The 136,095-nt window shown below is 36.1% G+C and overlaps 18 protein-coding genes, 2 non-coding genes and 2 pseudogenes across 28 annotated transcripts; 10 read left to right on the plus strand and 12 right to left on the minus strand.

Moving 5' to 3' along the window:
- The first annotated feature begins 1,602 nt into the window (after positions 1-1,602).
- On the plus strand, positions 1,603-5,469 carry LOC147533530 (uncharacterized). Of its 2 annotated transcripts, none has more exons than XM_086646880.1 (6): positions 1,603-1,958; positions 2,289-2,770; positions 2,971-3,062; positions 3,896-4,096; positions 4,178-4,285; positions 4,410-5,469. In XM_086646880.1, the coding sequence occupies exons 1-6, from the start codon at positions 1,843-1,845 to the stop codon at positions 5,265-5,267; spliced, it is 1,857 nt and encodes a 618-aa protein (XP_086503006.1). In that variant the 5' UTR covers positions 1,603-1,842; the 3' UTR covers positions 5,268-5,469. The 2 variants fall into 2 exon arrangements, with proteins under 2 accessions (XP_086503006.1, XP_086503007.1); XM_086646881.1 differs by having other exon boundaries at positions 1,631-1,958; positions 2,977-3,062.
- A 1,733-nt stretch (positions 5,470-7,202) lies between these two features.
- On the minus strand, positions 7,203-7,733 carry LOC147533531 (agamous-like MADS-box protein AGL62 pseudogene; annotated as a pseudogene).
- A 3,115-nt stretch (positions 7,734-10,848) lies between these two features.
- On the plus strand, positions 10,849-10,921 carry TRNAE-CUC (transfer RNA glutamic acid (anticodon CUC)). The gene has a single exon. It is a non-coding gene; the product is annotated as a tRNA-Glu (tRNA).
- Positions 10,890-15,522, plus strand: LOC147533533 (putative GTP-binding protein OBGC2). Of its 2 annotated transcripts, none has more exons than XM_086645721.1 (10): positions 10,890-11,164; positions 11,594-12,075; positions 12,343-12,428; positions 12,644-12,727; positions 13,165-13,242; positions 13,942-14,142; positions 14,224-14,331; positions 14,450-14,524; positions 14,677-14,885; positions 15,073-15,522. In XM_086645721.1, the coding sequence occupies exons 1-10, from the start codon at positions 11,049-11,051 to the stop codon at positions 15,164-15,166; spliced, it is 1,533 nt and encodes a 510-aa protein (XP_086501847.1). In that variant the 5' UTR covers positions 10,890-11,048; the 3' UTR covers positions 15,167-15,522. The 2 variants fall into 2 exon arrangements, with proteins under 2 accessions (XP_086501847.1, XP_086501846.1); XM_086645720.1 differs by having other exon boundaries at positions 10,899-11,164; positions 12,337-12,428.
- A 42-nt stretch (positions 15,523-15,564) lies between these two features.
- On the minus strand, positions 15,565-20,936 carry LOC147533534 (Transducin/WD40 repeat-like superfamily protein). 2 transcript variants are annotated; one of them, XM_086645724.1, is made up of 12 exons: positions 20,280-20,936; positions 19,522-19,631; positions 18,992-19,061; positions 18,181-18,325; positions 17,923-18,060; positions 17,564-17,703; positions 17,415-17,462; positions 17,088-17,198; positions 16,826-17,007; positions 16,613-16,734; positions 16,234-16,310; positions 15,565-16,131 (listed from the first exon to the last, which is right to left on the minus strand). In XM_086645724.1, the coding sequence occupies exons 1-12, from the start codon at positions 20,478-20,480 to the stop codon at positions 16,021-16,023; spliced, it is 1,455 nt and encodes a 484-aa protein (XP_086501850.1). In that variant the 5' UTR covers positions 20,481-20,936; the 3' UTR covers positions 15,565-16,020. The 2 variants fall into 2 exon arrangements, with proteins under 2 accessions (XP_086501850.1, XP_086501849.1); XM_086645723.1 differs by lacking the exons at positions 15,565-16,131; positions 16,234-16,310 and having other exon boundaries at positions 16,322-16,734; positions 20,280-20,844.
- A 2,578-nt stretch (positions 20,937-23,514) lies between these two features.
- Positions 23,515-26,116, plus strand: LOC147533535 (purple acid phosphatase 6-like). The gene is made up of 8 exons (XM_086645716.1): positions 23,515-23,860; positions 23,969-24,172; positions 24,271-24,382; positions 24,621-24,847; positions 24,941-25,079; positions 25,180-25,400; positions 25,489-25,610; positions 25,704-26,116. The coding sequence occupies exons 1-8, from the start codon at positions 23,693-23,695 to the stop codon at positions 25,891-25,893; spliced, it is 1,383 nt and encodes a 460-aa protein (XP_086501842.1). The 5' UTR covers positions 23,515-23,692; the 3' UTR covers positions 25,894-26,116.
- Positions 26,117-26,158: 42 nt separating this feature from the next.
- Positions 26,159-28,623, minus strand: LOC147533536 (purple acid phosphatase 10-like). The gene is made up of 8 exons (XM_086645718.1): positions 28,377-28,623; positions 28,002-28,199; positions 27,787-27,898; positions 27,439-27,668; positions 27,211-27,349; positions 26,877-27,097; positions 26,675-26,796; positions 26,159-26,592 (listed from the first exon to the last, which is right to left on the minus strand). Exons 1-8 carry the CDS (start codon positions 28,542-28,544, stop codon positions 26,424-26,426), a joined length of 1,359 nt encoding a protein of 452 aa, XP_086501844.1. The 5' UTR covers positions 28,545-28,623; the 3' UTR covers positions 26,159-26,423.
- A 2,142-nt stretch (positions 28,624-30,765) lies between these two features.
- LOC147533537 (purple acid phosphatase 10-like) lies at positions 30,766-33,078 on the minus strand. The gene is made up of 8 exons (XM_086645717.1): positions 32,880-33,078; positions 32,561-32,761; positions 32,363-32,474; positions 32,022-32,251; positions 31,782-31,920; positions 31,478-31,698; positions 31,245-31,366; positions 30,766-31,124 (listed from the first exon to the last, which is right to left on the minus strand). Exons 1-8 carry the CDS (start codon positions 33,045-33,047, stop codon positions 30,932-30,934), a joined length of 1,386 nt encoding a protein of 461 aa, XP_086501843.1. The 5' UTR covers positions 33,048-33,078; the 3' UTR covers positions 30,766-30,931.
- A 2,694-nt stretch (positions 33,079-35,772) lies between these two features.
- LOC147533538 (uncharacterized) lies at positions 35,773-36,412 on the plus strand (annotated as a pseudogene).
- An 860-nt stretch (positions 36,413-37,272) lies between these two features.
- LOC147533539 (purple acid phosphatase 10-like) lies at positions 37,273-39,618 on the minus strand. The gene is made up of 8 exons (XM_086645719.1): positions 39,426-39,618; positions 39,027-39,227; positions 38,814-38,925; positions 38,495-38,724; positions 38,260-38,398; positions 37,956-38,176; positions 37,721-37,842; positions 37,273-37,595 (listed from the first exon to the last, which is right to left on the minus strand). Exons 1-8 carry the CDS (start codon positions 39,591-39,593, stop codon positions 37,403-37,405), a joined length of 1,386 nt encoding a protein of 461 aa, XP_086501845.1. The 5' UTR covers positions 39,594-39,618; the 3' UTR covers positions 37,273-37,402.
- Positions 39,619-41,254: 1,636 nt separating this feature from the next.
- Positions 41,255-41,326, minus strand: TRNAH-GUG (transfer RNA histidin (anticodon GUG)). The gene has a single exon. It is a non-coding gene; the product is annotated as a tRNA-His (tRNA).
- A 2,329-nt stretch (positions 41,327-43,655) lies between these two features.
- On the minus strand, positions 43,656-44,635 carry LOC147533541 (uncharacterized). 2 transcript variants are annotated; one of them, XR_015227853.1, is made up of 3 exons: positions 44,489-44,635; positions 44,278-44,410; positions 43,656-44,201 (listed from the first exon to the last, which is right to left on the minus strand). XR_015227853.1 is itself a non-coding variant. In XM_086648904.1 (3 exons), the coding sequence occupies exons 1-3, from the start codon at positions 44,609-44,611 to the stop codon at positions 43,852-43,854; spliced, it is 564 nt and encodes a 187-aa protein (XP_086505030.1). In that variant the 5' UTR covers positions 44,612-44,629; the 3' UTR covers positions 43,656-43,851. The 2 variants fall into 2 exon arrangements, 1 of the variants encoding a protein (XP_086505030.1); XM_086648904.1 differs by having other exon boundaries at positions 44,320-44,410; positions 44,489-44,629.
- Positions 44,636-47,133: 2,498 nt separating this feature from the next.
- On the plus strand, positions 47,134-51,858 carry LOC147533542 (protein NRT1/ PTR FAMILY 8.2-like). Its single transcript, XM_086647997.1, has 5 exons — positions 47,134-47,375; positions 47,490-47,613; positions 47,729-47,946; positions 50,271-50,833; positions 50,939-51,858. The coding sequence occupies exons 1-5, from the start codon at positions 47,295-47,297 to the stop codon at positions 51,801-51,803; spliced, it is 1,851 nt and encodes a 616-aa protein (XP_086504123.1). The 5' UTR covers positions 47,134-47,294; the 3' UTR covers positions 51,804-51,858.
- Positions 51,859-59,506: 7,648 nt separating this feature from the next.
- On the minus strand, positions 59,507-62,246 carry LOC147533543 (protein WALLS ARE THIN 1-like). Its single transcript, XM_086647126.1, has 6 exons — positions 61,941-62,246; positions 61,771-61,833; positions 61,567-61,683; positions 61,064-61,475; positions 60,489-60,640; positions 59,507-59,908 (listed from the first exon to the last, which is right to left on the minus strand). The coding sequence occupies exons 1-6, from the start codon at positions 62,162-62,164 to the stop codon at positions 59,719-59,721; spliced, it is 1,158 nt and encodes a 385-aa protein (XP_086503252.1). The 5' UTR covers positions 62,165-62,246; the 3' UTR covers positions 59,507-59,718.
- A 5,429-nt stretch (positions 62,247-67,675) lies between these two features.
- LOC147533544 (Transcription initiation factor IIF, beta subunit) lies at positions 67,676-70,171 on the minus strand. The gene is made up of 6 exons (XM_086647127.1): positions 69,805-70,171; positions 69,246-69,354; positions 68,752-68,882; positions 68,567-68,641; positions 68,225-68,374; positions 67,676-68,003 (listed from the first exon to the last, which is right to left on the minus strand). The coding sequence occupies exons 1-6, from the start codon at positions 70,009-70,011 to the stop codon at positions 67,890-67,892; spliced, it is 786 nt and encodes a 261-aa protein (XP_086503253.1). The 5' UTR covers positions 70,012-70,171; the 3' UTR covers positions 67,676-67,889.
- An 836-nt stretch (positions 70,172-71,007) lies between these two features.
- Positions 71,008-72,676, plus strand: LOC147533545 (cysteine protease RD19A-like). The gene is made up of 4 exons (XM_086647129.1): positions 71,008-71,550; positions 71,742-71,861; positions 71,936-72,182; positions 72,297-72,676. The coding sequence occupies exons 1-4, from the start codon at positions 71,077-71,079 to the stop codon at positions 72,572-72,574; spliced, it is 1,119 nt and encodes a 372-aa protein (XP_086503255.1). The 5' UTR covers positions 71,008-71,076; the 3' UTR covers positions 72,575-72,676.
- Positions 72,677-72,759: 83 nt separating this feature from the next.
- On the minus strand, positions 72,760-79,406 carry LOC147533546 (V-type proton ATPase subunit a2-like). Its single transcript, XM_086647128.1, has 18 exons — positions 79,139-79,406; positions 78,460-78,504; positions 77,888-78,010; positions 77,670-77,777; positions 77,096-77,206; positions 76,842-77,015; positions 76,609-76,746; positions 76,273-76,380; positions 76,010-76,117; positions 75,753-75,901; positions 75,401-75,554; positions 74,865-75,025; positions 74,493-74,699; positions 74,207-74,390; positions 74,032-74,115; positions 73,742-73,935; positions 73,385-73,444; positions 72,760-73,277 (listed from the first exon to the last, which is right to left on the minus strand). Exons 1-18 carry the CDS (start codon positions 79,277-79,279, stop codon positions 73,073-73,075), a joined length of 2,454 nt encoding a protein of 817 aa, XP_086503254.1. The 5' UTR covers positions 79,280-79,406; the 3' UTR covers positions 72,760-73,072.
- Positions 79,407-82,648: 3,242 nt separating this feature from the next.
- Positions 82,649-87,148, minus strand: MCM4 (Minichromosome maintenance (MCM2/3/5) family protein). The gene is made up of 17 exons (XM_086647131.1): positions 86,446-87,148; positions 86,233-86,361; positions 86,074-86,155; positions 85,814-85,946; positions 85,652-85,723; positions 85,453-85,578; positions 85,259-85,372; positions 84,923-85,135; positions 84,442-84,540; positions 84,194-84,354; positions 84,012-84,108; positions 83,739-83,900; positions 83,542-83,622; positions 83,364-83,442; positions 83,138-83,274; positions 82,964-83,014; positions 82,649-82,876 (listed from the first exon to the last, which is right to left on the minus strand). The coding sequence occupies exons 1-17, from the start codon at positions 87,134-87,136 to the stop codon at positions 82,802-82,804; spliced, it is 2,502 nt and encodes an 833-aa protein (XP_086503257.1). The 5' UTR covers positions 87,137-87,148; the 3' UTR covers positions 82,649-82,801.
- A 117-nt stretch (positions 87,149-87,265) lies between these two features.
- LOC147533548 (FG-GAP repeat-containing protein) lies at positions 87,266-93,184 on the plus strand. Of its 2 annotated transcripts, none has more exons than XM_086647132.1 (13): positions 87,266-87,583; positions 87,962-88,120; positions 88,640-88,891; positions 88,996-89,115; positions 89,221-89,301; positions 89,481-89,576; positions 89,980-90,075; positions 90,696-90,749; positions 90,845-91,048; positions 91,375-91,500; positions 91,800-91,865; positions 92,029-92,322; positions 92,415-93,184. In XM_086647132.1, exons 1-13 carry the CDS (start codon positions 87,521-87,523, stop codon positions 92,892-92,894), a joined length of 2,091 nt encoding a protein of 696 aa, XP_086503258.1. In that variant the 5' UTR covers positions 87,266-87,520; the 3' UTR covers positions 92,895-93,184. The 2 variants fall into 2 exon arrangements, with proteins under 2 accessions (XP_086503258.1, XP_086503259.1); XM_086647133.1 differs by having other exon boundaries at positions 87,333-87,583; positions 87,962-88,181; positions 88,287-88,891.
- A 1,614-nt stretch (positions 93,185-94,798) lies between these two features.
- LOC147533549 (uncharacterized) lies at positions 94,799-98,996 on the plus strand. Of its 3 annotated transcripts, none has more exons than XM_086651135.1 (5): positions 94,799-94,848; positions 95,985-96,155; positions 96,237-96,326; positions 96,407-96,441; positions 96,576-96,870. In XM_086651135.1, exons 1-4 carry the CDS (start codon positions 94,824-94,826, stop codon positions 96,436-96,438), a joined length of 318 nt encoding a protein of 105 aa, XP_086507261.1. In that variant the 5' UTR covers positions 94,799-94,823; the 3' UTR covers positions 96,439-96,441; positions 96,576-96,870. The 3 variants fall into 3 exon arrangements, 1 of the variants encoding a protein (XP_086507261.1); XR_015228423.1 differs by lacking the exon at positions 94,799-94,848 and adding an exon at positions 98,318-98,996 and having other exon boundaries at positions 95,815-96,155; positions 96,576-97,924; XR_015228424.1 differs by lacking the exon at positions 94,799-94,848 and adding an exon at positions 97,830-97,934 and having other exon boundaries at positions 95,815-96,155; positions 96,576-96,672.
- A 907-nt stretch (positions 98,997-99,903) lies between these two features.
- On the plus strand, positions 99,904-108,045 carry LOC147533550 (uncharacterized). The gene has a single exon (XM_086647130.1). The coding sequence runs from the start codon at positions 101,346-101,348 to the stop codon at positions 106,785-106,787; it is 5,442 nt and encodes a 1,813-aa protein (XP_086503256.1). The 5' UTR covers positions 99,904-101,345; the 3' UTR covers positions 106,788-108,045.
- A 10,536-nt stretch (positions 108,046-118,581) lies between these two features.
- On the minus strand, positions 118,582-121,241 carry STY1 (Lateral root primordium (LRP) protein-like protein). Of its 2 annotated transcripts, XM_086647136.1 has the most exons (3): positions 120,450-120,943; positions 119,632-120,339; positions 118,582-119,192 (listed from the first exon to the last, which is right to left on the minus strand). In XM_086647136.1, the coding sequence occupies exons 2-3, from the start codon at positions 120,314-120,316 to the stop codon at positions 118,834-118,836; spliced, it is 1,044 nt and encodes a 347-aa protein (XP_086503262.1). In that variant the 5' UTR covers positions 120,317-120,339; positions 120,450-120,943; the 3' UTR covers positions 118,582-118,833. The 2 variants fall into 2 exon arrangements, with proteins under 2 accessions (XP_086503262.1, XP_086503260.1); XM_086647134.1 differs by having other exon boundaries at positions 119,632-121,241.
- Positions 121,242-136,095: the final 14,854 nt, after the last annotated feature.

Below are 136,095 nucleotides of genomic sequence, written 5' to 3' on the forward strand. Positions count from 1 at the left end.
AAACCTAATCTTCAAACCCAAAATAAACATTGTTGAAGAAGAGCTGAATGAAAAGATGAACTATGATTTTGGTTGGAGAAAGAAAATGTAATTTTCTTTTGGAGATAGCAGATGAGTTAGAACTAGTGAGAAGAAACCCAAAGGTTTCTAAAAGGTTGTGGGATATTTATAGAAGGATAGAAAAGGATTTACCAAACAAAAATGAGGTTGTAGTGGGAAAATCACATAAAGGACTAAAAATCTATTTGTTGGCAAGATAGGACCTTAAACCCTTTTAGGGCATTATTTTGGACTAAAAGCCCATGGAAAAACAAATTTATTGACATCTTACCAATGCCGGGAAGGGTCGCTTATAAACTACCTTTTTTAGCGACCTTAATTTTTTTTTTTCTAAATCTTTCTCTCTCATATCTCCTTTTCTGATCACCAAATCCTGCCACCACCATCATCATTTGCCTATCTCTATCACTGTGTCTCCATCTCTCTCTATCGTTTTTTTCTTTCCCATTGTATCTCTCTCGCTCTCACTGCATCTCTCTAGCTTTCTCACTTTTACTCACTGTGTCTCGATCTCTCACTCTCATTATTGTTTATTGTATCTCACACTCTCACTACCTCGCTGAGACTCACACTCCCTAAACCATAATCCCCGAAGAGGGTTGGCGAAACCGCACCGCGGTATCAGACTTCGTGGGTGGCCGACCACGAAATGTTTTGTGGTCGACCAGACATGAAACCCTCTTAGAGGTCTGGTTCTGGCAAAGGGAACACTTCCCTTCGCCAAAACTGTGTATGAGAAAGAGAGAAAAGCTGATAGAGATAAAATATGAGAGTGGGGAAGACGGAGAAAGAGAGATTGTAAGAAAGAGAGATTGTAAGAAAGAGAGAATGTAAGAGAGAGAGATATACAATAAGAGAGAAAGAGACTATAAGAGAAAGATACTATAAGAGGGGGTGACTATAAGAGAGAATGTGTGAGAGAAAGAGATAGGTTATGTGAGAGAAAAAGATAGGAGAGGATGAAGAAAAAAGAAGAGAAAAATGACGGTGGTGGTGGTGCGCGGAGTTGAAGAAGAAGGAAAAGAAAAAAATGTTTTGTTTTCCTTCAAAATTTGTTTCCTCGGAAAATCTTCTAAACCCTTTGAAATTTTCCTCCATGGAAAACATTCTTGTTTCCCTCTAAATTGAGAAAGTACTCAGGGAGATGAAGACTAAAAAAAACCGACTGATTCTTTTTAACCAAAGTCCAAAATTGTTTAGAAAGTTTTGACCAAATTTCCCTATAATAATTAATATTGTTACATTTTTATATATCATTAATCTAATGATAATGATAATGATAATAATAATAATTATTATTAATTTTATTATCTTCCTTATCGAAATGTACCTAGGATATCTTTCATATTTTCAGAAACATTCTCTCTTCAAAAGCTCTCCAAATTTACACTAAGACGTCCCGAAATGTCAATGAAACCAACTTATCTTGAAAAATTCGTAATGTCGTGTCTGAAACGAGTAACGCAGACATTATGAGACATTTGAAAGGACATTAAGTGACGTGAAGATGTCCTCCAATGTCTTGAACCACTACCACCCCCTAAGGGCAAGTCCAACGTGGGGTTCGGCTCTCAGGTTGGAGTCTCCCTAAGATCGGTTAGTTTGGTTTGAACTAGAGAGAGAAATTCTATCACTAAAAGATTGGTATCAATTGTTTTCAATAAATTTGTGGCATTGCATTCCGGTGGGACATCCAAATCCCCATAAACTTGATAAAGCCTCAAACACAGTCTTCTCTCTCTCTCTCTCTCTCTCTCTATAGGAGACGGACGCTCTAATCTAATGGCTGCTTGTCTTCTCAATAATCCTTCCTCTACTTCTCTGAAGCTACAACTTCGTCCCGACTCTTCCTCCACCACTGGTTTAAAGACTACTTCTCTTCTCCTTCTCCCCACCAGGTATCTCTCTCTCTTGCGGTTTCTAAGTTCGATTCATTTATCTCATCCCCTTTTGAAAATAAAAGGAAAACTGATCGATTTTGGGACTAAAAGTCCTTACTTTACCTGGGCAAGTGTTAGCTTACCTTGTTAAATTTCAACTACTAGATAGAATGAAGGGTTGCTTAAATTTTATGTTTCCATGTTGTTTTCATACTTAAATTGTCCAATACTTGTGTTTTCTTTACATGGGTGTTCATGAATTTCATATATATCTGATTTTAGGAGTTAATTCATACTTATACTTCTATATGAGGGGTTGATTAATTCGTTATGTAATCTAATTTGCAGAGTTAATTTGGAGAGAAATCATAATGAGGGGATTCGACATCATTCGTTTAAATGTAGACTCACCAAGGTTAAGGAATCACCTTCCTCTAACCCTTCCACATTGCTGAAGGAACCTCACAAGTATTTTGATCAAGTGATTATCACAGTTAGGTCTGGTGATGGAGGTCACGGTGCTATTATTAGTATGCCGGAACAGAAAGCACCTCCGAAAACACAACGGAAGCATGCGCATGGTCATCAAGAGAAGAAGAAAAAGAGTTTGTGTAAAAGAGATTCAGATGGATCACTTATCCTTCCGATGCGTGGGCATGGAGGTGATGTTATCATTTATGCAGACGATGGATCAGATTCTATATTGGAGTTTCATAGAAAGAGTAGGCATAATGCAAACCGTGGAGGCAATGTTGATGCCATGGGTGTTTTGACTTCTCAATTACGTGATGGATTTGCTGCACCAACGTCGCGTATTCCTGTTCCAGTAGGTCTGTACATCTAATTTCAACATCTAAAACTGATTCTCCGCTTGCCAATCTAACAGTCCAAGACTTTTTAAATGACTAAATTCTGTATTTGAAGTATCCGACTTTCCGATGTTTTGAGATGTAGTGAATAACTATTGATAGACACTAGTTGATACACTTCCATTTTTTGTTGTGGCTCATTATTTTCGATACTTTGTCAGGTACAGTTGTGAAAAGTAAGCGAGGGACGTTTCTGGCAGATCTAGCACACCCAGGTGATGAAATTCTTGTTGCTAGGGGTGGGCAAGGAGGGGTGAGCAATCCTTTCTAAGTTCTGGTTGCTTATGTGATCATTTTCACAATTACTAGTCTTCTGTTAACAACTAAAATCAAGTATCCCTGTGTGGTTGTGTGGTAACTTTATTATTGATTCCAGTTTTTTTTCATTTGCTAAGTTGATATACAAGTAGCGTTTAGTGTATCTTAGAGCAGGTCTAATCGTAGATGGCTTCGGCTGAAAATGCAAATTTCAGCTCAAGCCCCATACTCCAACCCACTTTTCTTTGGGCTGAGCTTAGGCTCGTATTGTAACCTCAACAACTCTAGGAGGATATGCACCTCAAAAAAATTTCATTACTGTCTCTAGGCATATATTTTAACCAATTTTTAGGTGAAGACTGAAAATCTACCCCGTTCCGATAGGAGTAATCGTGTATTGAGATGATAACCTCTTAATCCAATCATATGTTGGTCTGGGGTGGTCACTAAATGCATCTTAATATCTCAGCCTGTGCTGGTAGGAGCATAATTAGGCGGGTGATTTTGTATGTTTCGGTCTCTAGTCTTCATCAATATATATAGTACACGATTTCAGCTAAGTACTCCGTGTGAAAGTGAAATTTGTGGTACTTTAGGAAAGACAGGTAGTATGTTTTGAATTTTAATATGTTTTGACCGGTACGTACTGAATAACTAGAATCTTCATATTCGATTCGCTCCTTTAACCTTCGGCTAATCTACTTTAAATGATCATAAAAGGAGCTCATTTTTTCGAGAACTGGATCAACCTAAAGTAGAATAAGTTCGGATCAAGATAGTGCTATAGCTTACTTTTCGAGTTATATGACTTTTCTCTTGTTTTTCCAGGGACTTCCAAATGCTGGAAAATCAACTCTTTTGGGTGCCACTACACTTGCAAAACCTGAGATCGCCAATTACCCTTTTACTACATTAATTCCAAACCTGGGCAGCCTTGGTGGTGATCCGAGTTTGGGTGCAGGAAAGTATTCACCTGAAGCTACCTTATCTGATGTGCCTGGACTCGTAGAAGGTGCTCATCTTGGGAAGGTAATTAACCACGATTATTCTAGAAGCTTGGTTTCTATCCACGTTTATCTTGTCATTAAATTAGAGAGCTACTGATTGCAGGATCTAGGTCGCAATTTCTTGAGGCATCTGAGGAGGACCCAACTGTTGGTTCATATTGTTGATGCAGCTGTTGAGGATCCTGTGAAGGACTACAGAACTGTCAAAGAGGTATAACTTTCATGAATAAGAATGTTTTTGCTAGTCTGTTTAAGCTTTATGCTTGAATACTTAACTTTCTGTCTCTACAAAATCTGAATACTCAACTCATCTATCTATGGCTCTTCTTCCGCAGATCTTACACTCTCCTACTCCATCATCATCGTCTTATCGTTACAATCAACCTTCTTTAAACCCTAAACCTAAATCAATCTCATCATTTCTACCTTCATCTTTCCCATCCAAAACCCTAATTCCTTCTTCTCTTACTCTCCACCGCCGGAAATCAAATCTTCTTCGTTGTGCATCTTCATCTTTTCCTCATGAACACCACACATCAGGCCCGCCTCAATCCGATGACGCAATCGAACTTCCACTTTTCCCTCTTCCGCTTGTTCTTTTTCCTGGTGCTATCCTTCCTTTACAAATATTTGAATTCCGGTACCGTATGATGATGCATACTCTTCTTCAAACTGATCTCCGATTTGGCGTTATTTACTCTGATCCGGCAACTGGTACTGCCGATGTTGGATGCGTAGGAGAAGTCATTAAGCATGAACGTTTAGTTGATGATCGATTCTTCTTGATTTGTAAAGGTCAAGAACGATTTCGTGTCTCTAAATTGGTTCGAACGAAACCCTATTTAGTTGCTCAAGTAACTTGGTTAGAAGATAAACCTTCAGCTGATGGTGATGATGATTTAGATGCATTGGCAACTGAAGTTGAAACTTATATGAAAGATGTAATTAGGTTATCGAATCGACTGAATGGAAAACCAGAGAAAGAAGCTCAAGATTTGAGAAGAAATTTGTTTCCAACTCCATTTTCCTTCTTTGTTGGAAGTACATTTGAAGGTGCACCTAGAGAACAACAAGCATTATTGGAATTAGAAGAAACTGCAACTAGGTTGAAGAGAGAGAAAGAAACTTTAAGGAATACACTTAATTACTTGACTGCTGCTTCTGCTGTTAAAGATGTGTTTCCTTCTTCTTGATTGAATTTAGAGAAAGAGAAAAAATGGGAATGAGAAGTAAGAAAGAACTAGAGCAAACAGAGATTGTTGAATGGGAGAAGGAAGATGAAGATGAAGATGTAAATGATAAAAATGTATCAACCCGGATTATCAAGTACGAAAATTTATCATGTTATAATTCTGAATTATGTAATATACTTTTGCATATACTTCATTTCATCTTTGTTTTGCTTGTTCTTTTCTTAATATAGTGATGATATGCATTGTTGGTCAAAAAAAATTTATCGAATTGATGAATGATTCTCTGCAAATTGGGGAATTCTTGGTTAACAAAAACAACTGGGTAGTTTCGAAATCAAAATACTTGTTGTGGAGTTTGGGATATGTTATTGATTTTACATTGTTATTGTGTTTGAACTTTATCGTGAACTACTGAACTCATATTTTGTTGAACATCAGAGTCAAGGTACAAAATTGATCAAAGAAGATAGCATTCTAGACTTCAATCATGACCAATTTGTTATATGAATCTTATATATGAGGAACAATGACACTTGTTTTGAACTATTCAACTAACTAATAGTAGGAACTTGATATGTTATCTAAATAAGAACAATCACAGGCTCCCGATCCTGGTCGTAAATATCTAGATTTTGTATTACATATTACTAGAATACAATTGAACATCTTGAGATAGCAACTTAGCCTACTACCGATAGTACAACTTTAAATTTTAAACATTCCAAGCCTCTAATAGGCCATTCCAACTTCCAAACTTTGCAGAAGAACCTGAAACCTCCTATTGGAAACCCTTTTGACATTGTTGAATTTTGTGCACCTTGAGCTGCTTGCAAAGAAACACAACCAAATTCTATAATGAGTCTATGATAGTTTTCTAGTTGCCGTTTTTTCGATTTCGTTGTTGTTAGAATCAGAGCCGATTTTAGCTCGACCTGACTCGTCAAACTCAGATACAGAGCATGCCACTGTGATCATCTCGTTGATCTCTTCAATTTAAAGCCAAAAATCTCTCGAATCCGGTTCCGGATGAATGAGAAATTAAGTTTAAAATTTGGACGAAGTTAAGTAGGGGCTAAACTGCAAAATGAAAAAATCCATTTGAGGGGCATTGGATATGTGAGGATCCAACGACTCGTGTCCCACCTGTATTGGCAGGAGGTGGGATCTCCGTAGATCCTCAGCTAACAGCCATTTGGCTTCTCTGTGGTGTACATCTCGGTATGGATTTAACTGTGAGTGTTTCTTCCGCGTTTTTGAGCAAGATCAAACGGCCTAAAGTCCAGGCGACACCAAACTAGACCAAACGTTCAGTTTAAGTCCTCCATTTTGAAGGGTATGTCCTTGGAGCCGAAAAGGCACTTGTGTCTAGGAGCTCATATTACTTCTGAAGGTTCACCCACTTTCAGAACATTGAAGTACCATCATAACTTTGAAAAGATAGTTGTTGGAAGCCAAAGACGTACACCCTAACTGTTGGTACTGTTACAGTGATGTGAAGTGTCTTAAGAAAGATAATTTGTTGTCGCAACGACCACAATATTCTTGTTCTTATCCTCCGATTTTTTCTTTTTTTTTTTCATTTAATTCAGTTGAACTGAAAGAATGACTACTGATAAGCCACTACTCACTTAGCGTTTACTTTTTTGGGGATCAGAGAAACGAAGTATTCTACTTTCAAAATAAACCGAGACTCTTTTTAATCAAGACAAAACAAAGAGAGAGCATAATCACGTCTCCAACTAGAGAAACAACATAAGCAAAAACTAACTCATGTACTACACAAAGTGATTGTGTTATTATTATGGATTATAAGTGATTTGATAGAAGCAGTACAACTGAGAATAAGCTAACCAATACAAATGAAACTCTAATATTATTTGAAATCAAAGAACATTGTTACTTCAATACACATTGATATTTTAGGACCACCTTCATCTAAGGAATAGAACGTCCAATATTGGCAGTTCCGTTAATTAGGAGTTCACTATATCGCTTTGCGATCTGATTCTTGAGATTTTCCATGTAGTTCTTCAATGTTTCCAACTCAGTTAGACCTAATTGATCGTAATCCCACCAAAACTGATTCACACTGGTTCTCCTAGCTTGCTCAAGCTCTTCACCTCTTCTCTTCTCTGCTGCTATCTGGGTCATAATGTCAGTATACTGATTGCTCAAGTCTCTGACATTAGCCCTTCTATTGGCTTCAGTGAGTGATGCCACAGGGTTGTCGTCACGATTGGCGTTTCCAGTGAGGAAACGGTCAATGACAGAATCGACCGAAGGATGGCCAAATGAAAATGCTTTCCCAGCCAATGAGAAGAGGACTATTGCAACCTCCGCACCACATAAAATCGAAAGCTCACTGGCTTTCTTAAAAACACCAACTCGGCATTTAGAGAAAGTCACTTGACGAGATTCTTCCTTTTCTATTCTCTTTATTTCAATTCTTTGACGACCCATACTTGGCCGCCTCGGCATTGTAGACGAAAATGCTCTAGATCTATGGAGGAAAGAGAAATGAATGGAATTTTGGTGAAGTTTAAGTGTGAGGGCGAAGGTATATATAGGAGATAGTCCTCATTGATGTAGTCATTTTTGTGTCTCAATTAAGCTTTCATACAATCATTACTTGGCTCACAAATTGTGATTCTTCTAGATAAGACTGTTAATATTTACTAAAAAGATAAATCATAATTATTTAATTTTATTTAATTTCATTTCATTTCCATGTTTAAACCACTCAAGACAACGATAATGGGTGGCAACACTGGCAAACGTTTAATAAGAATTCCTAATACGTGCTCTAAGAATATATGTCAAGGTATAGAAACTTTTTTTCCTTTTTCAATTAAAAATCATGGAAGGTTGTATATTGAGGGAAGTTGACTATAATATTTACCAAAAAGATAAATTATATTTCATTTAATTTCCATGTTTAAACCACTGGAAGACAGAGATAATGGGTGGTAACACTGGCAAACGTTTAATAAGAATTCCTAGTGCGTGCTCTAACGATATATGGCAAGGAATAGAAACTTTTTTTCCTTTTCCAAATTAAAAGTCTTGGAAGGTTGTATATTAAGGGAAGTTTGACTTTTGACTTACTAAAAATAAAAATAAAAATAAATTATAATTTATTTTTGTCTTTAAGACACATGGCCCAGTATTTAATTTGAAAATTCACTTTGTATACAGATGATTCATGAATGGCGAGAGGTGTGAAGAAATGAGAGTACTTTTCGGGGTTCAAAGACTGTCAAAAATTGGTCGATTTCAGTTGATCAATTTACCTTCTAAGGAAAAATAACTTTGAGTCAAATTTGTTGCTTTTCTTTTTGTTTCCCCCAACTCGACAACTTTTTTTTTTCATTTTCATGTTTAAACTACTGCAAGATAGAGATAGTGGGTGACAACATTGGCAAATGTTTAATAAAAATTCCTAGTATGTGCTATAAGAATATATGTCAAGGAATAAAAAAAATTTCCTATCTTCAATTAAAATTCTTAGGAAGGTTATATAGCGAGGGAAGTTGACCTTTTTTCTTGTCGAAGGGAGCGAAGTTGACTTTTGAGTTACTAAAAATAGAATAATGTATGACTTATTTTTGTCTTTCAGATACATGGCTCATTATTTAATTTGAAAATTCACTTTGTATACAGATGGTTCATGAGTGGCCAGATGTGTGGAGAAATGAGAATGTTTTTTGGGGTCTAAAGATTTTGTCAAAAATTAGTCGATTTCAGTTGACCAATTTATTTTCTAATTGTTATGAGAAATAACTTTGAGTGAAATTTGTTGGTTTTTCTTTTTGTTCTCTCAACTCCACCTTCTTTTTATCTTTACTCCGGTGATGGTCGCCGACAAACAACTATTGCCGACGACCTTTTAATTTTTTTTCCTGAATCCTTCTTCTCCGCCTACCACTTTCGACCATAATCACCACAATTATTTCTCTCTTCCTCCCTCTTCCTCTTCTCCTTCCTATCTCTTTTCTCCTCCCCTTCTCCTCCCACTTATTCTTTCTCTAGCTTTTCCGACGAAGGGGAAGATTCCCAAACCAGACCGATTTTGGAATCCTTCCAAAACTGGGTTGGTTTGGGGGATTCCCCCAACCAACTTTCTGGTGTAGGGCGATTTCCTCCAAACTAAATCGGTTTTCGGACGAAGTGAGGATTATATAAAGAGAAGACGAGAGAGGGAGAAGAAGGATAAATGGAGAGATTGTAGTTTTATTGGAAGGAGAGAAGAAGAAAAAAAAAAGGAGAAAAATGGCGGTGGTGGTGGCAATGAGTGATGCCATGTTTGGCACGCCGGCATGGAATGTGGTTCCTGGCAATCGTATTCCCATAACACGATTCTGGAGAATCAGATTATTTTAGTTTGACGTTTGGTATGACCACGAATAGGAATTCGATTCCTAACTTGGTGTTTGGTTCGTATAGGAATAGGAATGTAAACTTTTATTAAAAAAACTTGTTATATCTTTTTTACTTTTACTACATAAATTATAGGTAAACTTTGTTATATATTTTAATAAATATTATCTATTAAAAGTTGTAGATATGAGACAGTAACGCGATACACCAGTTTAAGTAGTTATTAAAGATTTATTTTTATAATAAATAAAGGTTTCAACTTAAAAAAATTCTTTCAAAACGTTCTGAGATTTGAATGAACAAAGAACGAGAGAAGGGAAAAACTAGAGATGGGGGAGAGGGAGAATTTTTTTTTGCATTCGAGCAAGAAAGAGAGAGAAATAGTTGCCATGGTGATGGCTGAAACCTTAAATCTTTGATTTTTTTTTCAGTTGTGATATTATTTGAATGACGATTTTATATCAGTCATTATAATATTTTCTTAAACATAATTTTATCCATAAATATTAAAACAAATCATTCCCGGAAATGGTAATCACAAACCCACCCTCCTCCCTGTGTTTGCTATTATCCCATTTAGGAGAATCTCATTCTTCCCATTCCTGGAAGAATAGGATTCTCCTTGCATTCCCACGAGCCAAACAGTAATTAAGATTATGATCTCTAGGAATCATATTGCATTCCCGCGAGCCAAACAGTAATTAGGATTGTGATTCCCAGGAATCATATCCCATTCCCACGTGATCCTGGCGCGCCAACCGTAGCTTGAGTTTCTTCTTAATCTATGGGGTGCATGGGCCTAGATTTATCGGAATCTTTTCTATGACAATAGTTCATTTTATTATACGTTTTTCCCGAGGACTGCGACTTGAAAATTTATCCACCATCGTCGATCACCGACGAGGATGTGAGAAGCATTGATGAATTTCCAGAATATGACACAATATGGATTGACATCTTCTTGCAACCACGTGGTATGTCTTTGATCGTCAATTCCTACTTATATTTTATAGTATGGTCCACCTCTACAATCGAAGGTCATAAACTCGAGGATCGTTGTTTACATTTAGGTAAAAAGAAAAAAATCCATATAATTTATTGTGTACATAGGTTATAGGTCTTGAAGGGGTCTTGTTATAGGCTTGAAAAATCTTGCCATGACTTTTAGTCATCAGAATATGTAAGCGCCCTCACGGAATACAAATCCGTTGTAGTCTAGTTGGTCAGGATACTCGGCTCTCACCCGAGAGACCCGGGTTCAAGTCCCGGCAACGGAATTTTCATTTTTTTTCATCTCCCTAAAAATGTGTTTTTTTTTTTTTTTTTTTTCTGTTCACTGTTGTTGATAAAGCTGAAAAGCAGTTTTTTTTATCTCTCCAGCAAGAGGAGACACACTATAATCTAATGGCTGCTTCTTGTCTTCTCAATAACCCTTCCTCTACTTTTCAACTTCGTCCCGACTCTTCCACCACCACCACCACTGGCTTAAAGACTACTTCTCTTCTCCTTCTCCCTACCAGGTCCTCTCTCTCTCTCTCTCTCTCTCTAAGTTCTCTTTCATTTCTTTCTCATTTTTAAGATGCTCCAAGTTTAATATCTGGAAAACCCAAATCCCATAAGTTCTATTCATTTATCTCATCCCCTTTTCTAAATAAAAGGAAAATTAATTGACTTTGCTGGTCATTTTTGGGCTAAAAGTTCTTACTTTACCTGGGAAAGTGTCATCTTACCTTGTTAAATTTTCAAATAATAGAATGAATTGCTTAAATTTTATGTTTCCATGTTGTTTTCATACTTGAATTCTGCAATACTTTATGTTTTCTTTACATGGGTATTCATGAATTTGATTATATATACAATTTTCAGAGTTAATTCTTACTTAAAATGTCCAATACTTATATTCTCTCTGTATGGGGGGTTGATTATTTCGATATGTATCTAATTTGCAGAGTTAAGTTGGATAGAAATCATAATGAGCGAGTTCGGTATCCGTCAATTAAATGCAGACTCACCAAGGTTAAGGAATCACCTTCCTCTAACCTTTCCACATTGCTAAAGGAACCTCACAAGTATTTTGATCAAGTGATTATCACAGTTAGATCCGGTGATGGAGGTCACGGTGCTATTCTTAGTATGCCGGAACAGAAAGCACCTCCGAAAACACAACGGAAGTATGCTCATGGTAATCAAGAGAAGAAGAAAAAGAGTTTGTATAAAAGGGATTCAGATGGATCACTTATCCTTCCGATGGGTGGGCATGGAGGTGATGTTATCATTTATGCAGACGAGGGATTAGATTCTCTGTTGGAGTTTCATAGAAAGAGTAGGCATAATGCAAAGCGTGGAGGCAATGTTGATGCCATGGGTGTTTTGACTTCTCAGTTACGTGATGGATTTGCTTCACCGACGTTGCGTATTCCTGTTCCAGTAGGTCTGTACATCTAATTTCACTATCTTAAACTGATTCTCCGCTTGCATAATATCTAGTCTTTTTTGTGTCTTTGCAAAAAAGGTTATAGTATTAGACTCATTTATTCTATGCCATACTAACAGGTAATGTTATCAATCCAAGACTTTTGAAATGACTAAATTCTGTATTTTAATTTTGAGCATCCGACTTTCCGATGTTTAGAGATGTAGTAAATACACTGCTGTTTCCCGTTGTGGCTCATAATTTTCGATACTTTGGCAGGTACAGTTGTGAAACGTAAGCGAGGGACCTTTCTGGCAGATCTAGCACAACCAGGTGATGAAATTCTTGTAGCTAGGGGTGGGCAAGGAGGGGTGAGCAATCCTTTCCAAGTTCTGGTTGCTTATGTGATAATTTTCACTCTAACTTGTTATTTTTCTGTTCTCAACTAAAATCCAGTGTCCTTGTGTGCCAACTTTATTACTGACTTTCAGTTTTTTTTTTCATTTGCTTAGTTGATATTTGGGTAGTGTTTATTATGTCCTTATTTCTAAGCGTGTTCCTTAGTTGGTTTGTCCGGATGTGGCAGATTAGCTTGTTAGAGATGCCTGAGCATAGAAGAAGAAAGACGATGTCTTTAACCACTAATGTCATGAGGGATGACAGTGACAAGGTAAGATCACCAAGTTTACTAATATGAGAAATTTACTTATTCAAGCCATGAAATGCAGTTGAAACTCATCAGATAAATTTAAACCATTTGGTGATAACTAGTTAAAGAAAACGATATTTAGCATTTTGTTTATTATAAACTTGAAGTGCTCAAACTTAGGTCATGATGTGATGAGGATGAAATTCTACTTAAGCATTTCATGGTGAAATACATTTTCCTACTCAAGAACATTTGCTCTTGTATAACTAGTTTGGAATTGTTAAAAGTATTAGCTGTTTATGTTCTGCTTATAGTCTTCCATAAGAAACAATACTAGTCACCTACAATTAATATTGAACATGGTACGATGAATTGCATCAGAAGGTTTCATTTCGTGGTTTGTCAACTATATTTTTGGAAGGTAAAGTTAATGTCCGTGAATGCTCATTATGTTGCAGGTTTTAGTGCTTGGTCAGCCTGGGGAGGAGGTTAGTTTGGAGTTAATATTACGAGTAGTGGCTGATGTTGGTTTAGTGGTAAGTGTTCATCTGTCCACTGGTTGTAATGTCTGAGTCTTCCTCATATTAATTTTCTTCAATTTCTTTCGGCTGAAAAACTACTGCTGTAGCTGATGATAATGATAAAATTTTACAGATACCAACTTGTTGGAAAATAAAAGAGACCGGACCTAAAATCCAGGAGGATATGCACCTCAAGATTTTCCATTATTGTCTAGGCACACATAAGAACCATTTTTAAGGTCAAAACTGAAAATTTACCCCGTTCCAACAGGAGTAATCATGTATTGAGATGATAACCTCTTAATCAAATCATGTGCTGGTCTTGGGTGGTCAATAGATGCACCTTAGCGTCTGGGCATGTGCTGGTAGGAGCACAATTAGGCGGGTGGTTTTGTATACTTCGGGCTCTAGTCCATACACATATAGTATACGATTTCGTCTTAGTACTCCAAGTGAAACTGCAATTTGTGGCGCTTTAGGAAAGATATGGTAGTATGGTTTTTGAATTTTAATATGTTTTGACCGGTATGAACTGAATAACTAGAATTTTCATTTTTTAATTACTCTTTTACCCTTCGCCTCTTCAACTTTAAATGATAATAAAATGTGCACATTTTTTCGAGAACTAGATCAACCTCAAGTGGTATAAGCTTGGATCGACATAATTATATAGCTTCCTTTTCAAGTTATACGAATTTCACTTGTTTTTCCAAGGGACTTCCAAATGCTGGAAAGTCAACTCTTTTGGGTGCTATTACACTTGCAAAACCGGAGATCGCCAATTACCCTTTTACTACATTAATTCCAAACCTTGGCCGCCTTGGTGGTGATCCGAGTTTGGGTGCAGGGAAGTATTCATCCGAAGCTACCTTAGCTGATCTGCCTGGACTAATTGAAGGTGCTCATCTGGGGAAGGTAATTAACGACGATTATCCTAGTAGCTTGGTTTCTATCAACATTTATCTTGTCATTAAATTAGAGAGCTACTGGTTGCAGGGACTAGGTCGCAATTTCTTGAGGCATCTGAGGAGGACCCAACTGTTGGTTCATATTGTTGATGCAGCTGCTGAGGATCCTGTGAAGGACTACAGAACTGTCAAAGAGGTACAACTTTCATCAATCAGAATGTTCTTTTGTAGTCAATTTATGCTTTATGCTTGAATTGTGTGATTCTCCTGCGGGTATGATGTTCTTAATTAGATATGCTCTTATTATGTTGCAGGAATTGCGAATGTACAATCCTGAATATCTTGAAAGACCATTTGTCGTGGTGTTAAATAAGATTGATCTTCCTGAGGTATTTTAACTAGTTTCTTTTGGTACTCGTGTTCGTGGTTTAACAAAAGCATTTTCTCTTTCTGAAGATGCCTGTTTTATTTATCTGTTTCACCTTTTAATTTGTATTATTTTGTGAAAGTTGAAGCCTCATTTGGTTGATATGAACGTCAGGCAAAAGAACGGTTGCCATCTTTGCTTCAAGAAATTTCCACAATTGGATGTGACGAGGTAGTTGCTAGTCTAGAATCAGAGAATATATCACAACCAATTCAAAGTGATAATGCAAATATCCCTTCTACGAGGCCTGTGAGCAGAGAAAGGAAGGAGAAACAAATCGAAGACTATCCACCCCCACTTTCTGTTGTCGGTGTTAGCGTTCTGTAAGGCCCTTGTCGTTCTATTTAATATTCTTCTCCTTACTTTAAAGACTTCCAAATTCGAGTCTTTCTTGCTTTACCACTTGGAACCTCCATTTTATGTTCATTGCGCTGGAAAACATACATACCACATGTTCTTAGTGATAACAACTGCTCATTGCGAAGAATTGTCTCTCTTGGTTTTCTACAGGAAAGGTATAAATGTCGATGAGATGCTGAAGGAGATAAGGGCAGGCTTAAGGATATGCCAAGGTTCAGAAAAAGCATTGGAGTTAAGAACCTAACTCAGTTTGAAATACCATACTGCAAATACCCACCTTATATAGGTGCCTAAGGCTAAAAGCATGGAGAGGAGCGTCGTCTCGGTTTGGTGCGCAAATAGCTAATGAAGGAACTTGCGGATGCAAGAACTGGCGCAAATGCTTCTATGTTTTAACTCGGTTTTGGGTGAACCCATATATGATGTTAGCATATTGAGGGAACTTGTAAAGTGAACTTGTCAAGTAAACTTGTTAAGTGAACTTGTTCTTCTCAGATGGTTAGAGTTTACTTGGTTCTGTAACAAACGAGATTCATAAGACATGCTTTATAGATTTTGTTGTATTCATGCATTTATTAACCCAGAAACATTCATAAACTCTATTCAACTGGCTTTAAAAATTAAAACAAACTAAAGGAACTCGGGAAAGTAACCCAATTCTTAGAACAAGCGGCATACCGTATAAGGTGTAGTACAACTGTTTGAACCGAACAAGCTTAAGTGGGTCTTTAGCCCTGTAGCTAAATCATTCAAATAGACACAGAGTTAACACAATATGTCACCACTGACTCCATCAGTAAATACAGCAAAAAAGTACAAGTCATTTGGAAAAAATATCAAAACAAAAATTGGGTAGGAAAGATAATAACTAATTTAGAACTAAATCCGGCTAGAGGCTAGTTGTCCTTTTCAGTTTGTTGGTGTCTATACGCATCAGAGACAATTGGATGCTTCCAAGTTGTGAGAAACTCTCGTCTGTCTGCTGAAAATCGATGAAGAAAATGCATGTTTGGAGTGAACTTGCAACTTTTGTGTTTCTTCAATGTAATATATATGAATATTGTACGTCTTCTTTTTAGCTTCTCTTTGTGATTTGGCCTAACTAGTCTTTGCTCGTTTCCACACGATGACAGTTCCATCGGAATCTGATGAAGCTAACAAGTTTTCTCCATGGTTCCAAGCAACCCCAATGACTGGAGAACTATGACCCTGCAAATATTGAAGTGTGCATCACCGTTGTCATTCACAGTTTCACATGTTATTAGACAAATGATTTTTGAGAGAGAGGGAGTGTTTGTGTGAGAAGCAAACCTGTAACTTGTTTACGCACGTATGCTTTGGTCGAGTCAAGTCATAGAAGTAAACATTGGAGTCCTCACTTCCAGCAACTTCAAATTCCACAAATCAGGCGAAAGTAAATAGAAGAGGAAAATTTAATAGCTCTTGTAAGACAAGGATTCTTGTCAAATCAGAGTTCGATAATATGTAAGTACAATTCTTGAGTTGACGCGGGATAGTAAGTTCAAAAAGAAGATAAGAGTTTGTTGAACGGTTAGGTTACAGTAAAATGAAGTGAAATTAGGTTTCTTGAAAAATCCAACTAGAACAAAAATACGAAATCTACTACAGAAAAATTCAGGTAGGGATAAAAACAAAGGTAAACTGGAAATGTAGATGATAGTGTACTTACCTATAAATTCTCCTTTTTCAAGAGAAAGTAGAGGACAGAACGAAGCCCGTATACTGTGTACCCGAGGAGCCAACTTTAGAGAACAACGGAGAGTCAGGTAGCCTTGAACCTCCAAAGCGACACTACAAGTGAAAGAAAACTCAGTTTTCAGGGAAAATAGTTATTCCATCAGAAGTAATTTAGGAACAGTGTCAACTAATTGCAGGTGTAAACCTGAAGAAAGATAGACTTCCATCTTGAGTACATGTTAATAGCACGGGGCCTCTTGCCAACAGAGAAAAGGTACGATATTGTACAGTTGTAACAGGAGATTTGAGTTTAACGTTACTTCGGTTGCGATGAGATTTGGATAATGCCCCTGTACGGGATTCCATACTTACAGCGTATATGCACCCCTGTGGTTTCAACTAAAATTAATCTGTGTATATTAAGTTTTCACCAAATAAATAAAAGTTAAGATGAATAATCGGCTAACCTGAGAATCACCACAAAAAATAATCTGACCAGTACGATCATGGTCCATAGCTGTGACCTCACTCTGAAACATTGTCTTATCTATGATCCTCCCAGTGCTGAAATTTATCACCTGGAATGTACTTATTTAGTAACAGAAGTTTCGAATTTGTAGTGTCCAAAATACTGTTTGAGTTCCTCACTGAATGATCCACTCAAGATTATGAAGGGAAAAAAAACTTGAAAAGGTCACACAAGCAAATGTGGAAAAAAGATCCAGTGAGAACTGTTGAAATCTAGAAAAATATTTAATTATCATGACAAATGACAAGCACAAGGTAATAATTACCGTGATTTCTCTATTGCCGTTGCCAACTGAAAGGAAGTTGTTATTGACCTGCAGCACTAGAGCATCAGTATAACTGTAGAACACGGCAACAAATAATACTAGTCATTACTCCTAAAAGATATCAATGTTGCTCTGTAGTTTGTACTCACTGGGTGAAAACGGATGCATAATTGTGAGGTGACTCCGTATATTACTCGAATGCAGTTTCCTTTTGATATCTCCCAGATTCTTACAGTTTTATCCATTGACGATGAAGCAATATACTGATTGTTGGATGAAAAGTCAAAATCTGTAAACAAGATTAAATATTTGGGCGTAAATAGATTGAACTACACTATTTTATTTGGTAATACACTTAGGTGTAAATAGATAGAACTACACTATTTTATTTGGTAATACAATAAACTCATACCATTTATCAGTATAAGTCTAAGGAAATACAATCTCAAGATATAGTTGTGCTAAAAAAGAGGTTTAGAGTATAAATGGAGTATTCACTTGGTCAAACCTGTGACATCTTTCGAATGACCACTCAAATGCTTGATAATAGATGGCGACTGAGAGACACTACATACTGTCAAGGATCCATCTGAAGCACCATATGCAAGAATATCCGAACTCATGTGTCCAAACTTCAAAACCGTAACTGAAAACAAGAACCTATTATGTTGCTTTGACTTTAAAGAAAGAAAGCACAATAGAAGAAAATGGATCATGGCAGTGCCGGAGAACCACTTTTGCGACCAATAAGAAATTAAAGAATTACCTGATGCTTTGCAATTGTCAAAGATACAATGCATCCCAACAAAAGAATATGCATGTTCAACCTTACGAAGCAGCTGATCATTATCACTTATACTTGAGCTGAAACTTGTACGATGGCTATGAGCTAAATTGAGGCCTCTAAGATCCTACAAGAATAGAAATTTAGATGTACTTCCTCAATCTTGTACCTTATCTACAAAAAGGACCGTAAAGAATGAGCAATGTAGATAAAAAATTCAAAATTAGGCGGTATATTCATAGAAGTTCATTGAGTGTGGGGCAAACCATCTTTCAGGGGTCACATCTATGGGAGTTTAGACTCCAATACCAGAGGTCCACAAGGTTGTAACAATCCAACCGTCTCAAAAACCCGAGCTAAACATTGCAACGCACATAAATTCAGGAAACTACGTTATCTCTATGGATATGTTTTAAGTCTCCAGGTTGCCTTGAAGTGTTCCTACTTGGAACTGCGAGGATCGAAAGCTACAGCTCCAAACGGCTCGATGTGGTATCTAGAAAAGTGGAAATCATCTTTTAACTAGTTTCAAGTGGAAAGACTACCAATTCTCTGAAGTATAGAGGAGATTGATGAGGGAAGAGAAATAGGAAACTAGATAACTACACGTATAGATTTGAGGATTGTCATAGCTACAAATATGATACATATTTTGTTCTTGTGATCCTATATCCAGTACCATGACACTTCCTTTTGATGGGCTTCACAAAAGCAATTAAACAAGGCAATAAGAAACAACGTTTCCAGTAGCAAAAATGTGAAAAAATGTACATAACATGGATATCATACGTACCCTGCTAGAACCGAAGCTGTCCCCGTCAAACCAAATAGAGAGTGGACTTGGTGAGGAAACCCATCGACCACTGATGCATCAACCAGTAAATTACCCTGATGTCAGAATTGTGTGAACATAAATTTACAGAGCACAGAAGACAACAAAGTGAAGACCACATTAATAGTAGTAATATTTAGAAATCTTAGAGAAGCTCGGAATGTGCATTGCAGTATTGGATTTAAGAGAAGTAATCATCTACAGATATTTTAAAATCTCCAAAGATTAGCAGGACGGTCTGCGTAGATCTAAAGCCTCTCTGAGAAGATTGATGTCTTTAAATAGCAGAATTATTTAAAAACATTTGAATTGTGGTCCTTTCCTTTTTCATTTTGAGAAGTTAGATTTTTTATGTTAATTTAAGTATTATAACTTTTTAAGCCATAATGCACACTAACTAGAGCTGTAAAGAAACATCATATACAAAAAATAGTAACCTAGGTTAAGAAAGATAGCCGCAGTCCCGTATACCAATATACAGTTTTACCAACCTCTGGCCAGGTGTACTTGGCCCACTTGGTATATGCAAACTTTCCCAATTCCTTGGTCTGCTAATGTAATTGCGATAAGCGACGTAACCTCTTCCATTGCATTTCCAATCCTTCAATATAAAAGTAGAGAGGTAAGCTATTATAGGAAAACTAATTATACCCATATTCCATATATGAGCTCTACAGAATTCTCTACCTATTCAATAAGTGCAAGTAAATGATGCATAAAATACGAATATACGACTTTTAGAATCCCAATAAGGTACAGCTCATTGAAGCTTAGAGGGGATATAATACAGTGCGACCTGGTTGATACTCAGAGTTGATTTGTAATCAACCTTAGGGAAGATGCTATTGTATCGGACTTCTAAGTAGATGGCAGGTGGGTTCTACGTCTTCGATTCAGGTTTGCTATGGGCTCTATTTAGGAGGGGCCTCAAGATAATCATTTAGGAGCTTGGTTAGGATGTTTAAGTTTCACAGCCTTCATCTAATCACATTTGGACTGAGGGAGATGGCCAGGTCTTTAGAAATGATAAGAATTTAGAGCCTGTTATCGGCGACGTTTGCATTAAGGCAATGGATAGGAAACAGAAGTTCAAGAACACGCCCAAAGCAAGACTGATTCTAGAAAGATGGACTCTATAATTACCATTACTGATGGTGGTGGCAACTGGCAAATCAAACTCCATACCTAAACCAAAGTAAAAGCTCCAAAAATCACAGACAACTAAAAACATACAGAGAAAAGAGTATACCTTTCGGCGATCAACACCAGATGTAATCTTCTTGTATAAAAGTAATCGTCGAATTCCAATGTAATTAGGATCTGAATCGGCACTCGGAGGCTGAAGCAAACAACTTATGAACTCTGGATCTACAGCTGCTGGCTTCTCCTCCTCCACCGCTTCCTTCGAAGACGAAACCCTGTTCTCTACTACTGTATCGTCGTCATCCATGGTTGATGATCTCTCCAATACTCTTAATCAGTGTCTCATTTCATGAATTATATGTAAAATTCCGTATCGGTTCAGAGATGAGATGATCGAACTGTTTGCTTTTTATGATAATGGGAGTAGATTTGAAAGTAAAATTAGGTCTTTCGATCATTCAACAAATGTATATTAGTTTCGATCACAAGAATATGCACTGACTCTGAGATCTCTCCTTCAACCTACTTCTCTGTTCTTCTCTTGATAACTGCAGGCTTGCAGCCAAATAAGTCCCATCTGAGATAGTGATTGGTTTTCTCTTTTCACATTCAGATGCTAAATCTGACTCGGGGTCTGTATTGACTCGAGTCAGATTATAAGTTGACTTCTCGACACGAAACCTCTGGCGGGTAAGAGAACATATCTGTGAGCCACGCACCAATATGTTGTGAAAATTTATTGTTGAATTTCTCGCTGATTGGTTGGTAAACCATGTTGGCTTGTTGATCTTGACCTTAGCTACTGCTTATTTTTTTAATTTTCTGATACCATCTACGTCATCATCTTTTTTTTCTAATTTTCCGATACCATCTACGTTATCGCTTCTCAAGTATCCTAACCATCTACGCCGTCGCTCTCAAGTACCTAAACCACTAAACTACATCTTAACTTATGCTACTGTCTCAAATGATATCATTATTGCGAAAATAATATACAGTATTCAAGTACAGGGTCGAACCTGGGGTGCAAACGGGCAAAGCGTCGCTTCCGGCCCCAGCCAAAAGGCCTCATATGAAGTCTAGATTGAAAGACTTAAGGGGACCCCATTTATTTTATCTCTATAAATAAATTACCAAAGATAACAAGAAGGTTACTTTAGCTCAATTGGACATAATCACATTAGAGAGGCTAAACAACCTAAGTTTGATCACAAGCATAAGCATTAAAAAAAAAAAACAGATTTTTTATTACTTTAGTTGATACTTCTAACACCACCACAATTACTAAACCTCTTCTACCGTACCTACATTACCACCACCCTTACTAAACTTCAACACCACAACTACCACTGTTAAATTGTATTTTTCTGAAATTACTTTAGTTGACACTTCTACTACTGTCGCGATTACTAAACCTCCACGTTGTACCTCCACTACCAACACCACGATTACTAAACCTCTACCATTGTACCTCTAGCATTACTAAACTTCAACACCGCAACCACTATAAATACTAAACTTCCACCACCACAACCACTATAAATACTAAACTTCCACCACCACAACCACCATCAAACCACAACCAGCATTATCGCCCTAAGCACAAAAAAAAGAAGGTGAAAATTTCTTTCGGCTATTTTGTCAAAGAACCACCTTCTAATACTTTCTTTTTTTCGGTTTAAAAAAAAAGGAAACTGAACATGATACTGACTCGTCGAGTTCCTCGTTGAACCACTTCATCGGGAGATCGACCAAGGACTGACAAGGGCTTTCCCCAAACCCCAATCAATTTCCTCTTAACTCTATCTGATCGTTCGATTCGGATTACAAGTTATGAACACAAGTTTTATGTTTAAACCTCACATTATGTGCAAGAAAATGTAGAAAGTTTCGGTATACAATTTTTTTTTTTTCTTGTGAAACGCGTCTAGGCCCAAATTTTTAAAACTCGCTTCGTGCCTTTGAAATCTCAAGGATGCCCATGTTTTTCGAGTTATTTTGTGAAAGAGGCAAACATAAGTACCGAGTGATGAGTTTGGGATATGAAAATGTCTTCTTTTTTTTAACTTTGGGGCAAGAACTAACTTTGAGTAACTTTATCATCAAAAAAATAACGATGCCTAATAGCCCTTCACGTTACTAGACTATTGCGTTAGTTCAAAACGTGAGATGCCCCAAACACTAATTTTAAAGTTCAAATGTTCCTAACACAAATTTTGTAATTTTAGAGAAATATTCAAAATAAAAATAAAATAACCTATTTACATCCATTAACTATATTCACATAAACCTCCACACTCGCATAAATTTATAAACCTCGAATACGAAGCTACAAATTTCACAAAATTTGGCTGCATGCATGCATTCATCCGCTCATTCACAAAAATTGATAAAAAAAATTAATACATCCATAAATATTTATTTGTTCGTAAATATCAAAGTATCTTAATGTTAAAAAATATTTTCTATTATATTCAAGTAGCTTAGTGTTGTTTTAGAACATCAATAGATGTTAAATTCACGAAGATGAATTGGAGAGAATAACGTATTGTATCAGTATAGTCCAAGTTTTGGGTGGGAAAATCTTAGATGAACAACACCACTATCTCTCTCTATCTTCTTATTGTCTCGACAAAATAAGGAAGTCTTCCCTTCTTAGTAACCCGCATGGAGAGTTTGATTTCAAGTCAAAGCCTTTTCCTCCGCCTCAACAGAGAAAGTGAGAGAGTCATGTAGTAACCTTTAGAATTTTAGGTTTAGACCATTTTCCTTCGTCTTAGACAAAGGAGGGTTCCGACAAAGGAAATTCTCTTTTCGCAAAAATAGTGAGTGAGAGAGGGGGGAGAGAAATAGAAAGGAGAAATAGGGGGGGGGGGGGGGGGGGGCAGAGAAATGGTGGTGGTCAGCAGAGTATGCATGTTTATGTAAATATATTGTATGTAATTATATTTTATTTTGAATATTTCTCAAAAAAGATTGTAACAATAGTATTAGTCAAAAAAAAAAAAAAATAATAATAATAATAAAAAAATTGTTGTTTGACCTCGTTACTTTTTAGATGATAAAGTTAGTCAAAGTTGGTCCACGTTCCGAACTCAAAAAAAAGATTACTCGGTATTTATGTCTGTGTCTTGCACAAAATAACTCTTATTTTAATTGCGGTCTACCCCTTAATCGGCAGACAAGCACGGACACAAGCGCCCGTGCGGCCGTGCCCATAGTTCCTGGTTAAAGCGCCTCGTTTTCAGTGGCAACTTCATCTCCACTTCCAAGATGACCCAGAGGCAGGCCCCAATATCCGAATTATAACTACAAATTGTGAGATGAGGGTTGAACTTTGAAGGAGAGAATATAGGAAGGAATATTCTAGTTTTTTTGGCGTTTCAAATTAAATAGAACTCTGGAATATACCTAATATATTAGTTAGATATAGTTAAATCACATCGAATCAATCTTAAACCAAACAAACTTCCAAACCTTATAAATACCTCAGATCAAACAAATCCAAAAACAAAAGTAATGGCTTCTCATTACGTGAGTTTACTAATTGTTTCAATCTTGATATTAAGTATTTTTCACTTCTCTAATGGAGGTCTAACTAGTTCTTATATACGATCGAGCACGTACTCGACCGATATTCCATTAAGTGTTCTTTCTCCTCCTCAAGGATTTAATGCACCCGAACAAGTAATTATTTTCGATTCCATATTCATTCTTAATTTAACCCATTAGAAAATCTTTGTTATTTGAGATTTTTAAGATTTTAATGTTTTTGTTCTGTTTTTTTTTAACAAGGTTCATATAACACAAGGAGATTATGTTGGTAAAGCTATGATTATATCATGGGTGACTCCATTAAAGCCAGGAGATAGATTTGTTAGATATTGGAAGGCTGATGATCCTAAAGATATTCGTCGTGTACATGGTTCTGTAAAAAAGTATCGATTCGTTGACTATACCTCTGGTTATATTCATCATGCCACCATTGATAATTTAGAGGTTGGTAAAATTTTAATGTTTTATGTTATTCGATTTTGAATTAAAAAAAAATGTAATATTTATCGAACTTGTTATAATTCGACGTTTATTGTGTGTAGTATGATACCAAATACTTTTACGAGGTTGGTGGTGCTCCGGTTGCCCGGCAATTCTACTTTACAACTCCTCCCGCAGTCGGACCCGATGTTCCTTGTACCTTTGGTATCATAGGTTTGTACTTTGAATCACATTGTTCCTTTTTTTTCAGTTTGAGATTAGTGGTGGTCTTTTTTGTTTTTCAAACAGATATTTAATTGGACGTAAAGACGGTCCAGTTTGAATGAATGTGTCAGATTTAGACGAGTCAGATTCAGACAGACAATTAGGAAAACAAAAACCAGATTAAGAAGTGATAAATTTTGATTATCTAATAATGGGTATACTTGGATTTTTGTGAATAATATTGCAGGGGATTTAGGACAGACTTATGACTCAAATCAGACATTAGAGCATTACAATTCCAACACCAAAGGGCAGGCAGTGTTGTATGTAGGTGATCTTTCTTATGCAGATCATTACAAAAACCATGACAATAACAGATGGGATTCTTGGGCTAGATTGGTTGAGAAAAACGTCGCGTATCAGCCATGGATCTGGACTGCTGGAAATCACGAACTCGACTACCTACCTGATAATGTAAGTTCATTGATTCATAATGCATATAAAAGTGTTTGTTTGAAATATTTAACTTTGTATATAATCTAATGTTGTTTATATGGTATTGTATAGGGTGAACCTATTCCATTTAAGCCATTTATGCATCGATATCATACCCCGTATAAGGCATCGAAGAGTACTTCACCACTTTGGTATTCTGTTAAGCGAGCATCGGCTCACATCATTGTACTTTCTTCGTACTCAGCATACGGTATTGATACATACACTTATTCTTGACCCATGACTTGTATTTATAAGTATATTTTTTGTTTCAAGATTCACTAAACAATGTTGTTTTATTTGGAACTTAGGAAAATATACTCCTCAATATGAATGGCTTCAAAAGGAATTGACAAAGGTAAACAGAGAAGAAACACCGTGGTTGATTGTTCTTGTTCATAGTCCTTGGTATAACAGTGTGAATTATCATTACATGGAAGGAGAAACTATGAGAGTTCAGTTTGAATCATGGTTTGTTCAAAATAAAGTGGATCTTGTCTTGGCTGGTCATGTTCATGCTTATGAACGATCTGTAAGTATAAGAATGAACATCTATATCTAGTTTATAGTTCTACATGTATAGGAGTATCTAATCGATGTTTTCTCTCAAAAATTTGTAGCATCGAATATCGAACATAGCATACAACATCACAGACGGTCGTTGTAAACCTGTAATGGACCCATCTGCACCAATGTACATAAATCTTGGTGATGGAGGAAACATCGAAGGCCTTGCTAATAGGTAATATTCGATACATTACCTGTATATAGAATACCCGACTATTTGGGTAACTTGGGTGTTCTTATATATCTTTGAATTGTTACGATTTTGCAGTTTCGTAAACCCACAACCGGACTACTCAGCTTTTAGAGAATCAAGTTTCGGGCACGGGATGCTTGAGATCAAGAACAGGACTCATGCACACTACTCGTGGCATCGTAATCAGGACAGTGAACCTGTCGTGGGCGATTCATTGTGGGTACACAATAGATACTTCTACCCATATGAGGAAACCAGTGTCTAAACCCATTTCTAGGTCGATCTTTAGAGTATAATATTAGTTTTTATTTCATTCGTTTTATGCTATGATCAATCCTCTTTCGGTCTTTAGGGTATAATATTAGTTTTTATTTCATTTGTTTTATGTTATGATCAAAGTACTTTTCTTCTATTTGGTGTGTTAAAGACAAGAAAAAAAGAATTAGATTATATATTGTGAATGGAATCAAGTGGGTTTTGTTTGTTAATTTGATTAATTTTGTTTTTCGTTAGTTATCGTCTACATGATGAAGAATAATTTTCCACACAAATATAATATCATAACATATAATGTGAACAAAAGAACGTTCAATTACAGAGAATCATAGAACAATCAACACGACTAGAATAATATCTCAAAAAAAAAACAAGACTGGATATCGTCAAACAGTTCTTGTTGAGAGTTTGGGGTTTTAACCATCGGAATGAAACAACATTCGATAGTTTTATTAAAGAAATCATCACACACACAAAGAGATAGAGGCTTCACAAAAATATTCTTCATCCCTCACAAGACTAAGTCCAGAATTGGTTGAGAAACAAGAGAGAATCAGCTTCTACTGCATACCCATCGTCGTTACGATTCCAAGTGAAAAAAGCATGAGTCCGATTCTTAATAGAAAACATTCCATGACCGAAACTAGCTTCGCGAAATGCTGAGTAAAATGGTTGTGGTTGTGTCATTCTGCAGAATCATATTCATTTATTAGTACAAAATAGAACAAAGATTGACGAGTTTTTGTAATTTTTGTACTTGAGAATCTTACGTTTCGGATAGTCCTTCTTGATTTCCTCCATCACCAACTGTTAAGTAAACTGGGGCAGATGGGTTGCTAGTTGGAGTACAATCTCCATTAGTAATGTTGTAAGCAATGTTCGAGACACGAATCTGTACATAAGATGCAAAAACTTCAATATCAAAGTAGATTGTGTGGTTCACATATCAAACTATTGAAATGAAGTACTTACAGATCTTTCATAGGCGTGAACATGGCCAGAGAATACAACATCGACTTTGTATTGAACAAACCAAGCTTCGAATACAGATCTCATAGCTTCACCTTCCATATAATGACTGATATAGCTATTATACAACGGTGCGTGCATTATAACGATTAGCCATGGTGTTTCACTCCTATTCACTTTCGCTAAGTCGTTTTGGAGCCATTTATATTGAGGACTCGATTTGACTACATACACATATACGGTCAAACAGAAAGTTTGTTAATCTTAATTATTGAAAAAAATATTCTGGCAGTAATACATATTTGTTTAATATACATGATTGGTGTAGTAGTCTCACCAAATGATGAATATGAAGCAAGGACAATGATGTGTGCTGAAGCTCGGTTTATCGAATACCAAAATGGTGCAGTACTACCCGATGCATTATAAGGAGTAACATAACGGTGACTATAAGGGATAAAAGGTTCCGTTACACCCTGAAATTAAGCAAAAAAAACACCATATTTTATCAAGTTTGTAGTTAAATTGGTCAATATATATGTAGAGGTTCAGAGCTAGTGGTTACATATTCAGGAAGGGTATCAATCTCATGGTTTCCGGCAGCCCATATCCAAGGTTGATAAGCAACACTTCTCTCTGTAAATCTTCCCCATGTATCCCACCTGTTTTGGTCATGTAAAGGATAATCATCTGCATAAGAAAGATCACCAACGAACAACAATGCCGATCCATTTGCGGGGTCGTTTTGGTAATGAGTGAGGGTTGCGTTCGAATCGAGTGTTTGACCTAGGTCTCCTGCAGAGAATGTCAAAATAACCTGAAAACTATGAAAATCGAAAGCAAAATGAAACCGTAGTCAAAATTACCCGAACTTAAGTATCCGGCAAATAGTATTGTGAATCATGCATTTTACCTATAATACCGAAAGTATAAGGCACATCTGGACCAACTGGTGGAGGAGTTGTAAACCAGAATAGTCGCTCGGTCTGCCCTATCCCGACCACGTAATAGTATTTTGTGTTATACTGTAAACCATGAATTCAAAAGAAGTACTTAAGTAGAGTGTGTTTGGAGGTACTGGGAGGATAGAACATAACTTTGATAAAATCGAAAAGAATGAGGAGTAACCTGTAGACCGCTAACGTTACAGTGATGAATAAAACCAGATGTGTAATTGTAGTACTGGTAAAGAAGAAAATATCCAAAGGCAGAGGAATTGGATGTGCTATTCTCAGCCCAATAAATCACTTCGTTTGAACCGAGCTGTGGTGTAATCCAAGATACTATCACTCCTTGGCCTACATAATCTCCTTGAGTTATATGAACCTTCAAAAGTTAAAAACCATAGTCACAAGTTAGATAAGAATATAACTGAAACCATAACTAATCGGAAAACTCCCATATACCTCCATTAAGTGAAAAATTGATAGAAGATATCCATAAGATTGTCAAGTAAACACATTATATCTCTACTCTAAATTTGCATTAAGACGAAGAAGGAACCTGTTGTGGGGCATTATAGCCAGGGGGCACGTCGAAAACATCAGCATCTAGCGGCATATCAGGTATGGCCGAAAGCTTTCTAGCATAACGGCTAGTGATTCCAGCATTGGTTAATGATGCTACACTCAAGAGCATGTAAATAGTAACAAAAACCCAATTCAAACCCATTTTTCTTTCTTCTTAATTAGTCCTTACTCCTTAAAGAAAAAGAATTGAGTGATGAATAACCCATTAGAGATCTTTGTATTTATAGTACATTTATTCAATGAAACACGGGAACGCCCGTCCTTATTTAATTCAAATTTAAAAAATTTAGCAAGCAATGCTAACTTGTATCACTAGATCATTCTACATATTGAACTAGATTGAATATGGGGTAGTCATTTCTTCAAACTAAGGGAATAATCAACTATACTTGGATATTCTTACATAGTTTTTTTTTTTGTTGAAAGGATATCCTTACATAGTTGAAATTCTAAACTTTGTTAAATACTAAAAAATTGAAATTCTAAACTTTGTTAAATAGGGAGTACTGAAAAACGCAAATAGAATAGAAGAGGAAGACATACAAGGTGGACTTTTGAGTAGTCCTAGAAAAAAATAAAGTTTATGTTGTACTAATCAGGGTCGGCCTTGACATTTTTGTGACTAGAACCTAGTTAAAAGAAAGTGGTCCTGTATCTTATACACATTAAATTAAAAATCAAATTTTCTTCGTTTTTCCTTCTCCTTTTGATCCAAGTTAGGGGTGGGAATCGGTTCAGACCGGTCGATACCGGTCTCTAACTTCATCGGACGGTCGACTTAGACATAAAATGTTCGTGACTACCTATTTAATCGGACGGTCTCGGGCGGTCACTTTCAAGAATTGTTTGTCCATTGACCGTCCAAGACCGTTTATTTTTTCGGGTTAGTCGGACATCGGACGGTCTCGGTCCGGACTTTCTAATAAAATTTACATAAACTTATAACTCATTTTATTACCACAAACAAAATTACAATTTACAAATGAAAATGTTTAACCAAGAAAACACAAGTAATTATAAAAAAATTGATCATTATTTGGCAAGATATAATTAAGACATGCGCTAATCATTGAATCTACCCTCGTATTTTCGATAACATACATTTTTTTGAAATATGTTTATTGATTAAATAAATCCTTCTATTGAGTTTTAATGTCTAGTAATTGTCATGTCATATAGATTTTATAATCTTTTCATTGTTCATGCTTGATAATTAGATATTTCATGCTTTAGTTAAGTTGTTAGATGGAATATGCTTGTTAGATGATGAAGGATAGTTAAGGAGTATAGTCTTTATATGATAGTCAACTAAAAATACATGATCTTGAAATATGTTAATGAAGAACATCTTCCGAAATCTTAATAGTTCATTATGTTAAATTTTGAGTTATATTGAAAAAATTATTAGTTAATTAAAGAGTTAATTCCATTTTGGCCCTCAATTTGTGACCAACTGGCTGTTTTGGCCCCCTATTGTGTCTGTCAGTTCATTTTGACTCCCAATTTTTGTCAATTATTCCTATTTTATCCTTGTGGCATTTACGTAAATATCTTTGTCTTTTCTATTTCTTTTTTCTTCTTATTTGTTTTTATTTTTTCTCTTGATTCACTAGTCATTAATGTCTTTATCTTTCTTTTCTTTCCTCTTTCTTATCACCAACTTCATCCACCACCGCATTATCTTTGTCTTTTCTATTTCTTTTTTCTTCTTATTTGTTTTTCGGTGTCCTGAATATGTAAATTTCGTCTGTAAGACACTTACGGATCACGCCCACACGTTTGTGGTCAACAATAACCCATTCTTCATCATTGAGTTTATCCTTCTTTTCAGCTCCATGTATTGGAGCATCAAGGTCTCCCTCATATAAATTATCTTCAATTTGTGATTTCCGATATGAGAAATCTTTACCGTTGAATAATCGAACCCTTGCAGTATTATCTGATTTATCATCCATAGCTTCAACACCGATATAAACACTGTTCACGCAGGAAACCATTGTTCACGTCGAAAACACTATTCAAATACCATTCACGTGAAAAGTAACTCCGTCCACGGATAATAGAAAATTCAGCAACTCCTAACCCCAAAACTATGATACCAGTTGTTAAGAGAAATAACCACTCCAAATAGGTGATCGGTCTAGTTAGAGTTTTTCTCTAATGCGGAAAATCAGGATCTTAGGATGCAACGGTGATAAATAGAACACAACCACGAAGAAAATAAAGAAGAATGACACGTAAGATTTATAGAGGTTCGGAACAAGTCCTACGTCCTCTTTCAGCCGCACCAAGTTAATCCACTATCAACTTGAAGTTACAACATACTCGAGTTACCGTGCACAAAGTTTAGTGCACTCCCAATCTTGAGAAACTACTAAATTTTATTTCCATTCATTAATAGAAAATGGGCTCCAAACCAACACAATCATGAAGAAATAAAAAAACAACATAGGACATAAGCAACCAACTTTATTTGATGACTCTCACTTAAACAAATCAGATAAAGGCTGATATAGAGGTTTGGAAATCTTATGCAGTAATCTTTGACTCAGCAGGAGCCCAGTATTGGTTCAGGAACCAGTGAGAATCAGCTATTACAGCAACGTCATCGTCATTTCGGTGCCAACTGAAATATGCATGAGTTCGATTCTTAATATCAAAGATTCCATGACCGAAACTAGCTTCACGATATGCAGAGTAATTTGGTTGTGGCTCTGTCATGCTGCGGTATAACAAAAATATTCATTAACATATCATGTCTTACAGAAAACCACAAAAAAGAACTGAGTAATTAAGAGCGCCGTTCTACTTTACAGGAGGAAATGTGTTCTAATTATCTTACTCAGATGCTAATCCTTCTTGGTTTCCTCCATCACCGATGATTATATATACTGGTCCGAATGGATTTCTCGTTGGAACACAATTACCATTAATAATATTGTAAGCAATGTTTGATACAGGAAACTGCACCAAACACAACATGAACGATGGTTTTCGTCAGTAGACACTCGTGACAAGCAACATTAAGACATTCAAATTGAAATACTAGTTAGTTTAGGTTTAATCTCAACTTACAGATCTTTCATAGGCATGAACATGACCAGCGAATACAACATCGACTTTGTGTTTTACGAACCATGATTCAAGAACAACTCTCATAGCTTCACCTTCCATATAATGTGCTTTGTAACTGTTGTAGAACGATATGTGCATAATAACTATCAACCATGGCGTTTTAGTCCTATCGACTTTTTCTAATTCCTTCTGAAGCCATTGGTACTGAGGGCTGTATTTCACTGCATATAAGAGAAAGCATGATAAGCTAAAAATTGTTAAAGTAGTACGAGAAACCAACATAAATACATAAACTTATTCTCACCGAATGATGAATATGAGCTAAGGACAATGACGTGAGCGGAAGCTCTCTTGAAAGAGTACCAAAATGGTGATATACTACCCGATGCTTCATATGGAGTACGATAACGATTTTTGTAGGGAATAGAAGGTTCTGTAACACCCTGAAAGATAAAAACCACCATATCTTGTTAAAATTTCATCCGTTAGAAAGTAAGTATATGATACGCTAGCTTAATGTTTGTATAAGTTGAGAAGTTAATACATAATCAATAAGCAAATCAATGTCATGGTTTCCTGTAGTTGTCATCCACGGTTGATAAGCAAAACTTCTCTCGGTAAATCTTCCCCATGTATCCCATCTGTTATTATCATTTAAAGGATACCGATCCGCGTAAGAAAGGTCACCGACATACAAGACTGCTGATCCCTTTGCAGGGTTGTTTTGATAGTGAGTAAGTGTACTGTTTGAACTAAAAGTCTGACCAATATCTCCTGCACAGTAAATAAATTCAAGCATAGACAAGTTTAAGTGAGAAATCAACTGAGGGATCTATCGAGTAGTAGCACTATGAATGAGAAAACGATCGAAGAAAGGGAAATTACCAATGAGTCCAAAAGTGTAAGGAACATCAGGACCAATTGGAGGAGGTGTTGTAAACCAGAATTTTCGCTCGGTCCACCCAACTCCAATAACATAGTAGTATTTTGTGTTGTACTGCAAAGATCCATGAATGCCCACATTTCATATATATGTTTAAGTTACCAAAATAGTCTTACTGGGATTGAAGAGGAGTAGCTAACCTCCAAATTTTTGATGGTACAATGGTGGATATAACCAGAAGTGTAGTTGTAGTACTTGTAGGTAACATAATATCCCTTGGCAGAGCAGTTTTTGGTGTTGTTCTCAGCCCAGTAAATCACTTTGCTCAAACCAGGTTTCTTCGGGGTAATCCAAGATATGATCACTGCCTTCCCTTCATAGTCTCCTTGAGTTATATGAACCTTCAAGAATCAAAATCAAGAGGCCAAAAATCAGAAATAATCTTAATTTTGAACTTATTTTATGTTCATACATCAAGAGTCAGACAAAAACAAATATTTTCAACGAAGAAAAGGAGACCTGTTGCGGTGCATTGTAGCCAGGGGGCACGCGAAAAACATCAGCATCTAGCGGCATATCGGGTATGGCGTGAAGCTTTCTAGCGTACCTACTGGTAATTCCTCCATTACACAACACTGCTGCATTTAGTATCATGCACAATGTAATAAAAGCCCAATGCAGACCCATCTTCTCTCTCTCTCTTTCAACTTCCCTCCTCAAACAAATCAGCTAAATGTATTGTATTTATATGCCAACTTCTCCACTAGGAATCTCAAGTGCAGTTTAAAGACGCTCTCTCTCTTTCTCACACCACATATTTTAAGTATTTGTGTTTTAAACGTGTATTTATTAACAATTATAATGTTGTGGCCATGGACTCGCCACGAATATTTTGACATTGACCTTACAGTATTAGGAGTGCACCCTTCTTTCTTTTGTGAAGGTAATTGTAGCATTTCTTATCATCTTCTTCTTTCATTTTTTCTTCCCTATCTTCTTCACCAACAAGTCAACAACTAAAACTTCAAAGGTTCAATCAACAAAATTTGCATGTGATATTGGCATTGTTTCTAGTTTGTTCTCTGTTTTCACTATTTTTTATTCCAAAAAACATCTATATCAACTATTTCAAAAAAACGGAAGTGAATCCTCAGGGCCGTGGCTGAAGATTCAGGGGCCCAGTGCCAAATTTTAGTTCGGGCCCCTTATATAATCAAATGTAAAAAATTGGCTTTTGGTATAGGAAGAGCACTATTTAGTAAAGGCAGTGCTTTAGAAAGGTCAATTTATGTATGTGCTCTTCCTTTACCAAATTAGTTTAAGGAGGGCGTTATAAGGATCATTTAATAAAAAGTGCCAAAATAGAAGGACTTAAATAAAAATTAATAATAAATCTAATATTTTATTCACTTGTAGTTTCTCTCACATAAACAACCAAAACTCTAATATCGTCACTACTATCAACATCAACTTAAACGAAGTTATCGACATAACAAAGACATTTATAATGAAGATAGTATGTATTAGGTAAAGAAATATCATTTTCTTATCTTCCTCTATGGTTGAACAAACGTTTTAGTGTTTTAGGTCGTTTTTTTCGTAAAGAATTTCGGTTGGATCGACTGAAAAAAAATAACAAATTTCGGTAGGGTCGGGTGAAAAAAACAACAAATTTCGGTTGGGTCGATTGAAAAAGATAACAAATTTCGACCGGTCCCGTTAAAAATAGTAACAAATTTCGGCTGAGATGGCTGAAATTAGTCTGTTTTTTCAACCGCTCTGGCCGATTTTTTTTTAAATTTTCAGTTGGTATTCATGAATTTTTATTTTTGCTAAGCGAAATTTCTTTTTATGTAAATGTCGCTTAAATATTTTTCGAGTTACGTCCTTGTTTGTATTCCTCCTTATTACAATATTTATACTTGAAATCTTCAAAAATTACTTTAATTAGTGTTAACACCCTACAAATCTATGGAGAAATCAAACAATAACAAGAATTGCAAACTCTCTATGGGGATGAGCGTTTTGTTAGTCATCTAGGATTTTGGTTTTTATCTCCATAAAAAAAAAAGATATAGAGATAAAAACCAAAATCCTAGATGACTAACAAAACGCTCATCCCCATAGAGAGTTTGCAATTCTTGTTATTGTTTGATTTCTCCATAGATTTGTAGGGTGTTAACACTAATTAAAGTAATAAATCAAATTTGGGTTATTTTAAAAAGAAAATGTTTATCCCTCTCTATTCTAAAAAGAGTGCTCTCCCTATCTAATACACTGCCTTTGCTAAAAAATGCTCTTCCTATACCAAAACCCAAAAAATTGTATTGTAAAATCAAAATAATAAATCAAATTTAAAATAATTTGATTCTCTTATATAATCAAACGTACAAATTGTATTTTAAAATCAAAATAACAAATCAAATTCAAAATAATTTGACTATAAAAAGAAAATAAGTTATATATTTATCAAGTAACATTGTATCTTTAACCGCATTTGAAATGACAATATTCGTTTGAGAGACTATTGAATCAGAAAACTAAAAAAATATATATATAGTACAAACTTCAATCTTTTTTTTTTTAATTTAAAAGAGTAATTTAGGGAGTTAAGTTTATTAGGTAAGAATATTTATAATTTAGAAACAAGTTAAGTTTAGAGAAAATGGAGAAGAAATAAAAGGAAGGAGTTTAATTGGTTCCTTTTTTTGGAATCTAAAGAGCTTAATTAGTTGTGATTTGTGAAAACTAAAGATTTTTAGTAAGTTTGAGCATATAAGGGAATCAAATTCGTTTAAGTAAGTGAATAATAGTAAATTTTAAGTAAGTTTAAGTTGTTTGTGGGAAATAGACTCACTAGGTAAAGGATAAATCTCTCTAGGAGTTACAGCAAGAGATATTACCAGGATAAACAAAGTAAGTTTAATTTTTTGTGGACCCCATTGGTTGGGGGGCCCAGTGCGGGCGCCCAGCCCGCACTGGGCCAAACACGGCCCTGTGAATCCTAAATATTACTATTACCGATTCAGTCATTGTCAAAATCTTCCAATATTTCGTACACACTCATATCACATGGGAACTTTGATATTATTGAAGAGTTTTAACGTGCACCACGTTAGTCCACAAAATAGTAGGATGAATCGTGACCAATACTTTAATAAGTGTAAAAATCAAACGCTCTCTTAAATCTTAATGTATCTCAAGTTTCACGTAGACATTGAAATCGGCAATAGATTAAATGCTCTTGAATCTCAAGAAAAGATACGATCCACAAAGGGCCACTTGCAGATAAAAATGGATTTCACTTGAGTTTCATTAGGTCTGCATTTATATATGTAGCATTTATGGAACAATAGTGGAACCAGACGAAAACTCGGGTGACTATGAAGATTGTTGGACGATTAATTAATTGTTGGTTTCATGGATTCGTAATACTATTGAACCGACGCTGCGATCTACAATCTCACACTTAGAAGTAGCACAAGTTCTTTGGAATGATATTCGAGATTGGTTTTCTATCACTAACGAACCACGAATTCAACAATTGAAATCTGAACTTGCTGATCGCAAGCAAAGAGGTATGCTATTGCAGACTACTATGGTCGACTCAAGGAAATTTGGGATGAACTCGGAAATTATGAACAACTACCGACGTGCAAGTGTGGAAGGTGTACCTGTGATATCAGATCAATTTTGGAGAAGAAACAGGAAGAAGAGAAAATGCATTCGTTTCTTATGGGGTTAGACGATAATGTATATGGCAGAGTCAGATCTAACATCTTAGCTCAAGAACCACTTCCTAATCTGAACAAAGTATACTCAACTTTGATTCAAGAAGAGCGAGTCAAAACGATCTCTCGAGGAAAGGATGAACAAGCAGATATCATGGCCCTTACTATCAAAACACGGTCAGATGGACGCGAGAAATCCATCTTTGTATGTTCATATTGCATGATGGTTGGACATGAATCGAAGAGTTGTTTCACCTTAAATGGATATCCAGAATGGTGGGGTGATCGACCTACATCAATGGCAAAGGAAACGAACGATGAAGGAGTGAATCGAGTACCCGAGGGGACCGAAGTTATTGAGGTGGTCATTGTGCTAACGTTGTTCAGACTGACTCTGCCGAACAAAAAACAATAACTAAGGTAAATGACTCAGTAATACCAACAGGGTTTTCCGCCGAACAGTGGCAGCAACTTCTTGGGATGTTAGACGGAGCAAAACTTGCTACAACCAAGAAGATGACGGGTAAGTCAGTTTGTTAGATTATAGACACAGGTGCTTCTAATCACGTGACAGGAACCTTTGGTGATCTTCGTGATGTGAGAGAGATCAACTCATGTGCCGTGGAATTGCCGGACGGAAGTGTAACTATGGCCGAGAAAGAAGGAACTATCATTCTTGACGGAAACTTCGTCATGGAAAATGTCTTATATGTGCCATTTTTTAATTGCAATTTAATGTATGTCTCACAGTTAACCGACGACTATGATTATTTTGTCGGATTCACTAAAAAGTTGTGTGTTATACAGGACCTCACTTCGAGGATGCTGATTGGTGCGGGTGAAAGACGCAATGGACTCTATTATTTTCGGGGCATACCACGGAAGCACATGCTTTGGAGATAAATAAAACAACACCTATTGATGTTTGACACAAACGTTTGGGTCATCCGCCACTTCAAGTGACAAAGTTAGTTCCCGAACTTGTCTTTCAACAAAGTAGTAGTAGTAGTAATAATAATAACTTGCAGCAGAATTGTGATGTTTGTCAAGGTTTATTTACACGAACTCGGGAAGTTTCAGAACATCGCCTAAAAGTCCACTTTGGCTTCTAATGTTTCTCAAGGTTTATTTACACGAACTCTGGGAAGTTTCAGAACGTCGCCTAAAAGTTGGAAAACTGATGAACTCCCAAATCTCGAGAAACTACTAAATTTTATTTGCATACATAGTTAGAGTTGAAAATAGCAAATGGGCTCCAAACCAACACAATCAAGAACAAAAAAAACATAGCAATATAGAGGTTTGGAAATCTTATGCAATAATCTTTGAATCAGCAGGAGCCCAGTGTTGGTTCAGGAACCAGTGAGAATCAGCTACTACAGCAACGTCATCGTCGTTTCGGTGCCAACTGAAATATGCATGAGTTCGGTTCTTAATATCAAAGATTCCATGTCCGAAACTTGCTTCACGATATGCAGAGTAACTAGGTTGTGGCTCTGTCATGCTGCGAAATGAACAAAAAAATTCATTAACATATCATCTCTTACAAAAAGCACAAAAAAAAAGAACTGTGAGTAATTAAGAGCGTAGTTCTACTTTAGAGGAGGAAATGTGTTGTAACAAGCTTACTTAGATACTAATCCTTCTTGGTTCCCTCCATCACCCACGGTTAAGTATACTGGTCCGAGTGGATTTCTCTTTGGAACACAATTACCATTAGTTATATTGTAAGCAATGTTCGATACAGGAAACTGCAATAAACACAACACAAACGATGATTTTCACCATATTAGACATTCATGACAATCGACATTAAGATATTCAAATTGAAATGCTAGTTAGTTTCGTTTTAATCTCAACTTACCGATCTTTCATACGCATGAACATGACCAGCGAATACAACATCGACTTTGTATTTTACGAACCAAGCTTCGAATACAGATCTCATAGCTTCACCTTCCATATAATGTGCAAAATAACTGTTGTAGAACGATATGTGCATCATAACTATCAACCATGGCGTTTTAGTCCTATCGACTTTTTCTAATTCCTTCTGAAGCCATTCGTACTGGGGGCTGTATGTCACTGCATATAAGAGAAAGCATGATAAGCTAAAAATTGTTAAAATAGTATGAGAAATCAACATAAATACAAACAAATGTTCTCACCGAATGACGAATATGAGCTAAGGACAATGACGTGAGCAGAAGCTCTCTTGAAAGAGTACCAAAATGGTGATATACTACCCGATGCTTTATGTGGAGTGCGATAACGATTTTTGTAGGGAATAGAAGGTTCTGTAACACCCTGAAAGAATAAAACCACCATATCTTGTTAAAATTTAATCCTTTAGAAAGTAAGTATATGATACGCTTAATGTTTGTATAGTTGAGAAGTTAATACATAATCAAGAAGCAATTCAATGTCATGGTTTCCTATAGTTGTCATCCATGGTTGATAAGCAAAACTTCTCTCGGTAAATCTTCCCCATGTATCCCATCTGTTGTTATCATTTAAAGGATACCGATCTGCGTAAGAATGGTCGCCGACATACAAGACTGTGGATCCTTTTGCAGGGTTATTTTGATAGTGAGTGAGTGTACTGTTTGAACTAAAAGTCTGACCAAGATCTCCTGCACAGTTTTTTTCAAAATTTTGGCTTAAAACATGGAACTAAACATCAAATTTAGGTCTAGAAACCAATCGAAGAAAGGGAAATTACCGATGAGTCCAAAAGTGTAAGGAACATCAGGACCAACTGGGGGAGGAGTTGTAAACCAGAATTTTCGCTTGGACCACCCAACTCCAATGACATAGTAGTATTTCGTGTTATACTACAAAAATGAATACCCACATTTCATATATGCCCAAGTTACCAATTAGTTTAATTACCGAGAAAATTTAATAAGATTAGAAAGGATTGAAGGGGGCTAACCTCTAAATTTTGTATGGTACAATGGTGGATATAACCAGAAGTGTAGTTGTAGTACTTGTAGGTAACATAATATCCCTTGGCAGAGCATTTTTTGGTGTTGTTTTCAGCCCAGTAAATCACTTTGCTCGAACCAGGATTCTTTGGGGTAATCCAAGATATGATCACTGCCTTCCCTTCATAGTCTCCTTGAGTTATATGAACCTTCAAGAATCAAAATCAAGAGGCCAAAAATCAGAAATAAAAAAGTGAAAAAAAACCAGCCCATGGACATCATTCAAACGTAGAAGAAGAACATGGTGTTCATTTTTTTTTTCTCTCATAATCTTAATTCAAACTTATTTTATGTTCATACATCAAGAGTCAGACAAAAACAAATATTTTGAACGAAGAAAAGGAGACCTGTTGGGGTGCATTGTGGCCTGGGGGCACGCGAAAAACATCAGCATCTAGCGGCATATCGGGTATGGCCTGAAGCTTTCTAGCGTACCTACTTGTAATTCCTCCATTACACAACACTGCTGCATTCACTATCATGCACAATGTAACGAAAACCCGATTCAGACCCATCTTCTTTCTCTCTCTTTCAACTTCTCTTCTCAAATAAATCAGCTACATGTATTGTATTTATATGCCAACTTCTCCAATGGGAATCTCAAATGCAATTCAAAGTCTCTCTCTCACACATATTTTAAGTATTTGTGTTTTTAACGTGTATTTATTAACAATTATTAACTTAGGCGCGCGCCACAACTTGATACTCGTATCTTTAGGAAGATTTTGACATTGGCCCAACAATAATAGCAATATAGTGCATAAAATACTCTCATATCACATGTGAACTTCGATATTGTTGAAGAGTTCAAATAGTATATATTGAATTAGTGCATATAAAGTACAAAAATCAAACACCCTCTTAACGTATATCATGTTTCATGCACATGGACATCTTACTCCACAATATATTATATGTTTTTAAATCTCACGGAAAGATACGATCTACAAAGGGCCAACTGCAGGTAGAAATGGATTTCACTTGGGATTCATTAGGTTTCCATTTATGTACCTAGTTCATGATTTTGTAAACAAAGATATATAGTTAGCCTATACACATTTTTAATTACTATCAGAGGAGGATAAGGTAGGTTGACTTCCGAATACTCAAATTGCAATTCACTCTAACATTTTTAACGTGCCTTTTAAATTTAATTAAATCGATTATATCTCATACATATATTTTTATGGTTGGCTAGAGTTATAAACATGGAAACCATGCATGAAACCTTCTTTGAAGAAGGAAAAACCATTGGTGAGGAGTCTTTAACTCAGAAACAAATAACCAATTATATAGAGATGTTGAATGTAGTAGTTCAGAAAGAGTGGTATTGTCGTCAATGGGGTCTGATTTATAATTGGGGCATGCACACAAAAAAATTTCAAAGTATTTCCTTATCTATGTCGTTGAACAATTAGGATAACACTGAGTCTATTATGTAATCCTGCCTTTGTTTTTTTTTACTTTCTTAGTGTAACACCCTGATTTTCGGCTCAAGAAGAGAGAGCGAGTCAAAAGAAGGGCGATGATTTTCACCTGCATTAGACCCTCTTGACATTAGGATATTCAAAAATCATCAATTTTTGCTTATTGGAAAATCAATTTTTTAACGGGACATACTGGACCTTTACTCCTTCGTTACTCGTCAGAATCCAGCAAACTTATTTATATTCGTTGGAAAGGTCTTTATTAAATCTCAACTTACAGATCGTTCATAAGCATGAACATGGCCTGCAAATACAACATCGATATTGTATTTTACGATCAAGTCTTCAGGAACATATCTCATATTCACCTTCCATATATTGTGTATCGTATATAATTGTAGAACGAAATGTGCATCATAACTATGCAACCATGCGTTTTATTCCTATCGAATTCCGCTAATTCTTTCTCAAACCACATATATTGGGGGTGTGTTGACTGCATAAATGCGTATAAATATTTTCACCAAATTTTAATACAGAGTATTTGATTATGAATGATTTTCAGTATATTAACCTAGTTTACCTTACATCGTATTTATATGGTTAAGAAAAGACCAAAAACATTTTAAGATGGTGGAGATTGTACTTACTAAATTAAAACAATAGCGTCTTCTTTACTAGTTGGTTAATCATATGACCCTTTCTTCAAAGAGAGGAAATAAAGAACAAAAATAAAACACAAAAATAAATGTGGCTGCTGGGATTCGAGCCCAGGTCTCCACGGCCACAACGTGGAATTCTCACCACTAAACTACAGCCACTTTGGTGACTACAAACTTAATCACGATCTACAAATTTAACGATTTAGTCAATCAACTATATTGATATCTATTTGTTGATAAAAACGCGAATGGAGTCAATGGACAATATAGAGATATGCTCATAGCCTCACCTTCCACATATTCTGCATATATGCATCATAACTATCAACCATGGCCATTGGCCACTATCTGACTTTGGCTAATTCTTTCTCAAACCACCTATATATATTTTTGGCCGTATTTGATTGCTTATATAAATGTATACATGAATGTAAATATTCTCACCAAATGATGAATATGAGTTAAGGACAATGACGTAGGCGGAAGCTCTTCTGAAAGAGTACCAAAATGGTGAAATACGACTAGGTGCTTTATATGGAGTACGATAACGATGCCGATAAGGAATATATGTTTCGGTGACACCCTGCGAGAATAAAATCACAGTGTTCCATTACCTTAAGCAATTATGTATCTTATAAACTTAATGTTGAATATGTTTAGAAATCACGGTCATGATTCCCTATATTTGTCACCCCAATGGCCCAATATAATGTTGCTTATCGGGTCAGTCCGGTCCTGCGGGGAGAACGGGTCGGATTGGGCTTCTAACTGGGCCCAGACAACCCCGATTCAAATAGTTCCCGACTGGGCTGACCCATAATAAAATATATTCTGGGCTAGCCCGGGGCTGGAACCGCGAACCATGGGTAGGGGGTCTTGCTCGTGCATAATCGGAGATCCGGCATGTGCCACTTTATTTTATTATTATTTTGCAGAAATGAAGTGAACTTTTTCTTTTTTTTTGGAGAACAAGTATTTTATACCCACTCACTCTAGAACTTCCATATTGCTCAAGTGTTCAAAAAAATATCTTACATGCTAATAAACATCTGCAATCTGAAGATGTTATTGTGATTTAATGTCTTCCCAAGTTTCACTTGAGAGATTGTATTTGAGTTATAGTTATTTTAGGAAAGAAAATAAAATGGTAGATGGAGTTTTGAATGTTTATTGATCTCAATGCCACAAACTACTTACATACAACTAAACAAGATTAGATAAATCACAAAAAATAGAAAAGATGCTATTGGAACAAAAACAATTACTCCTATCTTTGCAATTTTTCGCGAAATAATCTTAAATTCCGTCTAATTATGTAGGACCATGTATTCCGATTTTGTAAGTTGCCTCTCACGTAAACTTCTATTAATGAAGTCAAATACATATATTTATTTCAACTAGGAGGAGAGAAACTAGGTTTGTGGTCTCCCAAAAACTCAAATTGCAAGTTTACAAGGACACTTCTAGCTGCCCATTTGGTTACCTTAAAGGTTAATTATATCTTGGCACTCTTAAGACGACGGACTCACTAAAATGGTCTCTACGGATGAATGATGACCAAATTTTTAGGATTTTTTGTCGAATTTCTTTTTAGCTTTGTTACTCTTCTTTTCACTGTATCCTTTCTATCTCTTATCTTCAATAGAGAAGTAAATAGTCAAAAATAAGTTGGTCATCTCACTCTCTTTTTCTTATTAGTCTTTTCATTCTCTATTTCTCTTAAAACCGATGACTAACAAAAAACAAAAGAGACTAATTTGGAAGTTGATCACTTTTAGGAGATCATTTTGGAGAGCTGGTCCTTTTTAAGATGTCAAAATGAAATTGACCCTTACATTAATTGAAACTCTTACCCATTACCTGGTTCAGTATAATACGGATTATTTGCAATTGACGGCAGTTTTAAAATTCCGCCTTCTCTATGTTATCGAAGATTAGACTAAGTTGTTATATTATTTCTTTGTTTATTTTCTTGGACGGTTTGAGATAAATTAAAGGCATAAAACCCGATATTTAATAATAGCAAGTCTTCTTTTAAGATAAAGGGATCAGTGTCAATCATCTTTGTCTCAAGTATCCTACCAGTTTCAATGCTCTTTGTCTCTACTACCCAAATACAATTTTGCTCACTCAATCATTTACAGTTCATACTGCCACTTTTCTCGGAATTTCACCATCTAGGCGTTTTTTTTGTTTTTTTTATTTTTTTGAATTAGTTAGCGTGTCTCCAACCCTTGACCTCTAAGGTTGTGTTTGATAGCAATTTGGGGTAAAGAAAAAAAATAGAGAAAAAATTACTCGGAGAAACTTTTTCTCGAAGAAATTTTTTCTCCATAACTATTTTCCATATTTTCTATTGTTTGGTTCATTAAGAGAAAAATTTTCGTTTTCCCTTTTCCTAATTTTCCACTGTTTGGTTTGCTGAGAGAAATAATAAATTTTTTATTTTTTTTTCTTTTTTCATACGTTTGGTTAACCAACTAAAATATTTTATTAAACTTCAAAATAAATCATATTATCCATAAAAATTATAGAAACTACCTCACCGAATCAAGCTAATATGCTAATAATTACTTAAAAAATATAAAAATTAATGCAGTCTCCTAAATTAGTAGTACTAATGCTAAGTTGAGTCATACTAGAGTTTATCAATTCGCAAAAAAGTGTAACTACTTGACCCTCGATTAAACGCTAGTTAACTTTCTCCTTAACCATGATGCTCTTCTTGATTCAGGAAAATCAAGGAATATACGTGTAAGTTCGGGTTTCTCTCCGAACATATACATAGCGTCTTCAACCTCTTGTTCACTCAAGTTTGGAATCGCCATCAATGCACCTTCCACACCACGAACTGGAGGAGCTTGAACTGCTTCGGCAAGTTTGTTTGCCGCTTGCGCAAGTAAAATAGATGTTTCATCAGATTCTGACCGTCGTCTACGTTTTGGCGCTATAAATTGATCTCGATTAACGGAAGTTGGAGAGCATAGACCTTCATCTTCATCTGTATTAATGGACGCCATATTTCCATTTTCACCTATAATATAAATAATTTAATCATACAAACAAACTTATTAAAAAATTTAAATGATAATTTCTAAAGATTCACTAACCAGGTAGTTCATGAGAAATATCATCAGCCTACATTTGTCTACTGCCAGTGGCTTGTTCTGTCCCAACGATGACTCCCAATTTTTCTTGATAAGGAAAACTCTTCGTAAGCAAATTTTTTGCTGTAGGGTGTTGCTGACAATAAGCAATTTGAAAGATAAAGTCAAACTTTGTTTATAAAAATTTTAAGACAGTATAAATAGAAATACGTACCTCTACATAGTCTCTCCATGCATCGTCATCCGCCTCAATGCGAAAAGTTACACTGTTAAAGGTAAATCCACTGGAGTTGATTGCATTGTTCGCGGTAATATATTGATTTCTGAATGTTTTCATACGAGCTTTGATATTTTCAACAGTAATAAGGATTCTTGTCTTCTTATATATTTCATCGATTACTTTTTTATTTTCATTTTTTTTTTCCAGTCAAAATGTAATCATAAAGCGTATTTACTAGAATATCATCCATTATAGTGCTCCATGTCACAGTAGGCTTCTTACACTTTTTGTTTGAATTGGCAGGACCAGACTCAATAGCCATCTTTATCAGCATAGAAAAAATCAAAATGTCATTTACTTGGAGAATCTAAAACTATATAAATTGTCTGATAAACCATAATGTAGAAAATAATATGATAATTATTTGTGAAAATGAGAAAAAAAATGTTCAAAAATGTACTTAAACATGAACGGGGAAATTACTATAACTATAAATTCGAAAAAACAGTCCACATGTCCTCTGCTATTATATCCCTATTTGTTGTCCAAATTTGTGATGGGACAATATTAATTTCTTCATCTTGCACGGATCGGTCTACATCATCTAGTTCGCCTATTTCATCGTCGTCGCTCTCATTATCTTCGTCAGTACTTATATCATTAGGATCTCCATCTCGTAAGAAGTTGTGCAAAGCACAACATGCGATCACAATCTTTGCTTGTGTATCAATATCGTGGAATGGTGCATTTCTCAAATATGCAAATCTTTTCTTTAACAGACCTATAGTCCTTTCGACGACATTCCGCAAAGATGAATGACGATAATTAAACAGTTCTTTAGGATTTTGAGGTCGACGACCAACATGATCTTCCAGATGATATCGTGTGCCACGATACGGTGTGAGAAACCCAAGTACTAGCGGGAATCCAGCATCAACAAGATAATATTTACCTACACTAACATAACGTAGTTAAGTTTTTTAAAACCATAATAGATTTTTACCTAAATAAGTTATTTCATTTGATATAATTATTTAAAACTCCATACCAATGGGAACTGTTAACTTGCGTCCACAACGAGAGACTGCACATCTCAAAAGACGTCTGTCATGAGCAGACCCTTCCCACCCAGCAAGTACGTAATGAAATTTCATGTCAAACCCACATGCTACAAGAACATTCTGAGAAATGTAAGTTTTCCTATTACGATATCTAGGTTGGTCTTTGATAGGAACAGTTGCTCTGATATGGGTACCATCGATTGCACCGACAACGTACTGTAGAATATACATGATGTGATTAACTAAAGTACTTATTTACTTTAGTTAGAAAAGAGCGAAGCACTATTAAACCTAGACTAACCTTGAAGTACTCATGCCAAGTTTGCCGACGACTTCCATCCATCGGAGAGTTCGCGTTTGTCGCTGGTCTAACAACATCTTTGTAAAGCCTAAGTACTGTTGATAAAACTATATGGAAATATCGACTAATAGTTTCTCCTGATCGAATAAATTGAAGATTATACCTCTTACCATCTTGGGGTTATCTGTATGCATTTCCATTAATCCGTAGATCTAAAAGTAGAAATGGCTTCTGACAATTCAGTCTTAAGGGTTTATGAGTTTTCAATACTTCAGTAAGCCCAATTATGGCAAGCAAAAAAAAAGTTAATGTTTTATTCTATCACCCTACCTAAAGATAATGTACAGACAACCACAACATCTCACCGGTTTCATCTTTGTTGACCATTGTTTGTTGTAGTGGTTGGACACTTCATCTTAAGCTCCTGAAGTTTTGAGACCGACTCTCGTTAAATGCAGCTTATTATCAAGATTTATTTTGTGCTGCAATAAATGAAGTAAAAGAAGGAATAGATAGTTTCTAAGCCCCTTGGATGGCCTCAAGGATGTTTATATAGTCTTTAAAACCCAAAATATTTTAATCGGAAATTATAGTGAGTGCTCTTTGAATTCATGTATTCTGGATTATATTCATGATGTATCAATGTCATATAAATATAATGAATCTTGGAGTCTATCTAGAAAAAAAAAAAAGAATTGATCATAAACACCTAAATTAATTTTGAAGTTAGTTAAGCAATCATAATTAGCAATCACAATATAAGTATCTCAAGTGGATGTAGAGAAATATGGGTAAGTACCCCATAAAACTTAAAATTTATGATAATACTCAATCAAATAATTTTTTTTATGTGATATTTATTATTTATTATAATATAAGAGGTGATTGGCTATATATATCTTCAAGATTTCAAGTAATGACTTCATCATAACCATCAACAACTTGAGATTTTAAAAAGAAATACTAATTGATAAAAAAAATTATGGATGACGCAAAATGTTAATCAAACTCACTAGAATGGTGACCCTTTTTTCTAAAAGGGAATTAACTTGGTAAACCATGCATTAATATTTTCCCATATCTAATGAGCTTGCCAATGACAGCCAAGAAATTTCAATCATATAAATTTTTTAAGTCAATGTGGGCCCAACTATTTTCTTAATAAGATAGGAAAAAATATAAAAAGGAAAATGAATAAACAATCCAAAATTTGAAAAAAGTCAAAATTCATGGCAGAAACGAACAAAATAAAATAAAAATCAAGAAACGCCAAAGCTGAAATTTATTTCTAAAAAGTCCAACCAAAGAACTTAATTAGTAAATTTCCAAAAAACAAACAACCCCCCAAAACCTTCAAGGTTGGTTTCTTTGTACTTAACTTCTCAACTGATATTTACCAAAGAAAACAAATTGAGTTTGATCAGCTACCCTATACTCCATGGATGGAATTGAACCAGCCAGGCCAACCGCCGAACGATATTCAGAACCGATCCAAACCCACCAAGATCATGATATATCAGTATGTATATCTTGTTTTCTTGATCAACTATTGGTATTATTCTTGTTTTCATATATATATATATATATATATATATATTAGCTCATTCTGATCTTATGAGTATAAATACAACAGAGAGATGATTCCATCAATAGTACTGTTACTACAACATTAGTAAGCAATGGTAGTGTTGATTTTCGAGGGAAAATTGCAGATAAGCGACTTACGGGGGGTTGGAGAGTTACCCCTTTTATCATAGGTATGGTTCTTCACCAAGATCCATCTCTCTCTGTCTCTATATGTATATGCATGCATTTTGGTATTGCCTATATGAAAAATATATTTATGATGAAATTGGAAGTGTTTATTTGCAGCAAATGAGACGGCGGAGAGGTTGACATATTACGGAATAGCAGTGAATATAGGGTTGTATTTGATTCAACAGATGCACCAAAGTTTGCCGGATGCAGTTACTCATGTTACGAATTGGATTGGATTAGCTTTCGGTTCTACACTTTTCGGTGCCTTCATTGCCGATGCTTATTTCGGTCGGTTTTTGAACATTGTCATCTTCTCTTGCATATATGCATTGGTAAGTACCTCCCCCTTTCAACATGAAAATGAACTTTTAAGGATTTTGAAGAGATAAAGATCAACTATGAATTTAGATCTCAGATGTGAGAGTTTGAATAAGAAAATGTCAAAGTCAACTATAGAGTTATAGGTTTAAGAATGAATCACACTTTATCTGAAAATATTTAAAATTCAGACGTGAGATCTGAAAAATGGATGGGTGATATTTCTTTCTATCTTTATCTAGAAGTCAAACCCATCCTTAAAAGCTTCAAAAATAAAAGACCCACTTTATTTTATTTTGAGTTTCACTTTTCTATCCTCTTGCAAACCAAGTGGAGAGGTAAGTCATTTAATTAAGGACATGGGTAACTCATTTATGGGTGTTAGTTCACTTCTATCCATCTCATGATCTCAATAAAATGATGATTTTCTAATGTGACAACTCAAGTCCTTGGTAATTCAACAATATATTAAGATATTTATTTTGAGAACATTAATATTAAAATTTTGAATTTACAGTTTGTGAATGATGAAAACATTGCTTCATTAGAAGACATGAATGTCACACTTTTTAATTTGGAGAAAAAATGGTTAGCTTGTCACCATTTTATCAAAGGAAAAAAAAGGAAGGGTTCATTGAGGGATCGCGTATAAATAATAATAATAATAATAATAATATGAAGTCAAGGGTTTTTATTTTATTTGATTTGAGATTATTAGAGTGTAAATAATGTAGTTGGGCTTTAGGCCATTGTCATGTTGGGCTATAGGCCCGGTTCTTGTTCCAGTTTGAGTGGGCAGTTATTGAGCGTATCACATCTTTGATGTATCAATGCCAAATGTAACGACATACGTTGATCGTAGTCGACTTCCAAAAAAAAAAAAGGGTTTTTATCTTATTAGACTTAGCAAAAAAAAATAAAAATCTGTCCAGAATTTGTTTTTTTTTTTTCTTCAGCATGTGTTAAGTTTGTGGTCATTTGACTCATAACCAGAGGGCCTAGACATTATACTCTTGGTCGCTAGATCGCCCTTCTCCTACGAGGGACTATTCTCACATTCCCTCTCACGTGGGATTTTTTAACTTAACACGTATTTTTTTCTTTGCAAGTGACATGGAGCACGTGTGGTCCATCACGCGTGGGTCTTGCTCTGGTATCATGTTAAGTTTGTGGTCATCCAACTAAAAACCAGTTGACAATGAGTGAGAGGACCCTAGACATTATATTCTTGGTCGTTAGATCGTTCTTATCTTATAAGGGACTACTCTCAGATGACCACAAACTTAACATGGTATTAGAGCTAGGTCTACATGTAATAAGATTAAAAGCCACCCGAAAAGTAAAAAACAACACATCTTAGACCCAAAAGAACGTCAGACGTGAGGGACGTGTGAGAATAATCTCACACGGTAAAAAGGACGATCTAGCAGCTAAGATTATAATGTCTACGTCATCTCCGCTTATTGCCAATTGATTTTGAATTGGATAACCACAAACTTAAAGACCAAGTGTGTATTTTTTTTTTAAATCTAATTTGAGGTTAGGATGGACTCTAGTCAGATATCTGAACGTCTGCTTTTGTCTTACTTGTCGAAATAGTTACTTTTTGGTTTATTCTACTCAGACGATCAAATTGGAAATTTGAGAAAGAAACAAACAAACAATAGTAACACTTTTTAAGAGGAAAGGAGTAACACAAATAGGCCAAAACAAGGTCCTCAACTCAAAGCAAAACAACTCTAAGTCAGAAAAATACACACCAGTGGGTCCAATACTTGAACCAAAATATTGGCCAGGCTGATGTACCAAGACAAAGTCCACAGTTTCCCCCTCAGCTGTCACAGTTGCCAGGTTAGGTAAATGTCATACACATCTCTCTGTCAGTGCCCCCCCCCCCCCCCCTCCCCTCCCCCCATTTCTTTTACAGATAACTACAATTGAAATCATTTTAGAACCCAACAGTCATGTTTTTCCCACAAGCTCAAAAGCTTAGAACGTATTGAGGTTATTTTACAGAGGTTTGAGGAGTCTTTACGGGTAACAAAATCATGTACATGTCGGGCTCGATTGACATTGAAAAAGAAGGATAATATTGGTAATTGTTAAATTCCGGTCGTCAAAAAAGATATTAAAACTGCAGAAGACTCGCCTATAAATTAAAGATTGTGATAGTCCCGATATAAAGATTAGTGTTTAGGTCTTTTGGGTGCGCAGGTTAGATCCTTCGACATAAGCAAAACCATGTACACGTTGGGTTGCTCTTAAAAAAATTGTTACCTTAAACTTCTTGTCATGCGGATAGATTTTCCCTGATCGATGTTTCTAATCCAATTATCAGGGACTGGTGCTTTTGACACTCTCTGGCACCCTGGACAGCTTAAGACCACCACCTTGTGCAAGTGGTGAAGTTTGCCAACCCTCCACGACTGGCCAAACAGCCTTCCTTTACTGTGCACTAGCCCTAATTGGACTCGGTACTGGAGGAATCAAGCCGTGTGTATCGTCATTTGGAGCAGACCAATTCGACGAGGCCGACAAAAATGAACTCCCTCTTAAGTACTCATTTTTCAATTGGTTCTTCTTTGCAATTAATACCGGAGCACTAATTGGCATTGCATTTGTACCATATATACAAACTCACAAGGGCTGGGGATGGGCATTCGGGTTACCCACATTAGCGATGATGAGTTCCATTGTTATCTTACTGGCCGGACTACGCCTTTATCGGTACCAAAAGCCCATGGGTAGTCCCTTGACAAGGTTCCTTCAAGTTGGTGTATCTTCTCTGAGGAACCATTTTAGAGGGGTGAGGGCGAGACATGATACAGTTCTTTTTGAAGTCAAGACTAAAGAATCCGACATTTTTGGTGCCAGGAAACTACCTAGAACGTCTCAATACAGGTATAACATTAGCTATTACGTCATGTCAATTACGTACTCGAAAAAATTAGTATGTAAATATATAATGTACAGATTCGTTATCATCTCATGTCTTGTTGTTGGCAGGTTTTTAGACAAAGCAGCAGTTATAACCAACCAAGAAGGGGACACAACTAACCGTTGGAACCTATGTACAATCACTCAAGTTGAAGAATTCAAATCCTTCATTAGGGTTTTACCAATATGGGCATCTACAATAGTATTATCCATCCCTTATGCTCAACTTTCTACCTTTTTCATTAGCCAAGCCACTTTAATGGATCGAAGTCTCGGCCCCAATTTTGTCATACCCATTGGCTCTATTGCTATCTTCAGTGTCATCAACGCTCTCATCCTCGTCCCTGTTTACGAAAAATTGGTAGTCCCTATCCTTCGTCGTAGAACAGGTCATCGACGAGGCATAACCTCACTGCAAAGAATGGGTGTTGGCTTATTCATATCGATATTTGCTATGGTTTTTGCTGCATTAGTTGAGAAAAAGAGAAGAGAAAACTACTCAACTCCATTGTCGATGAGTGTATTTTGGTTACTACCACAATTTGCCCTAATGAGTAGTGCAGAAGTGTTTACATATGTTGGTCAATTGGAGTTCTTTTACGATGAAGCGACCGATGGAACTCGAAGTCTAAGTAGTGCAATGTTTCTAAGTGAGATTGGTATTGGTGGTTGGCTAAGTACTGCACTTGTTAAGATCATAGAAAGAACCACAGGTGGGGAAGACAAAGGGTGGTTAAGGAAAAAACTAAGTGAAGATAGTCGACTCGACTACTTTTATTGGTTGTTAATGGCAATTAGTATCGTTAATTTCGTGATTTATTTGTTTGTAGCTTCACATCATAAAGGTAGAGATGATTCTGCTGGTAGTAGTGTTAGGGATGAAGCTATGGTTGTGGAGTTGGAAGGAGAAGATGGTGAGGGAAAAGTTAGATAATGTTCTTTCAAGTATTGTTGGAGTTATAGTATATGCTTAACTAACCACAATTCCTGACCTTGGTGATTTGGCATGACATACTCAAGTTTTTTGGTCTTATTTATTTTACTTCAATCCTCTGACAATCAAATTATGTGCATAATGAATGAGCAAATTGGGTTGGCAAATGTGGTTTGATTACCCTTGTTAGATTGATAATGAAAGGGTAAACATTGCCAGTGGGAAGTTTTATATGCACACACCACTTTTGTCCGGTCGAGGGTGTATATTGAAAGCAAAACAAAGAAATATACAACATATGCAGACACTTAAACTAGAATATAAGAAAACAACATAAAGTAACATCCGTGGTAGGAGAAGGTCCAAGCCAATGATCTAACAGACTTTGATAAAAGAAACACGTCGTAGTTATAGAATGGAGCTTGAACTGAGTAGCAAGTGAATAAACTTATCTTCATAACATAATTCGGACATTTCTCACCATCAAAACCAACCCGAGCAAAAGTTGGGAAGACTAAAACAAAGTACGGAAACAAGAGTCCTCACCAATCACTTCTCTTCAGAGATTTCGCAACCACTGATAACCTTATAAATGAAAGACGGTAGTTTACCTGGTAAATAGGTCAGACACTTGTAGAGGGGATAATCCCTAAGAAGGCCTCAACTTTCAAACTGCACATAAGTAGAAGCAATAGTAAAAGATGCTTGTTATCATATCTAATATCTTATCAAGAAATAGCAAAACAGAATTGATTTTAGTAAGAGGGATACTCCAAGAAGAACTGAAAGAGATTCCCGAAGAGGACAAACTAGGTGTAATTAGAATCAGACATTCTTAATTAATTATTAATTTCAAGCATTGCATATAGCTCAATAAGTTCTCTTAGTTGGACACCCTCTTAAGCCCATGAGGTCGTGGGATCGAGTCTCGGTAGAAGCAGTTGGACATCATCATTTATCTCATGTAATTTAAGCAATATATAAAGTTAATAATATAATAAATTTGTCGTGTTTTAGGCCTCTTCATGCTGGCGGACTTTAGGCCTCTTTCATTATGATTTAAATTAGGCGGTTTATCGTGCTCATTACATCTTCATGATGTATCAATGCCTTGTAACGACTAACGTAGATCGTAGTCGATTTCTCAAAAAAAAAAAAAAAATCTCTTAGTTTCTTTGTAATTCAACTCTTTTTCATTGTAAATGTCGGGAGCATTAACCCTTAACAATTTCAAATAAAAAAGAAAGACATGGAGAAAGCCATTAGATCTGGCACTTAAAAGTAAGATTCAAAAGAAAGAAAGTCTAGCAGCTGGAACAACAATAGACTCCAAGAACCCCGAATAAAATTTAAATTACAGAATTAAGAAAATAGTTGATAGATCTAGAAAAGCCCCAAAATCAACTGACACAATGAGAGGGAAAAGAAGTACGACGTGTTGTTCCCATGGTTCGATTAAAGTTTTCGCTCGCTTTGGTTTCCTCATTAGAACAGAGTTTGTGTTCTCAGCCGAATATCCTAACTATTTTTCGAGTTTCAACTCTATCTGTTTTATCACAAAGTTTCTAATTGCACACAAACCAGAATAGCTCATTCTCTAATTTATTAGAAAGCTCGAATGGCTCATTCTCTATCTTGGCGTTCGATCTTTCTACCTTAGAGAATGAGCTATTCTGGTTTATCACCAGCCACTGCTTCGGACAGGATGGAAGCTCTATAAAACCTAAAAAGAAAAACCATGCTCACATTAAGAACAACAAACTGCAAATAGGGTGTGCTTACAGACACCCTAAAAGTTTGGTCACATGGTTAAAAGAGAACCAGAGAAGCCTGTGGAATATCCTATAGTATATATGAACATGAGATAAAATGTGTCATTTTCAAAAACTAAACTGAAAAAGATAAAAGGTATAAGCTTTATAAATAATAGTGAAATTGAAATAAAATACATCATAATCTGCCACATATTTAGGATCACTCTTGGAGAATCACTCGACGATTACGTTATTTTTTTTGGTTTTGGTGAAATGTGCACCTTTATGATCATTAAAAATAAAATATGAATGTGACGATTGAAAAATATATATCAACAACAGTGGAACTAAGGCAAATATTATATGTTAAATAGGGGGGTCAAACAATATTTGGTGGTAATAATATTGAATATAGAATTTTGATTGACCATAGACATTGGAAGGTGGATGAATCATGATTGTTATAAGGTCATGATGATCTGAATTGTTGAATGATACCAAATTTAAACAGAGCAGTATTTGATCGATACATCTCATAATTCATACTTTTCCTGGTAATAAAAATGATGATGTCTGTCTGGAACTGGAAGAGAATGAGAAACCGTACGTCCGTACTAACACCTCTTTTCCTTTAATCCCATGCTTGGATTCCTTCTCCACACACACCATCCTGACATATTTGAGTAGCAGGGATGAGCAATAGTCACTTGACCTTTATTCTGAGTTGACTCAAGTCAAACCAATTAATGGTGGTGTTCTTAATGGTCGACAAAAGCTAGGCTAACGAAAGACCAAGCGATTAGGTTTGATTTGTTTCGATTGAGTTTGAATGGTCGGTCCAACTAAACTTAATCAGCGAAAAATTAAAAAAAAAAAGAAATTAGAGCGAAGATCAAATTTTAATTTTTTTTTTTTTTTAGTTAAAAATAAAAGGTAAAATCTTTACTTTATCAAAAGTACCGAGATGGTCTCCTTTTTCAATTACTGTTATAACTCTGTTAACTAGTCATCACTTCTCTGTCTTCCATCTCATCACCTCTCTCTGACACCTCATCCTATCGCCACCTCATCGTCTTCACCGGCAAAGGTCGTCGGCCAGCTAATTTTCTGGCTGGCGACCTTCAAACACAAAAAAAAAAAAATTCTCTCTCCTTTCTCTCTCTAGATCTGGTTCATGGTGAACCAGGTATGTTCGACTGAATAGTAGTCGAACAGACCTTCCTTTAAAGGTCTGTTCAGGTCTAGTTCGAACAAATCTTCAAAGGTCTGTTCGAACCAGATCTAGAGAAAAAGGAGAGAGGGAATTTTTTTTAGAGAGAGAGAGAGGGAGGAGAGGAAAAAAATAATAATTTATGTTTGAAGGTCGTCGGCCGGAAAATTGGCTGCCCAACGACCTCTGCCATTGAAGACGATGAGCTGGCGGAGAGAGGTGATGAGATGAAAGAGAGAGAAGTGATGACTAGTTAACGGAGTTATAACGGTAATTGAAAAGGGAGGCCATTTGGGTATTTTTGATAAAGTAGGGGCTAGGCAGGAAGCTGGTCATAAAGTTGGGGGTTATTTGAAAAATAACTCTATCTTTTACAAAAGGATTGTAAGGCATTGAAAGCTGTTGAAAAACAGTTGTAAAGTTGTCGCAAGGCGTTGCAAATGTGTTGCAAATTAAAAAAGTACTCAGGAAGCTAGAGACTAAAAAAGTTGACTGATCATTTTTAACCTAAGTTTAAATTTTTTGGGGAATTTTGACCAAATTCCCCTAAAAAATTAAATTATGTTTTGTTTTCATCTTTTATTCTCTTATTTTAAGCGAGTTTCAATCTTCATAAACTTGACTTAAGGATAAAGAAATGTATAAATTAAAGAGTCCGTGGGTATATAGACCAAAATAATATTCAAAAAAGGTTTATGATCCAATCTTCTCAAAACATGGATATTTAGTCCTTTTACATTATGGACATAATAACCCATTCTTTATGAGAGAACTACCGTCCATGTCCCTCCTACAAAAATCACGGGATTTTTAATTTTCCAGGGTGAATTTGGAATGTTTCTAATGTGGGCGTGATTTAGGGGATTTAAAGCAACTAACGTATAAATCCGAAATTGATTTTTCTCTATCTTCTAACCGTTTTGGAAAGCAAATCTATTTCCAAATCAATTCAAAACAAAAATCGTAACCAAATCAATTTTCTCTCTTTACGGATTTGGAAACCAAATCAATTTTCTCTCTCTTACTATGTAATTTTTTTCGATTCAAATCAATTTTCTCTCACTTAACTTTCAGATTTGGAAATAGTATATTTTCAAGGATCAATTTAGCGTGATTTGGGAGTTAATATACAAAACATATATATCACTTTCTCTCACTTAACTTTCAGTTTTGGAAATAGTATATTTTTCTAGGAACATTAAAGCAACATGTGTTTTCGTTTTTACTCATACATAAATACACATAGAATACAAATTAGGAAACAAATACGTAAATTATGTATTATTTATGACGAGGAAACCATCATTTGTCAAGTATACAACATAACTTATCAAATGTATGTGGGTCTTGTTCAATAAATTACACATAATTTCTTTTACATTACACATCCTTTACATTCTGTTACAAAAAAAAAAGTACAAAATCTTCTTTGGTTCAAAAATGGTGCCCATCCATGTACACTCCATTAGTTTCGTTGACTCACTTTGATTTGACGATTCTCTTTGAAATTTCATCTGGTATATCAAATCTACACACATAAATACACATACATTAAAGAAAAAAAAATCATATATTGTATTATAAACTACAGTTTCGTAAATTATATATAATGTTTGTCAAATTTTGACAACATTTGAAGGTTTTGAGTAGTTTGGTAAACTTATCAAGGCTACTCTTTTGGGTGAAAAGTACACATAATGGTAAATAAATAATACACAATTTATGTGCACTTATACGTAAATTATTTACATAATGGTAAGAACATGAAGATATACGTAAATTATATATACTCTATTGCAAAGTACACGAGATTTGATAGTAAAGCGAAGCATTTCTACTAATGAAATGAGTACTGTTTTGGTGTTAAAGCACGAGTAATGTTCTATAAATTACCCATAATTTACTATAAATTGTGGTAATTTACGATAAAGTACATGTACTGTAAATTCTGTTATGAGTAACCGTACGAAAGAACAAATGTTTCATAAATCCGTACGGATTGAAAACCATATCTGAAGAAAAAAAATGAGAATATCATTATGCTTAAACTACAAATCTAAAGATATCTGCTATGATGATTGATTGCAATAATGTCAAACTCAAGTTGAAGGATTAAACATCAAGATTAAAAACATAAATGAAATTTTAATAGAGAGAAAGAAAATAAACACCAAACATTTCATAGATGATTGATAATCTGATCTCACGAAATATAAGAAACAACAGAAGATTAAACATAGATCTAAAAAATATGATATTATCACTGGATGCAAACATAACATACTAACTTTGAAGGAATCATTGAATAAGGAATAAACATAAAGATCTTAAACAGTTATGAAAATTTTAGAGAGAGAAAATAAACATCATAAATTCGGAGTTAATGAATTAGTAAACAGATCTTATAGATATGTATCATAAATCTGATACGTTTTATAATAGAGCGAAATAATTAGGGTTTTAGTTATAAGAAGAAATATTAGATATTAACAATGGTGTTTATAAAGATTTCGAAAGTATTAAACCTGATAAATGATAAATTTGGACAACAATATAATGTAGAAGAAGAAGATTTTCTGAGTTTAATGGAGGTTTGTCAACTAAATCGGTTTTAGAGAGATAAAATAAAGAGTTTCCGTTACTGAAAATAATGAAGATATCCTTACTTTGAATAGAAACATGATTGGAGAGCGAAATATGGAAGATAATAATGAAGATATCCTTACTTTGAATAGAAACATGATTGCAAAGAAATATGAGAGATAAATATGGAAAAAGATATGCATAGATTTCGAAGATAAATCAGTTATAAAATATGGAAAGGTTAGATTAGGGATTATGAAATAATATTTATTCTAGAGATTTGTGTTTTCTCTCTAGATGAGACCAAATGGACTAGATATCCATTTATATTATTTTTTTGGTTTTAAAACCCTTTATAGAATTAGAGAGGATTATATCTACTATTAGGACCCGTTTTTTGGACTATAAGCCCAAAAATTCTAAATTAAAATTTAGAATCAAAACTCAACTGTCAACACATTTTATATTTAAATCCCAAGATAAAATTTTTTATTCTCCCTATTAATCATATATATAATCTTGAATCCTCAAGATTAGCATTGCTTCCTTGAGTATACTTCCCATTTGACAGAACTTCTTTGAATGGAATATTGAACTTAAAAATCCAAAAACAAATTTAAACAAAAGTCTCACCGTCGACTTGAAGAAATCAGAATATACATTCTGAGAAATAGACTCGAGAAAAAAAAAGAACATCTTAAGAAAAATTGTTAACGAAGAAAATTAAAGAATCAAGTAAGCTATTTATAGAGGGAAGGTGAAGAAGCAAAAGCGTTGGAACAAACTTGAAGAATAAATGAAGAACGTCTCCAAAACTGACAAAGTAACCATTGCGCATTAGGAAATCGTGGTGAATCTCTGACTCGGTCAAACATGCAGTGAATGTGATAAAAAAAACAAAAAATACTTCAAAACAATAAGAAGGAAACGCGTGTCCTACGCATGATCTAAAAGGAATTGCGTGGTCTGTGATCCAAAAGATAATGAAGAAAATGTGTGATTAGAAAATCAAGCTACCCGAAAATCAAAAGGCAAGGAATGAGAACTTGTTCTTAAAAAAGTTAAAGTCATCCAAACCTCTCATGTTTGAAAGAACACGTAAGCAGCTCTCGAAAACAGCTTTGCAAAAGAAATCTCGCTAGGATAAAAATAGTCAGGTTTCTTAGAACACTGGTGACACAGGTAATCCTAAACGCTGGAGATTTATTTACTTAAACGCATTATGCATTACCTTAATTTCTATATGAATAATTTGCGAAAGTCAAGAGGAAAGACTATTTAGTTCTTCTACTCCTGTGTTTCTTTTCTTTGAACTATGGAGTGACGAGAATCGTGATCTAAAAATAGTCATCAATTGACTATCGTCAATAAATCAATAAAATACCAAAAGGCCAAAGAGTCAACCATGACTAGTCAATATGGAGGTTGAATCCGAAAGAGTCAACTGTTTCATAGGCGCTTAAACCATGCTTGAGTTCAAATACAATCAGATCTGTCGTGGGATTTCAGAGAAGACAAAGAAGGTCCCAGTAAATGGAGTTGATTCTGTTCCAATCATAGTCGGCGAGGATCTTAAGTATTTAATAAACTTGAGATATAAGAATCTCGCGGGGAAGAAATTTTCCCCACACAAGCTAGAAGATCAGAAACTCAATCTATCCTAAATATTGTATCCCCCTGAATGAGGAAACATAATGCCTATCAAATATACAGGTTCCCAAAGAGGAATCTCAAGACTACGAAATAATAGTTTCAATCCTCATGGTGGATCTCCAACCGTCTCATCTCAACCCGCTAGATGAAGTCAGCCAAATAAACTTATAAAAAGTAATGAACTCGCCTCGAAGAAGGCACGACGCTTACGTCACAGTCACAAGCTAAGTCTCAAGCTTAACGATCAACCAAAGGTCCAACTCCCAAACTCGGTCATTCGATATCCAATACTTTAACTGTAAGGACAATTTGACGGCCTTGAGCGTCAGCGAGGAGTTCCTTACAGGTTTCACTCCAGTTCATGAAGAGCAGTTTGAGATTCAACGAAGTTGGCTCTCATCTTCAATGACAGCAGAAAGATAAATTTTGACATCATCAGAATTAGTACTACTGGTAGGTATCTCTGTCTAAAATTCCCCAGAATTACGTGCAAATAAAGATCATTTTAAAATGAAACAATGTTAGACATTATTTCTTAATTGACTAACAATTAAAACTTCTATTTAAACATATCAAAATCCATTACATTAATAAACTCCACAAATTGCACTCACAACTCTCTCTGATTTAAGTAAAGTGATACTACTAATCTTGACAAACCAACAACAACAACAACACACATTGAGTAGAACTGTGATACACAAATATATATGTATCATGCATTTTCAGTAGAAGAAGGTAGCAATGGCTGAACCAAGGTTGATTTGATATGGCCCGTTGGTCTGTTATTTCCGTGATCCGCAGTCGATGGAAGAACAACTACTTTTGCAGCAAATTTCTTTTCTTCACTTTTACCCCATAACACCAAATATAATCCCAATATGATAAACACTGCTCCAATTATCCTGTAAAAATATACATCCAAATTCTATTTAGTATTCATTAAACCCCACTTTATATGGATATCATTCTCTATAATCTTGACTATTTGATTTTTCAATTAGGGTTTCTTACCCTTAATTTAAGCGAGACAAATTAAGATTTGTACTTCAAGATACCAAGATAAAGAATAACTTTGTTTTAAAATAAGTTGATTCATAATTATCTACTAATACTAATTCAATTATCTACGACCAAAACCGATATGATAAGTTTTTTGAGACCCGCCTCTTCCATTAAACATGTCACATGAAAGTCGGTAACCAGAATGAGTGGTCGACTAATTTCACAAGAACCTAAAATGCTCAACCTATGTGTATCCACCCATAGTTCAACAAAAAAAAAAAAAGTGTATCCACCCATTGGTGGGACTATATATCTAACATGACTTTTACTTTTAAACGATAAGAAAAGTGAAATAAATGTTTTTTTTGTGTGGAGTTTTAAGAGATGAAAAAATGACTTGCTCTCTATAAATTGTGTCCGGACAGGTAGAAGAAATAAAAAAACAAAATAAAATGTAGAGTGATTAGACAAACGACGTACCCTCCCAAGTAGAACTCTTCGCCGAGTGCAATAGAAGCCATGATTGCCACGACAAGGGTTTGAACTGGTTGATAGACAGCAACAAAGACTGGACCTCCTCTGTCAATGCACCATATTTGAACTGCAAAAGCAATCCCTGATGCCACAAATCCCTGCAAAATAAACCCAACACCCCAACCAAATTCTTAGCTCATCTTCTTCTTATACTCATTATACTCTTATACGAGGCCAACCTGATTTTGTGGAAAAAAAATAAAATCAATCTTTAGATCATTTCCATGGGGTGCCTCTAAAAGCATCCTCTTAGCCCACCCCTCTCTTGGCACTTTCCGTGGGTCTCTGACTGAACCGTCTGAAGCCTACAGATTAGGGTAATCCGAGGGAAGTAGGATTGGTGGTGAGTCCGTGCGTCTCAATCCCAACAAGGGTTGCGCACAGTTCGAGTGTCATCGGACTTCCCCAATCCTTGAGGCGCTAAGAGAGAGAGGGACACCCAAGAGTAAAAGGAACGGCGCCTGTAAACGCACGCGAAGTTATACAGTATTATTGACCGATAAGGTAGACATAGTACTTACAGCATAGAAAACACTGAACAATTCCCCACCAGAGTGAATTAACCAAGCTTGAGAATCTCTTTCAAGAACAGCAGCAATAGCTAGAAACTGAATAACACCAAAGAAACATGTATAGGAAGTAACAGATAAACGAGCCGGGTATTTCTTTAGAACTGGAGCTTGAAGAACTAGCCATCCTGACCATGAAAGACAATGGCCTATGAGATAAATGCAACCCAAAGTCCAATTCTTCCCACTTGCATCTCCTAGAGAGTGAAAGAATGGTGTTTCTTCATGTAATGTTAATGGTGGTGTTGGTGTAAATATTGTTGGTCCTTTGTATAGAGTTATAACTGTAGCTCCTGCAACACAAGACAGTGTTCCTAATGCTTTCGCTATTCCGTCTTTTCGATTTAATCGAACTTGTTCGATTCTGCATAATCGACAATTCATTAACAATTGTTTAGTACATTATTAAGTGATGAGATTATATATTATTTAGTTAGTGAATATGGATTACTTGCCTAAGAGCAACTGCCATCAAGAAGGTTAAAGCTGGAACTGAGTTTTGAATTGCAGAAGCAAAAGTGGGTGATGTATTATCCAAACCCAATAAGTAAAAACCTTGATTTGCAGTTATTCTGTAATTAATTAATCAAGAAGAAGATTAATTAAGTGTTTAAGAAGAAGAAAAAATTAAAATTGTTTCTAAGATTTTAATTAATTACCCAATAAGTGCTAGGAGGAAGAACTGAACAAGAAATGAGAAATTAATCCTTGGCCTATCCTTCCTATATAAACAAACATCAAATTAATTATAAAGAGGATATAAAGAGATAGTTATTGTTTGCTAATTAAAAGTTAATAAGGATTAATGCTTGATTAGTAGTTTAATTACTTTTCGAGAAAATAAGCAAAGGGTAGAAGAAGAAGGAAAGCTATGATGTTTCTATAGACAGGGAAGACAAGCTTGCTAATGCCCATATTAAGGGCAGCTCGGGACACGACATGAAAACCAGCGTACCCAAACTGCAAAGCCAACATGGCTAAATGCAGTTGGGTTCGCTCAGGCATTGAACACATTCTCTTAGACCAGCTAGTTGAACCACTTGTATCCGCCATTGAAGCAGAAACTAAGAACAAGAAGGAAAGAGAGAAAGGAAGAAAAATAAGAGTAGTTGTGATGGGGAGGAGGAGAATTGGTGCTTCAAAATATATAGAGCTAAAGAGGAATGAGATATGAGAGTGACTTTGTGGGAGGCCCCCACAACAACTCATGTCTTATTCTTCTACTCATTCAAATAGGTTTAGAGAATCACTTTATCTTACCATTATTATTGACTATGTGATGGGGCAGCTGATGTAGTGGGCATGGTCTTACATTTTGGGTGGTGTCGGATCTCTCTGCGAAAGCTAGTTCAACACGTGAAGTTTTTTCTCTAACTTATGAACTTACCGTCTACCGCTTCTACAACTAATGTGGGATTATCTCAAAATTCTCTCTGTCCACCCCTGGTTATTGGTAGGGGTGAGCAGAAACCGAACCAATTGGCCGAACCAAACCAAGTCGAACCGTACCGACCGATTTTTAGGCCGAACCGATCACCGTTCGACTCGGTTCGGCCGAAAAACCGAACAACCCTAATTCGGCTTGGTTTGGCCTCGACTTGAGTTTCTAGAAACCGCCCAAACCGAACCGACCGAACCCTAAGGAAAAATGAAATAATAATTTTGTAAAGTTAGAAAGTGCTAAACTAAAAAGTAAAAAAATTAGAAAACCCCTAATCGAATCTTCCATACTACTATCCGTCCTCCTCCCTAGTTGTTGTTGTCGGCTTCATCAACCACCTATTCAACTTGATTGAAAAGTTTTAAAGGTAAGTCTTCACTGATTTTCTATTTACCACAACCTATTCTTAGTTAATAACTTACAATTATAGATTTTCTATTCGTACTTCTATTTATTTATTTATTTTTGTAATCGTGGAAAAGTACGATGAATTTTTAATTTTTATTTTCAGCATATGTAATGGTGGAAAAGTATGATGAGTTCTTAATTTTTATTTTCGGTGTATGCAATGAAATGAATGACATTAGTTTACAATTTTCTCTAAATTGTGATAGGTTAAACCGATCAATCGAACTCAACCGAGCCGAACCAAACCGAGTCGAACCATGTCGGCCGGCCAAATGTTCGGCTCGACTTCGGCCGACGATTTAGTCAAACCGTCACTTATTGGTTCGGCTTCGGCTCGAGCCAAAACCGAAAAAAACCGACCGTTGCTCACCCCTAGTTATTGGGTTCAGACTTTTTTTTTTTTCTGGGCTCTGGAACAAATGTTTGGTAGTATTGGGCTCTTCGACCCCAAAAGTTCAAGTCAAGAAGTAAGACTGTCTCTCACACATCTGAACTTTCAATGTACCTCTCTCAACAATTGATGTTTTACTAACCTAATAAGGTTAGGGAGATGCTAGAGTTAGAAAGGATTTTACAAAAGAAAGTTCCTAACTTATGTGGCGGTTGTGATATTCATCTCTCAACGGCCTAGATTTGATCAAAATTTTAAACCACAACCGCCACATCAGCTGATGGTGCGGGTGTGTGTTGGTGGACTATTCCGACAACAGAATTATTTACTACTTAGTTGGTATAGTTTGAGCATACAAAAATTTACTCTTAAGAATTTACTATAACAATTAACTTAGAGTTGACTTCAAGAATGTAATGGTAACAGTATAACATATTGCTCTCCCGTCTCTAAAGACGGGGAAGTCACCGTCACAAATCTTCTTTTTACGATACAAATACTGTAAATTGTTTAGAATATACTACTATTGTATGATTGACGTGTATCGGTGTATGTATGAATTTTATTTAACACTAATGGCTTAGAATTGGAATCAAAACATCAATCTTTTAGTTGTTGTTTTTCCTCCTTTTGGGTTGTCTCCCACATTTTTAGGGTTTCCCAACCCACCACTGCTCAATCCAAGAGGAAGGGAATAAGAAGGAGCATAGAGAATGATAGCAGCTTCTGTTTTGGCTTCATGCCACTAATCATCATAATTCATCTAGACCATGACTCTCTGAAACACCCACCATTTTTTTGATATAACGCACGAGCCTTGGTCATGGGACCCTCCCAGCTTACCACATCAACATTACCTGTCTATCTATTAAAACCGTTGGATCTCAATTACACAAATCTCTATAAAATCACTCTGCTTGAATAATAATACAGTAAAATAGTAATAAAATATGACTATAGTCAAATTTAAAAAAAGAAAGGGACCCTTATGCCATCAAATCAAGAGAATCATGAAAAGTGATAATTTTAAAAACCCACGCTCAAATCCAACACTGACTATTTCTTCCTCTGTTTTTACAAAGAAGAAACATTATGATATTTATTCTTATAGTGTGCTTTATTAGACATCCATTGAAATTGAATGGGTCATGTTTCAGGATGTTGTCCTGATTTGGTCTCTATATTCGGATCTTTAATGTGTTCAATTTCTCTTTGCCATAATCTACTTCGTCGATAAACTCAAAATTTTGTTTATAAGATTTTAGTCTCTTAAAAATAGGTAAATTGTGGATTTATGAAGTGCTGATGTTTTCAAATCTGATAACACGAATAGTTGGAAAATTAGCACGGTTGGTTTCTGTTTAGTGGATAACTAGCGCTTTATGTTATCCTTAAGCTCTCTTTGTCTCGCATGTTTAATAATCATAAAGTAACTTCAACCTTTTAATCATCCGATTAATGGAGACTAATAAGTCATTAAGTTGGTCGCTTATGCAATGTAGTATTGCACATGATGCTAGCTCTATCGAGACGGCCCTAATTTTTTGTACTCACTAATCTCTTTCTTTTTCCGTCTTTGATACTTACAAGTCATATAAACACTACCTACCTTGACAAACCAATAGACCAAAAACTATGGGTTGAAAAGGGAGAAATGAGATATTTACATAAGGTGTCTATAACTTTAATTGTCATACTTTGGCAAGCCACAAGGACTGACTTCAGGGACTGATTTGACGCCACAACCAGTGTATATCATGAGTCTTGTTTGGTATCACTCTGGACATTCCACAGATGAGAGTAGTCTTTGACTGTCCTCTTCATCCTGCAATTTATGTAAATAAGTATATTGAGGAGTATATTCTTTGTTGAACTATATGAGAAGAAAATTTGAATGAACCAACAAAACATTCATATTCCGCCCGACCCCTAGCATGACGCTAGGCCACACGCTAAAACGACAAACAAGACGTAAAGAGACATTCTATTTGCCCTAGATCTCGTCCGCGCACTTCAGCATGTCCGCCTAGATGCCTTGAGTCATAGTTAGGGTTGGACAACTTCCTTTTTTTTTTCATGAGCTAAACATATTTATAGATGTAACTACTTATCAAATCAGTTCTGAAAACCATTATAACGGTTTAATATTTGTGTAGTAGTCTATGATTGTTATAGTTATAATATAAAGAATATATTATCATATTCATGTATTGTTGAAATAACAAAGCAATATCACCTACTTCCGTTTTGTTGTCAAATGACCAATAGAGAATAGATTCTTAAATTGTAATATTCTTAGAATTCTTGGGATTCTTTATTGATTACTAAATAGACTTGTGAAAAATCTTAAGAAATTATGTTTCTTCACACTAACCTTTCCACGATAAGCGCACATCTTAGAACTTATGTTTTTTATTCTTTTCATTCAAACAGACTACACAAATAAAATGAATTTGTATTTTCAATTCTATATACCGGAAAAAGAGTAGGAAAAAGAGTAGGAAAAGATGGAGTAGGAACAAGATGTTTTTTCATTTTTTTCTTATTGAAGACTATATGTTTGTCCTAATTCAAACTTGTAATTAGATGGGATCTTTTTCTAAACAACAAAGGCAAAGCCAAATTAGCTGACCTTGTTTACACCATTGGCTCTCAGCTTTATATGGTTGGATCTTTTATGGTAAAATCAGTATAGGTAGTGACTCTTGAGAGCTTTTGTTTGTTCATATTGAATTACCAACAATCAAAAGTTATTCTTACACCAACTACAATCAAACAATTTAGTTTGGGAGGTCATAAATTAAAGAGCACACATATTATTAATAGTCTTTTCTCCATGATATGACCTATTCACTTTTCATGCCTTAACCTACCCACTTTTCATGCCTTATTCGTCATTGTTTATACGACGTTTAGCTGATTAAATTTTCAGTGAACAATGAACACTGATCAAGCGAATCGACCTCAAATCTTGAACGGATGTATTGAGAAAATTTCTCTAAGCTGGCCCTAATACCCAATCATATATATATATATATATATATGCAGGTCTCAATACTGGCAGAAGGATCTCTTGATGATGAGATGATTGTCTTGAGTTTTCATAAGTCGACAATGTAGAAGATTCCTAGCAAGTGATTTTCAAATATCCGTATGAGATTTTGTTCACTCTATAGGAGAACAAAAATCACATTCAAGCTCACCATCACAAGTGACTTGTCTGCCACATAAATAAGACTGCCACATAGGCTCCAATACTCATGGATGATGTCACTTTCATGACCTATACAAACCCTCTTAATTCTCTCATTGATGTATTATATCACATAGGTACTTGATGGATGGATATAGAGGCTGAACTTAGAACTTCAATAAGAGGAAGACAAAATCTTATGGCCAAGATTGGAGTTGGATCGTGATTTATCATGGCATTTGTCTCAGTCATCAAAAACTTTTTCTGTTTCATATAGGAGTAATGGATATAACAATCACATAACATAGTTGATCATAGTATACGTATCAATGTTATTTTCGTTGTGAGAATTGTCGATTGAGCTTGTTGATGTTTTAGTTCTATGCTCAAGCCTCAAAGGTTACCTATAGAACTATGACACGTCCTTTAGGCGCACTTAAATGCGAATATTCGGTTCAGATCTTGGGCGAGTGCGCGAAATGATACTATCGAACGAAAATTGAAAAAAGTATAGTGAGTACTATTACAATTTATGCTAGTGATGTTATGGCAGTGCATTATGTAGCAAATTCTGAACCCTATAATGGTGGCTCAATTATATACTTTTTGAAAGATGTATCAACCAAAGAGATTCTTTGCCACTTTTATGTTACTTGCCCCTGATTTGAGTCCTATGGTTAGTGAGACAGAGAGAGAGAGAGAGAGACTTAAAATATCACATGCTCATTCATTGTACAACCAAATATTAGAACCCCTTCCCGAGAAAAAAAAAATGTTACCAAACAGGTTAATTGATAACCAAAAATCTGCTGCTGCCTTGTCTACATTTTCTGAACAGATAACTTAGACACGACTTCTCCCAGGAAGTTCTATGGCCTATGGGCACGGCCGAAATTGGAAGAGGTCCAACCCACGTGTACTTCATTCTAAAGAGTAAAGACTTCGATAAAAAAGCACTGCAGGAGTTGGGCTTGGCGATTCTGGGGCTGGCCGAAACTTATTTTTCCTCAAAGGGTTCCTATTGCACAGTTCGAGTTTGTGTTTCTGCTCCCAAACATCATTATAAACACTCTTCTTTCGTAAACTAACCAAAAGCAAAGACAAACAACTTAACCTTTGTGGACTTCTGCGGGCTTAAACTTTCAGTACATTGAAGTAATTAAGCTGAGATCACATTTATAATGTTGAAAACATGTCTATTTACTTCTATCCACCTTTATCTCTTCGCCTCGTTTAACTGTATTTCTCTTCTTTGTGTCGACTAAGATCATCATCTAATTGTACAAGTTTTGAGTAAGTTATGTTTATAAGGCAAGAGTATGCATCTTTATGAAAAAGAAATTATCTATTCAGCATCGGCTGCAGACTTCTTATACTCTGGCTTGAGCTCATATGTTCCTTGATTTGCTCCCCTCTTATTGTAGACACATAGTTCATTCAATATCTCTTTCAAGAATTGCTGCAAAAATTATCGGCTGAATCAACTACGGTGATAATAGTTTCTAGCACAGGTGTTTCAAGCGTACACATAACTTCTAAGATTTTTCATCTTAAATGAAAGAAGATAATCCTACCACAAGGAAATTTTATTTTGATAGAGTATTGGGAGATCAAGAATGTGGAGATGGTTTCATTTACGTCTGAAGAACACGAAAAGCCTACTAATATCAAAGAACATACCGCAGGTTGATCCGTCTCCTGAACCAATTGCTTCAATGCCCAGTTTGGTTGCCTCTCGAAAAGCTTAAACATTATATCTTCCAGTTCTCCTCGGTCCCTTCTTGTTCTCTTCATGTCTGATCCCTTTACAGGGGTTGCTTTCCTTTTATCCTGACCAAGTTGCCGCAGGTTCACATTTTCAGATGATTGAAAAAAAAGGTGGTGAAGGCATGCGTATGTTTTAACGTGAACCGTGAGAATTTAGAAAATATGCTACATTTGATTGTTTAACGGGTTGAATAAATATCAGAAAATCGTTAATACTTAATACCATGAATCAAGAACAGGTAGAAAAATTAGTACCTTAGAAGTAGGTGCCATTGATCCAACCATTCCAGGCATAGGCCTCAAAAGCTCCCCACGGTCATTGTCAATCACCTTCACAACAAAATTGTAAATGGAAATGAAAAAGTGGATAAATGAAAGAACAACTTTAACCCTGAAAGCATGAGTATGAATGCAAGTATTTCAAACGAACCCTGCCCAACCTGTATCTGCCTGTTTTTTATCATAGATTTGTTCGTCCTTTCACGACATAGTTTACTATACTCCTCAATATTGTCATTGTGAGGCTTCATGTCAAACTTATGTTCCACTTTACCCTCAACGGCAAGCTTTCCTACAAAACACAATTTTCTCTCAGAGGCACAAGAACTTGCATCATTGAGTTGCAAAACAAAAGAACTTGCATTGTTAAATGGGTAATCCAGCTCAATCGCGAATGATGATATACACTCTGCGAACGAGGTCATTGTAGAAGTCTGGTTGAAATACGGGATACCCGTTTCAGTTAATGAGAACGACGATTTGTGTATGAGCATGATCAGCATGCTAACAGAAACAGATACATGACTGAACAACTAGTAATAATTTTTTTTGGAGAAAGCAATAATTATAATGTTAATATACAACTAAAAATCAAGTTATCACCTCAAATGCTTCATCAAAGCAAATATCTAAGCTAACCCACAAACCTATTTACCTTGAGCCGTTTCCGAAAAAATAGCCATTGGAACAAAATCCTTGAACATATTCAGTGTATAATTCTTTGGCATAGTTGAAGACTCGGTGCCAGCCAACTCCATCTTGAACTAATAACCATGTAAGAATCACAAAGCAAAAGGCTATAAATGGTTAATAGGTCTTCGTTTTGCAAGCTTTCTGTCGAAAATTGTTTTCTACCCATTAAATTCAATGTTAAGTAATAAGAACATCAATAGATAAGAAACATAAGTATCCGAAATTAATTAGGTTTACTAGGTTTTGGTGATTTTGCCTATGGAGGTTACTACCCAAGTTTTAGAAAAATCCCACCTTTTCCCTCTTAAAAAACCAGCATCTTATTTAGGGTTTACAAGATTAGTAGAAGAAAATTACTGATTGTGCGAATAATGGAACGTGTCTACTGTGATGTCAATTCTCAAAGTAAAATTGATTTCTATTAGTTATCGTGACTAGGGTTTCCGCAGGACCGGAAGAAGAAAAGTTATCAGAAACAACAAGAGGGCACTTCATAGAGAGAGAGAGATAGATTGATATACCTGGACGGAAGAAGGATCGTCGGGGCGGAGGGGATCGATGGAAAGGACGACCTTGGCGAGAGGATTAGGATCGGAAGCGTGAGACTGCCATGACTTGGAAACAACAAGAGGGCACTTCATCAACCACACAGATCTATCTGCTCTTGACGTTTCTAGGTTTATTGCACCGTTCCCACTACTACTGCTACTCTTCTTCTCTTCCTCCATTACTCTCTCTCTCTCTCTCTCTCTCTCTCTCTCTCTCTCTCTCTCTCTCTTCTCTCTTTCTCTCTCTAAAAGTTCTACTAAACTGAGCTTCAAGTCTGGCTGGCTGTACGAAATGGGAGTATTTCACTAATGTATTTTTAGCAACGTTTTACATAGGGGAGTGTTTGTTTTCTTTTTTTCTTGTACAAGGCAAATCTGCAGTTTGACTTGTCCTCGACTCAGACATCAAAATGCTTGTACTCTCACTCTGAATCTTGATGTTTGTCTCGTTTGAATGACTGATTTTGGTTGATTTGGGTCTATTGAGTCATGACATTCAGATTCAAACGAATTTCGTTAGTTTCAGTCTTCGAAACAAAAAGACAAACATTACTTGCACTTCTACGATCTACACTTCTCATGCGTTGCTAATATTATTGTAGACCAATTTTGTTATGTATTTTGAAAGATTCGTTACACCATAGTACATGATTATGTAATAGCATTGATACGTTATGAGAGGTGGAATAAAACCTGAAATGTTGATAACTAAACTAATATCCATAAGAACAAACCCTAAAGAAAGCAATCAAAGAGTCCTAAAAATTTCACAGACACTCTTGTTTTAACGTTCGGTGACACATTTGCCAAAACATTTTGTAAATAGGTTACACTGAGTATGCCCTCAAAATCACTACGGCTTCAAAAGCGTCTTTAAAGTGTTCTCAAAGCGTCTACTAGAACCGCAACAAAACCCAAGAACAGTTGTCGAAAATGGCGTAAAAACTTGTTGTCCAGAGCTTCTTGAAGGTTCTTGCCTTATCCAACTTGGGTGGTTACGACATATTATCGTCGTATTATGATACGTTAAGTGTGATACAATTGGGTCCGGGTTTCGTAAGCCAATCCTGAATTCTGTTAGCTTTGCTTTAACTTTCTGTTTCCAAGTTTTTGGTTTCATTATAATACACTAACGTGCTGGAAAATAAAGGAATAACAAACAACCCACCATTCTTACTGCCTTTGACAGTTAACTTCTACCTATAAAACCAAGTAATAAGAAATCATTGGGTCATTCACAAATCCATGGATCATTTCTCTTTCACTCTCCTCCTCCTCTGTCTATCTCTGGCCTTTTTCTCCCCAACAACTTCTTCTCACGAATCCGACGATCTTTTGATCCGTCAAGTAGGCTCTCACGAGAACAATGTCAACCATGATGATTTAATCTTGAATGCCGAACACCATTTCACAAGCTTCTTGAAGGAATTTGGTAAGAAGTATGTGGATGAAGATGAACATTCTTATCGATTTTCAGTATTCAAGACTAATCTTAACCGAGCCAAGCGTCATCAGATGCTTGATCCATCTGCTGTTCATGGGATTACTCAGTTTTCTGATTTAACACCTGAAGAATTTAGGAAAACTGTTCTTGGTTTGAATCGGCTTCCTCTTAGAATTCCTAGTGATGCTCATAAAGCTCCTATTCTTCCTACTACTAATCTTCCTACTGATTTTGATTGGAGAGATCATGGTGCTGTTACTAATGTCAAGAACCAGGTACAAAGAGTTCTATTTTTGTACATTCTTATGTACTGTTTTTTTTTCGAACTTGTATTTAAAATCTGGCTAGAGATCTTAATTAGCTCGAGTTAGATTTTAGATGATCTGTTATTGTCTAACTCGTCTAAATGGTGCTTTACTCCCCCTTTTAGGTTGATATAATGTCTTCTATCGTATGGTGTTTTTAGGGTTCTTGTGGGTCGTGTTGGTCGTTCAGCACAACAGGAGCATTAGAAGGACCTAACTATCTCGCAACAGGGAAGCTTGTACCTCTAAGTGAACAACAACTCGTTGACTGTGATCATGAGGTTCAAAATCTTCTATATATTTTCATCACCTCAAATTTTGTTCCATATTTGATCTTATGGTTCTTTTTTGGCAGTGTGATCCAACTGAAGCTGGGGCTTGTGATTCAGGATGTAATGGTGGATTGATGAACAGTGCCTTCGAGTATACACTCAAAGCTGGTGGGCTTCAACGCGAGGAAGACTATCCTTACACTGGAAAAGATCATGGTACCTGCAAATTCGATAAAAGCAAGATTGTTGCTTCAGTTGCAAACTTCAGTGTCGTTTCACTCAACGAAGATCAAATCGCTGCTAATCTTGTGAAAAATGGGCCCCTTGCAGGTAAGTCTAACACCGTCATCCTCAAATCTCAATCCATTATACAAATCATCAATGAATCCAAAGAAAACCTTAAGAGCGGAAATCATTCTTTGTTTGTTGTTCGATTGAATACAGTGGGAATCAATGCAGTTTTTATGCAAACTTACGTCGGCGGAGTTTCATGTCCTTTAGTTTGCTCAAAGAATATAGATCATGGTGTGTTGTTGGTAGGATATGGAGCGGCAGGTTATTCACCGATTCGCTTGACAGAAAAACCATACTGGATCATAAAGAACTCTTGGGGAGAAAAATGGGGAGATAAAGGGTACTACAAGATCTGCAGGGGAAGTGATGTCTGTGGTGTGGATTCTATGGTTTCAACTGTAGCGGCTGTTCATGTTAATCAAAAGTAAAATATCAAATTACCTTCTTGATGTTTTCCTTGATTCACATGTAATAAGATCACCAGATTCTTCTTTGCTGTAATTGCAAGTTTAAACAGGAAGCGTTTTTTTACTTCGAATGCTTGTAAGAAAATTAATATGAAAATTGACATGTTCTTCAAATCTGAAGCTTCTGAACAAATGACTTTGATACAGAATTTAAATTCAAAATCGGATAGTCATAAAGAACGATAAATAAGAGTATTATTGCTACACATGGATATAGATTAGCCAGCCTCACCCCGCCGACTATTTATTGCCTCTGACGAATAAACTACAAACAAACATCTAATAGATGGAAACTGAGAGGAGGTGTCGGTAGGCTAAACCAACCCTTATTCCTCCCCTATGTTTTTTTTTACTGAGCTCATTGTCAACCCATTGGCTCTTTCTAGACATCGTTTTGGTTCAAATAAAAGAATAAATAGATAATATACCACAAACGTAGGGCTGCTCAGAGGGGAACTATCACTCCTCCTCGTCCCCAACCAATAAAAATGAGAATGGACTGAATTTGTAACCATCCCCTTCGTAAAACTTGTTCTGAAACTCCACCCAATGAAGACGTAAAGCATGTAAAAATGCACTTAATGTTTCCATAACGAGCAGAACTCCAACTGTTGCAAAGATGAATACGATGATGCCAACTCCAAGGATTATGACATTGTTGAACCTGTACAATTCAGTTAAATAAAATGAGATAAGCAATTACTGTTGTTATTCGTTTTGTTCATAAATCAAATCTGAGAACGTTTAAATAGTAATCGGTAGTCATCTTACCCCCAGGCAAGAAGTAGAACCTTCTCGTAGAAAACACTTGACAACTCAGAATGCGCAAGACTGCACGAATGCAAGCAATAGTTATTGCACCATCAGAGTCAATAAGCATAATTTCGGTTAAGCAGTGATTTGGTTTAAAAAAATTATGTAAAAGACATTTATTAAATAATATTAGACAGTTCTATCTCATTTTAGGTGATCGAGGTAAATTGTGTTAAGTTCTGGTGATGCTGCTTCATACAGCGCATTGAGTGAACCAATATAAACAAAATGTTATGTGCAGGCATAAGCAGAGAATCATGCAGAAAGGTGCTCCCTGAACACAACAGAAACAGTATCGAGCTGCCAGCTGCTTACCTTAGGGCCCATAAACGAAGGTATGAAGCTGTATTTGAAACTGCTCCGAGCACAAACTCTATAGTATGTATGAGCTGATGGACAAAAACTTCACTGAACTCGAATTCCTCATGGCCATGGGGATCGTGACTTGCTTCTACTGCAAGAGAGTTTTCGGCGCTGGGAAGTGGTTCATATGATTGACCTTGGTGCCTCTGCAACAACGAATATGATCAACTCATTCAAAAAGAGAAGAAAAAAACATATTAGCTATAGAAAAATAAACAAGAGCATAACAAATATAAGCAGACCTTTTCGTGTTGTTTCTTTAAAATGAAAGGCTTTGGCAAAAGCATCCATGGCACGGCAACAAGAGCCGACAATAACAAGACTTGCTGATGGTTAAAACACTAAATGAATCAGTTGAAAGTCAAGAATTAATGGAAAACGGAAAAAGCTATAATTGAGAAGCAGAAGAAGAGAGACCTGAAGAGTTTTTTGTCCAGCAAAAAGCTGGTTCTCCCCCAGATCATCGGTTGGACTCAGGAACATATATATCATTACATGGTATAAATCAGATTTTGAACCCGTGCACCACTTCACAATGATGAGAAGAGAAAGGTAGCCAAAGAGACTGTTCAAGAATATCATCTGGGGAACAAACTGAAACCTGGAAAGAGAAACTGGATATTAAGTTAACGGAGTCAACAGCAACTAGCGTACAGGTACTATGAAATGTGGGTACACAGTTTAAGTTAAGAATATAGCTCACCAAACATTCACACTGTTCTTGAAGAACCTGGCGTTGAAAAAACTCAAGATGATTCCAAGATTCATTTGAGCTACACCAATAAGAATCGACATCTTCATCTTCAATGAGTTGAGGAACGGCAATTCAGATCGAGTACCATGCCACTTAGGATCCACACCGAAGGGATATGTGTCTCGAACCTTAATCAATCCCCATGTAGTAGAATCTCTGCAACAAAGAGTCAAGAAAGAACGGTCAGATAATAACTCATATGGAGAACTCATGTCATGAGATAAATTAAGAATCTCAGTCAAGGGTAAACAATAATCATTATTAGCTAAAAATCTTGTCTTGTTAGTGGATATAGAAGTAATAAAACTGATTGACAATTACCCGCAGGAAGCATCTCGGCATGCATAAGCAGAGCGTCCAAAAAGTTCAAACGGTACCGAGAAGAACTCATTATAGATCAATCCCGTGTAAATTGAGAATAGAGACATCATCATAATAACATAGCGACCACCAAAAGTCATTTCTGTGATGTCTCCAAGTTTCTGTTGACACGATGCAAATACGAGTTATGTGACAAGAAAAAAGAAAATATGTTGTGAAGGCAGTAATTCATAATGGATATTGGAAATTCAAAAGCAAAGCTATTGACAAAGAAAATTTTAAAATTTATAAGAGGGGTCATGTGAAGTAGAAAGATGAGAGAGGGGTATTTAGGCCTGGAAAACAACAAATTACGTAAACAGAGTCTTGAGATGAGAGTCAAAGTTCTTTTGTATCTCAAATGTTTGACAAATCATAAGGGCTCCATTACCTGATAAAATTGTGATGTATAAAGAGTAAGACCAAGTGATTTGCAGCTTATCAGAAGAATTTTAACAATCTTGAAATACAAAATATGGAGTTAAAGCATGGATTACCTGACTGGATAGCTTCTTCTCTCTGATTATAAAGAATAAAGTTGCAAGCAGTAAGCAAATTCCGTGACCCCAATCCCCAAACATGACCGCAAACAAAAAGGGGAATGTAACGATTGTGTATAGACCAGGATTAGCTTCTTGATATTTAGCCACACTACAATGACAAATAACCACAATTTACAAGTGTCAATTCCTCGTGCATAAACCTCTACACAGAAAACTATTGGGTTTCTCCAGTAAGCAGGGTTTTATAGCAAATACTTAAACTTAGTAAATCTTGACAAGTTAAGTTGACACTAATAAACTTTGAAGTATAAAACTAATAACAAATGATCTCAAAGGAATGTCTTACCCATATGCATCAACGATTTCTTGAAAAGCAGTGGTAAATTTGTTAGTTCGAAAATATGTAGGTGGTGATTCCTTTGTTTGCAAAATCTGGAATACTGCTCCAACTTGTGAATTGCTGTCAAAGGACGCCCGCTGTAGTGCTTCCTGGATCTGCAAGAATCAATACTTACAATTGCTTAGACAATATAGAGTACAAATAATTGTAACTGACGTTTTTCATATTTAATAACTGAAGCATGAAATAGCAGTATATGATACCTGTTTTGTAGCAAAAACAGGACTCCACCCTTCTCCCACAAGACATTTCTTTGTCACATCAATGCTGAGCATGTTTAGCGTGTGGTAAATGGATTTTTCCTTCCTTGCCTACACAGACAGTTACAAAATTTCATATGCTAGATATTATATACCACAATCCACATTGCTATATTAATAACTAGATGTTTCCACCAAAGAATGCAAATAAGCACGCCGAAGCTACAAGGTTTAACTTTTAAGATGGGGTTTGTCAGATTACGAACCAACAGATTCCACTGCTCAAACTGACTGCCAATGGTCTTCAATAGATTGTCACGTTGCATTAGCCCAATATCAATTGTAGTCTTCAGCTCTGCAATTCTTCCAGAAACCTAAAAATAAATATGGAGGCATTAGATTAATTGTTCGTGTATTACAAGTTCATTAGTCGACAAAGTCAACTGTTTTGAGATGACATGATATGATATACTCCATCAGTTCCAATTAAGATTCCCAACGTACAGGGTAACATACACCAGAGCTAAACTCAAATGCAAAGGAATTACTAGAAGGGAATGCAAGTAATCGAGATACACAATGATATACGATGCAACGGATACCTCTGTTATCACTTGTGTGTGTTTACCCATTTCTTCGGTAAATGGGTAACGATTTGCTCCAAAAGCATCACAAATCTTTAAGATCTTGGCCTTCGCTCGTTCTCCCGAATAGAAAACCACAAACACATTTTTCTCAACCTACATAGCAACAATAAAGAGCGAAGGTTATCAAGCATACAAACAACAAAAAATAGCAAGTGCGACTTCAGATGTAAATAAAAGTATGCCCTAACCTTCTCCCCTGAGACGGGATCAATGACGGGCTCGTCGACTGTAGCCTGTTTAATAAACACATTACCCCTAGTAGCACGAAACAGAATTCTTTCAAATGCCATTAACTTATCTCTGGGTACAAGGCCACTGACAAATCCCAGTTTAACTTGTTTTGAAGGATCTACAGATATTTCCTGAGGAACAGCGAAACCAAATGTTATTCGAAGGAAGAATAAAATTTAGTTACTCAAAACTGCTTCACAAAAATTTATACCTGGTCCAACAATAAAGGAGTTTCAAGGGAGTCTTCACCAACTTGACTTGCTTCAATTTCTCTCTGCTGAGCTGTAGCGTTACTTTGAGCTGAGTGGAAAAATTCACCAGCCTGAAAAGATCAGAACAATACATTGAGAAAAAAAGCATTTTGTTTTCATGATATCAGTGCTAGAACCCTGAAATCATGTAGACACAATGTTAAGAAAATGCTCATTGGCGACTAATGGAGAAAAATCTGTCCATATTCTAAAGAAATTTTAAGTAAGACTGAACATCAAATTGACACACAAAAGGAAAGATGTATTGGTAAATTGGTACAATTCACAAGCACGGAGAAAACAATCTTGCATAAAACTTACAAGCAAGCCCAAAATCTGATTAGCAGACAACCACTGCAAATGTTCTTTTGAAAATCTAAGAGATGGTATGGAGAAGTTATGGCTTAAACTTGAGGAAGTTTCTGACACCCACAGCAGAAAATAGCTTATATTGCTATTTTTACTCCAGTAGCTAAAATGGTCATATCAGTTCTGGCACAATAACTTATTAGATAGCAGTAAAATATGCAATACCTTCTGCAGAACAAGCTTATATTCTACGAGCTCGTTATAAGCACGCTGCAACTTGTCACTGTTTGCATTTACTTCAATCAGCTCGGCTTCAAGTTCTCCAAGTTTTATCTGGTCCATAAGTAATAAAGAGGATAAGATAAGTCAAACAGAACAATCTATTCTTGCAATGTAATCAAAAATATATTCCACATCCTCAGTATATATATGCATTTACGTACCTCCAAGTTATCCAAGTCAATATCAACTTGAGATGCAGGTGTTGCTGAATGTGATATTTCTGCCTTCATCATTTGTTCCTTAAAAAAACGTAATTTCCTTGCCATCTCTCCACATCTTTTAATCTGTAAAACATAAAAATGAATAAATGCTCATTTATTTCTATTTATGAGCCTATGAGGTTCATGTCAACTATTGTCTTGCTATTAGCTTTGTATCCTGCTCCTGAATCTCTAGTTTTTGTTAGGGAAATGGCTTGACATGGTTGACTAAAAAGATTAAAAAAAAAAATTACTAGCCCGATTGGCGATCAACACGGAATATAGTAATGAGCAACCAAATAAACAGAAACGGTAACATCATAATGAATATAAAAGAATAAGAAAAGCACGGGCTTCATGAAAACTTTATAAATGTCTTGATAAGGCATCAACTCGTATGAGAAGCAAACTCTAAGATATTCAACTAATGGAATATCGCTAACATGAGCAAAATAAGAACTCAAGCCACAAGCTTGAACTTGATCCTAAAGTAAACCAAACCAAGCAAAATAAAGCTAAAAGTTAAAATTTACCTGTGAAGCATAAGTTCGCTGGAAAGGGCTCTTTTCCACATTGAGCTGGATAAACATGGCAAAAATATTGTTAAAACTATTGAACATATAAAATTGAAGAGATAAAACCAATAAAGGTACCAACTTTTATCGTTCTCAAAAGAAAAACATATCCAATTAGACACAAATTTGCTAACATTCAATAGGAACCTGTATCTAAGTAAACTGACACTCAATTACAGCACGTCAAACCAAGTTACCGAATTATCATGTTTTCACACTTTCTCGGTCTTCCATGAACCCTAATTTAACCATCACACTACGTAAAAACCCCAATAATTAGGCTAAGCTATTCACAAAGATTGTTTAAGATAAGGATCACTTAACTCGAAAAACTGTAAATCGAGAATATAGATGACTCACAAAGCAATGAATTCTACTAAGATTTACTGCTAAAATACATCAATCCATTTGCATAAATACGGAAGGAAAAGCTCTGGATCCATAACTTGGAACTAGTTCTTGAACTGCGAGCAACCTAGGACTTAAAGACTAATTCAGATGAGGAAATCAACAAACAGATATAAGATCAAAACCTAATCGAAACTAGGGAAAAGTGATTCTGGACTTCACTTAAACATCATGAAAACACCAATAATAATTCTGATTAAAAACAATGAATTGAAGAGAGAAATTTTACATCTTTGAATTGAAGGAGACCAAGTTCACCAAGATAAGAAACGGTTTGATGAGCTGATTCAATTGGAATAATGAGTTGAACTAATTGCATCGGCTCAGACCGGAATAAATCCATTGATGGACAGCAACCGGTTTCCCCCATTTTTAGAGAGAGAGTATCAAATCACTTTCTCTCTCTAGTTCGTCTTCCCTCTCACTGCTTCTCCTCCTCAATCAACAAAAAACTCTTCGATCGGGTTTTTTTTGTTTTGCTCGTTTGACCACCCAAAACACAACCAGATCTCGAGCTCTGTTTTTTCAATTATTTCGCGGTCAGAACTCTGCCCTAGTTAGATATTTAATTACTATTTATTTAGTTTTTGTCTTCGTCTTGTGTTGTTATCTGGAGATTTATGCGGATTTTATACACGTCACTGATCGGTTCAATATTTACCGTTAGATTTGTGGTGCGATGATAAGTTTTAGGAGGTCTGGACTCTGGAGTATTATCTTCTACGTGGGAACATGTCACATGTTTTCCACGACGATCCTAATATTCTATGGTGAAGTATTGAGGTAGAACTCACTCCTACGAGATACTTAAACGAGCAAAATGCCATTTTGGACACAAACTTGTGATACGTCGAAACCTTTTGACAGTATGGAATGAAATTTTTCACCCAGATCATGAAGCAACTGGGATTCTCTGACTATTGGATCAATCTCATATTCTTCTGTGTTACTATCTCTTCCACGACAGTTCTTATAAATGGTAGACCCGGTCCAATTCTTAATGTCAGCAAGAGTATCAGACAAGGAGATCCTCTCTCTCTCCTCTTTTGTTCACTATTGCTATGGAGGGTCTTCGTAGGATGCTAGATACTCCTGACGGTCCCTATTCCTTTGTAAGTTTCCCCACTCCTATTCGACCATAGAAATAAAACACCTGTTTGCGGAAGATTGTATTATTTTCGATCTCAACTCTCTCGATAACATCCATAATCTTAAGCAAATCCTTAACAACTTTTGTTCAGTGTCGGGTCAGATGATCAACTACGCTATATCCAACATTTTCTTCTCAAAGAACACCCATCTCAAGTTCAAAAGGATGCTCATCAGGAATTTGAAAGTTAGCCAGTCGACAATATCGGACAAATACCTTGACACAAATCTTTTCATCGGATCACATAAGAAGCATACTTTCTTCAATATCCTGAACCAAATCCAACAGAAATTGTCCAAGTGGCATAAGAATCTCATATCCCAAGCTGGTCGTACTGTAGTCATTTTGACTGTCGCAACGACCGTTCCTCGATACCAGATGCAATGTTTCGCCCTTCCTAAAGAAATAAGCAAGAGCATTGAGATCGCTCAAATATCTTTATGGTGGAGAAAATCCAAAACCATCCATACTATTAAATGGACTTCCATTTGCCTTCTCAAGAAACATGGAGGTCTAGGCCTTCGTCTCCCAGATCTTGATAATCGAGCCTTTCTGAGTAAATCAGTATGGCGCTTAAATAAGGAACACGACGCCATCTGGGTAAAATTCCTCAAAGGAAAATATTTTCACAATGCGTCTATTCCTGAAAAAGCTAAACCCGGTAATTCCTGCCTTTGAAAATCCATTACCAAACACCACGCCACCATCAAAATTTTATCTTCTGGGAGGTTCATAAAGGTGATTCTATTAACATCTAGGATGACTACTTAATCCATGGAAACCCTCTACCAATACCCGACATTCATAATACTAATCTTACTAAGGTTTCCCAACTTATAAATAATCACCAATGGAACAATGGTATTCTCATTAGGACTTTTGACCCAGATATGTGCAACTTTATTTGTGCTATAACAATTCAGGAAAATGAGCGTGATAAAATTCAATGGCCTCCCACAAAATCTGGCGTGTTTATTATTAGCTCGATGTTTAGGTATCTTTAGGTGACAAATAACAATTGTCAAGCCATGGAAGTTAATTGGTCTTTTATTTGGAATATTGATATCATATTTAAAATCAAACTATCTTTTTGGAAATGTTGTACGAAGAGTCTAGCAGTAAACCATCGCATTGGTCAATTTATTGGTAATCAGTTTCTTTGTGCTTATTGTAAACAGGAGGAAACCCAAGACCGCGCTCTTTTGCACTGTTCCTATGCTAGATTAATATAGTTTTATTTTAATATTTGCGCTGACTCTGTTCCTTCGTTTACAGATTGAATTCTAACGTGGCGAAATAATACGACCTCAGATGAAATCAATAGGAACATTACTTATGCGACTATTCTATGGTATATATGGAAAACTAGATGTGAGTTATGCTTTAAAAAACAGTCACAAACACCTTTATAGGTTATTCAACAAATTATAGGTACAACAGCTAGAAGATCTCGTATAAATGTTCAACAACACGATATCAATGTTCGGGCATGGCACCCACCTCTACCACCTTTTGTCAAACTTAACTCGGATGCTTCATTCACACACATCTGTGAACGAGCAGGGATCGACTGTATTCTCTATGACTCTCGATCGACTTTCCAAGGAGCAGTAACAGAAATAACAAGAGGAAGAAATGCTGAGGAATACGAGTGCAAAGCCATTTTACGGGGAATGAAATGAGCCAACATCAGACAAATAAAATACCTTCATAGTGAAAGTGACAACATAAACATTATAAACAACCTTCAACATCATACTTCAACCGTACACTGGCAATCTCAGAGTCACATTAAGGAAATTCAAAAGTATAGAAGTTGCTTCCAAAAGATTACCTACTCTTACACCCAGAGAATTAACAACAATAAAGCAGACAAATTAGCTAAATGAGCGCGTATTAATAATAGTAATTGTAGTTTTCCTTATTTCTTTCGACTCTAGTCAGTTTGTAGTTTTATTTCATGCAGTTTCAACAAATAAAGTTATAGCTAAATACTAGTCAAAATATATAGGTAAAGAAAAAATAAATATTTTATAATTATTATTTAGATCACAGTAGATAAAAAAACTAATTTATATAACTTCAAAAATATTTATGTATATAATTTTTATTAGAATGTAGAATTTAGATAAATGAACTACATACTTTGCTAATTGAGTTCATAAAACGTAATCTGATAAAGAAATTAGAGATAACTAGAAATGAGAAGAGAAAATTATGAACAACAAATGATAATGGGTGAAGAACGTTGCATCATGTATCTCTTCAATGGAGAGTAAGCATACGAGTGTTTCGCCTTTGTTAAAATTATTGTTGTTCTGTTCCATTTATGAATCTCGTTGTTTCTAAACTGTGTTGAAATGCTAGACACATATTGTTTACGCCTTAGATGAATGAGGTTTGTTTCTTGTGGAGTTTGTTTTTAATCTCTTGTTTGCCGTGTAAAGTCTCACAAACCTATGGTATTGCTTGAATCAAAAAAACATCAAGCTTGTGCTGCCAAATTCATTACTGCAATAACCTAAATCAAATATTAACATCCATGTAAAGATGGGTCCTAACAAAGTATGGAAAATCCGATCTAACACAGGCTAGGAATCGCTCAATAAAATCTTATAATAGAGACCCATAGTGTATTTGGGCAGCCAAAACCAAAAGATAACATAAGGTAAAATGAGATTAATATTCATATCAAATATTGCAATTTACGAGAAGATGTTACATGCGTCTATTGTCTACTCATCAGATCCGCTTTACTGTATCACCCTGAAGAACAATAAATCCCTCACTTGCAAGTGTAGAAAGAGCGTTCCGCAACTGAATAATAGTAAAAGAAAGTGTCAGTAAGTCTTGCTCAATTCAGACGAAACCCAGACAAGATTTGCTCTTTTAGAGAATACTTACATCGTTTTGGTGGATTTCCGTTGAACTTTGCTTCTTCAGATCATCCAACAACTGCATAATAGAGGTCAAAGGTACATAAACTTCAGGCAATAGGAACTAGGAAATGAGATGCACAAGTGGTAGATTAAGTGTGAAGTGCTATTTAAATGTCCCAAATCACATGAATTAACCCACCTCAGCTATACGAGTTGGGGCTCCTCCGAGTTTCATCTTTCCCATTATGAGGTTTCGAGTTGCTGACAACAGATTTTCTCGTCTTATCCTTTCACTTGCAGAAACTCCAGTTGTAATGAGATCCATATCGATGGTCCCTGATTAGAAAAGAACAACAAATTGCATGAGACCATCAAAGAATTAAAAGTAATGTTACTTAAGTACATTTATTTGTAACTGAAGTTACCAGTGGCGTGATCTGTGGCTGACTGTTGCATGGCAACTTCTAGGAGTCGAAACGCCTCTATAACATCGTGCTTTTCCACCTGCACAAAATTGAAGTAATCTCAAATTAATAAGAGAAGATTTCAAATTGTTTTCTTCAAAACATATATATCGTTGTTACAACGCGAGGTTTCACTAACCACTTCCGAGAAACGCATCCGAGCTAGGGCTTCACTTATACGAATTAAACTCTCAATTTGCCGAGGTGTTGCTGTTATCACCTGGATGACACCATAAACAGAAAAATTCAATGATTCGAGTAGTCAACTATAATTTCCCAACATTAAATAAGCGGATCGAAGATCTGAGTGAATATTACTCCAATAAAATAGAGTACCTTTTTGCTGCTTCCTGGGAAGTTTCCTCTTCTCCTCAATTCAACATATCCACGTGTTAATTCCTCTGCTGCTTCATCGGATAATTTTGGCTGAATATAGCTTCTGGCATAACTCAGATACGCTGTTAAAGTTGGAAGGTCTAAGACATCTTGCTGTATGGTCTGCAAAAAGAGAGAAGAAACCCATTCATTCACGACCTCTAGACTTACAAATGTTAAAATCTCAAAAATAACAAAGGGTATCTTCTAATGGTCAAGAAGGAATTAACTAACCTCAGGATTCTCAAAGTGCAATGCTACAATATGTTTAGCAAGACGTCTATCTGATTGCTCATCAGCTTTGTCAAGAAGCAAGTATATCAAATCAAACCTGAAAGATTTTACCAGTCATGTTTAGTGCAACAAGAATAAAGCAACGAAATGATATAGCATATTATATATGTATATTTACCCACCTTGATAGTAAGGTAGGAGGAAGGTGGATGTTGTCAATGACTGATAAGCGGGGGTTATAACGTGAACCACTTGGATTAGCACAAGCTAAAACTGAAGTTCGAGCATTAAGAGAAGCAATAATTCCAGCCTTTGCTATTGAAACAGTTTGTTGTTCCATTACCTGTTTCAAGAGTATTAAAAGATGAACAAATGAACTTCCAGCTGACATTGAAGAACAAGTAAATGTGAGATAGAGAAAGTAACTCACCTCGTGTAACATACTTCTAGCATTCTCGGACATTTTGTCGAATTCATCAATGCAACATATGCCTCTATCACTCAAGACAAGTGCCCCACTCTCCAGAACCTGGAAATTCAAACAAGAATAAAGGTCACCCACTTCAAGTTCGAGTTTTAGCAATTACGGTGATGAAGTTTATTATGTGGGAACATATTGGCTGAATGGGCTTAAAGCCCTTAGAATGCCCTAATCTTAGTAACCCATAATAGTGTTTATTAAGATTAGGTTTGTAAGCATTGAAGTCAAAATAGGACTCTGTTAGGGCGGCCACGCCATAAGGGCAGACATCGGCTATAATAGCCTCTTTTAATCTTTTATATCTTCTTTATTTCATTTATATTGTTTCAATTCAATGCCTTTTAGTTCATAGTTAGATTCTCTTAATCATTCCACTGCATTAACATCAGTTTTACTCAAAAATAGAAAGATCTGACGATGTTTATCTTACCGTTTCACCTGTTTCGGGATCCTTCGTAACATAGGCTGTCAAACCCACAGCCGAACTCCCTCTTCCACTTGTGTAAATACCCCGAGGTGCAAGTTTGTGTATGTATTGGAGAAGCTGTGACTTACTAGTTCCAGGATCACCCACCAGTAAAATGTTAATATCACCACGGAAGCTAGCTCCAGATGGTAGCCTCAAAGCATTCCCACCAAACAGCTACAATCATTTCTTACCATATCAGTGTCATTCTTGGTCCAGTGATATAAGACAGACATACACAAGTTACGCGAAAACATTAATACATGAAAAATGATAGCCCCATAAATCTAATATCCAGACCTGGCAAAGAAGACCTTTCTTAACATCATCCAATTCCCATATGTTGGGAGCGAGCGATCTAGTTAATTTGTCATAAATATCAGGCTGCTTTGAGAGCTCTTTCAACTGCTCGATCTGGAAATTACAATAAGAACATTATAATAGCTGACATGTGACTATTTAAGTGGAATGCAGAAAAAGAACAGCTGATCTACCTTGTCTTGAAAATCAGGGGAGGGGTCTCCGCTCATGTTTTGAGAGCCATTATCTACTTCCATTGGATCTTCTGCCTGCATTCTTGACTTATCGGTTTTCTTCAAATGAAGACAATCTATATAAGTCTGCCATTGAAAAATAAGCACAGTCAGTTCCACCCACATTATCATTTCTAACGTTACAAGATCAATAACATACCTTGAACAGAGATTTAACAGTTCTCTGTGTCGATCCTACTCTGACAGTCATTGCCCTATAAATACCAGTTACCTGTTTAGAACATACAAAACACGGTTTTTAGCTATACGTCTATATAATACCCCTTCGAGTCCAGATTAAAAACCAAAAAGGGGAACTCACCTCAACCCTATCACCGGGCTTTCCAGCATCAACAAGTTTATCATGCATCAGTAAGCTGACTGTGTGAGGGGTACCACCTTCTGGAATATCATCCGGTGTCTCTTGCAACCTCACGATCTGCTTGTCAGCAAACCTGATAATGGACAACAAAATCAACTTATTCAACAATATGAACCTTGTTAAATCAATTAAAACACATAGCTTGAAAATTCAGGATTATAACTTCAATTTTCAAAAAAGTTATTCATAATTTGGCATACCTGCATCGGTTGTGAACAAGAGTCATGGAGTTCTGAGCGAGACACTCTTGTTTCTGGCACCTTGAGGGTTCACTAATTCGGCCTAAAAACACCTAATGTCAGCCGAAAAAAGTGGATATACAACATATTCAAGTAAACAGAAGGATTTATGAGTATTACCTCGCTCTACAACAACTGGCTCAGAGTAAAAGCCACACACAAGACACCTAAATAAAGCTTCCCTGATTTCAGGTATTATCGAGCTTGATCGAATGATCATCCCCTTTACTGATACCATTTTTTCAATGTCTGTTTACACCCACAACAACCCAAGTATTAATTTGAATCAAATACATTTCTAAATATGACAAACAAATGTAAAGAAAAACTAACCTGCTGGATTGAGATTTCTCATTGGTGTTGAAGTTTTGAGATTAAAAATTCGAGCTTGAATATGTTTTTCGTATAATTCATTAATACGGCTAGCCATATCCATAAGAACAATATCAAAAATGGCTAAAACCTCAAGTGGGTACCTAACCATTTTAGTGTAAAGATCTGGATCATAACTAAACACATCCTGAGCATCGACATCGAGTGATTCCCCTTCCATATCAAGAATTTGGTGAATCTCTTTCATGTACTTTCCCTCTGTGTGGGTAGGGTGTTCGACGAAATTCCTCAGAAATCGGAGAATAGCAGCATTAACATCCCGAACACTGATGTTAGTTCCCCAAACAAACATGGGTGGGGCTTCATCAACTTCATCCCCCTCCCCACCTTCTGATGAAAGTGGAACATCGTCGGTAGATGTTGGGGTTGCAACTGATGGTGTTGCTCGGCTACTTTTTCTTCTGGTTCTTCTGCTTTGAGTGCTTGATGGGGTTGGTGTGGCATCTGGAGTGGATGCGAATCGAGAGTTGGATGGTGGTGGAGTTGCGTACACTGATGCGTTGGAAGAACTCCTTCCTCTTCTTCTCCGTCGACCATCACCAGGTGATGAGTTTGTGTTTCCGATCGGACTCGAAGACTGATCGATTGGGGATGAAGGGCCTGGGTGAATGGGAGAAGAATCAGACGCCATTAGGGTTCAGGCAAAATGATTCATGATTGTTCCGGTAGGGTTTTAAGGCATTCTTATTTTGGGCGGGAATACTTTATTCTTTTCCCGCCAAAACTGACCAATAAAGATCTCTACTACTACTAGCACTATCACTAGGTTTAAGTGGGACCCACATTGGGTGATATATGAAACCTACCAATATCTGCACCTCGGTCTTAAACCCGCAAATCGACCCGTTAAATTCCGCAGCAAACCTAAATGAACGAAATCTTAATTACTTAACCCCTAAATACCTTCTTCTTCTTCTTCCTTCCGAGAAGGCAAGAACCAGAAGGGCTTGATCTTATTACTATATTTTAGGGATTTGTCTAATCAGAGATCATATAGACGAAGGAGACGCGAGATATGAGGAAACGAGATTTGGCGATTCTTCTACTCTCAGCCTTCGCAATCTTCTTCTCTCTTCAGGTACATACTTCAGTTACACCCTAATTCGTGAAATTCCCAATTACTGCAAAAACAAACCCTAACTGATTCATATCATAATGGAAATTATTCATGAATTGAAGTAATTTGCCCAAAAAAAAATTTGAAGTGAAGTAATTGAAATCGTGATTGTTGGGTTTTTGATCGATTTGGAGTTACATCAATTTAATGGAAAACAAACCCTAACTGATTCATATGATAATGGAAATTATTTTTGAGTTAAAAGTAATTTGCCCAAAAAAATTTGAAGTGAAGTAATTGAAATCCTGTTTTTGGTTTTTGATTGATTTGGAGTTGCATCAATTTAATTCGAGGTCAATTTGAGAGTGTTGACTTTTCTTTGTTTGTGTGTTTATACAGCATGAAGGTGATTTTTCCTTTAAGGAAGCATGGGTTCATCTGTTAGATGAATACCCTCTCAAATACGAAGGCGAACGTCTCCCTCCTCCAATTGTAGCTGATCTAAATGGTGATGGTCGAAGTGAAGTTTTTGTGGCAACTCATGATGCCAAGATTCAAGTAAGTATTAATCGCCTTTCGGCAAAATTTCGATTTCGTCTTAGTTTACTTGTGGTTCTATGTCAAATTCAATCAAGACCAAATCTTCTCAGTTAATTGATACTGTTCCTTTTGAAATACTAGGAATTAAGCACTCCTCTCGGTTCGATAAAAAACATTTAAATAGAAATTTTGTAGATAAGTAATTGTAGTTTGTACCCATTCCACCAGTTGGTGTGCATCTAATGTGTACAAATGATCCGCAGTTGGCAAAATTTTCAACTTGGTTATCGCTATATTACTTGCTACTGATCACCACCATGTATATCATTTTCCGCTTCTCCTTGTGGATTCTCTAGACTCCAAGAAAACATGTCTCAATAATTTAAGGTGTTGTTTGTTGATTTTCTTTTTCATTTTTCGGCCGTGGTACTGTTGAACTGATCTGTGTCAGTTTTCTTATGCTCAGTCAATGTCCTCTTCTAGTCAAACACTTTATTCCCTCAAGAATGATTTTTTCAATGTGATGGTGGATTTTAGGTTTTGGCACCCCATGCTAGACGTGTAGATGAAGGGTTCAATGAAGCTCACGTGCTAGCAGAGGTTTCCCTACTGCCAGACAAGATACGTGTTTCATCTGGGAGACGTGCTGTAGCCATGGCTACAGGTATAATTGATCGCAACTATAAACAAGGACAACCACATAAGCAGGTCTTGGTGGTGGTTACCTCAGGTTGGTCAGTTATGTGTTTCGATCACAACCTCAAAAAACTGTGGGAGACGAATTTACAGGTTTATACGTTATTTGATTTTCTTTCCCACTATTTTCAATATGCTTACTTTTCCATCTCTGGAGTTTCTGAAACCCAGTTATCCTATTTGCAAATTCTTGATAGGAAGATTTTCCTCATGGTGCTCACCATAGGGAGGTGTCGATTTCGATAAGCAATTATACGTTGAAGCATGGAGATGCAGGACTGATTATAGTAGGAGGAAGAATGGAAGTTCAGCCTCATGTATGTCGTTTAGTTAATTATGTACTATTAAAGGGCCAAATGAGTTTGAAAACATATATTTATAACCATTCACTTACGTATACATTACTTTCTATGTTGTTTTAGATTTTCATGGATCCCTTCGAAGAACTAGGGATGGCAGATAAAAATGCTGAGCAACATAGAAGAAGTGCAAGTGAGAAGGAGGTAGCTGCCTTCTACTTGAATGCTTTGTGCACTGTATATAGTATGAATGAAAGGATCCTATCCGCCCAGATTGCAGCACATAGACCTCTACTTATTGTTGCTGATGCGTATTTCTCGGTTACTCCTTCTTTGGTTTCACAGAATTATATTGGTGTATTGATGTCTTTTTATATTTCTAGGCTTCTGAAACTTCTGGAACAGTGGACTTGCGTCATTTTGCATTTTATGCATTTGCTGGTCGCACCGGTACACTACGTTGGAGCAGAAAGAATGAGGTACTATTTTTAATCTAAATAGCTTCCCCGTTCACCCATTTCCACATCTTTCCTTTTACTTTTGTGTTAGACAGAAGATTGAAGACTTATGTGGTTTTAATGGTCGAAACTTCAAAGCATCTACCTTAATGCTCTTAACATTGTATGCTTCATATTAAAGCTATATGTGCACCTTCCATTTCCATTTTAGTTTAACCTGGGGGGTCCATTTCAGAAAGGAACTTGTCTAGTCAATGATTTTGGATAATCAAAGTTCGGTTTTCTGAGCTGTTAAAAGTTCGCAAATAGTAACACATGGAATTCTGTTCTATATCGCTATTTATTCTTTTAAGTTTCTATCTTCATATGAAGGTAATGCATCAATTACCACACTCTCTTACATTTAAGCTGTTTTTTTTGTTAGAATATTCAAACACATTCTTCAGATGCATCACAATTGATTCCACAGCATAATTACAAGCTTGATGTTCATGCTTTAAACAGTCGTCAGCCTGGGGAGGTATGCTTCTTTTTATACAACTTGGGGTTGAGTTTCTCAATGGTTTCTTACGCGCACTTGTTTGTGGTTAGCTTGAATATGTTTATAGAAGCACTCGTATCCTGTGTTGCTTTGGAGAAATATGTTGGTTGTGTTGTAAATGCTTGTGAAAGTTTTAGTTAGCATCTTGGACATTACAATTTCCTTATTCAAGGAGTTCCCTTTTTGCCATGAGTCGGGTTTCTTTTGTCCTGAACACAACAAGATTCTACTTTCCATTTGTTCCCTTTGGTCCAAGTGCCAAACTTGCTGATCAAATTAACTATTTTTGTTATGGTTCTTGATATTTTATCACCTACTTTTTGTAACTAACATTTCAGAGTGAATCTTTAGATTGGATGCAATATCAGTTTAATTGTGCTCTTTTTTTTTTTTTTTTTTAAGTTCAGTCTGTAACTTCATATCCAAGTTGTTTTAGTTTTTATGTGACGTTTAAACTATACTTTTGCTTACTGTTAACACTTGACAGCGCAGAATTGCTTTAATTAAACATTGGAGCCTTCTTAATTGCTAATAGTCTTAAATCGGTGTACTTACTTTTCAATTTATCTTCACCAAACCTTACTCAAACAAGTTAACAGTTTGAATGCAGAGAATTCAGAGAGTCAATCCTTGGAGTCATGCCACATCACTGGGTAATTGAATACTTTATTTTTCGTTCCCTTGGTTCATGTGTATATTTAGAAAAGGAGGAAGTATGGTTCTACCTCACTGCACTTGCTTTAAACAGGATCGAAGAGAGGATACTTCTTTTAAGCTTGCACACTTTAGAAAGCACAAAAGAAAAGCCTTGAAGAAGATGCCCGGGAAAAAGACAAACTTTCCTTATCATGGGACCGAGGAGCATCACCCTCCAGGGAAGGACTCAACTAACAAAATTCCTCGCATAATCGGAAAGGCTACAAGTTATGCTGGTTCAGCAAAAACCAAGAAGGTACTGTTCTCAAGATTATGAAGTTTATTTGTTTGCTGCATGTTCAAATATCCACTTTCGTAAGAAGCTGGTTAGAGAAACTGGTCTTTATCTTCTTCTTATGGGAACTCTGGGATTTTACTCGAGGCAAGTATTCCTCCTTGTTTAAGTGGGCTCTGTTATCTATGCAAGTATTGTAAGTCCTCTGGTAGATTTCATTATGTTGAGGCTTTTGCAACAGCCTTAATCGTTATGTACTTCTCCTGCTCAATCTACTTAAGTCACCAAAATTCAGGTTGCAGTCTACTTTGGCGTAGCAGGGTAACATATTTATTTTGTTCTTGCAGCGGACACCTTATGTTCCTACTATAACAAACTACACTCAGCTCTGGTGGGTTCCTAATGTGATTGTAGCTCATCAAAAAGAAGGAATTGAAGCTCTTCATTTGGCTACTGGTCGTACTATTTGCAAGGTAAACTCATATAACTGGTTTAGATATACTTGATTTTCTTTTCCCCAGTCACTGTCGCTTCTATTCATGTCAAGAGTTTGCTTGTACTTCTGCAAATATTTATAAATTTTTCAGACACCATTGGTGTGTTTTGTGCTAAATGTTTCTGTATTTCTTTATGTTGTTTCTGGTGTAAAATATCTACCGAAAATAATCTTTTTTTCTCGAAACTCTGCTGAAGTACTAAGTTACTTTCTATATCAGAAATAATACATTTGAAATATTTTACATGACTTTGCTCATGTTTTACGTGCTGGCAGCTTCATCTTCAAGAGGGTGGTCTACATGCGGATATTAATGGAGATGGAGTCCTAGATCATGTTCAGGTATTCAAATCTTATACACCCTTCTTCCTGAATATCCCCATCCTCCTATTTCATGGAATAACTTGGTTGTAGTTAACATACCTCAAATAACTCAAGACTTTCCCAAGTTAATTACTCGAATTATTGCTCTCAGCGCTTAATAAATCGCTTTTTGTATTGGCAGGTTGTTGGTGGAAATGGTGCTGAAGTGATCAGCGGATCCATGGAAGTGCTGAAACCCTGTTGGGCAGTTGCAACATCTGGTGTACCCGTTAGAGAACAACTCTTTAATGCGTCCATCTGCCATCATTCCCCTTTTAACTTGTTCCAGCATGGAGAGTTCGCCAGAGGCTATGGCAGAACTTCTGATTCAAGTTCACTTGAAGTAGCAACACCTATTCTCATCCCAACAGACGATGGTCATAAACATAGAAAAGGAAGCCATGGTGATGTCGTTTTCTTAACAAACCGAGGAGAGGTATACTTTCACCATTAACATATTAATCTCCGACAAGTAAGAGAAGAATTAACAGTTGGACACTGAATAAAAAATCTGCACTTGGTTTCTAGGTGACTTCATATACCCCGAGCTTGCACGGTCACGATGCTATTTGGCAATGGCAACTCCTTACAGGTGCGACGTGGTCAAACCTTCCTTCTCCAGCAGGAATGATGGAAGCAGGGACGGTGGTACCCACACTAAAACCATTCTCCTTACGAGTTCATGATGAGAAACAAGATATAATCCTAGCTGCAGGAGATCAAGAAGCTGTCGTATTATCTCCTCAAGGCAGTTTCTTAACTACATTTGATCTCCCTGCTCCTCCAACTCATGCTCTGATATGTGAAGACTTCTCCAATGATGGTCTTACTGATATTATTCTGGTAACCTCAAATGGAGTATATGGGTTTGTGCAGACAAGGCAACCAGGAGCCCTCTTCTTTAGCACGCTAGTTGGTTGCCTCATCGTGATAATGGGAGTCATATTTGTTTCACAGCACCTAAATTCGATGAAGGGAAAACCTAGAGCTTCATCCGATTACAACTAAACATACCCATCTCAGTTGATTGATTGCTACAGAAGACCCAAGAATGCAAGAAAATAGCAGAGAGGCAAAGGGTATATAAGATGGGTGGGGAAGCAAGACTGTTGCGATGTTTAACGAACTAAATTTGTAGTGACGAGTTTCCTTGCATGTTGAATCTCCACACCCAGAAAGTCGAAACTAGTTTCAAGATGGTGGTACACTTTTTATGCTTAGAAATAGGAACTTATTGTGTTACTTCTTGTGTAAACTAATATATTCTGAACTATCTAATTAATTGGGAGCTTCTAGTACAGGAATCTGCTCAAATGCTTAAAAATTCCTTCCCAATATGCTCAATTGACTCTATTTTTGGACGTGACTGAATGTGCAGCAAGACCAGACAAATAAAAAAAACTTGATTTGAGCTGAAGAAATGGTTTTAGCGTTCCTTTGTTTAATTCATAGAGGTGGTTTTGATATATCTGGGATGGCATAGAGTAGACAACGTGTGCCTGTGCTATCTAATGTGAAAGGCCAAAAATCCAGTACAAAAACTCAATTTACTTGGCTAAAATCGGTGCGGTTTGATTGAAAAAACACACAAAATTGGCTTAACAAACGAGTCAACTGGGTGAATTGAATGGGGCTGGGGAAAAAAAAAACCCTGCTATTTAGTTACATACATTTGAAGTTGGCTGATGAAAAACCACTAGAAAACCACCACCGTGCAGCAAAGTTGATTGCACAGAGTACTTCATGAAAATCGAACATTTTTCTTTTCTTATCGTGTTTGAACGTCACTTACTTTTCTACATTATTTTGACAAAACATCTTGCACACTGTTTTCTCGACTTCAAGAAGAAAGGAATCACAAGAACAATCTTGGAAAAAATCGAACAAGTCAGAGAAAGTGATTGAATAATTATGTAATTACAACTAAAAAAATTGGAAACGCATAAGCATAAATTAGGTGCAGTTGACATGCTCAGGTAATCGGAGAGATAAGTTGAATTTGTATCCCAGTAAATTTGTATAAAAACAATATTTGCTGCTAATAAATGATTTACTTGTCAAAAGACGTGGAGAAAATTTAGATAAACATCTTCCTTTGTTATTGTGGATCCAAGTAGGGGTGGGAAAAAGATCCGGAAGACCGCTATCCGACCCGTTCGACCGAGATAAAAAGTGTCCATGGACACCCGATGGTCATAACGGTCAGTGTCCGACCGGCCCGAAAGAATTGGCGGACGGTCACGGTCAAAATTCTATGTCGAAGGACCGACCGCTGACCGACCGGTACGAGTGACCGAATAGGTTGACCGACTAAACTGTCCTCATTTTTAGAAGTTGACCGTTGAAGTTTATAGACATATGAATATATGATGATCGTTGGCTATAGTCATATAGTCATCTGGAAGACCAAACATTAGTGCATGGCTTAATTATATCTTGTCAAATGATGATCCACTGTGTTTTTTCTTTTTTATATTTACTTTTGATTTCTTGGCTAAACATCTTCATTTGTAAGTAATTTTGTTTGTGGTAATAAAAATAAAGTTCTGAATTAAGTAAATTTATTGGAAAGTCCGGACCGAGACCGTCCGGTGTCCGACTGGACCGGTAAAATAAACGGTCTTGGACGGTCAATGGACAAAGAATTCTTGAGAGTGACCGTCCGAGTCCGCCCGAGTAAATAGGTGGTCACCAACAATTTATGTCCGAGTCGACCGGTTCGATGAAGTTAGAGTCCGATACCGACCGGTCCGGACCGATTCCCACCCCTAGATCCAAGGCAGCCGTGAAACCCAGAACAGTGAAACCCAGAATAGAAAAACCCAGAACAGTGAAACCCTGAACAGTGAAACCCAGAATCCCTTCGTTAACCCAGAATACAAAAACCCTATTTTAGAAACCGAGCATTGAACTTCACTGGAAATTTGTTCAACAGCAATGGATTCTCTTTCTCCAAATGACGGTAATAATACTTAGAACTTTCTTTTTCAACTAACCTTTAAATGCTGATCTAACATATAAATTATACAATATCACCAACTATTTCAAAACCTGAATGAGCTTAGGTTGAATCCTTTTGATATTAATCACTTTGATGTGTCTATGATGAAGTTTCTCGTTTCTTGTTCTGTTAGGTGTTACTTTACTATTATTATATACAGATCTGTTCAAATTGATGTTTGAGCATTTTGATTTAACTATAGATTTTGTTATTCTGATTCTATAGTGAAGTTTATTATTTCTAGTTATGTTAGATGTTCATTTCTATATTATATGCAGATCTGTTGGAATCTATGCTTCAGCATTTTGATTTAACTATGATTTTGCTTTGCTATTTCTATAGTGAAGTTTATTATTTCCATATATTATAAATGGTGATTTCACTACTATCTACAAATCTGTTAAGAACCATGTTGTCTCATATTGATTTCACTATAGTTTTTTGCTTTAATGTTTTTATAATGAAGCTTATAATTTTAGTAGTTGTTATATAGATCCCCTGTTTAGGAGAGATAATTTAAGAGATGTAAATGATTTGTGTTACAATCTAGTATATTAAGTTCGTTTGTGTTTTGTATTACAATAGATGATTTGCTGGGGACGACCATGGATGGTATCATATTTGTTGTTGAATTTGTATCCCAGTAAATTCCGTTCAGCATGATGAACGGAATAACCAGCAAAATAAACTATATCTGCAACTTCCGCACACTTAGTGATTCCTTCTGCAATCTGTGCCTTCCATAATTGAAGGCCACCGTCATCGAACCCACCAATAACTACTACAGTAGGCATATGGATGGTATCATATTTGCTGTTGACGGCGTAATAAGTAATACGAAGGGGAGGACCGAACAAGTTTTAGAGGGTAAGGTCGGGATATAACAAGTCAGGCAGTGGGGAAAAGTGCCGACCTTACCCTCTAAAACTTGTTCGGTCCTCCCCTTCGTATTACTTATTACGCCGTCAACAGCAAATATGATACCATCCATATGCCTACTGTAGTAGTTATTGGTGGGTTCGATGATGGTGGCCTTCAATTATAGAAGGCACAGATTGCAGAAGGAATCACCAAGTGTGCGGAAGTTGCAGATATAGTTTATTTTGCTGGTTATTCCGTTCATCATGCTGAACGGAATTTACTGAGATACAAATTCAACTCGAATATAGCAGATGTGATCAACAAGATTAAAAAGGCAATGATTGAAGCTAGTCGACCATACGACATGGACGACACTACTATCCGACGCACTGAGGGACTCATTTCCAGTTAGTAATTTGATTCTCTTAAAATAATTTGAACACGTCATTAGATTTTATATTGATCTGCCTCCTTTTCTAATTGTGCAGTTTTTATGGTTGGAGTTGGTAATGTACCTACATATATTTTCCGAAATGATGTTGAGGTCCTTGAGGAAGAACTAGTCGCACAAATTAAAGGTAAAACTGGTAACCGTTTCCTTTTTATATATTCGATTTTTCAACTTTGATTGTAATGTATTAATGAGTGTTGTTGACAGATCTGGCTTCTCTGGATCAAGTGCAGCTGTGAATGGTAAGTTATATTATCAAGCACCAAATTTCTCTTTGTAGTCTGTAGTTGCTAAAATATGCTTCCCAAGATCTTGCACATCCTTGCCTAACTTTGTCATGCTCTTGCTCAAATCTACCATCTGATTTATGTTACAGTTTAAACACTTTAAAGTGAAGGCGAAGAAAGAGTCTCTCTCTTGGTCCAGCATAACAAAAAACAGAATGGGGACAAATTTGAGTACTTACTGAGATGGTAATCATGAAGCATATAATCAAACTCCTTTTAGTTTTACATTTTAAGTGGATATTGTCCTTTTGCCACTGATTCAGCATCAGATTGATTTGATTGGTTTTGGAAGTCGATTGAACTAGTGATTGGGTGAAATATTGTTTTGTTTAGGAAAGATACCTCCACTAAAGAAACCTTGTTTCAATGATATTTTCATTAGTATCCTGAGTCTGGTTACTTCCTGTTTGTGTTTTAATGATATTTTGATTTTTAATTACCATCCTGAGTCTAGTTACTTCATGCTTGTCCCATAGGCAACTGTCAATGTGGCATAAAGGAAACCAATTAGGATGAAAGTTGGTACACTATTATTTGAAATCTAATCAAGCGAAGTAGATGCTAGTTTACAGTATAAAGTAGTTCGAGTTACTTTCAGAGAATATTGCTTTGCGTAGGTTTGAGTCAGTTGACTATTTAAGAATGGTCTGACAGTTAAGTGGTAGTAACTGAACATTCCTTTAGGGCGATGCATATATTGAACTGAGGAGCTTGAAATAAGTTGATTGGGTGTGTGGCAGAATAAATGAATTCTTTAGCTCTTGATTGTCCAACTGAGACATCTGCTTGAGTGGATTGCACCGATTATTTTATTTTTTTATACTTTTGCATGTTTACTGAGGCCATGAATTCGTATTCAAGAACAGACTTCCATTAACATTAACCATGTTTGAATCTAAGGGTGGGAATTCAGCAGAGGAGTCTAAAACCTGCATTGGAACGTTCTGAAAAGAATTATTCCTTGACCCTGAATGTTAGATATAGGGTTGTTTTGGTTATTGGCCCGTTTTGGTGATTTCAATGCATACACAGTACGTTTCAGGAGTGTGAAATAGGATACATTAGAACCCTCGTTTTTATGTTAGAAACAGTCTGAAATGAGGATCGTGAGGTTAAATGTCAAAAGAATTGACATTATATTTAGATAGTCGACCTAATGTCAAATGAAAAGATGTAGTGACCATCTATCAAGGAAATGTTGTACTAATAGCCTACCAGTTAGAGATAAGATTGGCAAATTTATCGGCAATTGTTTTTATTGTAGCTTCTGTACCGAAAGAGAGACCATTAACCATGTTCTATTACATTGTACGTTTGCGAAAGCAATTTGGTTCCATTTTCAGGTCAGATCGGATCAACTATCCACAGTTGCACAATGGATGAACCAGTGGAAAACTCTTGAGGATGAAACGATTAATCTTTATGCTAAAATTCTAGGGTTTTTTGGGCTTACCCCCTCGTCACTAATTGGTAATTGAGTTTACCCCCCTCAATAATGGGTAATTGAGCTTACCCCCTTGAACTTACTATTAGTGACAAAAACACAAAGACTATGTTTGGCATACGTGAAATAATAGCCACTGTTAAGAACAACTATTGTTCAATATGATTCATATTATTGATTCTACCTCATTTTATTGTTTGACTTGGTCAGGAATATGATTAGTAAAGATTGATTTTGTTTATATATTATTTAATTCTTGATTTTATTATCATATACCAAACATATCCTTAGTAGTTTTGACAAAAAATCTAAATTCAAGGAGGTAAGCTCAATTACCCATTACTGAAGGGGGTAAACTCAATTACCAATTAATTTTGAGGGGGTAAGCTCAAAAATTTGGAAGGCTAGATGTGAGAATTGCTTCTCTAACAACAAACAGGACCCCATACAAATGATCTCACGGATCAACAATGCTTCTACCACGCCTCTGAATATTGAGACAACTACAAAAACCAAATCCAAGGAAAAAACGAATATTACTAAATGGAGACCTCCATCGACACCATTTTATAAATTAAATGTCGACGCTTCTTTTGCTGCTTTAAATGAACCTGCAGGTATAGGCTGTATTATCCACGATGCGGAGGCTAATTTTGTCCTAGCACTTGCCGATGTTGTTCAGGGTCAAAATGCTGAAGAAGTTGAAGGGTTGGTGATCCATAAGAGTATGATTTGGGCTTATCAATTAGGCTTCGGACAAGTACACATCGAAAGTGACAATCTGGCAATAGTTCAGTGCATCAACGGGCAGGGTAAGGGAATCCTATGGCAAACGCAGAAAATTGTAAAACAAGTAGAAGCCCTCAAGACTAACTTCGAAGCAATCATATTCTCTTACGCTCCTAGAGAAGAAAATATCCAAGCAGACGCGCTCGCTAAATGGGGAAGAAAATATAGGATTAGAGAAATGTGGAATGTATTACCTGTTTTTGTACCCCCGCTTTTGTAAACTCGGTTTCGCTTTAATGATAATTTACTTCATCAAAAAAAAAAAAAAAAAAAAAAAGTAAATGGAAGGATATATAAGTATTACCTCGCTCTACAACAACTGGGTCAGAGTAAAAGCCACACACAAGACACCTAAATAAAGCTTCCCTGATTTCAGGTATTATCGAGCTAGATCGAATTATCATCCCCTTTACCGAAACCATTTTCTCAATGTCTGTTTACACCCACAACAATCTTTTTTTTTTTGTTGAACTACACCCACAACAAACTAAGTATTAATTTGAATCAAAGACATTTCTAAATATGACAGACAAATGTAAACAAAAACAAACCTGATGGATTGAGATTTCTCATTGGTGTTGAAGTTCTGAGATTAAAAATTCGAGCTTGAATATGTTTTTCGTATAATTCATTAATTCGGCTAAAACCTCAAGTGGGTGATGTGGTGTGAATTCACCACATTTATGTCACTTAATTTAAATGAGTTAGTCCATTTTATACTTTTATTTTGATTAGTTATAAACTTCTTTTGATTAGATACTATCTATGGAGTTGAACAAGAAAACCGGATAAAAATGGAAGAAAGGCGCTTGAAGGGAAAATTGGTCATTTGGACCAATGGAAAGTAGAGTCAATGATGAACCCAACGGTGAAGACGAGAATCGAATCGGAGTTCTGATGAAGAAATGGTGATCATAAGAAGTCGATGGATATTTCGGTCTTTGCTAAAAGCTAGATGTAGAGAATGATGAGGGCACCCAATTTGATTTCTTAATGAGAAGCAACAACCCAAACCCAAGCCCAAGAGTGTAAAGAAGATGAGTAATTAGAGATTTTATGAACACCCCCATGAAGAGTTTAGCCCAAGTCAAAGAAGGACCAAGTCAAATTGGATTAGGGTTTTGGTGAAAGACAAAAAAAAAAGAAAGAAAAAGGTGGGGGGCAGCACGGCATCATCTTCGGAAGGGCGGAACCAGGGAAAAGGGGAGAGAGGCAGTCCGGGTAAGTTGGAGGTGGTGGTTTGTGAGACTTGGTAGTTTGGGTAGGGCGGTTTTATTAATTTAAGTGGTAGTTTTAAGGTGGTGGTTTGTGAGATTTAAGAGGTAGATTTGGGATTTTAAAGGGCGGTTTTGGCTGGATTTGAAAGTGGTTTATGGCTGAAAATTGAAGTGAGGATTGGAGCTCGTTTGGCTAGAAGTTTCAGCTGGGAAATCACTTTTCTCAAGGGGTTGTTTGACTCAGCAAGGAAACCGAATTTCCAATTGGGAAAACCTCATCTTCTTCAACTTTCCCTCTTGTTTTTTTTTTCCATTTCTACTTGTTCTTTATCTTATTCAATTACTCCAAGAGCATATTAACTTGTGTTAAGTTACTCTTATCAATTTAATTGAGATTTGTAGTGTTCTAAAAGTATAAAATCATGTGTGTGGTCTACTCTTTAACTTTGAATCTCAATGTTTGCTTTAACATGAGTAGCTAATCAATTTGTTGAGGTCTAGGGATGAAATCTTGATATGTTTATGTATGTGTTTGTTTGATTAGATTAGTATGTTTGATATCTCTATCATGTTAGGTTAATCGGTTAAACTTGTTTCATGTCTTATGTCAAGCATATGTCATAGAGTTACTTGTTAATCGATCTTTCCGATCTAGACTCGATATTAATGGAATATGATGACCCTTTGACTAGTTATGACCATTAGGTATATCTAGCACTTAGAGCATCTAATTTAGAGTCGAGAAGACTCAAACTTGATAATCGACCCGAACAAGCATCGACGCAAATATATCTCGATGGATTCCCGAATCCTTAACCTCTCTCATATTTAGAATAAAACCCTAGTCTCCCAAGAATCTTTAGTCAATAGTTCAAGTTTACGTATTTCTCTTCTATCTCTTTTTGGTCAATGCCTAATTAAAACTCCCCTCTTTACTTTATCTGTTTCTGTTTATTTTGTTAGTCATCCTTTCATACAAAAATTCCTATTATTTGTTCCGATTTAGGTTTTAGTCACTTTAATCCTCTTTAGCTTGTATTTTAGTTACACTTGCCGTCTCGTGGATCGACCCCGATTTTACCGGGTACTACTTGATACCTCCGCTTGGGTTTGCAACCTTTTCGGGTGCATCAAGTTTTTGGCGCCGCTGCCGGGGATAGCGACGTGTAGCTTAGATATAAGTATTATTTTCTTTTATCCTAGATTCTAATTAGTTTTGTTTGCTTTGTGTTTTTCAGAAAAACAAAAATAACAAAAAGAGATCGAAAGGAAGAAGTTTGGGGATTTCGGAGGAAAGTGGAAACCCGACTTCAAAATCAAATAACAAAGGGGGGTAACGAAGTTCTATCTTTTATATTGTCTGACTCTTGAGTGTGTTGGTGCGTGCATTTTGTTCTCTCTTTTTGTGCATGAATAGTTGGATTAGGAATAGTCATAATCGTTTAGAGAGGAACATAGATCTTGGTAGCACGTCTGAGTCTGACCACAACAATCATCGGTCGGACACTATGGAGGACCAAGAGAGCACACATAGTAGTGAGGGTCATGAGATGAACCCTCCTATGCGGAGCTTGAGAGATTACTTGCAACCCGACCGAACTAGTCAACCATCTTGTATTGTCCTTCCTATGCATGTTGGCAACTTTGAGATTAAGCATGGTGTCATTAACTTACTCCCTAAGTTCCATGGCTTAGAGTCTGAAAGCCCTTACCTTCATCTGAAGGAATATGACGAGGTCTGCTCAACACTCCGACTCGACGGAGTGCCCGAGGACATCGTTAAGCTTAAGCTATTTCCTTTTTCATTAAAGGAAAGAGCTAAGCAATGGCTTCATTCTCTACGCCCTAGATCAATAGGGAGTTGGAAAGAGATGACCACACACTTTCTTAAGAGATTTTTTCCCACTCATAAAACGAACACATTGAGACGGAGCATCATGAACTTTTCACAAAAGGATCATGAGTCGTTTTATGAGTGTTGGGAAAGATTCAAAGAGCTCATAAATTCTTGCCCACATCACGGTTATGAGGTGTGGAGGGTTATCAATTTCTTTTATGATGGTCTATCCTCCACCCAAAGACAACTTGTAGAAATGATGTGTAATGGGGAATTTATGAGTAAAGATCCCGAGGATGCTTGGGATTATTTCGACCACTTGGCGGAAAATGCCCAAAGTTGGGACATATCCGATACAAATGATCGAAGTAAATCCAAGGCTCAAACGAGCTCAAGGGGAGGGATGTACCTTTTAAATGAAAGTGATGATGTGCATGCAAAGTTAGCCAATTTGACTAAACAGGTGGAGGCCTTAAAGGTGCAAAAGGTTAATGTTGTTAGAGCACCGGAAGCTCGTATAGTTGTTTGTGATGTTTGTGATAGCATGGACCACTCCACTAGAGATTGTCCTTTGTTGGTCCATGAACAAGCAAATGCCATGAACAACTACAAAAGGCCATTTAACTCGCCTTATTCTGACACTTATAACCCGGGTTGGAAGAACCATCCCAACTTGAGTTGGAAGAATGGTCCTACTGCAAATGATGTGCATAATCATCAAGGTCCCTCATCAAGCAATGCTTATGTGCCACCTCCACGGAGGAACCTTGAGGATCCAATCCATGTAATGCTTCAGAATCATGAGCAAATGTTGCAAGGCCTTCGAGAGAGTATGGTTAGAATTGAGGCAAGGTTGAGTGTGGATGAGAAAGGCAAACTACCTTCTCAAACTCAAGAAAACCCTAGGGGAAACGGTGAGGGTAATACATCTGACCCTAGGGTTGCACATGTTAAGGCAGTTACTACTCTCAGAAATGGCAAAACGATTGGACAAGATGATCCTATGAGGGTTATTGAACCTGAGGAGCCTAACCAATCTGAGGGTAGTAGTGGTCATAACAAGGCATCCGACAAAACCTCAAGGCCTAACCACATTCCTAAGCCTAGTGTGCCTTTCCCTGAGAGATTGGTCTCTACTCAACCAATGAGAGATAATAGTGATATCCTTGAGATCTTTAAGCAAGTTAAGATCAACATACCTCTCTTGGATGCAATTAAGCAAATTCCTACTTATGCGAAATTCTTGAAGGATCTTTGCACTATGAAGAGGAAACATCATGTGAAGTCTAGAGCTTTCTTGGCTAAGAATGTGAGTGCCATCATTAAGGAGAACCTCCCACCTAAATACAAGGACCCTGGATCCCCCACCATTTCATGCACTATTGGGGCGACTCACATTAAGCAGGCACTCCTTGATTTAGGTGCGAGTGTTAATCTTCTACCTTATTCGGTCTATGAGCAATTGGGCTTAGGTGAAATAAAACCCACCAAAGTAGTTTTACAACTTGCCGATCGCTCGATTAAGATACCGAGAGGGGTGGTTGAGGATGTTTTGGTCCAAGTAGATAAGTTCTATTTTCCAGTAGACTTCTTTATCTTGGACACAAAACCAGTGATGAATGGTGAATCTCAAATTCCAGTCATTTTAGGTAGACCTTTCCTTGCAACATCACGGGCTTTAATTGATTGTAGGAGTGGTGCTATGAAACTCTCATTTGGTAATATGACTCTTATGGTTAACATTTTCAATTCTTGCAAGCATCCTATTTCTGATTATGATGAGTTTGATGTTGATTATGATGAGTCTGATGTTCAGGAATTGCACATGATTGAGTCTTTTGTTCAGGGAGGCCTTGCTTTAGGTACCCAAGATCCATTAGAGACTAGTCTTATGAATTGCTTTACGTTTGATGATGAGATAACTATATCGGAAATGAACTCTCTCATGGATTCGGCACCTTTATTGGACACGGAGATGTGGAAGGTTAGATTTGAGTCACTTCCAATCAATGAGCCTAAACCACAACCGTCTTCAATAGAGTTTCCGAAACTTGATTTGAAGCCCTTACCGAGTGAATTGAAATATTCATATTTGGGCCAAGAGCCATCATTTCCGGTTATTATCTCATCACAACTAACCAATTCACAAGAATGTAGTCTATTGGAGGTCTTGAGAGACCACAAAGGGGCCCTAGGTTGGACTATTGCCGACCTAAAAGGGATTAGCCCCACTGTGTGTACCCATAGAATCCATCTTGAGGATGATGCGAAACCTTCACGTGAGGGTCAACGAAGGTTGAACCCCCACATGAAAGAGGTTGTGAAGGCAGAAGTCCTCAAGCTATTAGAGGTCGGGATCATCTATCCCATCTCTGATAGCAAATGGGTGAGTCCGACTCAAGTTGTGCCTAAAAAATCTGGAATTACCGTAGTCGAAAACGAGGCCAATGAACTAATCCCGACTAGGAAAGTCACGGGATGGAGAGTGTGTATCGACTATCGGAAGTTGAATTCGATGACAAGGAAGGACCATTTCCCTTTACCGTTCATCGACCAGATCCTTGAGAAACTTGCCGGTCATCCTTATTACTGCTTTCTAGATGGATATTCGGGGTACAACCAGATTGAGATTGATGAGCGAGATCAAGAAAAGACTACTTTTACATGTCCCTTTGGAACGTTTGCATATCGTCGTATGCCATTTGGGTTATGTAATGCCCCTGCGACGTTCCAAAGACTCATGTTGAGTATCTTTTCTGATATGGTGGGCCAGTACCTAGAGGTATTTATGGATGACTTTTCTCTCTTTGGTGATTCTTTCGATGTGTGTTTGCATAATTTGAAATGTGTGTTGAATCGTTGCATTGAAATGAATCTTGTATTGAATTGGGAGAAATGTCATTTTATGGTCTCAAAGGGAATTGTGTTAGGTCATGTGGTGTCATCTAGTGGACTAGAAGTTGACCGTGCCAAAATAGAATTGATTTCGCACTTGCCTATACCTAAGAGTGTGAAAGACATTAGGTCTTTTCTAGGACATGCAGGGTTCTATAGACGATTCATCAAGGACTTTAGCAAGATATCTAGGCCTTTATGTGCTCTTTTGTCTAAAGAGAAAGATTTTGTATTTGGTGATGAATGTATGAAGGCCTTTGATACTCTTAAGACCTTGTTGACCACGGCACCGATTATTCAGCCACCCGATTGGTCTATACCATTCGAGGTGATGTGTGATGCCAGCGACTATGCCCTTGGTGCGGTGTTAGGCCAAAGAAAAGACAAGCTACCATGTGTCATTTATTATGCGAGTAAAACTCTTAATGAGGCACAACTCAACTACTCCACCACGGAGAAAGAGTTGTTATCAGTTGTTTTCGCATTAGACAAGTTTAGGTCATACTTAGTAGGATCTAAGGTTGTTGTATACACAGACCATGCAGCCCTGAAATATCTTTTATCCAAGAAAGATGCTAAGCCACGATTGATTAGATGGATTCTTCTTTTGCAAGAGTTCGATTTAGAGATAAAAGATAAGAAGGGGTCCGAAAATGTGGTAGCTGATCATTTGTCTAGGCTTGTTACCCATAGCACTATAGAGGCTATACCAGTGACCGAGACATTTCCCGATGAGCAGTTGTTTGAAGTCTCTTTAGCTTCACAGTGTCCTTGGTATGCAGATATTGCTAACTACTTTGCTGTAGGACATGTGCCTTCTCAGTGGAGTGCTCAGGACAAGAAGAAATTCTTTGTCGAGGTGCGAAACTTCATTTGGGATGACCCGTTGTTGTTTAAGTATTGCCCTGATCAGATTATCAGACGATGTGTCCCAGAATGGGAACAAAAAGGTATACTTAATTTTTGTCATTCTGAAGCATGTGGAGGTCACTTCTCTGGTAAGAAGACTGCCTTTAAGATCTTGCAATGTGGTTTCTATTGGCCTTTAATTTTTAAGGATGCATATCAATTTTGCAAAGCATGTGATAGATGCCAAAGAGTAGGATGCATGACCCGTAGAGACATGATGCCCCTTAACCCTATATTGATTGTTGAGTTATTTGATGTTTGGGGTATTGACTTTATGGGCCCTTTCCCTTCTTCTTTTGGTTATGTGTATATCTTAGTTGCAGTTGATTATGTATCTAAATGGATAGAAGCAGCCCCATGCAAGGATAATAGCCATAGGGTGGTCATAAAGTTCTTGAAAGAACACATTTTTGCTCGATTTGGCACCCCTAGGGCTATTATTAGTGATGGAGGTAGTCACTTTTGCAATAAACCATTTGAAAGCTTGATGCGGACATATGGAATAACGCATAAAGTGGCTACCCCCTATCACCCTCAGACAAGCGGGCAAGTGGAAGTGTCTAATAGGGAGATAAAGCGTATTTTGCATAAGACGGTAAACCCGAATCGCAAAGATTGGTCCTTAAGACTAGTTGATGCTTTGTGGGCATATAGAACAGCTTTCAAGACCCCTTTAGGAATGTCCCCTTTCCGCCTTGTGTATGGCAAGGCATGTCATCTACCAGTAGAGTTGGAACATAAGGCATATTGGGCCATAAAACGGCTCAACTTTGACTTAGACAAAGCGGGTGCAAGGAGGAAGCTTGATCTTAATGAGCTTGAAGAGATTAGGAATGAGGCTTACACGAGTGCCAAGATTTATAAGAGTAGAATGAAGGCCTTTCATGATAAACGAATTCTTAAGAAGACGTTTGAACCTTTAGACAAAGTTCTTCTCTATAACTCTAGGCTCCATCTATTTCCCGGTAAACTCAAGTCTCGTTGGACTGGCCCATATATTGTGAAGACCGTGTTCCCTTACGGTACCGTTGAGATCGAGGATCCCAAAGATGGCAATTCTTTTAAAGTGAATGGCCAACGGTTGAAGCCATTTTTGGACCTTGAAGACCCGGAGGTTGAGACTACCCCATTGGTTGATCCGGTGTACCAAGATCAATCTCCCTCTCATGTTGGTCAATCTTGTGCATCAAGGTTGACCCCCCTCTCATAGTCAGACCTCTCGGAGTTGATGTTTGTGGGTATCATCTCTGGAAACCCTCCACGAGACAAAACTCGTGCTCTCGTGCTCACAAGAGACTCAAAGGCTAGTTGCATAGCTTGATGCAATCGAGTGATCCCGCGTGAGTGGTCATTTTTATATGGTCATGCTTATGCTTCATTCTTATTCTATTATTGATGTGTTAGGAGCGTTTCTCAATTTGTATACTTTTGGGACGTGGTTCATTCCAAGTTTGGGGATGGCGTTGGGCTCATCATCAACTTGGAACTCGAATACACAAGTCTTGGTAGTATTCTCTTTTATCTCCTTCGGCTATGGTAATATCCTTCCACTCTTCTCTTTAACTTATTGTACCTCTTATATTTTAGTGAACATATTCTTAGAACATTGAGGACAATGTTAGTTTTAAGTTTGGGGATGGGGATACGACCTTTTGGTCGCATGACATCATGACCTTAGATTTCAAAAGACACGAGGGTTCAACAAATTGACCAAATTTGAAAATTTTTGGGTAGATTTGGTATGACTCTAGTGGTACTTTTAAGTATGTTGATACATGTGGTTCTTTCTTGATAAATCTTATGCATGCTCTTAGTCTTTTCATGAATGTTAAGTCCTTTGGTGTTGGTGTCTTATCATGTGAGTAGCATCTTGAGGAAGAAGGAACACTTCTAAGTGACCTAAAATAGTCATTAGTGGAGACTTCAACCCATGTGAGATATCTGAGCCTTTTTATTGCCTTTGAGTGTACTCTTCCGCGCTAACTCCGAGTAGAATGAAGAGCTACTCAACTTCGCAACTTTCAAAAGAGCTTAGACGATCTCATGAGCTCAACTTCCTTAGCCACTAGGAGTGACATCAGGATAGCGAATAAACCTTGCTCTTGTAGTCCATGAAACCCGATAATAGTGTCAACTTTAGGGAAACGGATACTCCACCATCCATCATACTACTCCCGAGAATGAAGGCATGAAAAGTAAAGAAGAAAGAATGTGAAAGCAAAGTGTGAAAGTAAAGGTGATTTGTGGAGAATACTAGTTTGTACTTTTGTGTTTGGTGTTTGGTTAAGTGTGTAAAAAAAAGAGAAAAGAAAAAAAAAAAAAAAAAAAAAAAAAAAAAGAGAGAAAAAAAAGAAAAAAAAAAAAAAAAAAAAAAGAAAGAAAGTTGTTTTTGTTTAAAAGTTCATGTGAACTTTTGAGTGTTTATGTAAGTATTTAGAATAAATAAAGTATTCAAAGCAAAAAGTCAAGTTAAAGGTTGTTTGAGTGTTCTTTTATCATTGAAGGCGTCGACATTCTCGGGATTTCATCATCTTCCATTCCATCACTTGTATCCGTTTACCTTTAGGAGACATTATTAGAGGGTAGAGTGGGTGAGAAGGGTGAGTGAGCTTCCCCATTCCGTTAGTGGTTATTTCCATTCCTAAGAGATCATTTCGTTTTAGAACTTGATATCCTCATTTAATTTTTGTATATGTTGAGTTTACTTTATTCCATGCTCACATATGAGAGTAAACCATTATAATTCGTTTCAGTGATTTCATGTTTAAGAGCGTATGACCGTGAGGCCAAAGTCGAGGCGAAATGTGCTATGATAGGAAACAAGGCTTTGTTACTTTAGACTTGGATGATGCTCATGATGATGGGACACTTGAGTATGAAACTATTAGTGAGGAGACTCTTAGCATGCTTTTGTGTTTATTAGTTCGATTCATATGTTTGACATACTTAAGTCTCTCACTTGTTGATCATCACCTTATTTGCATCGATAGTTGGACTCTTATGTCTTTTAGAAATCTAGAACTTTGTGGGTGTATTCACTGGAAACCCTCACGAGACGACACTCGTCCACTAGGGGTAACCTAGGGGTTTAACGGCTTGTTGCATACGCTAAATGCAACCGGGATTCCTCCGAAAGTGAGTTAGGATTTTACTTTATTGTTTTGTTTTGTTCATTTGCTCGAGGACTAGCAAATTTTAAGTTTGGGGATATTGATGTGGTGTGAATTCACCACATTTATGTCACTTAATTTAAATGAGTTAGTCCATTTTATACTTTTATTTTGATTAGTTATAAACTTCTTTTGATTAGATACTATCTATGGAGTTGAACAAGAAAACCGGATAAAAATGGAAGAAAGGCGCTTGAAGGGAAAATTGGTCATTTGGACCAATGGAAAGTAGAGTCAATGATGAACCCAACGGTGAAGACGAGAATCGAATCGGAGTTCTGATGAAGAAATGGTGATCATAAGAAGTCGATGGATATTTCGGTCTTTGCTAAAAGCTAGATGTAGAGAATGATGAGGGCACCCAATTTGATTTCTTAATGAGAAGCAACAACCCAAACCCAAGCCCAAGAGTGTAAAGAAGATGAGTAATTAGAGATTTTATGAACACCCCCATGAAGAGTTTAGCCCAAGTCAAAGAAGGACCAAGTCAAATTGGATTAGGGTTTTGGTGAAAGACAAAAAAAAAAGAAAGAAAAAGGTGGGGGGCAGCACGGCATCATCTTCGGAAGGGCGGAACCAGGGAAAAGGGGAGAGAGGCAGTCCGGGTAAGTTGGAGGTGGTGGTTTGTGAGACTTGGTAGTTTGGGTAGGGCGGTTTTATTAATTTAAGTGGTAGTTTTAAGGTGGTGGTTTGTGAGATTTAAGAGGTAGATTTGGGATTTTAAAGGGCGGTTTTGGCTGGATTTGAAAGTGGTTTATGGCTGAAAATTGAAGTGAGGATTGGAGCTCGTTTGGCTAGAAGTTTCAGCTGGGAAATCACTTTTCTCAAGGGGTTGTTTGACTCAGCAAGGAAACCGAATTTCCAATTGGGAAAACCTCATCTTCTTCAACTTTCCCTCTTGTTTTTTTTTTCCATTTCTACTTGTTCTTTATCTTATTCAATTACTCCAAGAGCATATTAACTTGTGTTAAGTTACTCTTATCAATTTAATTGAGATTTGTAGTGTTCTAAAAGTATAAAATCATGTGTGTGGTCTACTCTTTAACTTTGAATCTCAATGTTTGCTTTAACATGAGTAGCTAATCAATTTGTTGAGGTCTAGGGATGAAATCTTGATATGTTTATGTATGTGTTTGTTTGATTAGATTAGTATGTTTGATATCTCTATCATGTTAGGTTAATCGGTTAAACTTGTTTCATGTCTTATGTCAAGCATATGTCATAGAGTTACTTGTTAATCGATCTTTCCGATCTAGACTCGATATTAATGGAATATGATGACCCTTTGACTAGTTATGACCATTAGGTATATCTAGCACTTAGAGCATCTAATTTAGAGTCGAGAAGACTCAAACTTGATAATCGACCCGAACAAGCATCGACGCAAATATATCTCGATGGATTCCCGAATCCTTAACCTCTCTCATATTTAGAATAAAACCCTAGTCTCCCAAGAATCTTTAGTTAATAGTTCAAGTTTACGTATTTCTCTTCTATCTCTTTTTGGTCAATGCCTAATTAAAACTCCCCTCTTTACTTTATCTGTTTCTGTTTATTTTGTTAGTCATCCTTTCATACAAAAATTCCTATTATTTGTTCCGATTTAGGTTTTAGTCACTTTAATCCTCTTTAGCTTGTATTTTAGTTACACTTGCCGTCTCGTGGATCGACCCCGATTTTACCGGGTACTACTTGATACCTCCGCTTGGGTTTGCAACCTTTTCGGGTGCATCAGTGGGTACCTAACCATTTTAGTGTATAAATCTTAATCATAACTAAACACATCCTGAGCATCAACATCCAGCGATTCCCCTTCCATATCAAGAATTTGGTGAATCTCTTTCATGTACTTTCCCTCTGTGTGGGTAGGGTGTTCGACGAAATTCCTCAGAAATCGGAGAATAGCAGCATTAACATCTCGAATACTGATGTTAGCTCCCCAAACAAACATGGGTGGGGCTTCACCAACTTCATGGCCTTCCCCACCTGATGAAAGTGGAACATCGTCGGTAGATGTTGGGGTTGCAACTGATGGTGTTGCTCGGCTACTTTTTCTTCTGGCTCTTCTGCTTTGAGTGCTTGATGGGGTTGGTGTGGCATCTGGAGTGGATGCGAATCAAGAGTTAGATGTTGGTGGAGTTGCATACACTGATGCGTTCGAAGAACTCCTTCCTCTTCTTTTCCGTCGACCATCACCCTGAATCTGTGGTTAATTCAAACTTGACTACATAAGTTCCTCCATAAAATTCCTTCAACCATATGTTACCAATAGGTCTACATACCTTCAATAATATATCCTCCAACAAGTTCGTATTCAGGGTTTTTCCCGATACAAACTTGATAGCTAAGAGCATCTCCAATGCAAAACTCAAAAAAATCTCTATTCATCCTATGTGTCAAGTTCCAATTAAGATTCTCACTCCTATCTGGCGTCAATAGAGATCCTCAAATTTTTTGTGTCTCCAGTGGAAAACTCGAAACTTATCTTATTTACTTATGTGTCATAGTTATTTTTGTAAATAAATAATTAGTTATTTTAGAAAATATGGAAGACTCGATTTCTATTGGTTGAAAATCAAATATTGATGAGGTGGACAATTAGGGATATCTCAAGAGGACACTCTAGAAATAGAGTGTCCTCTTGAGATATCTCTATTCCACCCTCGACACGTCATCTTAGAGATCCATATAGAGTGTTGCATTGGAGATGGTTTTTAAGAAAAAACTCTAAAAATCCTAAGTGGCACTCGGAGTTTCTAAGATTGAGTGTTGCATTGGAGATGCTCTAAGCTTCTTCTGCTCTCATCAACGCCTACAACATCCTCTGCTAGAGAAAATAAGGAGGAGTATGAAGACATCCTCCTCTGATAACTTCAATTTACTCTCGTCTTTCTCCCCCAATAGAGCAATCATGTCTTCATACTCCTCCTTATTTTCTCTAGCAGGTAACTCTTTGTTTACCTCTCTATCAAAGACTCCACACAAATCCATCTTCTCTTCACAAAACTCTTAAGCAATCTTGTTAACCTAAAAGACAATATTGGCAGTAAGAGGAATTGAACAACCGATCAGAATCCAGATCAGTAGAATCCTCTCGTATTATCAACTGTGTTGTCAAAGTCTTTTGTGAAGAAGCTCAACTCAAAGTAGAAGTTACGTGTGGGAAGACCCGGAGGCCTATGGATAGTACCATCAATTCTATATTACTACATGCATAGTTAACTTCTCCAAATACATTATACGTTGACAACTGCTTAATTGTCCCAGCCACAACCCCAAACTAACCCTGTTTTCTCCACCTTTCAATACCCAATGTAATGAATATTCATTCTACTTACTTTGGCCACTTCAATGTAACCCTATTTGATTAGTATTAACATCTTACTTTCCAACAAAAAGAAGAAGAAAGGTACCTTTCTTATGAAATATATTTCACCTCCGTACCAATATTTAAACTACAAACAATAGGAAAAGACCAAGGTGTAGTATTGAAAAAGTTACATTATTCATAACTACTCAATAAAAGAGACTGCAATTACAAACAAAAGCATACAAATAAATTACCAATCTATTAAATCACTCAATACTTCTTGTTTTAAAAATTATATGCATGGAGAGAATAAACAAAAACAAAAAAAAACTTACTTCTCAAGAAAGAGTGAGTTCATCAATCTATTATAATGGGGTATAAGAGAGTTACGGAGGCAAAAGACTCTGTGTGAAAGTAGTAAAGAAATTATCAGCGCATAGATGTGGAACTGAGGACGGCATTCCACTAACTTCAAACTCTGTCCAACTACGCTTGTTCCAGTTATAACAATAAAAAAATACACATTTTTTCCTCACTTCATTGCGACAAGCAAATCCATCGCATATTGTTAAGATTAACTTGTCACTTGATCCAACGAAGGTATGGAACTTAACACGCTGATACTTTGTCAACTCAAAAGGCAATGTGATACTGCTTACTTCACTCCAATTCCCAACTTTGTGATCATCTTTATACATATACATTTGGTAGATCCTATCATCCTTTTTAGTACACATACCCTAAATGCCCATCCACTTCAAAAAAATGGTAATTGTTATGAATATTCCAATTTGGTGTACCTTATGCTTTATTCAGTAAACTTGACTTACTCTTTTTGTGTTGTTGAATGAGGATGCATAAATCAAACCAGAGTGCTATTACAATATCTAGATAAAAGTAAGCGGGGGGACAGAATTAAAAATTTATTACTATTGTTTCGACGAGCCCACTTTACAAGGGATTCAGCTAGAGAGTTATTTATTCAATAAATGTGGCTTTATTTGATGCTAAGGAATTTCGTGATGACTTTTCCTGATGTGGCCTACAGATTGAAAATGGAGAGATTTTTTTTCCGTCAGCCAGGTGGTTGATGATGGTAGAATTATCACTTTCAAAAGTGATGTGTGGGAACTTGCATTTGGCCGCTCATTGTAAACTGAGTAAGATTGCTATTGCTTCACTTTCTTCCACATTTTATGCTCTTAAAGTGGATGTTCGTGTGGCATTGAACCTAGCATTGTGATCATGAATGATGATTCCGCTGACTCCAATTTCTGATCTTTGTGAAAGACGCATCTGTGTTAATCTTGAGATAAGAGTTAGGAGGTGGAGTCCAAGTTCCTTCATGTTGAGGCCTTTTATGTCTGCTTGGAGCATCAAATAAATTTGGGAAGGTAATAATTTGATCAATGACTGTTGCAATGTTTAACGAACTAAAGTCGTAGTGACGAGTTTCCTTGCTATGACATGTTGAACCACACCCAGAAACTCGAAACTAGCTTCAAGATGGTGCTACTGCTACTAGTAAAGGAATATGCTCAAATGCTTGAATAATTCCTCCCCAATATGCTCAATTGACTCTATTTTTTAACATGACTGAATGTGCAGCAAAACCAGAACAAAAGAAAAACTCACAAAAATTGGCTTAACAAACGAGTCAACTGGGTGAATGGAATGGGCTGGAAAAAAAACACTGCTATTTATTGGTTTCCTACATTTGAAGTTGGCTGATGAAAAAGACTTGTGGCTTGGTTTTGTAATGTCCACCCATAAGGCATAACCCACCATGCAGCAAAATTGATTGCACAGAGAACTTCATGAAAATCGAACATTTTTCTTTTCCTGTGCGGTTCGAATGTCACTTACTTTTCAATATTGTTTTGACAAAACTTATTATTGCACACTGTTTTCTTGACTTCAATAAGAAAGTACTCACAACAACAATTTTCGAAAAGTCCAACAAGTCGAGAAAGTGATTTAATAATTATGTAATTACAACTAAAAGAATTTGGAAATGCAGAAGCATAAATCAGGTGCAATTGACATGCTCAGGTACCACTTAACTTTGTCTAACCGAAGATCACCCATAATCTCGACTTACATCCACAACTACAACAATAATGAATTTATAATAGTCACTATAATTGTAGGTTTGATTCGTAACAGTGGTCTTACATAACTTAATGAATAAAAATTTATGACCGAATTTATGACACTCCAATCCTTAGCAGTTAACGATATTGTTCTCGCTTTTTGCACCTCACGGGTGCGGAGTTTTGTTCCTAGCCACTTTTCGCTCCTCACATTGGTGTGGGCGTCCAACAACGATATTGTCCTCACTTTAGTCACCAATTACCGCGGTATGAGGTTTTGACGTTTTGTTCCACACTGGAGGTCTCGCCACTTACTAGGCTTGAGGAGTTGAGGGTACACCTATAGCCTAGGCTCCAGACATTCTTCTGAATGAGACTATCACAAAACTCATTGGAGTGAACTAACGTTTTCTAGATTGTAATTTTCGTAACTAAACTAGTATAGTAGATAATATTTGTTGTTTCTCTGGTATTATGAAAAACCAAGGTTCTATCTTCCTGTTTTAATAAAAACGAGGATATACCTTCCTGTGTTTTTCTAAAATAAATTTAGATATAACTTTTATGTCTAAAAATTAAAAAAATAAAACCAATATAATTAAACAAAGATTAATTAAAAAGGTTAGGGAGAGAAAAGTCGAGTCGAGTTGTCTCTTTCCTTAAGACAGTGAACACCCTGGTATTAGTACTAAAACCAGTAGGATGTTTGTCTCCCAGGATATAACGGTTGTACCTTTCAGTATGACGACGAGAGTACTTCGTTTCTCTGAAAGCGTGCGAACTTAGAACAAGCAGTAAGAACGACAGATGAATTCCCTTCTTAAACTCTAAATGCTCTTAACTTTGAATGCTAAAAAATTTCGTGTTATGTTTGCTGGATTTTGTTTGGTATTTATAGAAGTATTACTGACACTTAAGACGGGTGCCTATAGACGAATGGATGCTTCCCAACAGTCATATTTGATCGTTGGTTTTCGGGTGCCATCTTGACCGTCACATCTCAACGGATCTATCAAGATCTCGCACCTTGAACGCCCACCGTTAGATCATCAACGGATCTATCTTAAGAACGCGAATCATCCTGACCGTCGGATCAAATCTATGACTGTAAAATCAAAGGCTCCAATTGCTTCTCGCGACGATGCGTACGTGCAAAGTGCATGCGGGAGCCTCTAAAAGAGCCCTAAACGCCCACGCCGCGCGTCCGCGGTTTACGTGGTGCAAAACACGCGAGTCACCTTTCTATTTTAAAGAACATACCATAAATATATGGAAAATTCTATATAAGGAAATAAAACATTTTCTCCTTCATAAATGTGGTACTAACTCAAAATCTCGAGTTTGAGTTAATGGTACCCATACCAAACGAATTTTTTAATAACTCACTCATACGGAATCGGATTTGGACAAAATTTGAGTCTAAATTCAAGAGCTCGGCGAGACGGATCCAACGGAATGTCTTGATCGAGATTCTGATGAATATAGGTACATCAAATTAAGCAAAATCCGGTCCAGCTGTTTTTGAGCTAGGTACCGATTCCAACAATATTTATTTTAAAGTAATCACAAGAGATATCCTAAATAGATGAAACTCAATCTTCTAGATTTCCGTATCTTGAAATATCTTCAACCCTGGTTGATTGTAAGATCCTCGTCTTCTATCCGTCACGATATTATTCACATATCTCATTACAACTTTTTCTCCTCTACTTTTTTTTGTTCTTACCTATTTATATTCCGCTGTTTAAAACTATTACTATAATTGTGATTACAAAAGCAACGTACCCAAATCTTGATTTCTTTTAAGAATCAAAGAGATAGCTCATGGTTGTTTGAGGACCTGTACGACTTTTAGAACTTTAATTAATAAAATCTTCTCTAGCGAACATTTAATGATGACGTAGAGGTAATTATTTTACAGACACCGAAGATGATACTCTGAATTTAAAATGTCTCATTCTCTCAAGGTGCCATCTCATCTGACTTTAAATCTAGTTTCCTAACAAATTCAAAATTAACATGTGTATCAAATGTAATTCTTTAGAAATATCTATCGACACAAAATTTACAAGTTATATATCTTGTCAGTTCAAAATTAAAGATCATTTTATCACACTTGACACTTGTAGTTCTTGGATTTTTTTTTTTTTTTGGGAGTGTCCCATTGGAGATGCTCTAATGTAATTAACCCATTTTAGGCCTATATGTTTCTATACTTCCATTACAGGAAGTTATATTGTTTGTTTCAATCATGTTTATTTCAATCATGTTTATTCAATAGTTTTTACCAATCTATTATAATAAAACAGCTCAGTCGGTTATCCAGGGGATAAGTCTGACCGTTCATTTTCTCTAAGGGATTTACCTTAGATCAAATCGAACGACCGATAAAATCCTCTTAGTGTAATTTGGGTATTAGTGTAAACAATTAATTATTTTTGAATATTCAGCTACAAACTCCCTAAATTAACTATATCTCAGGCATATATCTCAGGCATCTTCTCACGATTGCACATCCACTTTCCCTTTAATTTTAGTGATTTGGTTAGACTTCTAAGTCAGTTCAAAATTTTGGCTCCTATATTTATGTCTATAAATACGGTTCTCCCTCTCTCCTCTTCAAACACACGGTTATCTCTCTCCCCTACAATTCTATCTGATTTATGTTGTAATTTAAATTTATTTTTCTTCTCCTCGAAGACGTTAGCCTAGAGGGATCTTCTCCGTCCGTAGGATGGAGAGGGAACCTAGTACTAATAAAAACAAGAAGGTTTTGTGGAGATTAATTAGCTAAAGTCTCATTATGGTTTGGTACAATATAGACATGCCCATTCAACTCCTTTATTTTCACTCTTTTAAGATATCAACAATCATTTGCAACAACAAAAAGAAAAAAGATATCAACTATGGAGAATATGTTTTCATACTTTTAGTCACTTATAACTTATTCCACCTCCATTCTATTTTATTGTTCACTTGATCACGATCAACTGCTTAATCCTCGGTAACATTAATAACATATAGGAGCTAACAGCACTATATGTATCAAATCTAAGAGCTAACAGCACTATATGTATAAGTAGTGGTCTGAAAATTTAGTATCTGCCAACAATTAACAAAACACAATTATATGGGTATGTTTGTTTTTTCAACCTACCACATGGTGGGCAAGGGTCAAGAGACAAGTAATATAGAAAGGTAATAATCAACCTAACGAAAACTAAACATAAAATAAATTCATCAAGGATTTCCTTAATGTGTGAACTAAGTAATTTATTACAATTGGTAAATTAGTTAAGTATATTGACCATAAACCCATTTTACTTTTCTTTGAAATCGATAGTATATTTATCATAAGAATTCAGAGGAGACATGAAGCTATTTTCTTTGAAATCGACAGTATATTTATCATAAGAATTCAGAGGAGACATGAAGTTATAAGAAGAGTAACGTAAATGGAAAGGTTAAAATTACATCGTTCCTACTAATAAGATTTTTAATATCATACTAAAACGAATCTCAATTTATATTACCAAATGAATGAAGCGAGGAACTCGATATAAATAAGAAGTTGTTGACCCAGATCAAGGTCTCTCTGCTATACTCGAGGAACATTGAAAAACTAAGATCAAAGTCACCCTGCTAGAGAATTCGGGGCGTCTGATGATGGGGATGATGACAAACTTTTGTGAATTAATTCTATTTTCACATATTAAATTTATTTTTCATTTTGTTGAATTTTTTTTTTTGTCCAAACAATACATCTAAACCAAATATCTTGTTGAAGTTGGAGGAAAAGAAAAAAAAAAAATGACCACATACATTAACATTTTAGCACATCTTCAATTCTTTCACCTAAAGAGAAAGATACTATATTCTAAAGGTATGATAAACTCAAGGTAATATATATTAGGGTTTGTGTTGGTAATGGAAATTGTTTTAATAAAGGGTAGCATGTGAAAGCAAAGATGTCAAATCAAAAAATTACCATTAAAAGGAACTTGTTAGAAATATGTGCATAGAAACTTGATGAGTAAAAATTAAAAAGTGTGCCATTGATAAGACTCTTTCTGCAAATCAAAAACCAAGATAGTTAAGAGAGAAAAAAAGAGATCACTGCATGCCCTAATTGCATGAAAGACTTGATTTAACCAACAAAACATAACTTGATTTGATTTGTCCAACCATAGCACGAAATCGATTTCGTCTGTCGTTGAAAGGCGACCTAGGATTTCAAACCCTACCAGATGGGAATTCCCACCCCCCACCCACATCTGACAAGACAGAGAACTACTTTCTAAAGAGCTACTTATGAGAGATAAAAATGAAAACAAACCCTAACTACTAACTACAAAATGAAGCACAAAAAATGATGGAAATCAGAATACCAAGATAACCATCATCAATAGAAATCGAAATTCTAAGCAAATCTAAATTGAAATTCTAAACATTCATTTAATCAATAATAATAATAATAACAACAAAACATCCCCATTTTTCATCTCATTCTCTTAGGGATGCTAATAATTGGAAGTACGTACCACGGTTCTTTCTTCCTAACAACATCATCATAAGCAACTAGTATACTACTAGTTCATTTAGATACGTATTAGACTACAGAGACAGAATAAGAGATGGGGATTGACAGATTTTAGGGTTCTTGAAGTGATGAGAGAGAGATGTTTATGATCTTGGTGGTGGGAAGAAGTGTGTACCGGCCATGAAAGCATTGAGAGGAGTTGGGTACAAAGAAGTAGGATCAAGCAACCCAGCAGCAACTCCGGCTGAGGTGGTGACGGTGGTGGTGCTATCGGTTATGAGATGACGTGTTCCACCACCACCACCACCACCTGAAGAACCTTCACCTTGAGAATAATGATGAGGGCCTTGATCGTAAAGAATGCCTTTGAATAAATGACCCCCAATGTTAACAGCAGTTTGATATGCATATTGTTCATCTGCATCTTCAATTCCACTAACCCTAACACAACGAAACACTGCTGATGAATTCAATTCCGCTGGAAAATTCCCCACTTCTAACCCTAATTAACAACAAAAACACACAAACCCAAATAATACTTGTTAGTTCATAGTAATTAACCTCTCTCTCAATTTCTCATCACTATCTATCTCAATTTCTCTCTGTGTCTCTAGAAGAAAAGAAGGGCTAGTAGCAGATAACTAGAAAGAAAGGGTTGTCATTTCACCTACCCATACAGACCTTATAGAGTCTTTTGATTGTCTTTCAGTCTATATCTCTCTAAATCTCTAGAGATCTAGATTTTAGTTCAAAACAAACCTCTGAATTTGCTGTTGTCTGTTTTATGACCTAATATCTAACCTAGCTATATGTATATACTACCATCAATCTATATGATGACAACTAGTAGTAGTAGTCTTTCTTTTTTATTTATCATGCTAGCTAGTGTCTGAAAAATCAAGAAGAAAAGAAACAGACAAGTCTATAAATAAATCAATTACCTGTGGAAGTAGTAGTGGGTATACGAGTATTAGAAGTGCAAGCAAGAGTAGAATTATTAGTTGGAAGAAGGTTTTCTCTAAGTCTTTTAGTAGTAGTAGTAGAAGTATTCTCTCTCTCTACTCCTCCTTCTCCTCTCATGAGTTGATGTTCTTGTAGAGCTTGAAGTTGTTGTTGTCTTTCTCTTCTTCTAGAGGCAGGTACCCAAGTGCTTTTAACATGAGTTTGACATGGAAATCCTCTACTTTTACAACAAGTTCTACATCTCATATGAATACAATCTTTTTTAGCTTGATTTCCACAATCTTGACAACCTTTTCCTTCTCCTTCTCCACCTCCACTATTACTATTAGTATTAGTATGTCTCATCATCATTGTTAAAGCTCTTGAAGATGATTCATCCGAACCCGCGTTAGTACTTCGACTCGTTCCCATATCTAAAGAATAAGCATTTTGTTGTTGTTGTTGTTGTAATTGGTAATGGTGATGATGTCTTTGAAGTTGATGTTGATGATGTTGCCATAACTCAAAACCCTTGTTACTATTACTATTGTTGTAAGATGAAATTTCTTCATTTCTATATAAGAAAAGGTTTTCTGGGTGGATTTCTTGAGGTGGGTTTTGGTTATTACCCCCACCACCACCACCACCACTACCCCCACCTCCCCCTAGTGAAAATCCTGCCATTGATTTGATTTATAAAACCCTAACTGTGATAGACAACAACCCATGTCATTAGATCAGATGAATCTTAGTTCATTTGGTGATATGGGTATGAATTAGAAGATGAAAAAGAAGAAGAAGAAGATGATGATCGTACGTTGTTCGTTGGAATTAGTCAGTGAGAGGGTGGAATTTGTTTTCTTGTGAATTTTTGTCTCTTCTTTAATTCTTCTTCTTCTTCTTCTACTTCAGAGTTTTTCTTTTTCTGTGGTGGTAATAGAAAGAAAAGAAAAAAGCTGATATTTTTTTTTCTTTCTTTTCTCTCTCTAGACTTTGGATTTCATTAGTTGTAAGAAGAGATGGGTAGCTAGCTTTCTTTCTTCAAACTTCAATTGCACTTCTTCTGTAATTTCTGGTTCTGAAAGGCATTTAAGATAAAGAATTACAGCTCTGCTACGCCGCCATGGCAACATCAATCTCTTCTGCTGCTGCAACCTTAATTAATTACTACAACCAAAATCAGAAATAGCAAACCCTTCCCTTCTCTTTTCTCTCTCTACCTAAAACCAGCTCTCTTTCTCTCTCTACCTAAAACCAGCTCTCTTTCTCTCTCTACAAATATGGTTCTGTGTGATGCGGATGCCGATGAGTGTCTGGTTTCTCTGTGGCTGGAAGAGTTTTTGTTTGAGGGTAGGAGTTGTGTTTAATTAAGAGGGACAGTGACTCCTGATCATCTTAATTTCCATCTTTCTCTCTCTCTTTCTCTTCTTTCATTCACTATAGTCTCATCCAACGGTCAATACTATGTCCACGTGGTAGAGCACCAGCTTTCGCTTATTCCGGTAGTACCGGAAAATCTGCTACTTTATTTTGTCTGACCCCCTTGAACTTTTTTTTATTGTAGTGGAAGTCTATTTTTATTACCTATTTTAAATTGATGCCCCTCAAATCCTCGTTGTTACTTAAAAAAGTCCCTCATCATCTCAAGTTCTAAACAGTACTTACTTTTTCATCAAATCTCTCCCCCGCCTTCAATTGTTCTCCCGGTATATCTGTCTTTCTTTCCCTCTCTCTTGCTTCTTTTTTTACTTTGTTACTTTTGGGCTATGATATAACCAAACGCCTTTTATCTAGTTTAAATTGAATTTCTTTGAAAAATAGCATATAAGTATATTAATTTATTATATATAAAGGACGAGCTAGAAATTTATTGCTTAGATTATTTAGGGAAAGGGACATGTGATGAAAAACTAGGCTTTTGCTCCCTTTGGTTCACCACCAAACTGGTCTATAGATAACCTTCAATTAAAAAAAAATAAGAGTATAAATCCAACTTCATCATATTGCCCTCATGGTAATATCTTTTGTGATTGCTGGTAATTTCAAAATAAAAAAAATTCAATGTTAAATTGCCTAGTCAATCTATCGTCGGTCATTTTTTATTGTTGATATACTCTTATAAGTTGCATTAGATAAATGTTTATACCTATTTGAACCGAAAAAAAAAAAAAAAAAAGATAAATGTGTTGTACTTTCAAATGAATCTTTTAAGAAATTAGTGATTTAGAGCAAAGCAATTCAAATGGCAATATTGAAAATTCTAACTACAACTTTCATTACAATAATCTAAATCCCTAATTTCCAAACTGTTGGGGGTTTGGAGCATCTGAAATATTCTTTCATAAACAAAGACTTCAACCAACTAGATTTCACCTAGGAGCAATCTTGTGTTTGAGTACAAAAATTTACTTGTTTAATTTTTACACCCTAACCTTCATCTCACACCTTTGACCCTATCATCTCGGAACACCACCACCACTTTTTTCTTTCTCTCTCTCTCCCTCTCTCATACTCTCTTTTTATCTATTGCTCACTCTTTCATGTTCTTTTTATCCTCTACCCCTCTCTCTTTCTCTCACTATTCCAGTGAAGGGAAGGGTTGTTTTCACTGGACTTTTCTTTGTCTCAGGCGAAGGGGACTTCGAATAGGATTTCAGACCTTGGAATAAGGGTCATGTAATCCTAGGTCGAGGAGTTTCGTGGTTGGTCAACCAAGAAACCCTCGATCGGAGTTACAAAGGAGAGATTCGCTTGAAGCTGTCTTCGAGGCTCCCTTCGTCGTCATACAAAGGGGGATCTAGCAAAGGGAAGGGTTCCCTTTACTAAAGAGAAGAAAAAGAGACAAGGAGAAATAGAGGAAAAAAAATGGTAGTGGTTGGAAGTGAGAGATGAAGATTTAGGAGTAAAAAATAAACAAGTCTAGTTTTGGACTCATTACAAAATTTTCTCTGTGTGAATTCTAATTGACCAAAGACTTTATTTCCTAAAGAATATTTTGGATGTCTTAGGGTCGCCGGTTACAAAGTCTAAAATAAATTTATTCGGCAATACCTGAGAGCATCTCCAATGCAACACTCAAATTGAAAAAGTCAATGTGCCACTTAGGTTTTTTTGAGTTTTTTTTGTAAGAAACACTCTCCAATGCAACACTCAATTTGGATCTCAAAATGACATGACATCATTTAATATTCAGACATCTCAAAAAGAAACTCAATATTCGAGATTTCTTTTAGGATCTCAATTTGCCACTCAATATTAAAAGCTGATCTAACCATGTAGGAAATGACACCTAAATTATTTTTAAGTTTTTAAAATGTTGTATTGGAGATGTCTTTTGAATTGAGGATCTCAGTATTAAAATCTAAAAAATAGAAACTTAATTAAGCTTTGACACATAAGACAGTTTGAGTGTTTTTTGAGTTTTGCATTTGAGATGATCTGAATCCAAAGTTTATCCATTTGATGACAGTCATGTAGGGGATTCCCCTTATTTTCCTAAAATTTACAACATAGATTTAAATAGTATTTAACTAAATAATGAACTACATTATTATTATTTTTTTGAAGTGTAAGGTTACGATTTTGATTGCCATTATTACTTATCTAATTCGAGAAGATATTGGAGCATCTCGTTAATAAATTATGCATTTTCTTAGCTGATGTTGTTTTTCTAATACCGTTATTGTTGTAGCCTTTTATATCATGGCCAAGGCTGCATCAAAAGTCTTTGTAATAGCACCCCGGAAATGCACTCTCATTCTTGAATTGTAATGCGGCCATACGAGATCTAATGAGCTCCTAGTTTGTCTCTCGTTCATTCCACCTCTACACCTCTTCCATTTTAAAGTGAGAACATATCATGAGCACCATCTATTACTTCTTTTTAGCTAGTGTGTATACTCCTTCAAACAATTTTAAAATAAAGGGTATATATGTTAATCACTTGAATATTGGTTAAAAAATTTAAAATAAAAGGTTTACCCATAAAGACAAACATTTTAACATCAACATCAAGAGATCCAAAGATAGAGAGAGGAAGATACGAGAGAGAGAAGGGGGTGACAGTTGTGTTGGTGAGGGTTTAAAAAGGAGATAGAATTATCCTCGACTTCCCAAAATTCTGATGGAGTACACTACATTTCAGTAAGAGCTCGCGCCCTACACCGTTCCACACCACTTCTTGTAGAAATAATAAATAATATTCACATTTTTTGTATAATTAATATTAATTTAATATTAAAATTGATATCATATTTTAATGAGCAGACGGCACGGCCTGAAATCCCGCCGTATAAGGACTCTGGATGACAGTGAAAGAGATGAAATGAAGAGAGAGAAAGTAGATATAGAGAGAGAGAGAGATGGGAGGGTGTGCCTGCAGATCTAACTTTCTTCCAACAAGTAGTACTTGTTAATTTAAAACCATAATAATGATAATTAATGAATAATAATAATAAGAATTCAATCATAATACAAATTATTATACTATTATTTATTGTTAGGGGCCCGAGGCCGTCGACCAATCCACTCATTCTCCCTCCGACCCTCCCCTCCCCACCCCTCACTCGAGGTCCCACCTTCACGTAACATTTAGACATGTTCAATAGTTATTTCTAAAAATGTATTGTGCAAGTTGTGTACTATGCATGTAAAATGTTGGATCAACATTATTGATTTATTTAACGTTATCGATTATTGGATTTAAGATTGTAGTCGACTTAATGCAGTCTTCAGGAGCGGTTTGAGTCTAAAGCCACCAAAATCGGTGTTCTAGGCCCCAACATTATGAAAATCCTCGTATGTTTGAATTGTGTACGTGAGTTTCAATAGAATAATTATATTCTAAACGAACTTATAACAAGATTTAAGTTGTAATCCAGTTGTTAAGCGTTTAGATTATGTGATGGTTAAGGATTTGAGTCCTCCCATAAATACTACTAAATTTTATTTATTTATTCTGAAATGCATATAAGACCCTATTTTCTAATTTCGCTCCAGGCTTCCCAAATATTTGGGTCGCCCTCGTAGTCTTTCATGTTACTTGGTATTTATTGAAAACCAATGTCACATTCATCTACAATTAGAGTCAACTAAATTTAACTCGAAACTCGATAAATTTTAGGCAAACTCATTTATTGATACAGAAATCAAACTAAAAACACGTTAATCTACACAAAAATGTTGTTGCATGTGTAGTTTGAAAATCGGTAAGTGGTACCCTTGTATGGTGAGGGGCACTGCCTTCCCCTCCATATGGTACTTTTCGAATTCTTGATAAATGATACATAACACATCACACACCTAAAGTATTTTTTTTCTTTTGTTTAAGACAAACACAACATCTACTCGTTGGAGTTTATGTTCAGTACTTGATGCCATGCTGAGGAGAGCGATAGTTGGAAGTAGAGAAGAAGAGTAGTTCAAAGTTCAAATCAGTTCTCCTAGTGATAATAGTAAGGATTGAGCTTTGTTATTTAACTTTCTATTTACATACAAAAAAATGATTTTATAAAAGAAAAAAAACAGTCGGACTTCTAATTTCCGTCAGCACAAAATAGCTGTCTAGTGGACTGAGTTGATCTTCCCATTCAAAAAGATCCATATATCAAGTGAATCTCCTTTCAATGACAAGTTCTTTATATGATGGTTATTTGCCCATTGTACTCCATGCAAGGTTGTTTGTCCTTCTCCTTCATCTACTATTCTAAAGTGAGTGTTATAAATTCAAATTCAGATAAACTAAATTAGAGATAGTAACAAAGACTTATTAATAACCTCGAAAAGAAAAACACTTTCTCCGTATTAATAATATGTTGGTTGAATGAAGTGACATGTCGTGCACTATAGTTGTCTGATAGAATCATTAAGATATAATATGCACTATAGTTGTCTGATTTTAAACACCCCGAATCCCTAAATGTCACAAAAATTAGCCTTTGAAGGTCATATGGGGGCTTAAAACCCAACTAAATTATCGGGTTTAAAGTTCATCTAGCTACTTTTATTTATACTCAAACTCAATAAATCATTGATTTGTACTTCTATGTATAGGATCAGATTTGAGACTCCGAATTACAGAATAGGTGTCTAACCACTGCACCACAAGGATCTATCATTAACTCAAATAAACAGTACTCTTCCTTAAAGCATCTCCATTATATAGACTCGAACTACGATAAATTTAAGTCTCTTAAATTCTTTTTAAAAAATTTTAACAAAATCTTTTCCATTTTGAATCTATTAACTGCAAAATACCAGATTAATAAGTAACTCTTGTTTATGTGGTAATTTATCATGGAAATTTCATAAGTATTTGTTAACTTTTATGACTTATTAATTGTTGCAAGTGGCCTAACTTGTTGAACTTACCGAACTTATTTTTACTTTTTTTTTAAACTATTCTAGCGACTCTTTGTCTCTTTATTCTCGGAACAAAAAAAAACTTTTATTCTGTCGGATTTTATACTTATTTTTTTTAGTAACTCCTTATTTTAGAGGAAAAGCATACAATTTTGTTTACACAAAAATACTACAGTATTTTAATTTTTAGTCATCTGTTGATTAAGAAGATACATTAATCCTGACTATAAAACATCATTGGGAAGCAATAACGTACGTGATATATAATTCCAATGTAGGTCTAGTTTGGCTAGCCATACCACTCAGGCTCAGGTGAAGAAAAGCAACCACGACATGCAGTATTTGTTCTCTTATATTAGTAATCTAAAATAGTTGTATATAGACCATGCCGCCTTTTTCAACTATTAAAAAATGGGGTTATTTTTCAAATAACTCCCAACTTTGTGACCGGTTTCCTGTCTAGCCTCCTATTTTATGAAAAATACCCAGATGGTCTCATTTTTCAGTTACCGTTACAACACCGTTAATTAATCATCATCTCTCTCTCCTCCATCTCATCATCTCTCTGCCACCTCATCATCTTCACCGGCGACCTTCAAATATTTAAAAAACAAATAAATTTGCTCTCCTTTCTCTCTCTAATTTTTTTTTAAAAGAAAAAAATTCTTTTTTTATGTTTGAAGGTCGCCGCTCGGAAAATTGGCCGGTCGGCGACCTTCGCCGATAAAGATGATAAGGAAGTGATAAGATGAGGTGGCAGAGGGAGACGATGAGATGGAGGAGAGAAATGATGACTAATTAATGGTGTCATAAAGGTAACTGAAAAAGGGAATCATCTGGATATTTTTAATAAAGTAGAATGCTAGAAAGGAAACCCGTCACAAAAGGGGACTATTTGGAACATAGCTCTAAAAATGATGCGAGTGTACCTTTTGTCGTACGGTATATGGTGGGGGTGATGGGGTTTTCCCCACATCATTTGAAATATGGGTTAAAATATGGTCTCATCACCATTGACACCAATCTTCTTCTTCTTTTTTCTTTTCTTTTTTTTTGTTAAAAAAAGATCATCTTTTTTTTTTTTTTTTGTTGAATGGAGACCCATCTTCTTTGATAATAGGAAATCCAGTCTATAGTTGGGAAACTGTACACCTCTCAGCAGGGGTGTAGCCTAGTGGTGGAAAAAAAGACCTAGAAGACCGCTACAGGACCCATTCGACCGAGACAAAAGGTGCCCACAGACAATCGATGGCCGTAGCGGTCCGTGTCCGATCGATTTCTCTTATATTAGTAGTAAAAAAAGAAAAAACAAATGTGTGCATGTATTACTTTGTTTTAAATAGAGTAGTTGTTGGTTGGTGGGTGGTTTAGTTGAGGCATAAGAGATTTCGGGTTTAAACCTTTTTTTTCTGTCAGAAGACAATTTATTCACACTAAAAATTGTCTCCTCCAAAAGTAGTGACATGAATTGTTTTTATTTTCATCGTTTCAATTGGTGCAGTGGTTGGACACCCCTGTTAAGTCTATGAGGTTTTAGGATCGAGTCTCGGTGGAAGCAGTTTGCCATCAATATTTATCTCATGTAATTTAGACTCTAAATACAGCAAATAATGTAATAAATTTGTCGGTCTTTAGACCTCTTTCATGTTATTAGGCTTTAGGCCCCATCATTCATGGTTTAAATTAGGCGGTTATCATGTGTATCACATCTTCATGATGTATCAATGCCTTCTAACGACTAACGTAGTTCCTAGTCGAATTATCAAAAAAATAAAAATAAAATGGTGGCCGCTCTTGACTTAATATATATCTATAATACTCTATGCTATATAATGTATTTGTGTTGATAATTTTCTTCATCTTATTGCGTATGTAAATTTTTTTGTCTGTAGTGATCTCTTTAGATCCAAAGGTGTGATTAGCTGTATGAAATTAGTTTCAAAAGTATATACATGTAAACAGGGAGATATCCAACATTTCGACCTAAGGTGTGCGAAGTTATATGCCAATTTTTTTTTTTCTCAAATACAAATATTAACAAAATACTTAATTTTATTAACTATATTAATAAATCAAAGATTACAAACGCAATTGACCTCTACGAGAGTTCGTGTTTTGAAATCTTCGAATAATCGACAACTAAAGAGTTTATTTAATTACGAACTACCTCGTAGTATAAAGTTTGTAGCTAAAGTCATATCCGACGTACTATTGGTTACGGACAAGATTTGGTTCATTTGCTACGAACCTGGCCGTAGCTAAAAATCATTTGCTTCCGCGACCTGTTCAACCGTTCTCATCTGTAATGTTGGTTACATTATTTCCTTGTTTTTTTCTCTGTTGTTATCAATTCTTACTTTATATTTTTAAAATATTAAGAATTTCATCGTTCAAAGTTCATTTTTTTCATATAAAGTTTCATTCACCTTTAATTCTCTTTTTTCTTGTTGCCTTCTTCAATATACTTGTTTTTTACTCAAGTTCAATATATTTCTGGATATACACTTTCGTGAATCGAATTTGAGACCTCCGCATTAAAGAGAGATGTACTGACCAACTGGACTACCTATTGTTAGAACAAAATAATTTTCTTTACAATATGTTCAAATTGTTGTCAACATTTTGAAAATTTACAACAATTTTATATTTTTTAATCATAAAAAGTAAAATATGAGAAAATAATGAAGTTAGTCAAAATTAATTAGTTAATTATTACTTAAAAAGTTGGGAGGGCCAAATAAAAATTGCTGGTTCTTCGTATCTTGGAGGGTTAGGAAGATACTCATCAGTGAAGAAAGGTATTGTCATTTCTTTCTTTCTCGGTACATTCTTAGATGCGATCACATGGCAACAGCCAAAGATAAAGAATTTTCAGAATTAACAAGAGGCAATCAATTAATTGACGACAGGAAAACCAGTAGAGATCTAGGAAGAAGAAACAGGTAAAGATGGAGTAACTTCGGAGAGAGAGATAGAGAGAGAGTTGTGAATTGTAATTAGGTGAGTGAATGATGTGTGCGAGTCCCAATAATTGTGTCTTTGTCTGTCAATCTCGAGCCCTGTGCTGCCTCTATTTTAGGGTTGACTCTCTAACCTTTTTACTGTAGAATGAAAGCGCGAGACAGAAAGAGAGATATATAGAGTAGAGAGAATAAAGACTGGAGGAAGAGTAATGAAGAGAGAGAAAATTAACAAAAAAAAAAAAACAAGAACCATACTGTTGAAGACTTGAAAGGTTCTACTACTACACAAAGTAGCAACCAAGATTCATACTATTGGACTACTTTATATACTTTTTCAAGTTTTCTGTTCCTAATTTTAATCGTTTGGAAAGAAGAGAAAGATGAAAAAGAGATGTTCAAAAGCGAGGTCGGGTAGGAAAGAACAAGAAATGTTAGGGCACAAACAATTTCCAATGTTAACTAACTTTACAAATTGTTCAAAAAAAAAAAAAAGGACTAACTTTACAACTTCGATACAGCTCATAAGCTGATCGAGAGGGACAATGGTTTCATGAGAAATCAGAGAATAATAAGAGAGATTTAGGGTTTGGGGAGCTGATTATTTGTCGAGGTTTATATTTTGTTACGTAAAACTTAAAGATGTATTAATGTACTTTAATTGAAAGAGAAATAACTATTAACTAAGGGTACAATAAATATGAGGGATAGGACATGTGCATATTTCCAAATCTTATTACCTTCCTTGGACCATTTTAGAAGGATAACGACACGACAATTACATGATCTATTACTTTATGTAAATCAGGCAGTATTGATATTTGCTCTAGTAGCTAATAAATTAGGTATTGACCTCAATTCATCAGAAAAAAAAATACGGTTAAAATCTATTGAGATCTGAAAGGCCAAAATTTGCTTAGTTACTTGTGTTGGGGATGTGATTGGTCGTTGGAAACATCTAGTGCATCTGGTTGTCCATATAAACCATAATATCGACGCCTACTATGTTATTAGTTGGAAAATATTGGATTCATTTTTATTCCTCCTAGATACAATCCAATCCACTATCAAGGGAATAGTAGATGATCTAATATTAAAGTAGACCAAATATTTTTAACGAACGAACAATAAAGCAACGCGTGCTCGTGGCTAGGGATTACCAATGTATTTACCGATTCGTTGTTTTCAAAAAAGAAAGGAGATTCGAGGGATCGTCTGAATGATTCAAAAGAAACTTCATTCAACTACTTTGTTGTGTACCTTTATTGTGATTCGAAGTATATATATTTGGGTAAAAAGTTCCAAAACACACACACGGATATGTATAAATACTTGTATAGTTTGAGGGATCATCACTTAACTTTAGTCATTCAAATGATCGTGTGAATGTTCCAAAAAAGGGAAATTTGAGGGATCATCACTTATCTTCAATTCTTAATCATTTGTATGTAGCCACCGGGACATTATAAGTTGATATATGTCATTTAGAACATTCAAAATTTTCATATAGCCGATATGTAGACCATGCTGAGACTACAAAATGTTTTCGCAAATAGGAGCTTTAGCTAAATTAGGTTGGATATCTTTCTCACGAGTAACAACTTTCAGAAGTTGTATAATTGATAAATACATATAGATCGATTGGTTGTAGTAGTTGTTCAGAGACATCGATAAATGTCCTTTTACCCATCAAGAAAATGACATCTTAGTAATTCTTATATTTGTAGAGATGCCTTGAGGCCACCGTTAGAGGTACAATATCGGAAGTTTCTCTATGGTAAAGCGAACGTGAAAGCCATGTACGACCGATTCATTCACGTGAACAACCTTCTCTTATAATAGGGCTAAACAACCTTCTCTTATAATAGGGCTAAGACTCTTCGTTTTCCTTGTGGTACCCTATGCAGTGAACTTGCCACCTATATAGGAGCTAAGTTTTAGAGTTCAAGTACATAATATTCAACAAAAAGAGAAAGTACATAACAATCAATCCAAGATACAACTTAAGATCTTGAACACCTTTCTATCAAACAGTTATATTGATTTAAATTGAAACCATTGAAATTAGTTATAGTAGTGTTGACACTAACTTTGTAATATTAGTTAGATAAGTTAAATGAGTTATGTAAACGTTAAAAACGTTTAACGACTGAAATTCTGAGGGCGAGGGATGAAGAGATATTAACAGTAAGAGTATAAACATAATAAAGATAATAAAGGTTTATGAAGGAAGAACAATGAAGAAGAAAGGATTCGCAAATGAAGAACAGAGAAGAGCAGACGGCAGACGGCTAGGGTTTCGATTAAGAGAGAATGAGTTAGGTTTTCCTAAACTCATTCTCTTAACCTAAGTCAACAAGTCTGAAATTGACTTAGTCCAAGTCCAGTCAAAGTCTAGTCAAGTCCAGTCAAAGCCCGGTCCTCCTACTCAATCGAAACTTGTCTTCAATATCTCTAAAGGCAGCCTCCATAAACCTGAATCAAGATTAAGAAAGATATTAAGTAAATAAGTTGTTGTTAGTACAACTAATTCTGTTATGAAAATCTAATTAGTTACAACTAATTCTGTTTTCATAACAGAATCTGTTTTCTCTTTTCTTTCCTATAAATAGTTGATGTAAGAGAAGAAATCATTTGATTGAAATAAAATTTAAAGAGCTTAGGAAATCTTACATGGTATCAGAGCAGTGCTAGATCCTAACTAGGGTTTCCTCCAAGCTCAAGAACAATCATCATTTAACATCTCGTAAAATTCAACATTCAAGCAAGAAGAAGAAGAAGAAGAAGATTAAAATCATTATATTGGAAGATTAAATCTCTGAATCAACTATATAGCAAGCTACTTACTGTTTTTTCGACCTTAACTTCAAGCTTTCATCAATGGCTTCCGCAACTCAAGGTACTTTACCACCTATCTCTGTTGTTACAAACTTTATAACTGAGAAGTTAGATGATTCTAACTATCTCATGTGGCGTGATCAAGTAGAAACAATGTTAAAAACTTATGATCTCATAGGTTTTGTGAATGGTTCATATGAAGAACCACCTCAATTAAGGTTCATTCAAGGAATTGAACAAGTTAACCCAGATTTTCAGAATTGGAGATCAAAAGAGAGCTTTGTGATGTCTTTTCTGAAAAGTACTTTATCTAAATCGATCTATTATGATATATATGGGTTACAATCTGCAAAAGAAATTTGGGAATACTTAGATCTAACAAACAATGAAGGGTTAGAATCTAAGAAAGATCAATTAAGAAGAAAACTACAAACTGTTAAAAAAGGAGATGCATCAATAGCTGAATACCTAAGGGAAATTAAGCATATTTCAGATTCTTTGATGACTGTTCATGATAGAGTTTCTGATTCAGAGTTAGTTCGAATTGCTCTAAATGGTCTTTCATCAGATTATGATCAGTTTACTACTGCTCTTAGAGCACATAATGAAATATTATCATTAGCCCAACTTAAGTCTAGGCTTACTCAACATGAACAGTGGTTATCTAGCAAGGATTATGTTCATGAAGCTTACTATATAAACAAGTCAAATCAAAAACAGGGTTTGAGAACCAAACCTTCACCTTCATACTATAGAAATGTAGCCTCAAATCAAAAGAGAGATGTTCCTGTTCCTGTCAACACTCAACACAAAAGTCAGAGAGCTGAAGATTTTGATTTCTCCTCAATTCCTTGTGGAATTTGTAAGAGGTGGGGACATTCTGCTGGAGTTTGCTATTTCAGATACAAACCCAACAACATAAAACCTCATTCTGGTTATCATACTGAAGAACAACCTGAAAATTTAGAATCTAGCTCTCCAAATCAACATTCAGAATCCATGTCATACCCATATGCAGAAGAATCATTATTGGAATGTAACAATGCAATGGTGTATGAAAAAGAGTACAAAGTGGATAGATATAACTATGATCAAAGTGATGATGAAGAAGTATATCAGGAATGTCATACTGCTATTCTATCTTCTGAGAATGAAGATATATATTATGACTGTGAAGATATTCAATTTGAGGATACTTGTGAATCATGTTATACTACAATTGATCAATCAAGTTTATCATCTGAAAAAGATCAGGCCTGGTTAGCTGACACAGGAGCTAGTAGTCATATGACTCATGCTGCAGCTAACATAATCTCACCTCAAGCATACAAAGGGACAGAAGCTGTCATGGTTGGCAGTGGAAAATTTTTGCAAATTGAAAGTACAGGTACATCAAAACTCTCTACATCAACTTGTGTTTTTGACCTAAACAAAGTTTTATGTGTTCCTCATCTAAAAAGGAATCTACTTTCAATTTCCAAGTTCACTAAAGATAACTCTGTCTCAGTGGAGTTTATGCCATGGGGTTATAGTATCAAAGATATCTGGTCAAAACAAATTCTAGCAGAGGGACCAGTCAAAAACAACCTATACCCTATAGAAGTTCATCAAAATGTCATTCATAAAAGGCATGAAGTTGCAAATTTAACTCAAACTGCATGTTCTTATGATACTTGGCATGCTAGACTTGGTCATACACATGCTGATGTGATAAAACAACTACACAAGGATAACAAAATAGCACTTTCCACTACAAACCCAAACTTATTTTGTAATTCTTGTGCATTGGGTAAAAGCAAATGCTTACCATTTTCTTCATCTAGTAGTACTACCAACACTCCCCTTCACTTGGTTCATTGTGACATTTGGGGACCAGCCCCTGTCACTACTTTAAATGGTGCAAGGTACTATATACTATTTCTAGATGATTTTAGTAGATTCAGCTGGATTTATGCTATGAAAGTGAGATCTGATAGCTTGAAGTGTTTTTCTCATTTTAAAACAACAAATGAGAATCTACTTAAAGTGAAAATAGTATATTTTCAATCTGATGGTGCTCCTGAACTACAAAAGGGAGATTTCAGGAAGTATTTAGACTCAAATGGCATCATATTCAGAAGCTCCTGCCCATACACACCTCAGCAGAATGGTAAAGCAGAAAGAAAACACAGACATATCACAGAATTGGGTAATACTCTATCATTTCACTGTTCCTTACCAAAATACTTATGGTTTGATGCATTTAGTACTGCTGTCTATGTCATTAATAGGCTACCCACACCTATACTTCATGGATTATCCCCTTTTGAGGCATTATTTCATACATCTCCTGATTACTCTACTCTTAGGATTTTTGGATGTGCTTGTTATCCTCATTTAGGAGATTTGAGGAAGGACAAGTTAAGTCCAAAGAGTATTATGTGTGTGTTTTTAGGATACAGCAGTGAACACAAGGGCTACAGGTGTTATGATCATGTCTCTAAAAGACTCTATATTTCTAGACATGTTACTTTTGATGAGAGTAATCTTCCTTATACCAACATCTCTAAGCAACAATCTAGTAGTGGTCAGAGTTCTCAGCCTCTTATTTCATTGCCTTTCCCTCCTATCATCACTCTTCAGTCCACAGACCCTGAATTAGGTACATCTAGTCTACAAGCTAGCTCACCAGCTAACTCTGGGTCTTCTCAGCTACCTACCTCTGAGACAGGGACACCTAACTGTTTAGTTAGTTCACCAGCCATCTCACAAGGGCAACTTCCTACTGAACAAATGATTACAAGAGGGAGAAATGGCATTATCAAGCCAAAACAGCTTCCTACAGACTTTGTGGCTCATTTCTCCTCACCCCACACTTTAAATGTAGCCTATTTAACCATTCTAAAGTTACCAACAGAACCTACTTCCTATAAGGAGGCAGCTAAGCAAGTAGAATGGGTGCAGGCAATGAATGATGAGTTTTTAGCTCTACAACAAAACCAAACTTGGTCTCTTGTTCCATTTAACAAGTCCATGAATATCTTAGGCTGCAAATGGGTCTATAAGTTGAAACAAAAGAGTGATGGGTCTATTGAAAGATACAAGGCTAGATTAGTAGCAAAAGGTTTTCATCAACAGGAAGGTATAGATTTTGCAGAGACTTTTAGTCCTGTGGTGAAAGCAACCACAATTAGACTTATTCTCACTATTTCTGTCACAATGGGTTGGCATATCAAGCAGTTAGATGTGTCAAATGCATTCCTTCATGGTGTTCTAGAAGAGGATGTTTTTATGGTTCAACCTCAAGGGTTTATTGAGCCAGGCAAAGAAGATTATGTCTGTCATTTACACAAGGCCTTATATGGTCTTAAACAAGCCCCAAGGGCTTGGTTCAATAGATTTGCCAACTTCTTATGCCAATATGGATTTCAGAAAAGTACAACAGATCATTCCATGTTCATATTTCATGCTCATTCAGATATGATGGTTCTTCTACTGTATGTAGATGATATTATTCTTACAGGCAACTCTACATCACTGATCAATGCACTTATCAAAGATCTCAGTAAAGCTTTCAAAATGAAAGACTTAGGGGACTTATCATATTTCTTGGGTATTGAGGTCTCTCATGATAGATCAAATTCAAGCTTGTTATTAACCCAGAAGAAATATACCTTGCAGCTACTCCAAAAGGCATCTCTATTGGATTCCAAACCTTCTAAATTGCCAGTTTCCAGTAGACAAAGGCTTTCCATCACAGATGGTATTGAGCTTTCAAGCCCTACTGAATACAGGAGTCTTGTAGGAGCTCTTCAGTATCTCACATTAACAAGACCAGATATCTCCTTTGCAGTCAATTACACAGCCCAATTCATGCACAAACCAACAGATAAACATATGGTCATTGTTAAGAAGATATTGAGATATTTAAAGGGATCAATGGGTTCTGGAATTCGATTATCTAAGGGAGACTTATCATCTCTCACAGCCTACACAGACTCAGATTGGGCAGGGTGTCCAGATTCGAGAAAGTCTACTGGAGGTTTCTGTGTTTTTCTTGGTTCCAGTCTTATTTCATGGAGTTCTAAGAAGCAGGCTACAGTAGCCAAGTCTTCTACTGAAGCCGAATATAAATCTCTTTCTACAACTGCTACTGAGTTGGTTTGGGTGTCTTACCTCATGACCGAGCTGCGATTTAACCTCCTGAAACCATTTCGAGTGTTCTGTGATAACATAAGTGCCAAACATCTCGCCTCAAATCCCATCTTCCATGCAAGGACGAAGCACATCGAGGTCGATTACCATTATGTACGAGATCTGGTAACA

This window comes from Eschscholzia californica, unplaced genomic scaffold (genome assembly GCF_041429995.1).
Source record: "Eschscholzia californica isolate CP2 unplaced genomic scaffold, dmEscCali1.0.p SCAF_6, whole genome shotgun sequence".
In the NCBI taxonomy this organism is placed as follows: domain Eukaryota; kingdom Viridiplantae; phylum Streptophyta; class Magnoliopsida; order Ranunculales; family Papaveraceae; genus Eschscholzia; species Eschscholzia californica.

What these genes read in the sequence shown, in the direction of transcription:
- LOC147533537 (XM_086645717.1), bottom strand. Translation starts at nt 33,047, where the DNA reads ATGGGTCTGCATTGGGCTTTTATTACATTGTGCATGATACTAAATGCA. An exon ending in GCTACAATGCACCGCAACAG is followed by an intron (nt 32,762 to 32,879) that starts GTCTCCTTTTCT and finishes TGATTCTTGAAG; the next exon opens with GTTCATATAACTCAAGGAGA. An exon ending in TTGATTTGCTTATTGATTAT is followed by an intron (nt 31,921 to 32,021) that starts GTATTAACTTCT and finishes TTTATCTTTCAG; the next exon opens with GGTGTTACAGAACCTTCTAT.
- LOC147533541 (XM_086648904.1), bottom strand. Translation starts at nt 44,611, where the DNA reads ATGAAAACATTCAGAAATCAATATATTACCGCGAACAATGCAATCAAC. An exon ending in CATGGAGAGACTATGTAGAG is followed by an intron (nt 44,411 to 44,488) that starts GTACGTATTTCT and finishes GCTTATTGTCAG; the next exon opens with CAACACCCTACAGCAAAAAA. An exon ending in GACAGAACAAGCCACTGGCA is followed by an intron (nt 44,202 to 44,319) that starts GTAGACAAATGT and finishes TTTATATTATAG; the next exon opens with GTGAAAATGGAAATATGGCG.
- MCM4 (XM_086647131.1), bottom strand. Translation starts at nt 87,136, where the DNA reads ATGGCGTCTGATTCTTCTCCCATTCACCCAGGCCCTTCATCCCCAATC. An exon ending in AGAAAGGTCTTCTTTGCCAG is followed by an intron (nt 85,136 to 85,258) that starts GTCTGGATATTA and finishes AAATGATTGTAG; the next exon opens with CTGTTTGGTGGGAATGCTTT. An exon ending in CGGAAATCCACCAAAACGAT is followed by an intron (nt 82,877 to 82,963) that starts GTAAGTATTCTC and finishes ACTATTATTCAG; the next exon opens with TTGCGGAACGCTCTTTCTAC.
- LOC147533539 (XM_086645719.1), bottom strand. Translation starts at nt 39,593, where the DNA reads ATGGGTCTGAATCGGGTTTTCGTTACATTGTGCATGATAGTGAATGCA. An exon ending in GCCACAATGCACCCCAACAG is followed by an intron (nt 39,228 to 39,425) that starts GTCTCCTTTTCT and finishes TGATTCTTGAAG; the next exon opens with GTTCATATAACTCAAGGAGA. An exon ending in TTCATGCGTATGAAAGATCG is followed by an intron (nt 37,843 to 37,955) that starts GTAAGTTGAGAT and finishes TGTTTATTGCAG; the next exon opens with TTTCCTGTATCGAACATTGC.
- LOC147533543 (XM_086647126.1), bottom strand. Translation starts at nt 62,164, where the DNA reads ATGGCGGATACAAGTGGTTCAACTAGCTGGTCTAAGAGAATGTGTTCA. An exon ending in TTTGCTTATTTTCTCGAAAA is followed by an intron (nt 61,834 to 61,940) that starts GTAATTAAACTA and finishes TTGTTTATATAG; the next exon opens with GAAGGATAGGCCAAGGATTA. An exon ending in TTGATGGCAGTTGCTCTTAG is followed by an intron (nt 61,476 to 61,566) that starts GCAAGTAATCCA and finishes TCGATTATGCAG; the next exon opens with AATCGAACAAGTTCGATTAA.
- LOC147533533 (XM_086645720.1), top strand. Translation starts at nt 11,049, where the DNA reads ATGGCTGCTTCTTGTCTTCTCAATAACCCTTCCTCTACTTTTCAACTT. An exon ending in GCGTATTCCTGTTCCAGTAG is followed by an intron (nt 12,076 to 12,336) that starts GTCTGTACATCT and finishes ATACTTTGGCAG; the next exon opens with GTACAGTTGTGAAACGTAAG. An exon ending in CTAGGGGTGGGCAAGGAGGG is followed by an intron (nt 12,429 to 12,643) that starts GTGAGCAATCCT and finishes CGGATGTGGCAG; the next exon opens with ATTAGCTTGTTAGAGATGCC.
- LOC147533535 (XM_086645716.1), top strand. Translation starts at nt 23,693, where the DNA reads ATGGCTTCTCATTACGTGAGTTTACTAATTGTTTCAATCTTGATATTA. An exon ending in GATTTAATGCACCCGAACAA is followed by an intron (nt 23,861 to 23,968) that starts GTAATTATTTTC and finishes TTTTTTAACAAG; the next exon opens with GTTCATATAACACAAGGAGA. An exon ending in ATCGAAGGCCTTGCTAATAG is followed by an intron (nt 25,611 to 25,703) that starts GTAATATTCGAT and finishes ACGATTTTGCAG; the next exon opens with TTTCGTAAACCCACAACCGG.
- LOC147533542 (XM_086647997.1), top strand. Translation starts at nt 47,295, where the DNA reads ATGGATGGAATTGAACCAGCCAGGCCAACCGCCGAACGATATTCAGAA. An exon ending in TCTCTTGCATATATGCATTG is followed by an intron (nt 47,947 to 50,270) that starts GTAAGTACCTCC and finishes TCCAATTATCAG; the next exon opens with GGACTGGTGCTTTTGACACT. An exon ending in CCTAGAACGTCTCAATACAG is followed by an intron (nt 50,834 to 50,938) that starts GTATAACATTAG and finishes TGTTGTTGGCAG; the next exon opens with GTTTTTAGACAAAGCAGCAG.
- STY1 (XM_086647134.1), bottom strand. Translation starts at nt 120,316, where the DNA reads ATGGCAGGATTTTCACTAGGGGGAGGTGGGGGTAGTGGTGGTGGTGGT. An exon ending in ACCCACTACTACTTCCACAG is followed by an intron (nt 119,193 to 119,631) that starts GTAATTGATTTA and finishes GTTGTTAATTAG; the next exon opens with GGTTAGAAGTGGGGAATTTT.
- LOC147533550 (XM_086647130.1), top strand. Translation starts at nt 101,346, where the DNA reads ATGAATAGTTGGATTAGGAATAGTCATAATCGTTTAGAGAGGAACATA.
- LOC147533548 (XM_086647132.1), top strand. Translation starts at nt 87,521, where the DNA reads ATGAGGAAACGAGATTTGGCGATTCTTCTACTCTCAGCCTTCGCAATC. An exon ending in CAATCTTCTTCTCTCTTCAG is followed by an intron (nt 87,584 to 87,961) that starts GTACATACTTCA and finishes GTGTTTATACAG; the next exon opens with CATGAAGGTGATTTTTCCTT. An exon ending in GAATGGAAGTTCAGCCTCAT is followed by an intron (nt 89,116 to 89,220) that starts GTATGTCGTTTA and finishes ATGTTGTTTTAG; the next exon opens with ATTTTCATGGATCCCTTCGA.
- LOC147533545 (XM_086647129.1), top strand. Translation starts at nt 71,077, where the DNA reads ATGGATCATTTCTCTTTCACTCTCCTCCTCCTCTGTCTATCTCTGGCC. An exon ending in TCGTTGACTGTGATCATGAG is followed by an intron (nt 71,862 to 71,935) that starts GTTCAAAATCTT and finishes CTTTTTTGGCAG; the next exon opens with TGTGATCCAACTGAAGCTGG. An exon ending in GAAAAATGGGCCCCTTGCAG is followed by an intron (nt 72,183 to 72,296) that starts GTAAGTCTAACA and finishes GATTGAATACAG; the next exon opens with TGGGAATCAATGCAGTTTTT.
- LOC147533536 (XM_086645718.1), bottom strand. Translation starts at nt 28,544, where the DNA reads ATGGGTTTGAATTGGGTTTTTGTTACTATTTACATGCTCTTGAGTGTA. An exon ending in TTCACGCCTATGAAAGATCT is followed by an intron (nt 26,797 to 26,876) that starts GTAAGTACTTCA and finishes TCTTATGTACAG; the next exon opens with ATTCGTGTCTCGAACATTGC. An exon ending in CAAGAAGGACTATCCGAAAC is followed by an intron (nt 26,593 to 26,674) that starts GTAAGATTCTCA and finishes ATGATTCTGCAG; the next exon opens with AATGACACAACCACAACCAT.
- LOC147533549 (XM_086651135.1), top strand. Translation starts at nt 94,824, where the DNA reads ATGGATTCTCTTTCTCCAAATGACG. An exon ending in CACTGAGGGACTCATTTCCA is followed by an intron (nt 96,156 to 96,236) that starts GTTAGTAATTTG and finishes CTAATTGTGCAG; the next exon opens with TTTTTATGGTTGGAGTTGGT. An exon ending in ACTAGTCGCACAAATTAAAG is followed by an intron (nt 96,327 to 96,406) that starts GTAAAACTGGTA and finishes TGTTGTTGACAG; the next exon opens with ATCTGGCTTCTCTGGATCAA.
- LOC147533544 (XM_086647127.1), bottom strand. Translation starts at nt 70,011, where the DNA reads ATGGAGGAAGAGAAGAAGAGTAGCAGTAGTAGTGGGAACGGTGCAATA. An exon ending in ACGATCCTTCTTCCGTCCAG is followed by an intron (nt 69,355 to 69,804) that starts GTATATCAATCT and finishes CATGGTTATTAG; the next exon opens with TTCAAGATGGAGTTGGCTGG. An exon ending in AGGAGACGGATCAACCTGCG is followed by an intron (nt 68,004 to 68,224) that starts GTATGTTCTTTG and finishes TAATTTTTGCAG; the next exon opens with CAATTCTTGAAAGAGATATT.
- LOC147533530 (XM_086646880.1), top strand. Translation starts at nt 1,843, where the DNA reads ATGGCTGCTTGTCTTCTCAATAATCCTTCCTCTACTTCTCTGAAGCTA. An exon ending in CTTCTCCTTCTCCCCACCAG is followed by an intron (nt 1,959 to 2,288) that starts GTATCTCTCTCT and finishes TCTAATTTGCAG; the next exon opens with AGTTAATTTGGAGAGAAATC. An exon ending in CTAGGGGTGGGCAAGGAGGG is followed by an intron (nt 3,063 to 3,895) that starts GTGAGCAATCCT and finishes TTGTTTTTCCAG; the next exon opens with GGACTTCCAAATGCTGGAAA.
- LOC147533534 (XM_086645723.1), bottom strand. Translation starts at nt 20,480, where the DNA reads ATGGATGACGACGATACAGTAGTAGAGAACAGGGTTTCGTCTTCGAAG. An exon ending in TCATTCGAAAGATGTCACAG is followed by an intron (nt 17,704 to 17,922) that starts GTTTGACCAAGT and finishes TCTTGTTTACAG; the next exon opens with ATTTTGACTTTTCATCCAAC. An exon ending in GGAAGTCTATCTTTCTTCAG is followed by an intron (nt 16,735 to 16,825) that starts GTTTACACCTGC and finishes TTTCACTTGTAG; the next exon opens with TGTCGCTTTGGAGGTTCAAG.
- LOC147533546 (XM_086647128.1), bottom strand. Translation starts at nt 79,279, where the DNA reads ATGGGGGAAACCGGTTGCTGTCCATCAATGGATTTATTCCGGTCTGAG. An exon ending in ATAAGCTTGTTCTGCAGAAG is followed by an intron (nt 77,207 to 77,669) that starts GTATTGCATATT and finishes TGATCTTTTCAG; the next exon opens with GCTGGTGAATTTTTCCACTC. An exon ending in CTGGACAAAAAACTCTTCAG is followed by an intron (nt 74,116 to 74,206) that starts GTCTCTCTTCTT and finishes TTTAACCATCAG; the next exon opens with CAAGTCTTGTTATTGTCGGC.